At 41.0% G+C, this 144,179-nt stretch overlaps 4 protein-coding genes across 9 annotated transcripts in view; 3 read left to right on the top strand and 1 right to left on the bottom strand.

The window, feature by feature from the left end:
- Nucleotides 1-7,161, top strand: part of rfwd3 (ring finger and WD repeat domain 3) — a 16,454-nt gene extending 9,293 nt beyond the window's left edge. For all 5 annotated transcript variants that reach the window (XM_063477599.2, XM_063477601.2, XM_063477602.2 and 2 more), the window contains 10 exons: nucleotides 17-72; nucleotides 1,056-1,238; nucleotides 1,321-1,412; nucleotides 3,406-3,520; nucleotides 3,629-3,869; nucleotides 4,096-4,246; nucleotides 4,330-4,506; nucleotides 4,620-4,834; nucleotides 4,965-5,179; nucleotides 6,244-7,161. In XM_063477599.2, coding sequence (XP_063333669.1) covers nucleotides 17-72; nucleotides 1,056-1,238; nucleotides 1,321-1,412; nucleotides 3,406-3,520; nucleotides 3,629-3,869; nucleotides 4,096-4,246; nucleotides 4,330-4,506; nucleotides 4,620-4,834; nucleotides 4,965-5,179; nucleotides 6,244-6,387 — 1,589 coding nt within the window. In that variant the 3' untranslated portion in view covers nucleotides 6,388-7,161. The remainder of the gene's footprint in view (nucleotides 1-16; nucleotides 73-1,055; nucleotides 1,239-1,320; nucleotides 1,413-3,405; nucleotides 3,521-3,628; nucleotides 3,870-4,095; nucleotides 4,247-4,329; nucleotides 4,507-4,619; nucleotides 4,835-4,964; nucleotides 5,180-6,243) is intronic.
- A 2,123-nt stretch (nucleotides 7,162-9,284) lies between these two features.
- Nucleotides 9,285-49,875, top strand: LOC134630377 (Golgi apparatus protein 1-like). The gene is made up of 26 exons (XM_063477598.1): nucleotides 9,285-9,623; nucleotides 24,628-24,657; nucleotides 25,035-25,121; nucleotides 27,590-27,805; nucleotides 30,294-30,497; nucleotides 32,393-32,464; nucleotides 32,693-32,879; nucleotides 33,230-33,444; nucleotides 33,636-33,757; nucleotides 33,956-34,057; nucleotides 34,681-34,834; nucleotides 36,823-37,047; nucleotides 37,493-37,555; nucleotides 38,532-38,645; nucleotides 38,811-38,899; nucleotides 40,817-40,934; nucleotides 41,692-41,784; nucleotides 42,192-42,329; nucleotides 42,804-42,927; nucleotides 43,519-43,661; nucleotides 44,372-44,473; nucleotides 45,135-45,242; nucleotides 45,589-45,709; nucleotides 46,039-46,145; nucleotides 46,714-46,877; nucleotides 48,541-49,875. Exons 1-26 carry the CDS (start codon nucleotides 9,291-9,293, stop codon nucleotides 48,551-48,553), a joined length of 3,444 nt encoding a protein of 1,147 aa, XP_063333668.1. The 5' UTR covers nucleotides 9,285-9,290; the 3' UTR covers nucleotides 48,554-49,875.
- A 4,701-nt stretch (nucleotides 49,876-54,576) lies between these two features.
- LOC134630340 (fibulin-7-like) lies at nucleotides 54,577-63,328 on the bottom strand. The gene is made up of 8 exons (XM_063477540.1): nucleotides 63,073-63,328; nucleotides 61,401-61,498; nucleotides 60,883-61,009; nucleotides 60,227-60,439; nucleotides 59,887-60,147; nucleotides 59,578-59,715; nucleotides 59,346-59,481; nucleotides 54,577-55,041 (listed from the first exon to the last, which is right to left on the bottom strand). The coding sequence occupies exons 1-8, from the start codon at nucleotides 63,326-63,328 to the stop codon at nucleotides 54,681-54,683; spliced, it is 1,590 nt and encodes a 529-aa protein (XP_063333610.1). The 3' UTR covers nucleotides 54,577-54,680.
- An 8,638-nt stretch (nucleotides 63,329-71,966) lies between these two features.
- LOC134630375 (RNA-binding Raly-like protein) lies at nucleotides 71,967-140,513 on the top strand. Of its 2 annotated transcripts, none has more exons than XM_063477595.1 (8): nucleotides 71,967-72,069; nucleotides 82,304-82,376; nucleotides 103,777-103,827; nucleotides 125,450-125,631; nucleotides 129,240-129,353; nucleotides 132,580-132,731; nucleotides 134,993-135,038; nucleotides 136,941-140,513. In XM_063477595.1, exons 1-7 carry the CDS (start codon nucleotides 72,033-72,035, stop codon nucleotides 135,023-135,025), a joined length of 642 nt encoding a protein of 213 aa, XP_063333665.1. In that variant the 5' UTR covers nucleotides 71,967-72,032; the 3' UTR covers nucleotides 135,026-135,038; nucleotides 136,941-140,513. The 2 variants fall into 2 exon arrangements, with proteins under 2 accessions (XP_063333665.1, XP_063333664.1); XM_063477594.1 differs by having other exon boundaries at nucleotides 136,938-140,513.
- Nucleotides 140,514-144,179: the final 3,666 nt, after the last annotated feature.

Here is a 144,179-nt window from a genome sequence, read left to right as displayed (position 1 = left end):
TTTTATCTCTGTTCAGACTCCAGTGCCACGGCAGAAGCCGAGAGGGCAGAAGCTCAAGTCCAGGATGTTCAGGTAGCTTTCAGACATTACTCTTTTGTGCTTTTTTCACATGTAAAACTCAATTTTTTATACATTTTAAAATTGTTTTTAGGATAACTTTATTCAAAAATTCTTTGGTTGGAAAAAAAATCTCAGGATAAGTATGCAGTTACTGCTGAAGAAAAGTCGCTTTCCTTATGTTTGCTGTGATGTTTGGTGTCTTCTTAAAGTGTGCTTGGGTTTACCACACACAGAGTGAGTTGGTCCTCAGTCGGTGGAGGGGCCTGGTCACCGACCATGGGGTACCATCCCTCGCTTCATGCTCTCTTAATTGGGTTCACAAGCTCTGAACTTGTAGTTATCATCTGCAGTGATCTATAACCACCATGACACGGATGGATTACACTAAATTGTGTCTTTTAGCCGTTTTCCAAAGTGGTCTCACTGTCTTCATTCTAGCACCCACAAAAACCAGGGTTTCTTTATTGCGTCAAAAACAAAACAAGAAAAATATGTTTACCATCATCATTTTATAACAAGTGTAATCTTGTACAGTATTCCTGGACTGGAAATTGTCCTCGGACAAGTCCAGCTCCGTACAACACCAAGTCACTGATGCGTTCTTTGATAAGTGTGCAGTTGGTGTTGAATTTCATTCCATAACAGTAAAATCTTACAAATCCAACTTCTGCTTAAATATTAATAATTAATTAATTAAAGGAAGACATAATGTCAAGAATTTATGTCAAAACTATTTATGCATTATGTGGAAAATATATCAACTCAAGCCTCACGTGGGTGCTGATGCGTTTCTGTAATGCCACTTTCCACAACAAGATGGTGCAACAAGTAAGTGTAACCTTACTTTGAGCCTTTGAAACACATCGACAGGCTAAAAAGAACTCACATTCACTGATAAAACCCTGTCCCCAGTTTGTTTGTTTGTTTGTTTTTTGTTTGGTTTTTTAGGATATTTACAAAAAATATCATTAACTGTTGATCCTCCCTGCTTCCAGGTGTCCTCAGCAGTTCTGTCTCCCAGTGACGAGAATGAAGGTGACACCTGCACCATCTGCTTCGAAGCGTGGACAACGGCCGGCGAGCACAGACTCGCCGCTCTGCGGTGCGGTCACCTCTTCGGTTACACCTGTATCCAGCGCTGGCTGAAAGCTCAGAGCCCTTCTGCTAAATGTCCGCAGGTGAGAAGGAAGAGAAATCCCATCGACCACCGGTGGAAGATTGAAGGTTAAAATATATTTGGTTTTTTTTTTGTGATTTTAGTGCAACAAGAAAGCAAAGCGTTCCGACATCGTGCTCCTGTATGCTCCAAAACTGAGAGCGCTGGACAACACGGAGCAAGAGAGCTTAAAGAAGTGAGTGATCGCCTTCTCTGCTTCAACGCACCATATCTGTTTAGCTGTGCTAACGAGGAACGCTGCTCTCCTCCAGCGGGACGAATCCTGAGTGAACTCTGTTTATAAACTGTTAAATATTTGCTTAAGAAATGAAAGATAAACCATTAAAGAATCATCACTTTAAATTGACAGCAGCTGTCTCACTCCATGTCACAGTGATACCTGCAGGTGCAAGTAAACTCTATATGTATTAATATTTAAAAGGATAATGTCTTACATTGGACACTGATAGATCAAATGAAGGAATCTGTTTGTAATCTGCGAACAGGGACTCTAAAAGATCTCTAGGTAGAGTGGCCGCCCCATGATCGGAAGGTCGGGGGTTCGAATCCACTGAACTACTCTGAGGTACCCCTGAGCAAGGTACCGTCCCTACACACTGTTCCCCGGGCGCCTGCTTAGTGGCTGCCCACTGCTGTGAATGGGTCAAATGCAGAGAAAGTAATTTCCCCACGGGATCAATAAAGTATACATTAGTATTATTATTGTTATTATCTTATTGGGTCATTCCTCCACCCGACCCCCACAAAACTGGGATGCTGAACACAATGTCACGTCTGTCACTGTTATGGTTTCACTTCGGCTGTAAGACCACCTCTCGATTAAGTCACAGATTGTTCATTGAGAGATGTTGCAACAGTTTGAAAACATAAGAATTTGTGGAAAAAAACTTTGAAAAAACACTCGGATTTTGACTTCTTCTCTTCCTGTATCAGCGCTGTAGTGGCGACACCTGTTGTTCAGGAGAACACTGCAGCGACTACCTGCAGATAGGGCTGTGCGATATGACCAAAATCTCATATCCCGATATTAAGACATCTATCGTCCGATAACGATATAAATCACAAAAATGCAACATTTTTTGTAAATTCTCTGAATCTCGGGCAGCTCGTCTTACGGGAAGTGTTTCCAGCTGGGCCTCATGTACCTGGAATCGAGTGTTTTAACTGATGCATGAAACTATACATTTTTAGACATAAGTTTTAACGGCCCCCGTTTTCTTTGTGAGTATTTATTACACAGCGTGCTGCGGGGAAAAGTCTGTTCTAACGTTTGAGTCTAAGGTTTATTTTTTTAGCACCTGACGGCTCTTTTTTGCTTCTCATACGTAAACACTCTGCATTTTTCACGTGATTCAGTTTATTTTGAAAAGTCTCAACAGGATCTTGAGCTTTATTGTGAAAGGTTTATGTGGAAAAATAAACAAACGGACACGCCGTGGTTTTACCGTCGTTGTTGCTAACGACAACGCATAAAAACAAGTGCTTGTCTGTCTGTAGTGTGGTTATATTAAATATAAGAGAAAGAGAGAACTTTAAGAAATTAATATAGCCACTACAGTGACCATCAAAACGATGAAAAAATATTGCCGTAAACAGTTTATTTTGCGACACTACGAAACAAACGATAGCGTAAAATGAAACGATAGACGTTTTTATATCGTCATCCGATATATATCGTTATATCGAACAGCCCTACCTGCAGGTTTAGCAGCTAGCATAAACAAGCGACTGTAAGATGATGTTGCGGTGGCATGCAAAGCGAACAGTGCAGAGGGTGTAGTGGATTCTTAATGGCATCAGCAGAAAAGTTGCTTTGCCATCATGTTAAAAAAAAATCTAATTACAGTGACGGATCACAGAACCTGCAGCCAGCTCACAGTTGCCTGTTTGACAAGCCTGAAAATGAAACTTAGGTCACGATGACAAAGCAAAATAATGAATCTTTCTGTTTTTTCTTGCACACTTTTTCCCAGTCTGGATTCACAGGCCTGCTGTCAAAATGGCAAAAATTATGAATAATTGTCTAAAGCCAACTTCAGCTGTCCTTGTTTGTGCTGTTCTTGTTAGATTTCAGTAGATCAGGATCAGTAACAATATAGTAACATGTTAGGTGGATTTAGTCTGTGGGTTGTTAGTCCCATGACTGATTCCCAACAACGTGTTTGTAGGTCTCTGGAGCAGGAGCAGTCGCTGAGGAGGAAGGCTGAACTGGAGTCCGCTCAGTACAAAATCAAACTGCAGGTCGTCACCAACAAATACGGGCAAGCACAGCAGGAGCTGCAGGTATTTCATGTGTTTTTGTTTAAACACAATCAAAGTGCATAAGTCTCCCTCTGCTTTAGTTTAGTGAAGAATGTGATGCTAATAATCTGCCTTCTCTCCCTCGTACAGGAGCTGAGAGCCCTCATAGCCCAGACGAGCAGGACCCTCTCTTCTTCCACGTCCTCGTCCTCCTCCTCCTCCCATGTCCTGAGCCTGTCTCAGAGGGCGGACGGCTCCAGGTCAGCTCAGTACAGCTTCTCCAAGGCGGTGCTGGTGTCTCAGGCCGGAGGCTGCAGGGTTTTATCATACTGTGAACCTTTGAGCTGCCTGCTGGCCTCTCAGCCGTCGCCTCACACCACGCTGGTGCCCGGTGAGACATCCTTCTTTCCACTTGACAAGCGTGATTCTTTATCGCTCACACCAGACACGAAGAACAGTTTCACCCTGCATTAGTTGTGTAAATGTAGTCGCGTTAGACATGCACACATATGAGAGAAGTTCCACTAATAGATCACCCGAGTTAGCGTGTGTGTGCGCGTTTTGAATCAATCAACTTCCCCTTTTTCCTCATAGCCTTCCTCTTTTCCTCCATTCAGGGTGCGGGGTAAAGAAGGTCAGTGTGGTGAACATGAGGGCGAGTCAGTACGTTCCCATCCACAGCAAACAGATCCGAGGTCTGTCCTTCAACAGGCAGAACGACAGCCTGCTGCTGTCTGCTGCATTGGACAACACTATCAAACTGACCAGGTACGAGCACGTCAGCATCTCCAGCCTCACAGAGGGTTGAATCGTGCGTGCCTGTGAGTTAATGTGTTGTTGTTTTGTTCCAGCCTGCTGACCAACACGGTGGTTCAGACCTATAATGCGGGTAAACCAGTGTGGAGCTGCTGCTGGTGTTTGGACAACAGTAACTACATCTACGCCGGCCTGAGCAACGGCTCTGTGCTCATCTACGACACAAGAGACACCAGCACGCACGTGCAGGAGCTCGTGCCGCTGCGCTCCAGGTACACAAAAAGCATACGAAGGCAGAGCGAGTAAGACCAAAAGTTTTATTAAACCACGGTTTCACAAATTCACTTAACTTAAACTTTGAATTGTGGGTGTGTGATGTTTCCAGATGTCCGGTGGCGTCTCTGTGTTACGTCCCGAGGGCGGCGTCCAGCTCGTTCCCATGTGGAGGGCTCATTGCTGGCTCTCTGGAGGGCGGGTGTTTCTGGGAGCAGGTGAACGAGGCCACCTACAGGCCCCACCTCCTGCCCCTGGAGACCTCTGGCTGCACCGACATCCAGGTGGAGACGGAGAGTCGACACTGTCTCGTCACCTATAGGCCCGGTAAGACCCTGACCCCTCAGTCCCTGATAGAACACCACGGAGTGTAGGTAAAAGATGGAGGCGGTGTCACATGATCTAAACTTTTCACCCTCTCATGGCACCTTTTGAGTAACCATCGTCTGTCCTGCAGGACGCTCCAATCCGTCTCTGCGCTGTGTCCTCATGGCGCTGACTCGAACCCCTCAGCAGGAGTCGAGTGAGCTGCCCAGCTGTTCCTGCGAGCCGGTGCAGACGTTCAATGCCGGCTCGTCCTGCAAACTGCTCACCAAGAACGCCGTCTTCAGGAGTCCGGACGGAGGCGGGACGCTGGTCTGCGCCGGGGACGAGGCCTCCAACTCCACTATGGTCAGTCCTTTTACATTTGTCTGTTATTTGAAAGAGCAAATTATTATTTTATTTTTTGATAAATGATCAGCTTTTATTTTAATTATTTTAATGAATTTAGTATTTTTTTATTCATATTTGTTTTATATAAAATATTTGTGGTTTCCTTCGTTAAATTATTTTTGCATTCTAAATTAATTGAAATGTATAAATCTAAATACCATATCATTTTTGTTGGTTTTTTTGTGTAATTTCAATTATTTTAAATAAAATTTAATAATTTAATAATTACATGTATTAAAATAAATAAATGTATTAATTAAATGTATTAAATTAAATACATTTATTAAATTTTATTTATTAAATGTAATAATTATTCAATTCCCAATTACATTTTGTAATATTTAGTAACATCAAGTGTCCGAGAGTTTGTTCTTTAAATATTCCTTAAAAATTAAGAAAAATCAGTGATTCTCTTTTAACCCAGATTTTTTTTACTTGATTGAATAATTTTTAAAAATATGAAATATTACCCCAAATTCTTTTTAATTGTGCTCGTATTTTGAGCAGTTATTTTAATTGCTTGGTAAAGGTGTGCAAACTGTGGGTGTTCACAACAACCTGCTAAGAACTAAAGAAATCACAAAGGAGGTTTTTGGTGCAACACCCTCTTTAGATCCTATTTCACCTCCACAGGCCGGAGGTTGCCACAGGGTCTCTGACTGACACTGAGGCCTTAGCTAATCACTCACTCACTTACCACCTTACTTATGTGCTTGCTTATTTAGTTACTGACCTACTTACACAATTAATTATTTACTGAATGACTCACACTTACTGAGACTTGCTTATTTGATAGTTTAGATAATTTTTTTTCTTGAATGTTTCTTTTTAAAAATTATATATATGATAATTTCTGATGAGTCAGTTTCCAGTTTTGACTTTGCCAAAGGTGTTCTGATGTTGTCTTTAGATTTTAAAATTGTATTAATATTCTTATTTTTTCTTGAATATTAAGCTTGAAGCTTAAATGTTTCCTGATGCTTCTGTCTGATTTGTCATCTCGTTCTCCTTTTCCTCCTCAGGTGTGGGACGCCGGCAGCGGCGTTCTGCGCCAGAAGCTTCCGGCCGACCTCCCGGTGCTGGACATCAGCCCGTTTTCTGTGAACGGCGAGCACTTTTTGGCATCGCTTACGGAGAAAATGCTGAAGCTCTACAAGTGGGAGTGAAGTGGGAGGAGTGGGTGAACGCGACGAGAGCAGAAAACCAAGAGACAAACCTCAGTCCCACGAGGAGAGGACGCCGTCTGTGAGGAACTGTGGGAAATTTAATGCTGCTAAACTTTTACCTGTGCGTTTACACCGCTGAACAGGTTACTGCGAGTGATCGGCCTGAGGAAGCGTTTCACACTCATCGCTTCTTCTTTTTGAAGCGATTCAAATTACGCAGGCGGATCATTTCTGTTTACCATATGATTGTGATTTCAGGAGCCAAAGATCAGATTAATAATGTCTGTGTGTGAAAGAAAACATGAATGTAGCCCAAACTCGTCTATCTTTGTCATGAAAGTGAGTTCGGTTAGTTCAAGCAGGACTTTCCAACACCTGATGCTAAATTTATCAGATTGTCAGTGTTTCCCTAAAAATTCAACATAAGCCCCCCTTTTCTTTTTTTTTGTCCGCCTTTTAAAAATTTCAGGTTTTCATTTCTGTCAAACTCTGTCTGTCTCTGTGGCTCGTTATCGGAGTCAGATTTTATTTAGCCCTCTGACGCGGATCACAAAGTGCCAAAGTAATCTGCTGTCGTTTAAAAGTTTACTTTCTTTGTCTTTTTAAAGGAAGTTGTATATATGTATATTTGCTACCAGTTGTTTGTGTACGCCTTCAAAAGTTAATAAAAAAATGTGTTATTTTTAAATAAAGTCAAAATGTTGGATTTAAACTGCTGTGTAATGTATTTTTTAATGTGTGTATGTATGTAGTATTTTTATTTTTTTCCCCCAGATAATCTCAAAGGATTATCAGCTGTAGAAAAATTTCTTCTCCATTGGATTATCAGAGAACAGATCAGCTAAAATTATGATCTAGACTGATTTATGCTGAGGATCAAAGATGGGTGCTGAACAGAAACTAGATTTAGTTTCAGGTTGTGAGACTTTGAGTGTAAAATCGACCGGGAATGACCCTGTGAATAGGTGTTGGTAGTTTTTACCTTTCCCTGCTCTTTGACATTTGGTCTCTCATCGTGACTGTGGTCGCTTACGATGGAGACTGACCACCAGATCAGTTGTTAGAGCCTCCTACATGAGATGAATGTGCTGACTAGAACTCTGTGGCCTGTCACTGTGGGATGGTTCAGTCTAGAAACTTTCAGTTTTTCTACCAGCTGAGCAAATCAGCTAGATGCTGCCTTCATGGACTGCTCGTACATCATTAACTTCTTAAAAGCTTTTTGTTCGAAATAAAAAAAATCCGACAACAGCTCCTCTTTTAAGGCATTTTTCTTACTGTTTTTTATTGTTTTAAAAAAATTGGGCACTTCAAAACTATGACAATATACATAATTTGTCAGTTTTGAACCAAAAGTCTTGCGAGCTGTAAAAAACTGGCTACATATAACAGTTCCTTTTGTTTTGAAGAAAGTACACTGAACTACACCTACATTCTGCTTCAGACATTTATCAACCACAAGACGAGACCACATCATTCCTGTTTAAAGTAGTGCTTTCAGTCATCCTAAACGCACGCTCATTTATCTGTGACTTATTGATTTATAGAGATTGCACAGACAGTAAAAACGGCATGCAACATCATTTCAATGCACGTTTGACTACTGTTTGTCTTCGTGTTATTCCTAAAATCTTAACTTTCTTATTAAAAAAATATCCAGTCTGAACTCGCGGCTTGATTGAGCCTGGGTGGCTTCTTGGGTGGTTTGTGTGCAGTACCACAGCTTTGGACACAGCTTATAATTTTTACATGTTTTCAGCTGTTATTAAAGGTACATGTAATAAGAAAACAATATTTAAAAAAAAAAACCCTCTGCGACTAGCATTTTACTAGAAATTCCTTATTTAATTATTCTTTAATTATTTTGAATTACCGGCTTAAGCTTGTCATTTCTAATTAGTTAATGTTTTTATGTGTTTACCTTAAAGGAAACCGCAGAGTCGCTGTCTCACCCTATCCCTAGCACGGGGATAGGGTAAAATGGAGGCAGATGATCGTGTATGGTGACCCTTAAACGGAGCAGCCAAAAGAAGAAGAGTTCTGTTAATAAAGAGATCCACCATACCACTCCTGAGGGCTGAAAATGCTGAGCTGATGAGATTGATTATATTTGAGAAACATTGAGGTTTTGTGTCTGTTTCAATACACACTTTGAAAAGTCTGCCATGAAAATACCAATTACAATTATTTATTTCCATAACATCCACTATAACACTTTCATTTTAAGACATGAATCAGTTTAAAGTGCTCCAAACTTACCATTACATGTGTGTTTCACGTTCACACATCAGAGTGACTGAGACAGTCGTGTTGTGTTCTTTCCTGAAATAAAAAGCATCCCCTGAAAACAGCCTGGATCCATCTCCGTTCTCAGGCTGATACTCTGCACGTCACAACATTAGTAGCACCCTGCTTTGAAGTCACGCATATGAATTTGAAATCAAATAAGTTATTGTGAGCTTAACAAATGCAGCAGTCTTGTGACTGAAAGGTCTTTAATCATAACATACTTCCAGGCAGAGGAAACATGACCAAATGTGCAGCTTTAATCTGGACTGGGAGGTGTAAACAGATCTCACCAATTAAACTGGAACAGTAGTCACTTAACTGCTCTGAACCACATTGTATGATGTTAGACATCAAGTTTTCACACAGTGTTCACAGGTTTAAATTTAACTAATAAACTTTATAAAAGATTAAACTTTACACTAAACTAATATGATAAAGAATGCCGGGAAGAGACATTTCCATGGCTGGATGACTCACAGCATGAACCCACGAGGACTTATTAAATATTTATGAACTATTCACTAGAAGAAAGCAATCTGTCCGGAACTTTATCCTCAGTTCCCATATTTCCGACAGCTCCTGAAGGCAGCAGCAGGCTGACTGGCTCTGTGAAGATGGCGGACTGCATACGTGTTCCTCTGCTCCTGCTCTTGATGTGCATCTTTTTGTTTGTACATCCGATTCAAGCTCAAAACAAAGCTATTTCCAAACTTATTGCCGGTGTCGATAAAATTCAGTACCCAGTCGGAGGTCTGGGGCCCGCTGCGGGGAACCCTGGAATCGATGAGAGGAACCAAGGCGCCGGGGCCTCGCTGTCTCGGAGGCGCTCTACCGGCTGGAAGTTGGCTGAGGAGGCGGTGTGCAGAGACGACCTGACCCGGCTTTGCCCCAAACACTCCTGGAACAACAACCTGGCGGTGTTGGAGTGTCTCCAGGACAGGAAAGAGGTATATTCGCGGGAATGGTAGCTTTAATCCTGGAGAAAGAGGCAGGGTGTGCCTGTAGAACGAGCTAAAGCTAGCTGCTAGCAACCAGACAACGTCACGCCAAACGCCAGGCAAAATTACAGCAATTTATGATTTTTTGTATCGTTTTTAATGTAACACCCAGTGCATGAGAGGACTCAAAACATTTTCATAGTCGTTGAAGTTTAGTTTTCAATTCGGCGTGCTACAGTGCCAGGAATGCAAGGAACTGTGTCTCAACTGAATGCTTCAAATTGGAAAAGTGAGACGTGGATAAGAAAAAAGAAACTGGTTACCATTTAAATAAAAGTTGGACTATTAACAGGCCGAATTTATCTGAATATATTACCGACACAGATTAACTATAAACTTGGATCAGAGTACCTATAGGGATTTAATATTGGGCTAAAACTGGTGGATTGTTGGTGGTCTACGGAGTAGTTAAAACACCACGTATGTTTCAGATTAGCTAGCGGTTAAATGTCAAATTATCAAAGAAAAATGCTCCTTTGCTGGTGTAACAGTCCGCAGAAACCCAGCGGCACTCTGTGGCGTGGACAGATGGGTAACCGGGTAACTTTTTAAACCGAGTGACTTTACATTAAAACTGTTAACTGTTCGGCAGCAGTTGTCGCTAGCTCTGGTAGCCTTGGCGAGATGCTAACCCAGATAACGCTACCAAACCTGCTGCTGGGTGATTTTAAGCTTTTAGTTAATGTTTTTATGTTAAAGATCGATGTGAGACAGACTGAAGTGTTAGGACTTATTTTGTCTGATGGTTTTCCCCCTGGGGAAGGCTGTTGGTGGCCTCTCTGTGCAGCCCCGTTATTCTCTTTGGTTTTGGGGTTGTGAGTGTTGACTTGGCGCTGTTAAAGGTACCTTTTGTAATTACCCCCTGGAAATGTGATTTCAGCTTTGACCACAAGAGGCAGCGTTTTATGTTGGGATGTTCTTAGATGTGCACCAATCTAAGAATAAACTTTTTCTTTTTTTTTTTCACAGTAAAAGTCATTTAAATCTAACCTTCGTGCTCTTGCAGTAGCAGAGGAAGCTTGTGTTTAAAATGAACCCAAAAATGCTTTACAGTAGAGTGAGATATTCAATTGTGATGTTATCTTTAGTTCTAATAGAAATAAATTAAAAAGTATATGTATTTTTATATATGTGTATCAATATGAAGATAACAAAACAGTTAATAAAACTCTGTAAGAAAGGTTTTCTTTTAGATTATCACAGTGGCTGGAATTATGTACATGTGATGACTTTAATGACTGGCCTGGTTAAACAGGGAAGGTACCTGGTTTGACTAGCTGCATTGATGTCTAATCAGAGCAACACATTGACATTATGGATAGACTGTAGGATGATATTTTTAGTGAAATTAGGATAAATAATAAATCTCCTCATCTTTGGTCTTTGAGAAAATGTGGGCATCTTACCACGGCTGTTTATGTCCTACAAATAAATCCCTCTTTCATCTGAGAGGAAGCTGTATGCCTTTATAAAACAATATGCAGAAAAAAAGTAATGAGCTTTTTAACTTTATAATGTATTTTCACTTTCGAGGCAGTTGCTGGCTCTGATTGTACATAATTGAAAGCATTTTACAAAAGGGGCATAAGAACTATTCATTACAGTGGACATGCTGCAGCTGGAAAGCACGAGGCCCTAATTTGCGAACCTATTCACCTATGAAATTAACTTAACTGGAGATCTACCAATACATTCTTTTCAAGTCCAGTTAAAAATATGGATATCTTGCCTTTGTGTACCTTGTCATACTGAGTACCAGACACCCTTCAGAGGAAACTCATTTCAGCTGCTTGTGTCCTCTGTCTCATCCTTTTAGTCTTTACCCACAGCTCGTGGCCGTAGAGAGTAGGAAGATAATCAGTAAATCCAGAGCTTTGCCTTCACAAAGATATTTGTTCCTCTGCATGGAGCCTGACTGTGTACACCACTGTAAAAAAATGAAGCATCTGAGAATACGCATTTATTTTTATTAGTAGAATGGTAAATAGCACAGCTCTCAGGTCTCTTTTCAGCTCAGTGTGAGAGCCTCTCACTGTCCTTGTTTCCTTTCCTTGTATCCTCATGCATCGATCAGTGCATGAGCACATTATTATAGTCATGCTGGAAAAGTACCACCCTGAACAAATGGAAAAGCTACATGAACATGTGGAAATTTAGATGTAAAACACAACTCCAGGTCAAAGTACATGAGTTTAAAGCATCTAATACTGAAAAGCGTGTTTGTGTGTGTTTGTCTTTTGGATAGTGCCAAACAAAGACCACAGTCCAAGCATCACTATTTGTTTATGTTACCACCCACATTTTGATTTCTGAAGGACATTAATGCAGAAACATTTACCTCACAAATATCACTTTTTTATCATTGCTGTCACAAATCCCCCCAAATAATTAGATAATAAAAAACTATAAAAATAACAACAACATATAATTGATTTGAATCGACTGGTCTGTTGTCGTGATGCTCAGTCGAGCTTTTTGAGCTGGGATCAGATTGATGTCAGATATAAATAAATTTTGGATCGGTTAAATATTCAGTCGGGGAGATTTCAGGCCGGAGGAGGTAAGAGGTGGAGAAGGGTGAACCGTGGATGAAGGAGAGTGGCCGTAGGTCTGATGCAATTGGAGGCAGAGGTCGGACGGCTCGACAAACATGAAATGTGTTGGAGCTGTGTGGTCAGTTTTAAAATGTAGGTGCTACCCTGTTCAGTCTGTTCGTCCTTCTTTATTTTAGTGCAGCTAAAGCGACATCCTAATTAAACTTCCCCTAATACTCATCTTCTGTAATAATGAAGTTATTTACAGTTGGGTCTGTAATTTTTGGGCACATTTGACACATTTTTCGTAAAGCAAGCAATCAAAATGTGATTATATTGTGATTATATATTATGTTGAACGTTTTACAGTCTCTAATGAGTCTGAATCATTTATAAAACTCATAAAACCTCTAAAATTGCCTCTTAACCCTTGGATGCACAACCTACCAATACCTACACTCTTCCACGAGTGGGGTCAAAAATGACCCCAAATAGAAACAATGCATTTTGCTATAAACTCGGTTGTTATTCTTCAAAATCTTTAAAACGAAGAGTTGTAACATTCTCATATTTGAGGTATTCCTCATAAAACATGTTTGTGACATGAGGCCCTTTGCATTTTTATTTATTTTTTCATTAATTTTAAGAAATTGCAGTTTTTGTATCACTTGTATCACTTTTGTATGCTTGCTCTGCATATACTGCAGAAGCTGGGTCTTCCCTCTGAAAGGCACAAGTTGTTCATCCACTGTAACACAATCACTGAGGATGAATTTCTGCCTGCAGTTGACCAGGAACAGGCTGTAGCAGAAAGCTGCCATGTGGTTTGTTTTCAGACGGTAGGCTCTGGTCCTCCTGTCATCAAAGTGCAAGAAACGGCGAATATCTTTAAATCTTTGAATTGACATAGTGGCCTTGTACAATGGGTTATGCAGAGGACTCCCAAAAACACACCAACTGGTACATCCCAGTTCTTCTCACTTCCTGCAAGAATGGTCAATCAAATGAAGGCCAGGAGCTCATGTTCGATTACATTTTTCTACTCTTTTCCCCTGTCTGTGGCTATTCTTCATCCCCCCATTTTTGTGCATGTCAGCACCTCTTCTATTATATTATCAGACATGAACATCTTCCATGCATCTATTGGGGAGACAGTACTAAACCCAGGTGCAAGCCCTGGCCGACTAATTCAGAATATCTTGGCTAGAACAGTAAGAGGGGCTCATTCTGTTAGACTCAATATCCATTTCCTCTTCAGAGGACTCATCATGTCAGATTCTGAGTCAATGCCTCCGATGGGCTCTTCATTCCATCCGTCCTGGATCATTTGTAGGGCAAGGTCCACAGGGATCCTAGCTGGCCTCATAGCCGCCATGTTACTTTAAATATTAAAAAAAAAACATCAGAAAGGACAATGTTTGAAATGCACAGGAAACTATAAACAGGGCTGCACATAAATGGTCTGCAGGTGCACATTTGCTGTCAAAATAAAAGACGTGTACCAGATAAGAAGTTGGAACGCTCATTTCCGTACATTAGATGTTCTGGAGGAGGCCAGACATTTGTTCAGAACTCTTAAAGATGTCGAATAAGCAAGCTCTGTAAGCAATTACTTTGGTGTTCCTCCACCGCAAAAGAAGCGCGTATTTGCTGAATTTCCGGGAATACTTTTATTTTGACAGCGAATGCACACCTGCAGACCACTTATGTGCAGCCCTGACTATAAATCATGTATGTTACTGTGTAAAAATTAATTCTTGATCCATCAGAAGTGTAAGTGGGACAGTCAGAGTTGCTAAGAATGAAAGTTTCATAGAAGATTCCACAGGAACTGCTTGGGGTCATTTTTGACCCCACTTGTGGAAGAGTAGGGTAGTGATACAAAAACTGCATTTTTTTCTAAATTAATGAAAAAATAAATAAAAATGCAAATGGCCTCATGTTACAAACATATTTTTTGAGGAATACCTGGAATATGAATATATTACAACTTTGCATTTTAAAGATTTTGAAGAAAAACAACCCCTGGGGTCATTTTTGACCCCACGTGTGCATCTAAGGGTTAAATGTTCATTATTTTTAGAAATCTTACTGGTTATCATAAAAATTATATGAACATTAAAAATATCTTTAATAAATGAGATCTTTAGCTTTGCTGCCAGTGGTGCAGCAGAGGGTTTAAACTTAATCAGGTTGATGTAGTTGAACTTGTGGTGGCTTCAGATTGATTTGGGAGACTGTTAGCACTGAGTCACGTTCATGGTCGCTTTTATTCATCTTCATCCAGATGTGTTCCAGAGAGAGTTGTTTTAAGGAATGTGTACTTCAGCTGCTGGTGATTTTGTTTAAGCTCATTCGACAGCTCCTTATGAGAGACCTGTTGGTGTGGCAGCTTCTGGCTGCTCGCTCTCTCAGTTAAGCTCATTAGCTGTTTGTCTTCAGCAGATCTGCAGCAGACAGAGGCCTCTCTCTGTACGCCACAACAGCAGCTTAGAGCAGCTAAGACGGGTCCTCTCGCTGTGCCCATTATCTGCTTACTCACAATCACAAGACTGCGTCCTCTCGGCTGGTAAAAGTCATCCTGAAATCCTTTGTCTGTAGCCTGCTTATGAAAAATGTAGGGCAGTGAGCTGCTTATAGGTAGATTTTTAAGTGGACAGGATTTGGGAGATGGTAAAAAATGAATTTATGAAGGCGTTTTAATATTGAGTATCAGTACAGATGGCCTGCATTCACCCAGAAGGCTGCGGTATTGTTGTCTTCTTGTTACTCATGTTCATCTACTGTTTAGGCCATTTACATGTAAAAATGTTCTAGTTCTAGCTTCTCTAAAGGGCTGCTTTTCACTGCAAATAATCTCTTTTGGGGTTTTAGACCCTGGGCATAAATTACCCCATCACCAGGTTAGTAATTGTTTCTGGTCATTTTTCAAGAAAAAAATGTGAAAAATTCAGAGTTGAACCTTTTACTCCTGTTTATCTTTTGGCTTTTGACTCTTTTCTGACAGAACAAAATGTCAGATTGCTCCTCGTTTCGAAATAACAAAAGCACTTTCTTAACGTTTTCAGACAGAAATTGAAAAGTATGTTAAGAAATACCAGAAATTTTAAAACGTATTTAAAAATAAGTAAAAAGAGAAGAGATAAGAACGACACGAGAAGTGAGGAAGGAATGAAAACGAGCCCTCGCTGTTCTAAATGGCGGCAGGTTGATGATATTTTCTGTCTCGGCGCCATCTGCAGCGATTTCCGGAGGATTTTATTTAATTTGCATCAAGACCTTTCCATTCCTTTTTAATGTCACTGAGAACAGTGTTTAAGGTCATGACTTAAATTAATGTGATAGATGAAACAGTTTGTCTTTTTCCACCCGCTACACACACAAACTCGCACAGTCAGAGGATTTGACGCTTGTTTGATCTCAGCTGAAGTCTTTTGTTTTGTTTGCTTTGACTTCCTGTGAATGTTAATACCCATCTTTGCTTGGAATAATTTCTTTGTGCATCTGGACCAGCTGATTGGTTCTTCACTTCTTCTGTTTTGGAGTGGGTGGGGGTTGTTTGTGTCAAATTAATGCTCAGGACTCCATGTGTGGGCTAAGACAGTTTATGGAGGTTTACTTGTGTAGAAAATGTTATTTTTAGGCCTACATTTCCCCACTGTTGCTGTACAAGATGTTTGATTCACTGTAAAATATGAAGCTTGTTGGGCCTTACATGTGTACTACTGCAGTATTTTTGCAGTTTAACAGGGAAAATGCGAAAATCTTTAAGTGATTGACCTAAGTTTCAGAGATTAAAAAAGTAAGCATAAAGACATAAAATACTGCAGGCTTTGGGGCATTAACACAGTACTATCATGAAAAATCAGTGAGTGCTACCTGTCCCCCTTGGAATCAGAAGCAAAATGCAAAATTTTACCTTCACAGTATTTGGTGCCTTTTATTTGTTTCTATCATGTTTGAACATTCATAGCTTCATAAGGACAGGAGGTATCTACATGAGATTTTCAGGGCTGAAAAACAAATTTAATATCTTTAAAAACTGCAAACAAATCAGTTTTGGTTCAGCACAGTTTGTGCTGTAAATATGAGGGCATACCAAGGGTCCACCCTCTTTGGTCAGCTGGGATATTGTGATAGACTTTGGGTTTCCCAGTCATTTCTTGCAGGGATATTTTTGTCCCGTTCTCACTCCGCTGAGCGGACAAAGCAAATGACAGGAGGGGAAGTCGGCCTCCCGAACCCTCAGTGAGTCTCAGTTCTGCTGTTTTCACGCTATGAGATGAACGCAGTCAGAACGGGCTTTTTTGGGGGCGGTGACAGTGGTGGAGGGGGGTTCTGATATCTTGCCTCTCTACGCCCACTGTGCATGCCCTGTAGCCTGCCCACATCATGTGTATAAGGCCCAGCTGGCACTCTGCAGGTGTGAGAGTGAGATTGAGAGCTGCTTTTAGACTCGGTGCATTTTTGTGTCTCCGTCCTGCCCACTGTCAGGGCTGCTGCTGGTGGTTGTGGTTTTGTGTACGTGGTGCAGAGGGAGTCCAGAGGGCGGAGGCCCCAGAGAGCGAAGGCTCTGCTCCGGCCTGTCCGCTGAGTCTCGTCTTGTTCCTCCGCCCAGCTCCATAATTACTAATTAGCACATTAAGGCTGCAGGAACTGTGTTTACAACTGGATTGCTGTGTTTGATGAGTTGGCAAAGATCAGAAGCTCCACAGAATCCAATCAGTGCATTTTTGAATTTATTAATTGAAAAAAAAAAATTATTGTCAGGATTAGATTTTATTAGCAGTGATGCAAACACTGTACTACAGAGCTGTCCACTTTCCTATCCTCACATCAGAGAGCAGTTTTTGTTTCTTTCCATAAAATCTAATTTATAGAACTGTTACAATATTTCCCCCTTTAATAATCTTTGAATCATTCATCTTCCATACTGACATATCATTTAAACAACGGTAAAACACTTGCGTCTTTAACCCGCAACACAAGTAAATAAAGCAAATAAAGCAGTGATACCTCAGCATTTCTGAAACTGAATTACCGCCTCTGTGCAGCTACTTTAATCTGATCTTTGATTATCCTAAACAAAGCGTGCAGGTTTTACTTTGTGTGAACACTACGTTATAAATACTGAGAAGGTACTCAACTGGCAGATACAACAACGTCGTCAGCTTGACATCAAAGTTAGAGCCAGTTCTCCTCCATATTAAAGCTAGTTGGTGTTTCGGGCATCTGACTCGGGTATCTCCCGGGTGTGTTTCTGGCATATTCTACTGAGAGGAGGCTCCAGGGTGGATCCAGGACATGCTGGTGAGATTACATCTCTTGCCTGGTTTGGGAACACCTTGTCCTCCACCTAGAATAGCTGGAGATAAATGGCTGAGGTAGCTGTGGGTGTGTCTGCATGGACCTGGATATGCAGCCGAAAATGCAATGTCGATTTAATATCAATAAGTAGAAAAATGCTGAAAATTGGCCCCTATAATTGGCCTAACAGTACCACTAGCTTTATCTGATTTAGATATCCATTTACTTCCAGGGTTTTATAATGCAACACAAATAAAAAGCAGACTAATGGAATAAAGTTCACCGATGTTCTTGGAGCTGGTCTGTAATTGGACCTGTCGGAGTGGCAAATAAAGCAGTGATACCTCAGCATCTCTGAAACTGAATTACTGCCTCTGTGCGGCGACTTTAATCTGATCTTTGATTTTCCCAAACAAAGCGGGCAGGTTTTACTTTGTGTGGATATTTTGTTCCTCAGCCAAGAAGAAGGAAAAAGGTTGCTAAGAAACATCATCTGGTGTTTCTGCGACGCTCCTTTCAGGTTCAGCATTGACATTTGTCTGAAATGATATTTCCTACTGTTGTGTTCACACCAACAGTGATAATATCTTTATGAACGCACGCATGCATGTAATGTGTAGGCAGCGAGCACTCTGCTTGTTATCAGAAGCTTTGCGGTTTCCTACTGTTGTCTGCATTAGGATGTCATATAGGGCTGCCACGATTAGTCGACTAGTCACGATTACGTCGACTATCAAAATCGTCGACGACTGATTTAATAGTCGACGCGTCGTTTGAAGCTTTGTAAGATCCCAAAAGACGCAGGAATAAGTAGTAGGATTTAAGAGTGTAATTACGGACTGAAACAGAAGATGGCAGCACTGCATGTACAAGGATGCCAGCTGCTGTTAAACCCCGAAGAAGAAGAAGTAGCTCTGTCCCAGAATTCATAGCGCAGCCCAGCTCAGTTGTCAACAATGGCGGCAGCTAGTTAGTTTTAATATTACTCTTATTATTCTTTCTGGGTCACAAAATAAACGTTTAACATATTTTCAGGCGAGAATGTAACTGTGTAAACCTCAAATATCTGCTCAGTTTATCAAGACACCACATATTTTCAAAAGCGCTCCGAAGTTTTCGGAGACGTCTGTTACCCACTAGCTCGATAGCTAGCCGGGGGCAAGGCTCACTAGAGCCGCTGAGAACACCGGACTCCCAGCAAATCGTTTTCAAACCCACCGCCGTCTTTCGCTACTCAGGTTAAACATGCATAAGTCACTTAGATAACTTAAAAATGTTATTGTTTGGCTTTTTTTTAGTATTTTATTTGTTCCTGAGTAAATCGGTTTGGCTGAGATTAAAGTTATAGTTTTTACACAGCTGAATAAACGTCAAGCAGACAACTGGTTATCAGAAGTGTGAGATGCTCGAGAATATACTCCGGTGTCCCGTTATATTTTAGATAGCAAGGAGTTTATTAAACTTCACCGAAACAATCTGCAAATTTCATTAAAATTTAATAAACTATCATCTTGTCTTTATTTTTAGTTAGCACATACTTTAAACACTTAAAGCTGTAAGCTAATGATAGTTATATAAGAGCAGATGCATGCTGGTGCAATAAGCTGTACGTTTTACGTCCAATGGATGCATGATCTGATTAGTCGACTAATCGCAAAAATAATCGGTGACTAGTCGACTATCAAAATAATCGTTTGTGGCAGCCCTAATGTCATATTTAAGTAGACGTGATGAATGCTGGTGTTTATGAGGGAGCACTCCTCTGCAAATGTTTTCACTGCCATGTGCTTTATGACAAATATAATGGAGCGACGGGGCTGCGCAGTTTATTTAAAATCAAAATTAAAAAAAAGGATGACTTTTTTTTTTGCATTCGTGCTCTTGTTTCGTCGATTACTTTTGGATTTCCTTTACAGCTGTATGGTTTTGCTGCCCCCCGCCCCCCTCCCATCAGCTATGGTGGGTTTATTTCAGCTCAAGACAACATGACAGGAAGAGAGAACGATATGTGTTTAGTGTAAGCAGCTAATGTGGCCAACAATAACATCTGTTGGCTTCTCTCCTACTTTCTGTGGTCACATGAACGACATTTTAATGCAACCAGATTCACAATAAAGCCATTCTCACTTACATACTTTGTGTATTTCTTATCCAACAACAGTGCTTAGCATGAAATAATGGCAATCACCTCCTGTCAACACTAGAATGACTATTTGGATAAAAAGTTTGAAGTCATATGAGGCTAAAGTTTCCTGTTCTTTAAGCAGTGTTTATGAATACTTCTCCAGGCTTCTTAAAGGACATCCAAAGCTCTTTTTATTTTGGATGTTGGCTGTCTTTTGTTCTGTTCTCTGTTAAAATGATCCCACACAGTGCTTTAATATTGTTGAGGTCCAGGCTCTGGGGAGGCCAATCCATGACTGCTACTGTTCCACGTTGCGATTTTATCCAGGTATACTCCATTGACAGTGTGTTTGGGATCATTGTGATGTTTAAAAATGTAGCTGTGACCAATCGCAAGCGTTCCTGGTGGTATTGCTTAGTGTCTCCATTGTGTTTTATAGATAGCTGTAAACCAGGGGTGGCCAACTCCAGGCCTCGAGGGCCGGTGTCCTGCAGGTTTTAGATGTGTCCTTGATCCAACCAGCTGATTTAAATGGCTAAATGACCTCCTCAACATGTCTTGAATTTCTCCAGAGGCCTGTTAATAAACTAATCATTTGATTCAGGTGTGTTGACCCAAGGTGAGATCTAAATGAGGCCTAGAGTTGCCCACCACTGCTGTATATATTACTATTATACTCCTGATACATTTAACTAAAAATGTCATGTTTGGATTAATCGTTCCATCAGACCTGCTACGACTGATCTTCAGTCCAGTTCTTGTGTAATCTGACGTGATGTCCACCTTTCCACTCAGACCTGTAGCTATTGGCTGTCGCTCTGGTGGTAGAGCAGGTCACCTACTATGTGGAAGGTTGGTGGTTTGATCCCAGTCTGTTCCAGTCTGCATGCAAAGTATCCTTGGGCAAGATACTAACCCCATGTTGCTCTCCAATGCATCTATTAGAGTATGAATGTGTGTGAATGTTAGATAGGAAGCACTTGGAAACAGCTTAGAAGAAAGTGCTTGTGCGAACTGGTGTGAATGGGTGAATGTACAAGTTGTGTAAAGCGCTTTGAGTGCTCAGAGTAGAAAAGTTCTATATAAGAACCAGTTCATTTACTAGTTACCGTTTGTGATCAGCCTTCAGTGAACAGTGAATCTTCACAAAATGAATTGAAACCAATAAAAAGGGTTTTATTGTCGTTTATGTGTAGACATAAGACTGGTTCATCCCTTGAGTTAGGCGCCTTTTTAATGCTTAAATGATACAAAGGCCTAAGTTAAGCGACTTAACAAACAAACCAAAAAAAGGCATTTCTCTGAAAATGGCGAGGTACTAGGACTGAATGGAAAAGCAGAAAAATGTCCAACTTTGACAGAATTTCAGAAGTCTTGGAGAACCATCTCTTAAGACCAGCTTATTAAAAAGTGGCTCAAGACTTTAGAACATTATAAAACTGTGTTTTGAATCATTATTCTAGAAACTTTTAAGGGGACAGTTCACCAAATGCCAGATGTTAAAAATCTTCCCTGGTGACAGAAAAGGACGACTCTGAAACTTTTTTCCTTTTCTTCTTAATGAGAGCGATGATGATTTTCATTTTGGTCAATATTTACAGTTTTACTGGTGATGAGGTTTCACGGTGACACTCCCGAGGTCTACGTAAATGCAAAAGAACCAAGTTTTGTGTAAATACTGTGGTGTTATTCTGGCTTTTGGAATATAATTTAGAAAACTAATTCTTCAACAGTTACGGCTGAAGCATGACAAAGAAAATTTTAATAGGTGCAATTTCCTGTTTTTTTTTTAATTTTTTTTAATTTTATTTTATTTTTTTTTTAAAAGCTCTGTGTTGCTCCTCACTGTGTGATGTGTGATCACTGGTGTCAGTGTTTTCTGTGTGAAATTGGAGGTAGTGGTAACGCACACATCAGTCACACTCCTGGCCCAAATACTCTCTGACTGCCTGTTTGGTCTAGACAAAAAAAAGAATGCACATCCTCTGCAGATAGCCTGTTTAAAAATGTGAGAGAAGAAGCTAAAGCTTTAAAGTGGTTGTTTGCACTGGTTAATCTTTAACTGGCCAATAAAAATCCACCACACACAGCTTACAGGATGCAGTTCCTTGTTTGCTCAGGCTGACTGTTTCGATCTGTTTGCTTTCTTCTTGGTTGGCTCATGTCCACTGAAGGGTTTCGTTTGTAACACTTTCTCCTGCTGCGCTTTCTTCACGCACAGCCTGCTTTTGCTGATTCTTGTTTTCTCTATGCAAATGTGTTGAGTTTTAGTTAAACATTAATTTTTTCTTGTTTCCAGTAAACAGACTACTTTCCTCCCCCCTGTTGTCTATATTTTAAGCTAAATAACTGAGAAGGTGTCAGAAATGGCCATGTCCCCCCTCCGGATTCTCCTTTTCTCTCACATGATGTCATTTTTCTCCATTCTTTTCCGCTCACCCGTTTCCAATTATAGCTCAGGCTCACACCAGCTTCCCCAAGACAAAAGGAGGAGAGCTGATTAAGTTTAATTTAGCTGCAGCTGTTAAATGGGAAGGCAGCTTTAGCAGATTGCTCACATTTGGCGAGTGGAGCCTTAAAGCTGGCAAACAAAAAAGCTCAACATCTCAAATATGTGAATGGGTGTGTCTGAGGAGTGAGAGGGTTTATTTACTCTGGTGTTAGATCACAGTTGTAATGCGTTTCCAGCGAGTCTGCAAACTCAGAGATGGATTCATGGAACAATCGGGATTCAGGTCAGCTGCATGTGAACAGTTTGGCTTTTTGAAGCGATCAGATCCAGAGATAAAGCTGCACAGATGTCCACATGACTCACATTTTGTTCTGCAACAGTGTGATGGGATGCTTAGCTGTTCAGTCCACCTTTGGACTGAGCGCGTGCAAATGAGGGGGTTTTTCCTGTAGGCTATAAATGGAGGGGGAAAAGTGGAAAAACAAAAGTCCAGCAGTGTTTGATGTGGCGTCAGGCTGTCCAACTCTCTCCAGGTTTCTCCACCCAGCTTTGTACTGCTGTATGTTGACACACACACACACACACACTCAACTTTCCAACAAAGCACTGATGGTCAGGAAGTGGGAGAAATATTGAAGTCTTAAGGGCTCCAAAAAAAGAAGGCAGCTGGACTGCTTCAGGGCGACTTCACAAGACTGCCACGACCTGGATGACTGGGCAGCTACAAAGACGAGAAATATTAAACCAAACTATTTTCTTTCCTTTCTAGTTTGGCAGCATTCATAACATATAGATAAATTAAACTCAGCTGCTTGTAAAGCTAATTTCTTGCGTGTGCTTTCACTATTATGATCTGACAGCAAGAACTGTAAGCTCTTACATCGTTCTCTTGTGTCCAAAACAAAAAGATCTTTATGGATATAGATTTAAAGAAAATCATGTACTCTCTGGGCAATATTTACTTTAATTTTGTATATATTCATTTTGTTTTCTTTTTTCCTTTAAAAACTTTAGTGCTGTAAAAATGAGAACAGTAGCACTTTGAGACTTTGATCTTGGTAATACTTTATTTAAAGATGGAGCACATTTTGGGTTTAACATGAAACAAAGGCAGATATGAAATGTAAAAGTGAGATCAGAGATCAGATGTGACATATTTGGATGCAAACTGTAATGTGATATTTGGATTTGTCATATACCACAGTCATTTCCTAAATGCTAACAATACAAACAAAGGCAGTTTAACTTGAACCCTTTATGTGAACCGCACATCTCGGCAGAGGGGATTTTTCTGCCTGTGTTCAGACTGCAGTACGTTGTGAATGGTTTGCGTTACTGTGATACGCCGAGTATCCCCGAAAAGCTCGTTTTCACTTCCTTCTGAAACCAGTTTAATTTTGTCTCTACCAGAGAGGGTAACAGAGGTACAGTCGTTTAAAAAGGGTTTGTAAAATGGGCCTGCTGATGGGTTCAAAAAAAGGAAAAAAAAGGGTTAAGCATAGTTTTAAAGATAAGACATTTTATGAAAGTTTGACCTTGAAGAAGAGGTCAGACGTCCAAAGTAATGTGGTATTTAGGATCGCCACATATCATTCCCTATATCCCCAATCTGATTTACCAAAAAAATAAAAAGCAGAAAAGTGGCATGTGTGGGCTTCTTTAAAACGTGTATTTTAAGGGCAAACACTGTGTGATAAATGGCTAACAGCATGGCTGACAAGGCAGTAACCAGCGTGGTTTCACAGTCATTTTCCTCCTGACGAGACGAGCATTAACCCTGCGCTGGCGATAATGCTCATCTCAGCCGTCCGAAATGAGCCTCCAGAAAGCAGCGGGTGATGTCACCGTAGCCTCATCCATCTTTCCCCTCTCTGGGGACTGAACTCTGTGATGTGAGAGAGAGAGAGGGAGATCGCTCTCACTTAGCTTTGTTTTAATTGGTGTCAGTTTGTAGATGCTGCTTGTTTTTCTCATCCTGCTGTTCTGCGTCAGTCTGGTTCCCATTTACAAACGGAGTCATCCCAGTGCTTTTTAAAACTCAACCGTACTATCGTGTACCGTCTCCCCCTCCCCCTCTTCACACTGCACTGTTTGTGTGAAGAGCATTGTCACACCAGTGTGTAAAATACGTTGTAAAAAGAGCACACAAACACACTGGCAGTTTATTCCTAGCTGACTGTGGCTACCATGTGGTAAATGGTCAGAAAGTCTTTGGTCATCTGCAGAGCTGTTATTTCACAGACCCACACAGTGAGTTTTCCTCTGGTCGAGGGCGGGGGCAGGAAGTCGGGGGAGGGGTCACCTTGGGTCAAAGCAGAGCTGCAGGAAAATGCCTCGGTGACCGCACTGAAGCAAGAAGCTGAATGCCTGAACGCACCATCCCACAACACACAAGATTGCAGTGGATTATGGGATGTTATAGATTGCAAAATTTAAGTAATTAGGTGTCCTCTCTGTTTAGTCTCAAATATTCAGACCCTATAATTAAACTTTCTGAAGAAGCTAAACTTTTTTTTTTTTCTCTTCCTCTTTCAGGACTCTGAAATCGCTACAGATTGCAACCATGTAAGTGTGTGAGGTTTTTTTTTTTCTTCTCTCTCTCTACCCTCACACTCCACCTCCCAGCATGCACTATGATGTCTTATAATTTTATGATGCAATGATTTTCCACTAAAAGTATGCACGAGTTTTGTAATGATTCGTATAAACAACCGATAGCCAACATCGGTACTACTGCTTTTTTTCCCCCAGCCATCCAGAAGTTTGACCAAACGTTTGTCACATTAAATAACAGAAAGACTTTATATTATAAAATGATTGACATGTTAAAATGTTTTTTTTTTTTTGTTTTTTTTATTTGGCCTGTTTTTCTTTTTTGGGTTTTTTTCTCCACACTGTCCTTATTGGTGTAATTGTCATACCTCATATCTTCTCTCCCCCAGCTGCTGTGGAACTATAAGCTGAACCTGACCACAGACCCAAAGTTTGAGTCTGTAGCGGTGGAGGTCTGCAAGACTACCATCTCTGAGGTCAGTTGCTAAAAACAAATCTCTGCAGCTCAACTCGATGATCTTCATTCAAGCCTCCAAACGGTTAAAAGAACATCAGATAAACTGGCAAATTTAAAAGTTTTAAGACAGCTGTGATTTTGGAGTAGAGTTTAAAATCAGGAACTAGAGCTGTCAGCACAATGTTAAGAAACTGCAGCCAGTTTTTATGTCCAAAATATCGAAGAGATGTCAGCGGAATCGGGGCCGGGGCTGGTCGGTACTTATGTGTAATACTACAAGGTGGTGGAGTTAGTCAGTGTAACCTTTAATTGACCAGTTAAGTCATTAACCCTTTAAAACCGGTTGGAGCGGGCACGCTCCGTTTTGCGTAACTATTTTTAAATCCCTGTAGAACTGGAACCACATAAGCTAGCGCAATGATTTTTTTTGCATATGAAACCGGAGGAGTTGTACTTACATCTTATGCCATTAGCTTGTCCTAGGTCACGGTTTCCTTCCACATATAGCTTTGCGAAAATTGCATAAAAACCACTTGCAGCAACAAAAATATAATATTCCAGAAACACGCTTTGCCGATCCGATCAGCTGTTCAAAACACTTCCTACATTGGATAGACGTCAGCGCGAACTATCGCATGTCCGCCATTACTTGCCGGAAACCGGAAGTGACGTCATTTTCGCGGAAAATGTAGTTTTAAACATTCGGGGCATTATAAGAGAAAAAACACCTATACTGGTGTTTTTAAAAGTTATGTTTGACTTCATGCTTTTCTGAATAGTTTCTGGGATGTTTAGAACTCAAATTGCACTGCTAGAAATAGTTTATTTTGATGCACATGCTGTTTTTTTTGTAAATTTGGATTATAATATTTATTTTTGTTTTTCCTGCAGTATATAAAAATTGGTGTATCTCAAAAATAAAACTGTGAAGACCATCAAAATAAATTTCCTGTTGTTGGAAACTATTTTGCAACTTTTTTGTATTTACAGTTTTGAGGGATAAACCTCTTAAATTTCTCTAACTAGAAATATATGTAAAAAAACCCCAAAAACGAATTTCAAATTTTTTTGTACTTTATTGCACTTTTTTGCAATTTATCTAGTTTCTATGGACTTAATGCATACATATTATTAAAATTTGGGCTATACCGGTTGTATTGATGTATAGCAACTTGAAATGCTCCCACAAATGGCACTACAGCATGTAAAAATATAAAGATAAGCTCTGGTAGACTTGGTTCTATGGTAGGTCTTAAAGGGTTAAAGCCGCTTTTCCATTAGTACCTACTCGGATCAGCAGGTTTTCACTTACAATCGAGTAACATGTAATGTGAGTGGTTGTCATAGCAACGCTGCAGAGCGTCCTTTGACGTAATTAGTATGTGACGTGAACGCTATAACATAGGTGGACATTGACGATATCCCTGCTGCTCGGTCTGTGGCTTTCCGTCAGACTCGGGGAGCACCGGGTGTTGCCGGGTGTCAAAAATGGCAGTTTTGATTTTCCTGGCGTCACTCAATGAGTCCAGCCAATTGGTGGCACGCAGTCTGACAACATCACATTTGATACCTGTTTGAATTGCTTTGGAACCCTGGCCGAACAGGTACTATTTTAGTACGTGGTACCAGATACTACAACCCATTAGTACCTAGGTACTAATGGAAAACGGGCTTTAGATCAAATCGTTAGTAAGTCCACAAAAAGTAAGTGTAAATGAGTGACTGGTTTTAATTTCAAAGGAGCTGCTAAAAACGAACAGAAATGTAAAAGACTCTTCTGTTAGTCTTTTTTTTTTAGTTAACAGCTCACTGGTTTGGAACATTCATCCATCACAAATAAATAATAATAATAATAATGGCTCAAACGAAGGCAAATGTGTGAATCCACTTTTTTTTTTTTTTTTCCCCCTCCTTTCATTGTCTGCTTATGTTCAATGCTTTCATTACTATTGCAGTAGTTTTGTGTTTGTTGGTCTCTGTGCTTTGGGTCAAAATCATACATCATAAAATTTCAGCTGGTTCCTGATCTGGAAATGATGGGCATGTTGGAAAATATGAGTGGTTAATTGGATTTTATTTATTTAGTTTTAATTAATGGCTGCAGAGGGACAAACACATTTTTCTGCCATTGAAAAGTTGTTACACAGCACTGACAAAAATGTAAATCTTTAGCATGAATTACAGTAAAAGGTCCAAATCTAAAAACGATTGGAGTGCAGTACCAGGTAGCACGAAGAAAAGTGCACAGAAACAAATAGAGAGCTTTTAAAAATGTATTTATTTTTTTCAATGAAAATCACGATTTCTAGATATTTGTAGGAAAAAGGACATTGGTGCATTCAAGTCTAAAAATAAAGCTAAAGCTGAGTTAATCAGAAGTGTTCAGACCTTGGTGTTCTGGACAGGTGACATGAGGTGCTTTTAAAGGCATGGCAGGTTTATGTTTCAGCTCTCACCGAAGTGTCGCCTTCGCTTTTCTCCACTCAGATTAAAGAATGTGCCGCGGAGGAGCTGGGGAAAGGTTACCTGGTTTCCTGCCTTGTAGATCACCGTGGCAACATCACCGACTACCAGTGCAACCAGTACATCACCAAGATGACCACCATTGTTTTCAGCGACTACCGGCTGATCTGTGGCTTCATGGACAAGTGTCGCGATGACATCAACACCCTGAAATGTGGCAGCATCAGCACCGGAGAGAAGGTGAGGAGAAGGGATGTCGGACTTCAGAGAAAGAAGCTTGTTGTGTTTGACTAGTGCTGTTTGGTTATTGGTGGAGAGGCAGCTGATGTGCTTTGGAGCAGGTGGAGTAACATCTGTGTCGCTGACTCGTTGTTTTTGGCTCTTATTTACACTCATGTTGTTAGATGTATAAATAATGGGTTTATATTCAGAACATTTGCTTGATTAGATAATTCTCTACTTTATTTTTCTTCTATTTTTTTAGGAGATGGAGATGAGATTGTAGTCACTAATGTTCTGCACATTGTTGTATTGCCCGTTAACTTGAGTTAATACCTGCAAACCAATGATCTGCCATATTTGGGTTTTTTTTGTTTTGTTTTTTGTTTTGTTTTTTTTTAGAAAAATCATGTATTTAATTTATATGAGCTGTTAAAAATGAATCTTATTAGTTTTTAATGTTTATTTCAACTTGTTTTTTCAGTTTGTATCCAACAGGTGCTTGGTTAGAATACTAATGTGAACCTATATTGTGACAATTATTGAAAACATTCAATACAATACAAAAAAGTGATCATAATGACGCGAGCTCTGGTCGCAGGTTCATATAAATCGAAGCCCTAACTGTTATAAATTTGGCTGAATTAGACAAGAACTTGCAGAAGAAATTATAGCTGCTTGTCAGGAATCTTATGTTGATGTGTCCAAAAAAATGGACTGCACCAAATGGACTGCTGCACACACCACAGCTGAAATAGTTTGTGCCGAATGAGCGCTCCCAGATGCCTCAGGATGTGTTTCTGATGCTGGAGGGTGAATTTGTGGTGCACGACTTGATGAATGTTGGGTAATGTTGGCTCTCCTGCTGGCTTAAATGGAAATCACACAGTTGTAGCAGACTTACAGCAGAGATTTAAAAATGGCGGCCTCTCTGGAGGTGTGTCGACGTGTCAGAGAAGATGAGGTGAGATCTAACTACGCTGTAGCTGTACATTGAAGATTGTTTATAGTGCTGCTCATATTCTTACTGACCTGCTGGATTTTGGTCGGAGAGCAGATAAAACTCAAAGTGGACTGAGCTCAAATGAGAAAAGAGGAGTTTGTAGCAGCTTGCCAGCGAGCAGAGCGAATCGATCTTCCACTGAACGTGTTTCCCTGCCACAGAGCTCCATAAGCTCCTCAGACACACACTTATTACGGGATATCACGTTGGCACAATTAGAGCTCAGAGCAGATGATTTATCTGTCGGCGGGAGTGCAGTTGGTTTCATTATCAGAAATTTGTCACAGTGGCTCTGAGTGGAGATCGAACAGACCATGTTGGCGCTATATTTAACTTCTCGCACACTGAAACGACACGAGGCAGGATTGTTTATGAACTGATTCTCAAAATGAGAAAATGTGTTATTAATTCAGCTTTAACTTGATGTTAAACTTTAAAATCAAGCTTCAGCTCTTTACTTTAAAATGCTTGACGTTTTTGTAGGGCTGTGAAATTAATCAGAACTTAATTTTAGTCGAAATTTGTCTTCTACCTGTTGTTAAAACTAGATGGTTGCGATAAAATGACTGTTTGCACTCTCCTGGATTCCTGAATATAAAAAGATAAAGCCCATCTGGACTCTTATTTAGTCCTTGATCTCACAGACTTAAAAGACAAAGGAGGAAGCAAAAACTGAGGAAAAGGAGCACACGTAGTAGCGAGTAAGCCCATTGTTTTATAGATGAGGTGTTTGTGTGGATTTGGACGGGAAAGCAAACCCTGAGCCTCCTGAGCATTTACAAAGAACAAACGTTTTTCCAAGAGCAGAAGCACAAAAAGTTGCTGAAATTGTTTGTAATTAATTAATTTTTTGCAGCTGACCTCTGTATTTGGTGATATCTCACTATATGAGGCGGCCTTACACAGATGTTTTGTCTCTTCACTGCACCACGAGGACGACCCGGCTTCTTGTAGATAGCTTGTTGATATCATTTCTTGGCTTATCTGTAGAGCTGACAAAGGAGATGAGGTTCGTGTGTGTCATTGAGAACTGCATGACCCAGTGTGCATGTTCTCTTTGACACATTACATAATAGATGGAATAAATAAAAATAAACTGGTGCTGTTCAATTCAGTTTACACCAACTCCAATCAACTTTGAATAAGTATAAAGGAGACGTTTCAAATGCTCTAACTTGTTTTGACCACCCACTTTTCCCACAGACTGATATGAGCCTTTACCCACAATGCATTTCTTTTAAGTTTTCTCTGGTAAATGATGAGAAAACAGGTCAAAGATCCATCGAATGCTTGTTTCTGTTCCTCACAGGCAGGAAACTGCTGCACTTGTAATAATTCATGATATTGGGGCACAAAGCTGGAAAAAGTGTAGATATCTGCTGTACTAATGAAGTAATCCAAATTAAAATAATGTTAAAATAGCTGCTGTCTGGAAACGAATCCTTGTCGTACCGGAGCTGAGCCACACTGGCAGTTGTAACTGTGGTACCTTTGCCCTCCTCACAGGACGTCCACTCTCAGGGCGAGGTGATCGCCTGTTTGGAAAAAGGTTTGGTTCGTGAAGCCGAGGACCAGACGGGGGCGCGCGTCATCAACGACGAATGTAAAAAGGCCATCATGAGAGTCGCTGAGCTCTCCTCCGACGACTTCCACCTGGACCGCTACCTCTACTTCTCCTGCAGAGATGACAGAGAACGCTTCTGTGAAAACGTAAGAATCCTTTATTCTAGAGCTCAGAGGATTCTTTTATTTAATTATTTTAAATTGATCAGTAATACTCTTAAATGTCACATTCTGGAAACACTTTCTAATGTTCTCTTCTCCCGATCTACCTTTTTTAAAATATTGTATATCCTATTTAAAAAACCTGCTAAATTTGTATTATTTGTAAGCTGAAGTACCATCTAACTGGGGTCTACTCAAATTAACATCCCTTTGTTTCAAGATGAGCTAAAATGTGTTTCTCTGAATGTGCAGATTAGTTGAGACTATATGACGTTAGCACGAGAGGTTAACGATCAGAAAAATCCAGATTTTTTTATTTTATTTACTTTGAAAGTTAGAAGACTAACCTTCACACTGTGAGGGAGAAATTACTTTGTGAACATTCAAATTAAAATGAACAGAAAGGAACACAGAACCTGACAGTATCAACTAGAGCAGAGCGATATGACCAAAAATATTTATCACGATATACATTTGAAAATTTGCGATAACGATGTAACTGACGATATAATTGACAATAGACAAAATACAACTCTACAACTTTGATGTTGTTTGGGTTTTTTTTTTTGTACTAATAATGTATTTTCACTTAAACAAGCAGCTGTTTTTTATGTGCATTAAAGTTGTATAAAAATTTAACAGTGCAAATGCAAATTCCTTGCTGACAGTTTAACCAAAAGGCATTTCCAGTGGAAATTGGCCGACATATCCTCAGCATAACCATGTATAATACCCACAAAACTTAAAAAGAGCTTATACACACACAATACGGTAATATTATGTTGAAGCACCGTACGTATCACTCCGCGAGGCTCCTGCCTACGATAGCCGTAATGCTCCGACAATCCATCAAGCGGTGCGACTTCGCAGCTTAGCAAAGTCGTACTAAAACATTTGACAGATTTTCGAGCGCCGTGTACCACATAAAATGGTTTCGAGGTCAGTAAACACAACCAGAATTCATACATAAGGCACACGGGATTATAAGGGGCACTGTCGATTTTCAGAAAAATCAAAGGATTGATTTTAAGTGTGCCGTATTATCCAAAAAACACGGTAATAACGACGGCCCGCTAGCACGCTCTACCAAAAATAGTGCTTTGTTGTGTATCTGACGGACGAAAGCTAAACCAGTTCCACACCACTGAAGTTGCAGCATTTTTACAAACCAATTCTGGTTCATCCGTTTCATTCAACGATCTGCTTTCGCCCTTCTCATTCTCTGCCATGCTTTAGCTGCCATGTGCGTATGGAAACAAAGGCACTGTGCATGCGCGTTTTACCCATATCGCGATATTTCATTTTCTTATCGTTGCCCAACATTATACCGGTATCACCGTAAACGGTATGATATGGCCCAGCCCTAGTATCAACTAACCAACTACATTATTAAATATTATAATGGAAGACATTATTCATTTGTTACTTGTTCAAAAAAAGTTATTCAGTGGATCCAAAGTGATAAACTATAAAGAAAGATTGCATTTTTCCCCACGTTGGTTTCTTTTCACTGACTCTAGAACTGAATTGAAAGTTCACGTTAAAGACGTCATAGTACTCATTATCTCAGACTGCAGGCTCGTTTGTGGTTCCTGGGACATTTAAAATTAGAATGTGAGGTAGAGCCTTCAGCTTTCAGGCCCCTGTGCTCCGAACCCAGCCCCCAGTTTGGATTCAGCAGACAGCTGCTCTACTTTTTAAGATTAAGCTTCAGTCTTTCTGTTTTTTGATAAAGCCTGTACTTAGTTAGTTGCCGCCTTCTGTGTCACGTGGGATAAAGAGAAGTTGTAGTTGTTACCTGACATTACTAAAGCACCTTAAAATGACTGAATTTGAAAAGTTGATGAACTTTTTACTTTTTTTTTTTTCCCATTTTTCAGACTCTGGCCGGGGAAGGAAGAGTTTACAAATGCCTCTTCAATCACAAGTTTGAGGATTCCATGTCTGACAGGGTGAGTGCCATTTACTGTTTCCAGATTTTATTTAGAGAGATTTTTTTTGCTCTACAAAATACTTAAAATGAACCTCCGGGTGAGGGGAAAAAAGTGTTATAGTGATGATGGTTACAGAACAATGAAGTGTACAAATTGTGATGGATACGGCCTTCTTGCAGACTAAAAATCAGACTCGATGAGCATTCAGTTGTGTAATAAGTGTCTGTGTTGGTTGTGTGTCATCAGTGCCGCGAGGCGCTGACCACCAGACAGAAGCTGATTGCTCAGGACTACAAGGTCAGCTACTCGCTGGCCAAAGCCTGCAAGTCGGACCTGAGGAAGTACCACTGCAACGTGGACACCAGCTTGCCCCGAGCGAGGGAAGCTCGCCTGTCCTACCTTCTGCTGTGTCTGGAGTCGGCCGTCCATCGAGGTGAGCAGACCTTTATCTGTCGCTCTCGGCTCCAGCAACTAATTAATGTCCTTTTTTGTTTGTGTGGCACTCAGAGGCCACTGAGAGCTAAATTACATGTCAACCACTGCTCTGTTTTCTCCACTACGAACTCGCTCCTGTTTATTTTGCTGAAGACTAGTCTAAGGCAGACAAAGTAAAACTGTCGAGTTTGTGTGAAGGTTAGCTTCATTTAACCTCACAAGTCAGTTTCCAGGTTGGTTCCTCGAGTTGTTTTTTGTGAAATGTGTTTGAATGTTTTGTGCTTAAACAAGATACCACAGCTTCAGTGTGTGTGTGTGTGTGTGTGTGTGTGTGTGTGTGTTTTTCAGGTCGTGTGGTCAGCGGCGAGTGTCAGGGTGAGATGATGGATTACAGGCGGATGCTGATGGAGGATTTCTCTCTGAGTCCTGAGATCGTGCTGCACTGTCGCAGTGAGATTGAGAGTCACTGCTCTGGTCTGCACCGCAAAGGGCGAACGCTGCACTGCCTAATGAGGGTCGGCCGAGGAGACATGGGCGCCATCGATCCCACCTGTCAGAAGGCGGTGAGATGGCAATTATAATATTCACTGTATGGTTACAGAAACATTTACATAGATATCGCTTTACAGATTTACCTGCGTGAACACAACTCTGTTTGACCTGCCCCCAGCCGTATTCCTACATGTCCCAGAATGTAGTGTAATGTCTTGTGCTCGCTTTTTGATTTTATTATGATATTTTTTTCCGTCCACAGCTGCAAACGTTGATCCAGGAAGCCGACCCCGGGGCCGACTACCGCATCGATCGGGCACTTAACGAGGCCTGTGAGTCCGTCATCCAGACCGCATGCAAACACATCCGCAGCGGCGACCCCATGTGAGTCCTCGTGGAGGGAGAGGGATCCAGCAAATAGAAATCCTAAAATTTGACACGGTAGAATTGAAAGAGCAATGATCGCACCTGGTGTATGATCATGTGGAAAAAAACCTGAAGATGAACCGACCTTTCAAGGTCTTATGGCTGCTGCGCCGTGTGGATGAGATGTGAATGCGTTTGTGTTTCCTGATCCTGCAGGATCCTGTCGTGTCTCATGGAACATCTGTACACTGAGAAGATGGTGGAGGACTGCGAGCACAGACTGCTGGAGCTGCAGTACTTCATCGCCAGAGACTGGAAGTAAGTCCTGCCAACAGGCTGAAGAAAAAGTCTATTTTCAACATTAATGAGGTTCAGATGATCATCTTCAATTTAGTGTATCAGTTTATTGGTATTTGGTAATTGATCATTTTAGTTGTATTGCATTTTAACAAGGCTGCTGTAAAAGTATTCTTGGTTAGTTGATTGCCTCCATTTAATACTGCGACCATAGATGGTGTAAAAAACGCTTGTTAGTAAAGTGCTGATTGGAAGCCTTGAGATGAGGAGTTTTGCTGTTGCCATCTGCTTTGAAGTTAAAGTTGACAAGTGAGGATCTGAAGTGTTTGCTAACGACTTATTTGCTAACTTAATGTTTTATTCGCCATGATATGAACTGAGTGACTGAGCCATTAAAGTCAGCAGGGAGGTATTTAGACGGGGTGGTTTTTCCTCATAGATGTCTGTGGGACTGGAAGGATTTTTACAACCACAGGCACCGCCCCCTAGTGGTTATTTTTTATTTATTTATTTTTTTAAGTAGGTTTAAGGCAATTCTGCTTTGGTTTTACATTTCAGAGCCAGGATCTTCGTCTATCTTTTATTCTGTCTGTGAGACAGCTCCAGGTATTAATCTGCCTGTCACACCCTGTGTCGCTGCTTAGGTTGGATCCGATCCTGTACAAGAAATGTCAGTCCGATGCATCCCGACTCTGCCACACTCACGGCTGGAATGACACCAGCGAGTTGATGCCGCCTGGTGCCATTTTCTCGTGCCTGTACCGCCACGCCTACCGCTCTCTGGAGCAGGGACGAAGGGTGAGTCTCTGCCATTGATTTAATCTAATGATTAAATGTGAAGATTACAGGACTTGGAGTTCTCCAAGCGCTGTTTTAGATTTGTTAATAGAACAGTTTGTTTCAGGAGAGGTAACTGTAAAGCACAAAAACCTGGCTTATAGGGCATTCATGCAGCCATAGGAGCTCTGTATTTACATTAGGAAAGTAGACTAATTTTATAAAGAGACTGTGCACTGTGGCTCAGTGAAGTGTTGCCTTAATTGTGTGACTGCTTACACTGTAGCAGCAGTATTGCAATTAGTACAGTGTTCATTTTGTTTTCAAATGACCACTGCAGTTTTTTGGACTAATTTGGACATTTTTATGCCAAATAAGCGATTTACAGGGGGAACATTTTGTATACTCTCAGTGGCTTGAAAGGCCTCTGAATTCAAATTAGTTAAAAAAGTGCATTTTTCTACAGTTTAGGCTTTTTAAATAAAAGGTCATTTAAGTTGCTGAAATGTTCCTTGCTTTAAGTTTTCAGTGTCTGCACAGCTGTTTCTGTTTCTGTTCTCAAGGTTGTGACTTATCTGTAGGCTCAGCCTAAAAGTGCAGATACATTTCAGGGTCACAGAAGATAAACCCTTGTTTAGTCTGAATTTCTGCCAAATGTGAAAAATACTGGAAATGTTTGCAGTTTGAAGGAGGTGAAGTCAGCTGTGACGAATTCAGATGAAGTGACTTTAATCTTTATTTAATATAAACGCACAAAGTTGCTTTAAGCCTGAACTGACAGCAGCTTGCATGTGTGAAGAGGTAAATGTAAGGTGCCATATATATACAGGAAGTCTCTGACCACAGAATGCTCTCGTAGTTCCCCAGTGGTGAGTCTGAAGCGGAAAACCATGGTTCGATGGTGAGTACCTCTTACTGCTGCTGATCTCATGATGCTGCTCACAGAATCGCATCTTGGATGATTACTGGTGGTTTGTAGAGGAGAAGTGATTGTGTTGGATAATTCCCACCCACTCTCAGTGCATGTGGGAGCTGGCTTTTAATTGCTGAAGTGAGCTGCTGAACCCTGAAGTGAAGAATCAATATGACGATCCACTTACGGAAAACTTGGTGATGCTGATGATTCAGCTGCAGCAAAATTAAGCCTTTGTTTAAATCAAGCAGTGTAGGAAACGCTGGCTGTGTTTAAAGTGATACTCCACCCAAAATGTGTTGTTCCAGTCCCGCTGAGGCTTGTAACAAGTTGTGTGAAATTAGTTAAACACCCTATGATGTTACAGAGAGAACCTTGCTAATCAAATTACCCTCTGTGTAGCATCTGGCAATGGTGGGGAGGAAGAATTCCCTTTTGACAGGAAGAAACGTCCATGAAAACCAGGAAGTTGTAAAACGCTGCAATACCTAGAATGTCCACTTGAGGCTTGAGTGTAGAGTCGGTCCCCATAGACTAAACATGTTGTAAACATGTTTACAGCCTGCTGCAAAAAATGTTTTGGCCTGTATGGGAAGTTTCACACACCTTTAGCAGGTGTCTGTGCTCCAGCGGTCATTAATATCAATGCATTTTAGTAACCTGGGAATGTGCAGCTGTATTAGAAGTACAGACTGGAGAAATACAGTGTGACAAAATCATTAATAGCTTTTTAAAGAGCTCAAATATCACAAAGACCTGTATACAGTGCAATGCAGTGCAAGGCTGATAACGAAGACTTGATTAGTAGAAAGGCAATGCTACTCTCCGCCATTGTCGTCTTTGTTAATGAGAAATAAATGGCGAAAAACAAGTGCCACAAAAGTATTAATGTTTAATGTCAATATCACACTTTTTAATTTTATCTGTTAATATTGAATTAAACTTACAAGTCTAAAGGCTTTTGAGGATTAAATGTGAAGGACAGACACACTGAAAATCTTGGGTGGAGTATCAGTTTACAGTGTCCGTGATTAATAACAGCCGATACTTTGGTGGGTAATTTAATGACGATGTCGTCATCCTCCTCCTCCTGCAGCTCTCCCGGGACTGCAAGGTGGAGGTGCAGAGGATTCTCCACCAGAGGGCGCTGGATGTGAAGCTGGACCCTGAGCTGCAGAGGCGCTGCATGACTGACCTGGGAAAGTGGTGCAGCGAGAAAACGGAGGCCGGGCAGGAGCTGGAGTGCCTGCAGGACCACCTGGACGACCTGGTTGCTGACTGCAAGGAGGTGGTGGGAAACCTGACCGAGCTGGAGTCAGAGGTTAGCTTGTCTCCGTACACTGCAATTCCTTTAAAGTGTGCAACGTGCAAAACATTAGGCACAAACATGAGACAACTGATGTTTCCAAGGTTCCTTTGAGGCATTAAAAGTATTAAAATCAAAGGAAGTAAGGGCTTGAAATGAGTTTTGCATAAATTTGCTGTATGTAGTTAAAGATGATTAAGGATGATTTAAAAAAAAAAAACACTTGGCCCCATTTTTATAGGTGTTTACAAACCAGTTTCCAGTTGTCTGAAAAGTTGTATTATTTGCACTGAATTACTGGCAGACAGCAGGTGGGGCATCAACCTGATAATTAACTTCTCAGTACAGTACGCAGACATTTGGACTGAAATAGTGAGTTTGAGCTGTCCCACTCTGATAAAAGCAGGTTAACCTGAACTGACTGAAGTCATTTTATTAAGTTCGTGGTTTCCATCTGCAGGATATTCAGATTGAGGCGCTGCTGATGAGAGCTTGTGATCCCGTCATTCAGGCCCACTGCCATGTAAGTATGAACTGATGAGCACATCTTCAAACTTCAATTCTTTGGACATTTTCTGTGTTTTTGGTTGAATATACTAAGTTTGGTTGAGACTCTACAACAGCCTCCAAGCAAACTGATCCTGTTCCTGTGACAGAAGCTGCGACGGATAACGTTTTTCCTTAGCAGGTCAGAGTGGCCATATACTCAACAATGGAATTGAAGCATGATGCACAAAAAGCTGAAGGCCTGCCAAGGAATATTTTTTGCAGTCTAGTTAAATTAAATTTTTTCTTCTTTTTTTCATCTGTAACAGCAAAATCAAATTTTCCCTTGTGGACAGTCCCCATGCTCTTATTTTGAAAATTCTCTGCAAACCAGCAGTCGCGGCCTTTCACAGCTCATGTTTTCCTTCCAGTAGGTTTATCTTTTCACAGTTGTGAGACAGTCATTTCCAAAGCTGCCCTCTTATTTATTGCCACAGTGTTGTCTGGTTTATTAATATATATGTGCTTCTCCTTTTGTGCCCCCCTGAAGTTACAACCTTTGACTTCTGAGGGGTTATTTGTTTGTTTTTAGGATGTTGGGGGCTGGACTGAGATGGTCCCTGACCTGGGTTTTCCCATGTGTGGTCTAAGTTCTTGACCACAAACAAAATTTCAAAGTTTCTGTGTTTGGTCAAAGCTGGCTCCACACGAAGAGCTCGCTGTACTTTGCTCAAATGCTCATGAACAAGTTCTCGTCACACTGAGAGGTTATTTTTGATCAGATGAATAAGACGGTGACTTTTATTTTTTAACTCACTTGAACCATCTTGCATCTATGCAGTGTGCAGGAAATTATTAAGGCACTTTAGAGGAGAAGCACATTTTTCACAGCTCTTTCAAAGCATCTTCTGCTAAATACAGCATGTTGATTACTTTTGTCAGTTACAACATATTTCAGAGGAAGTTGTCGCTGATTTCAGTCTTCCTTCTCTGTCTCTCGGTGCGCCTGGCAGGAGGTGGCTGATAACCAGATCGATTCTGGTGATCTGATGCAGTGTTTGGTTCAGAACAAACACCAGAAGGAGATGAATGAGAAGTGTGCCGTGGGAGTGACACACTTCCAGCTGGTGAGCAGACTGATGGAAATGTGTTGGTGCAGGAGTAGAAGAAGAATGAGCTCCTAATGTTTTGTTATGCAAAATCTTATCAGTTTAGAAATGCTGTAATATTTCTGCAGCTTCTTGAATTCATTAATAACCAACTGCTCTGACTGCCCTTCTGCCTGTCCACAGATTCAGGTTAAAGATTTCCGTTTTTCCTACAAGTTCAAGACAGCCTGCAAGGAAGACGTCCTCAAACTGTGTCCCAACATCAAGAAGAAGTAAGACAAATACAGGCTTGAGCAAAATCAGCCATAGAAGATATCACAAATACAAAAAGCACCAGTATTTCCAACAGTTGATTGGATATGTGACCATACAATCTGAATCTACTCTTATTGGGGTTTTTTTCTTTTAAACATACCCTCAGTTTTTAGGTGTTTGTGTTAGTGGTGTCCAGTCAGATACTCACAGTCCTGTTAGCCCTGCTGAGGTTTCCAGCTCTCTGTGTTTCAGAGTGTGACCGATGGCTGAATTATACTGTGAGCTGCCAGCAGCCTTTTTCCATCCAGCAGTCCAAACACTGAGGACAGTTTCACATGTAGGATATTTTTTTTAAAGGAAATTATCTGGATTCACAAGCCTTAGAACCACACCCAGCACTGCTCTGTGATCACTTCTAAGTTGTTGTTTCTGGGTTTGAGAATGTAAATGTTGTAGAAACTTAAGATTATAACACTACAGTTGGTGGAAATGTATATTTTTGCAGTGATGTTGACCACTCAAAGCTCCTTAAACTGTATGCTACATTCACACAGATCTTTATTCTATGCATTGGAGCCATTTAACTGTATTGCATAATTAGCTATGGTGATACTCGTGTCCATTTGATGTCTGTGAAAATCATAACTCTCAAGTTATGATGATGGAAAAAGAGCCTTTCAGGTTTGCAAGCATGAACCTGTGGATGGATCTTTACTGGTTTCCTGCAGTTTAAGTCTTCAGATCACTGAGGGTCTCTCAAGCAGTTTGCTGCTTACTGGGCCTTCTCACCTCTGTCACCAGGCAGGCATGCTGCAGGCCAGCAGGGGTCTGCAGTTAATATTGAAAGATGGGTTTTAGACAGGCTAATCTGAACATAGTGCTGGATTTGCAGACCCACTTTAGGGTCTGTTGCATAGTTTTTTTTTCTACATACAATATAGGTTAAAAAGTGGGCTTCAACTGGAAGTTCACCGAGGGGGAAGAATTACAACACTAGATTGCAGCTAACTGAATTCAGTCATCTTAGTCCTCCTGACTGAAGTGTGCAGTCTAGCTATGGTGGCTGCTCCAGGACAAATAGCTTTGGCTGCCATTCATCTGTAGTGAGTGTCAGATGCCAGTTTGCTGTTTACATCAACTGGTGTCTATTCACTCTGGAGGAGGCTGTAGAACGAGTGTGTGTAAGATCGGTCGATGAGTAAGAGCAAATTACAGCGATACTGAGGTGAACTGTTGAGGATATGTTGAACTCCTCTATGGGTAAGCTCAGCCGGCGTTAGTGAAGTTGTGGAGTGGATCTAACATTGTTGGATGTGGACACTTGTAATTAGACATTAATGTTTGGGGGTTGTTTTTTTTTTTTTTTTATAAACTCAGAAAATGACTGACTGCACCTTTAAAGATGAAAGAAGCACTAAGAGAAGTACAGGCAGCAGCTGCAGTGGAAAACTAATTATTTAAACCTCTGTTTCACTTTGAATCTGCTGAAGCCCACTTTACCAACTGTTGTTCTAAATATGTTGACACTGCCCCCTGGTGACAGAACATGGCTACAACATGTAGCTGTTGCTTGGTGTGAAAGCTTTGGGTCGGACGAATTCACATCCATGCTGGCCACTAAACTCCACTCTGTCCATCTCCAGCTGTGGTTTTCCCCAAAAACGTATTTGGTGTAGTTTGCGTAATCGAGCTTCTCTGCAGTTTATTCTAAGACAGATCTCTCTACTTCATTTTTTTTCTTTTTTAAACAAATGGAAACTTTAAATTGGACACTTTCTGCTTTTCCTCACTTTTTTCTCATCTGCTGCTCTAGTAGGTGGCGATTAATATGAAGTATGGCCAAAGTTTCACTCGCACTGCGTCTTGTCGTCATGTGTTGTTAATACTGAATCCGACTGGTCGGGTGAACCTCTGTGACTTCCTGTCGTTGTCAGGGTGGACGTCGTGATCTGCCTCAGCACCACAGTGAGAAACGACACCCTGCAGGACGCCAAGGAGCAGCGAGTGTCTGTCAAGTGTCGTAAACAGCTGCGGGTGGAGGAGGTGGAGATGGTATGTTCTTTGACTCTCTCTTACAGTCGGGCAGTGTAAGGTCCTCAGGTTTGCTGTTAGTTAGCGAGATACCGCCCAGAAATGTATGAAACAGCCCAACATGATGTTAAAAGAAAATGATTTTAGAACCTTTATTTTTAGGCTAAGTATGTTTGGTTTTCTGTGAGTTTATAAAAGAGATTTAACTCGTGTTTGTAGAAACAGTTAAAATATATTTTTTTATAAGGATGCATGTGCAGATGATTCTAGCTCACAGGAACAGCAGCTGCAGTTTTATAACACCTTTTTGTGCAGTTCACAGCACATCACACATGACTGACAAACCCAAAGACACAAGAAAAAGAACAAAAATGGTTTAGAAGCAGTTAAAAAGAAATAAAGTAATGCTTGGAAAAAGTGTTAAGAAAACAAAACGGCAATATATAATGATAGAAAACATGCAGCACAAAGACTTAAGAAGCCAAAACATTAAGATGGAATAACACTTGGATACCCTGATGTCAGTAGGTGCGTATTGAAATGTAAATAAAGTAAACTGAGATGGGCGGATCTAGTTTATGTTCCATTCACTTTTCCAAACCTGGAGTAAAAAGTAGCAGCAAACGGCATCGTCTAAGGTTCCTCCTTGGAGCATCTGGTGTTTTTTCTCTTTTCCGGTGTGCTTTGTTAAAGCGAGCAGAGATCCTTCGTGTCTTTAAAGTTTTTATTTTGTGTCTGTTTCCTTTAAATTCTCTATATCTGCCTCAAATGTCTGCAGTCAGAGGACATCCGCCTGGAACCGGAGCTGTACGACTCCTGCAAGACCGACATCGGCAGGCTGTGTCAGAACGTGGCCTTTGGGAATGCACAGGTCAACACACACACACACACACACACACACACACACACACACACACACACACAATAAGTAGGAAGGATCCTCCTGAGTTGAACCCAGAACATTATCTTTGCCATATGTGGCTCTTCTAATATAATTAAAAACAACCTGTAAACACTCTGTGGACCATATTAGAACCAAACTTTAACCGCCGCCACAGTGCAGACAAAAGTGTTTCCTTAACACTGAACGAATGAAGAAAGAGCCTTTAAAACCTAAAATAATTTTACTGCCAGTAGATTTTACCTGTAACTTTGTTGGGAAATCAGTAAAACTCAAAGTACGAATGTAAGGAGTTGAAGAAAAAATTTTAAACGGTCTGAACTGTACAAAAAGAATTTATTTATTCATTTATTTCTTTATTGGGTTCATCTCTGCAGGTTATCGAGTGTCTGAAGGAGAACAAGCGTAAGCTGAGTTCGCAATGCCACCAGAAGGTCTTCAAGCTGCAGGAGGTGGAGATGGTTGATTCTGAACTTGACTATCAGCTGATGAGAGTCTGCAAGAACATGATCAGAGTAAGCAAGAAAAGAAAAACAAGATCAGTTTCCTTCACTCTGAATTGTGGACATGAATCTTAGGATCAGGAATATTTCTTAGCGAGTAATTCAGACCATGTAGCAGCGTGTTAATGGCTAACCTCATGTTATGGATGGATCATCTGAGACATTCTCTTGGCTGAAGTCTTTTCATTATCACCATCTTGTTTCTGGGTTATGATGGTGTTTGTCTCTGCCCATCGGGAACGCTTATCCTCAATCTTCTCTGTGCTGTTTTGTAATTTAACGAAGAATAAAGCAGTTTTTCATCAAATGACCAGAAACATCACAGACTCGTTATCTTATCCTCTGGTGTCGGTGGCCCCTCAGAGGGTTTCTTTTGGTTAAATATGGGCCTCGGGGTGTGGGCATTTCTTTAATTGTGTGTCCACGAGGGTTTGATGTTTGTTATTGTGATGGAGCCGAATGTAACGGGCTGTTTGATGTGTTCAGCGCTTCTGTACAGAGTCAGATGGGAAGAACGTTCTTCAGTGTTTGAAGCAGAACAAGAACAGCGAGACGATGGATCCCAAATGCAAGCAGATGATAACCAAGCGACAGATCACCCAGAACACAGGTGTGCGTGCACACACACACACACACACACACACACACACACACACACACACACACACACACAGCATGCAGGCTCACTGTTTCCTTTAACAAGGCTATGAGATCAAGCATGAGACAAAGAGGAGACTGTGACTCAGTCATTTACATGTTTTTCTTTTTTAGTTATACCTTCAAGAATCTAAATTTAAAGATTTCCAATTTATTAGTAAAAGAATAAACAGTACAGCCAAAACAGATACCCATTATTATTTTCTTTGACCTAATTTATTTGCACCAGTCTTGTTTCAGCTCATTGTGAGAGTCTTTACAGTCTCTCTGGAGTCTCCTTTTCTGCTCAGTCTTGCTGTGTGCATCTCTGCACACAGAGTGGAGCAAAAATTCCTGCGTTATAACAGTGAAAACGTCAAACACAGCTAATAAAACATTATAGATGAAATGCAGTAGAGTAATTCAATAAAACAGAGCTAAACAAAATGGAAAGATTAATTAGAATAAAGCAGCTCAAGTCTAAATAAGCCGAGCTGAGAGAACAGATGAAGTGTTGCTTGTTAGCATGAGATCAGATTTTCATCTGTTATGCGTTTGTTTCCAGACTACAGGCTGAACCCGGTGCTGAGGAAGGCCTGCAGAGCCGACATCCCAAAGTTCTGTGACTCCATCCTAAAAAAGGCCAAGGATGAAACCGAGCTGGAGGGTCAGGTCATCTCCTGCCTCAAACTTAAATACGCTGACCAGGTGAGAGCCACGGCTGACTTTACCAAACCACGGTGTTAGTTTAGTTTCACACCTCACATACAGGTTTCTCTACTGGCTCTAGGGACGCTGCTTCACTGAGCAAAAACATTCAAACTGATTTTATTTCAACAAATATGAACCTGTAATTTATTTGTTTCATCTGTTAGGTGTTGATCATACACTTACAAGCTAAGAATAGTTGGGTCGGGGGTTATTCTGCTCATTTCCAGGTCTGTACTTTTATTCTTTGATTCTAATAAAGCAGCTTTAGTGCAGCTCCTCGGTTCATCCTCTGACTGAGACTAGCTGTTTAAGTCCCTCCCCCTAAAAATCAGCTTTCTTCTTATTGGTTGCCCATTGTAAATAGTAGGTTTGAACAACCTCTATGCCTGTGACATTATTTCTGATATGCCCTCATTGTCTGGGATCATTAGGATTACAGAGAGGACAAAAGACTCTGAGCTTTTGGCTGCTGAATAATTTATTTGAAACTTCAGAAATGTTTAATTTGAGCAACCCCCGATCTGCAAGCTCAATAAGAGCAGACTTCATTTACATAAAATAGAAAAGAAGCACCAGTTATGGAGTGTTGCTCTCTATACACACAACTTTTAATTAATCACAATAAGATGAGAAGTGTTGGTGAGTCCGCCTGTAGATGGCGAAGGAGTTATTTGTTGAGTAAAAGTTTATTTTTGTGTGTGTGGCAGCGTTTGTCTCCTGACTGCGAGGATCAGATCCGGGTCATCCTGCAGGAGTCGGCGTTGGACTACAGACTTGACCCTCAGCTGCAGATCCAGTGTGCAGAAGAGGTTTGCTGCTCCCCACTTTCACTGTGACACACACACACACACACAGTTTATTCTTCCCATCACTCCACCCTAACTCAGGTGTTCATTTTATGCCCGAGCACATAAGTCATAATTATTTTTATTGGGTAAATATTTAGGAATAAAAAGCTGGAATCAGCTGACATTCACTGGGGTGTAGTCATGTCTCCAGCAGGAGGTGCCAGCTGCTTGGTAATAAATTACTGCACAGATATCAGCGGTAGTTTACGTTCTACCTGCTTCTGGGTTCTTTTGGATCATTTAGAGGGGGGAAACATGGATATGACCTTCCTGTGCACCTTTACATTTGAAAGCATGCATGCAAGTCTTGGGGATAAAAAGCAGTTAAATATTTTCATGAAAAAAACACAAGTGCTCAAATTAAACGCAGAGTAAAAATATGAATCTCTTTCATGCACACGTGCTGCTCCTACGCTTCGTTCTGTCAGAAGATGTTGAACAAACGATGACTGGAAACGTGACTGAGGCAACAGATTTAAGAGAGAAATATCATCACAGTTTAAAAATATGGATTATTGAAGAGCTGCTGAGAAGTCAGAATGCGACTCACAGTGAGCAGGCAGGAGCTCAGAGGGGCTCTCACAGCATTAATGGCTTTTTATTGATTATTGTGTGTTTGCAGATCTCCAGTCTGTGTACAGAGGAGGCAGCAGCTCAGGAGCAGACAGGACAGGTGGAGGAATGTCTAAAAATCAACTTGCTGAAGCTCAAGAAGGAAGGATGTAAGAAGGTAAAACGAGCTCACCGCTGCCTTCACTGACCACTCAGACAAACAGACCATCATTTGGATTTCAGTTTCAGCTTCCAGCTATAGACGCAAAGTATTCGTTTGTTTTATGGTTTCATTTTAATTTCTGAACTCTTATTCTTATGATAGAAATGAAGCGTACCTCTTTGAGTTACAGTGATGTAACTGTGGCTATTTCCTGGCATCAATGTTTAAATGAATCTTTTATTAAGAAAAGGAGGAATTGCACTACAGAATCAACTCTCATGATCCTTTCTTTCTAGAAGCTTTTCTAACAACACATTTATGCTCCTCCTCCTCTCCCTCCTCTCCCACGCTGACCCCGCAGGAGGTGTTGAACATGCTGAAGGAGAGTAAGGCGGACATCTATGTTGACCCCGTCCTTCACACGGCCTGCGCTCTGGACATCAAACACCACTGTGCTGCCATCCCACCCGGCAAAGGACGCCGTGAGTCAAACTCACTCAGAAGTCATGTGACTCAGACATGAAAAACAAATGTCACAGTTTTTATTTCCACGACTGGCTGCTATCCGGAGGTCGTCAGAATAAACAAAGGACTACCTTTGCATTGCAGAAGTCAACAAAATTAATGTTATTTTATTTATTTATTTACTTTTAATCATGCAGAGAAAAGGTAGCAGAAACAAACTGCTTCCTCTGCAAAACACACACAAACTATAATCCCCATCCAAATCTTTCACAGGTCCAAGAAGCTTTTTAACTTCTGTATGTCTTTCAGTTTATTTATATCTAATGGATGTTTTGTGTCCCATCAGAAATGTCGTGCCTGATGGAAGCGCTGCAGGACAAACGTATTCGTCTGCAGCCCGAGTGCAAGAAGAGACTTCAAGATCGCATCGATATGTGGAGCTACGCTGCCAAGGTACACGCACCGAGCAGGGAAACACCTGTGACACACGTGCACACATTTGAGGAGGGCGGAGGTCTGCAGGTGCTATCAATCAAGTTCAGCATAACCAGGATCGCGTTACATGATTTGGCTTCACTTAATCTATCACAGGATCTTCCAAGAGTGGGAGTGCCTTTTTCCAGAGCTCTGACTGGTGGTGATTTTGTATGTCTTGCTCTCTTATCGTCAACATTACCTGCTCCAGAGTAAGTTGCGTCTGCAGCATAGGTTGCCATGGTAGAGGTCGTTAAAACCAGCTTTAGGTTTAACCTGAAAACCCAAGATTAAACCTGAAGTTGTCGCCTTTGACCTTTTCGAGTCAGTTTTAAGAGACTTTTATTTTGAAATTGATTACTTTAATTCAACATGCTTTTACTTCATAATTGGACGATTGAACACATTTTTATTTTTTATTGAAATATTTTTGAATAAATAATTTGCACAAAAGTTTAAAGCTGCTTTTATTTTTCCTCTGAAATGATGCAGGCTTTTAATTTGAAGTAAAAAACCGAACGTTGTCTTTCTCTCTGCCGTCCACCAGGTGGCGCCTGCTGAGGGACTTGGCGACTTGGCCATGCAGGTGATGACATCGCCGTCCAAGAACTACATCCTGACCGTGATCTGTGCCGGTGTGGCGCTGCTCTTCATGATGGGGCTGTTCTGCGGCAGGTTCACCAAGCGAGTCACTCAGGAGCTCAAGGACAGGTAGACTCCGCCCCACCCCCTCTGGGGTCAGGACATAATTAACGACCGCAACTGAAAAAGACCTCCTCGCCATTTAACCCCCGATGCTCCTGAAAGTCCGCCGCATCGTCTTTACTTTCCTCCTGCAAGCTTTTTCACCCTCTCTCACAGCTGGGGGCATCTACATGGGAATGACATTACCCACAATCCTAGCTGTCATTCAGAGATTTTCACACATTCTTATCTGATATATCTGGAGGGGTTTTTTTTGTTTGTTTTTTTAACTCTTTCTCTTTTTGCTGTTGGTTTAAGGGGCAAGGATATGGAGGGGAATTGGTAAGGATGTGGGGTCGGAGGTCAACGGTTAGAAGTCAAGGTGGTAGGAAAAAATGAAATGCGTAGGTGTAAATGTGTAGAATGCAGGGTGGGCAAATGCTCATGTGTAATAGAGCAGTTTAATGACTCCAGTATTTTATTGATAAGAGTGTGTGTTGCTGTGAAGGATGTGTGTGTGTGTGTGAGCGCGAGTGTGTGTTGCTGTGAGGGTGTGTGTGAGATCCAAACTGTCTTTATGCCGCCAGATTCTTTTTCTCCTGCCTGAACAGGTTTTTGGAGTTTATTATACTTTTTTTTCTTCCTCCTTTTTTTGTGCTGATTCATATTAGATTTTATCGCCAAGGGACTGCCAAGTGGGCGGTGCCAGCCAGCCCTCGACCGAGCCACAGATAAAGAGGCGAGGGTGGGGACACAGAGTTACACCTCACACACTTTGGCCAACTCGCTACAACCGGAATCACTTGTGGTTATTTTACTTGGGTTTTTTTTTTTTTTTGGTTTTTTTGTGTGGTTTTTTTTTTTAGTTTGTTTTCTCCAGATGGAGAAACCTCATCAATCCGGTGTCTTATTTTCCCACAGCACAGCCTGTGTCATAAATGCACCATGTGTGTCCACCTGCCGCTCCCATCATTGCCATCTTGGGTGGGATTGTTTTTTAAAACATCAGACTCTGCTCAGACTGGGGTGGAAACCAGACGTTTTGATTGCTGCCCATCGCCGCGCAGAGTGGCTGTCGGTTTTGTGCTGGTTGGTACGAAAAAGCTGAGAAGCAATGCAGGAAAAAAATAAAGACAAAAAAGAAACAATTCTAGATTACTATAGAGATGTGAACATTTTTGTGTAAAGATGATACTGGAATCATTGCACATTTTTCGTTCTTTTTTTTTTTTTTTTTTTTTATATCTATAAATATATATATATGTTGTTTTGTCATAGCCTTATTTATTTGTTTACTATTTTTTTTTTCCATCTATGATTTGAATGTTCTCTGGTTGCCTTTTCTCCAGCGAGACTCCCTTCTTCCTGCAGTGGGGGTGGGAGGAGGGAGAGGAGAGGCAGGGCGGGGGGAGGCAGCAAAGGTGTCGAACTCCTCGAGGAGCTAGTGGATTTTCACGTGGGACAGTGCGGATTTTGAAATGCTGCATGCTTCCAGCTCCGTGTTTTTATTCTTGGGCTTGACCAGAGTCACTTTGCATGATTCCTGGTTCCAAATAATCTTTATTTGCTTCCTACTGGTTGACTGTTCCTCCTAAGCAAGAGGTCTGAGCAGCAGATGGGGTGAGGCTTGTGTGCCTGAGATGACCATATTAAGGATATCTTCTCTCTTCTTCTCTCTCTCATCATACAGATCCAGGATGTAGAGCAGCCTGAAGCCTGAGCTTTCCAGTTATTGTACATACACTGGCCTCGTTATTAGAAACATTAGAAATTTTTTATTTTTTATTTTTTAATTTTAACATGAACATCCATCAGTTCAACAGAAGTTAAACTGGGTAAATTCATTCGTAGCTCACCTGGTCCGACTTTGGGAAGACTTAAAGTTAGGCGTGAGGGTGCTTTGAGGGTGTGCCGACACTGGCAACTAATTGGAATCACTGAGCTCTGGAACGTGTTTCGGGTGTCTTCTCCTTTTATGATGATAATGAATATGACTTTGATGTGCAGGTAATTCTTTTAACAAACCATCCAACAAGTCTCTGCTTTAGTAATCATGGTATTGTCTTTATTTTTTCGCTTGTTACTTGCCACTAATTACTCTGTTACTGTAAAGTTGTCTCAACAGCATTAAACAAAACATGAGATATCGCCAGGTGCATACCAGTTTTTACTACAAGATGGTGCAACAAGGCAAGAGATTAAGAGTATGTTCTTAGTCTCTTAAGGGAAGGCAGAAACATTTCAGTACACCCCCTGGAAGAGTTCTGCCCCCTGGTGGTGAAAGTGTTACAGATGTTACCGTTAACACTAACTGGCAGGGTATGCACACTCACACAGTTTACAACTCTCCCCTCTCGTCCAGATACGGTCACTTCTGGCTCTGAAAAAGCATATACACAGACATATATAGTCTGTGGTTCTGTAGAGGAGGACGGATTGCTCGGAGGGCGTGTTTGCGACGCTCAGCCTGCGTTCAGTCTCATATAAACACGTGTGAGCAAACACTAAATCAAAGGCCTCTCCTCTCCCTGCGTGAGCTGATCACGTGTACATGTGTATGATACTGAGTGACAATAACTTACTGTAAACTACGTGTACCGTTCCCCTTCTAACTGTTGAAGCTTGGCGTGGTGAGCGCTGCCCTCCCTGCTTGTAAATGAGACGTTCTGCTTCATTGAAATGCCTTTTTTCCATCAGATTTTTTTTTTTGTTCGTTTTTAAATCAAAGTGTGCCTAACCGCCGTCCCGCTGTACAGGACATCCCAGACGGCCTGTTGCACAGAGGGTGGTGACGTGTGGCGTATTTGACCGTGTGAAGGAGCGGGAAGCTGTGCGGTCTGTGTTGTAACGATAAAGATCTTTTTGTAAAACTCTCTTGTTTGTTTGTTTGTTTGAATCCATTGAGCTCCTGATTGGTTTGGGTTTTGTTTGTTTTTTTTTGTCCACTTTTTTCTTTTGTTGTTGTTGTACAGATGAAAAATTGGACAGTTTGTTAATGATAATAATAAAGTCTGCAAGGTTTCTACTCCACTGTTTCTTTATTTCAAATCCGGCTCAACCAGAATTTAAGTTGTGAAATGTAATATCTGTACATGTGGTAATACTTGAGCCCTGCACTAAAATATGTAGTGCTTTTTTTGTGCATCTATATAAACTTTGAGGAAATGTTTGATTCCAAGTGGGACAGATGTTTGTTTCTGCAGTGAGGTATTTGTGTGCCTGACATCTGGATGTAAATGAATAGGAGGCAGAGCGGGTGTCCATGTATATGGCATATGTATATGTCTGCTTTTATAATATAGAAAAATTGAGAATTGCTAAAAATGCACTTCGGTTTCTGAAGTGATATTTGTGTGGCATCAATGAGTAAGTTTAAAATGCCTTCAGAACAGACCCTTACATTTAGGAAATAAGTTTCCTATTCTTTAGGTAATTATGGTAAAACTTTTCTTTGTTTTCACATCAGTTTGCGGGGCTTCAGCTCAGTTTTTTTTGAAGCTTAAACAAAAAAAAATCCCTATTTCATTTTAAAAGGTTAAAAGTTCTCATCTTAAGAAACCGCTGTGTCCAAAAATCTGCGTGTGGTGTTGGAAGAGACCAGCTCGAGCCAAGTGTGGATCGGGCTGTACTTTTATGTAGTTCCAATTTGTACCACAAGGTGGCGCAACAATTTAAACTAGTGTTTGTGTACCAGGCACATCATTAAAAACACTTTATATACCACACTGCCTCGGAGACAAAACAAAGCCTCATGAGACTAAAACTGTCCTCTGGGGGTGAAAGTTTGAGTTTGCAGTGGGCGATCACAAAAAATCAACAAAATCAAAACCACGTGGTGGCGTCCTTCGTTATCAGACTGCAGCTCTCAAGCAAAATCCCGTCAGTGGCCTCAAACATCAACATGCAGACAGTCGCAGTGCTGTGGCTTCGCTCTCATCTCCAACTATAGAATCTCTCGGTTGCTCGCTGCACAATGCAGTACAAATTTAAGCCCCAAAACGTGAATGAATGCAGTGAAACTTCCTCTGAATTAAAGGACATGTTTTGCGGTTGTGCAAACTAAATCACACACAGTACCTTTTACGTTACAACCCACCATTGTTTTAGGCGTTTCGCTGTAATCTGGCTTCCCCTCTGCAGCCTGCGGCTCCAGTGTTTTTCACTCTGGTCTTTCCTGCTTCTATTTGTGAACAGCACTGGCTCCATTATCCAGAACAATAGACCTTCACTCACAGAATGAAATGGTGCACAAAAGCCGGAGCGCCCAACAGCGATGCAGCCATGAATCCACCCGTTTTCCCTTCAAACTGTGGGGGGAGCACTGTCTAAACTGAAATACTGGGTGACATCACCTGTGTGTGCATCAGTGAAGGCCTGAACGAACACATCCAGGTGCTTTGACACACTCTGACAACTGAGAGTAAATCTTTACTTCCCCTAAGAACAGTTTTCTTCTGACTTTCACACTAAGCTTCATTAGGTTAGGTAGGGCAACGTTTTAGGCGGACATGGATGTACCTGAACCATGAAAACTAAGTATTTTGAGTGCCTAACTCTATCCTGCAGATGAACCTGGAGGCAAAGAGCATAAAGGTCAGAGTGGGATGTGAATAAGCGTGATAGTCGTCAACTTTGCACTGCCTAGTTTCCCTCCCTGACACAGGTTTGTGAGTCATCAGTGGTGGACCACTTGATGGACCACACTGATATCTTTTCTAAAACTCTCCTGAACAAATCTGGCTGATGTGAGGTGCGTGACTCTCGAGCTTGGCGGTGTTTTGATTCGTGGTGACTTCCTTGTTATTGCTAAGCAGCATTCATCTGGCCATTGCTGCAAAGACTAACAGAATTTCCACGTGGACGATAAATGTGATTTACGTATTTTCTCAATTTACCGAGCATTTCCTCATCTTTGCATTAAACTTGCTAAAACTACAATAACCAACTGCTTTGAATTAATGAGACCTTTAAAACCGCCTGCTTATTTCTGGAGTGTTTTTGATACGTTACTAAGCTGAGACCACAACAAAGTAGTTAAGATGTGAAAGTATGAAGTGATTCCAATTAAACTTAAGGGGCAAAAATAATCAAATGCAGGGAACGTTGTATTCCATCATGGTATTCCCTTTGTCTCATGGTGTGAATGGGGCTGATCTGGCAGTGTGGATGCTTCTCCTCAAACATCTGTGTTCTGCACCGTGCTCTCTGTACTCTGTGAGACTGTCTCTGCAGGCATGCAGGGTAAACATACATGTCTGCGTTTGTGCTGCCTGTTTTTATGTGTTCTGTCTGACCCGTGGAGGCGTCTCACAGAGCCGTGTTAAATTCTTCAGCCCTGCAGACCGAAACACATGGAAGTCATAGACTGCACAAAGGACAAACTACAGTTTATGATTTTAACATTTCGAGACAAAAAACACACCTTCCATTATTTATGTTATTTACAGCTTTAACTCGGCACATTTTAAAGGCTGACACGATGTCGAGGTAAATGTCTTTATTCTGTAGTTTGGGGAAAATCATAATACAAAGTTTGCAAACTTTGTATCAGCAAAGACCTTGAAGTTTTAATACAGAGAGTAAAAATGCTGAGTCATGCACAGCCACGGTGTATAAGCACCTCTGATGACGTTATCATCAGGTAAATCACCGCAGGTTTTTCCAGAATCCTTAACCTTGCAAAGCCTGATGAATCATGAAATAATTGCCATATAAATTGTTTTACTTTATTCCATTCACCATTTTGGGGCAATTTATTTAGGAACAAAAATCGTCACACTGATGATGTAGAGGTCTCAAAAACTCATGTGTCAAATACGTTGCAGGGTTAAATACTCTTCTCAGTATTTGAATAATTGGAAAATCCAATAAAATGATTGCTTAGACAATTTACAGACGGTTAGACGTGCTAAGCTGTGTTCGGGGTTAAATGATGTCTTTTCATTATGCTGGATACATTTTTATGGTCCTACAGAGCCTCAAAAATGTTTTATGAAGGAAACATTTAACCACCTCGTTCCCAAAAGACAATATCTCGTTCCAGATGTTCTCATTTCCCACAAGAGAATAACTTCTTTTCACAATACAATTACCCTGGGCAATAATTAAAAACAAAATCACACCAATACCTCCTGAGAACAAGATAATGAACTTGTTCCTGCAATTTATTTAACTTGTTCAAATGGCGGATAAAAGTTTCTTATCTCCTGCACACAGCTGGTTCCCAGAAGTTGTTTGATTTCTGCACACGAGTGAAGGTTGAGGTTTAGTTTGTCATCGCTGAAGTCAAGGTTGCTATCGTGTGGTTAAAGTTAGGAAACAGTCACTGTTTTCATGGGCAGAACACACTGAAGACAGAGATCCACAACATCCTCAGCACAAAAAAAAATATTAAAACACAAAATGTCTTATTTTTCTTACAGAGTTTGAGAAAACAGAACTTTTGAATAAGTGATGATATCAGCTTCAGTTGTTTGAACATGTTACAGAAACCTTTGTGCTTCCTTTGGTCAGGCAGTGTTCATTTAGCTGAACTAGCTGGGTTAGGCTCCTGACCTGAGTAAGTGGAAGTAAGATGATGGATGGTTGAATGGATGCATTGTTTATGGTTTTTATTGTTCCAGTGAATGAACTGGAAAACAATAACCACAGTTGTAAACATAAAAAAACAAATGTGGGCGACACATCCCTGCATTCTCTATAGATGTGTTTAAAAATTTAAAGTGACATGAACTTTGACCTGTAGTTTTCAGAGGTGATGGAAGCACTTTCTCAAACATATAATTTGCGCAACCTTTAATTAACTGGTTTGGCTGAATTTGTGCTCCAGTTTGCTGACTTTTGTTTTGCCTCGAGGGTCACTGATTCTCCTCATTTCCAGCTCCATATTTTAATGATGACATCTGTAGAGTAGCTCTGTATGACTGAAGGAAGGTTTTGTATAAACATGTGTGTAAAAAGCAGTATTAAACCTTTTAATATGAACTAAACCAATAAAGAGAATGTACATGTTGTACTCTAACATCCATACTTAGAATGGTGCACTAAATAGTGCCAGTGTAGCGTAGCATCCTAGCAATCTAAGTCCAAGTTAGTGTTAGCTTTCTACAGAAGTCACTTTGGTAGAGAACAGACTTAAAAACGAACATGTAACAAACATTAGATTAGTTAGAATGTTTTTTTTTTTTAAAGATTGTTTTTCAATACAAAATAATTTAAAATATACGTCAAATCGAAGAATGTGATGCTAGGTGGGACCCAACAGAGTAAAGGTCTTTATAAAAAAACAACTTTAATTTATTCCTGTCAGTTCATCTTTCTTATTAAGGCAACTATCTCTGACTGTTTTTGATTCCCAAAAACAAAAGTGTGTGGGAGGGGCTTAAGATGACCATATTAGGAATATCTACTCTCGGTGACATAATTCCAACAGTAGAAAAAAAACAACTTTGTGAAGCCTGAGCTTTTGTCTCACGAGGTTTACTTCTACATGTGCTGACCTCATTATCTGAAACTTATCTGGTTGTGTTCAAAAACAACATATTACATATATATATGTCAAGAAAATGATGTAAGGCAGAGCAGGCCCACTTCAAAATCCTAAACACTAAATATTAGGTCTTCTTGAATCTGGCTACGTTATGCTCTATATACAAAATTCATATTTTTAAAAAGAACTTGAAAATTACAGTGAGTCACCTACAAAGAGGTCAGAAACACTCCGTGGTTCCACGTCCACTCTTCATCCTGCCCTGAAACGTCTTCATCAGTACAGTCAGAGTTCAGCTTATCTCCTTCTACAAACCCCGGGTAACCGTCATCACTTCCTTTCTAAAACTCGTACGGAGACACGAACAGGGTGACCTTGGTGAGGTAGCGGCCCAGCAGGGTGTTGTGCTCCAGCTCGCTCATCTCCACCTCGGCTTCTAGCGTGGCCGGCCCCTTGATGGGCGTCACCAGGAGGAGGGTGCCCGTCTGTCTGCCCGAGCGCTGCACACTAAAGTGGCCCCGGCCGCGACCACCGGCGAGGCCGAATCGCAGCGTGTCGCCCAGCACGCGAGCGGCAGACACCCGGAAGAGGATGCGCGGGGCGGACATGTTGGACACTACAGAGAGGAAGTGGAAGGAGATGGAGTTTGGTGCCTGAGTGCATGGCTTGTCTCCCAGCATGCACGGGTTCCTCTCACACCGCCTGAAGGAACACAAAGAGGGTAAACATTATTGGTTTTTAGTTATTCACAGGTTTTAGTCATTGTTATGGAACAAGCAGCCTGCTTCCTGTCCTGACTCTAAGATGAACAAGTACAAAAAACAGCAGACCGAGGCCTCAGGGCTTCAGCGGCCCTCAGCAGCACTGAATTGGATAAATGGAAGAAAAACGAAAAAGATTTCAACATACTCAATTACAGAAGGACAACTAACTAACGTGATCAAAAAGATTTTCTAAAACTGGCTCACTTCTCCTTAAGACCATCTTTTTGGACCTGTCCAGACAGCTTTCAGAATAGCATCTACTTTTAAAGCACTACCTGGACCCTGTGATGTCACCTCACACTTGAAGGGTTATTGCAATCATAAAGAGTCCACCGTTCCCAAGCCTGAATGTGGCCTCATACATTCACATGCACTGCTTAAAAAATTCAAAGATCCAAATCAAATCAGTTTTATTTATATAGCACTTTGGTCAACAGTTGTTGTTTTTAAAAGAACTGTACAATAGAATAATCAGGTAACATTTAAAAGGAAAGTAAAATAAAATATAAGAAAATAATAAGAATAAAATAATGACAGACTCATACAGAATTAAAAGCCAAGGAGTAAAAATGGGTCTTTAAAATGCATGAAAACCCAGGAGATCTGAAAAGTTGAATGTCCTGATGTGCCTTCCTGAAGGAGTCGGATTACCTGTGAAACCTCTGTGAGGTCCACGTATCGCCTCAAGCTAAACCATTCCTGTTTTCGAGTTTTCTCACGGTTGCCCCTCTACTGCACCTGTCGTTAACTTTTTACACCAAAGCAACTGACACAACCAGCGTTTCTTAACTGACTAGATTGAGCTCACAGAAGGACTTGATGCTAAACTCTAATAAAAAAGTGTTATGTGTTAGTGCTACTTTTATTTTTTTTTTTAAGCACTGGACTTTTTGGCTTTCAGATTTTGCAAAATGAACTCCAGCTGTGAGGCATGTTAGTGGAGCATCACTGAAGGGATAAGTTGGCTGATACAACAAACCAGACAAAAAATGATGATTAGAAAGAGAGCGAGAGAGAAGAAACCTGTTTGGATGCTTGATCTGAAAAGGGTGATTTAGCTGTAATTTGAGAGAAGTGCAGATTATTAGTTAGAGAACATTAATTAAACTTTTCAAGCTATCGTTCTGTCTTTGTGATGACTCTTTTGAGGGCACCCATTGGTTTTGAATAACTCTTTTCACTTCCTGTAAAATGCTTTTATATTCATCACTCTGTGACGTATATATTTTTAATCCAGTTTAATCTGATTAGCTTCAGCATGATAATGCCTCCTACCACGTAAAGCTACACTTCATGGTTAGCTTGTGAGTCATAGTTAGCAAAAAAACATCTGAGGTCAGTCTTGGGTCAAAAACTTCTTCTACATCTCCAACAAAGTGTGGTTGCGGGTTGGAACGCATTCTTGTATTCTTCATCCTCATCGACTTCCTGTCTCCTCTACAGTAGAATCCAGTCTGATTGTTTATGGTTCTCCAGAGACGCCATGATTGTTTAGTCATCCCCAGAGTAATCTGTTAAAATCCTGAAATGATCCTAGTCTCCTGAAATGATACCCTGCTCTTGTACTCAATGGTAAGGACCTGCTTTTCTCAGAAATTGACACAAACACTGAATGTGAACACGTGATTTTGTTTGTTATATGCTGGAGAGAGTGCAGGCGTACTCTGCACTCTCCCAGATTCAGAGTTAGTTTGGGACGGTATTTTTTAGACATACATGGCTGAAATGTTTGACAAAGTTAGTGTTTTCTGTCATATATCTTCTGTCCCAATAGTGAACGTTCATATTAAACATAACAAAAGTTGAGTGATAATAACTCAGTATATGTACAAGTAACCTCTGTGAGCCAAAAGCTCAGATGGTCTGAAACATGGACTGCCACTAAACTCACAGTTTATATGTATATTTTTTCTCTAAGTGGTCAGAGTTATCCTTCATATGGTCATCTCAGTTATGGAACCCACATGCGGTTCAAAACCTTTACTAGGAGTTCAATTTTTCAATTATATTTTTATAGAGCGGCAAATCACAAAAACAGTTGCCTTAATGCGCTTTATATTGTAAAGGTAAAGACCCTACAATAATAGATACCGAGAAAACACCAACAATCATATGACCCTATGAGCAAGCGCTTTGGTGACAGTGGGAAGGAAAAACTCCCTTTTAACAGGAAGAAACCTCCGGCAGAACCAGGCTCAGGAAGGGGCGGGGCCATCTTCTGCGGCCGGTTGGGGTGAGTTAAAACAGCTCATTTCAGACAGAGCATGAATGAATGAAAGGTTTATTTTGAACTGCGAATCATGCAAATCTTAAAAAAATATTTTAAACAAGATTCTACCTCAAGAGGCTTTTGCTAATGTTAATATTTGACGCATTTGTAAAATGGTATCAAGTGTTGATATTTTTTAAAGGTTTTGTATCAAAGTTAGAAATTCTTTTGTGATGGCACTAATGTGAGGAATTTCACTACATACAGTCTTTTATCCTTCCTCTGCTGCCATTTGTTCTAGTCTTATGCAAAATGATTCTTAGTTTTTAATTGATGTGTTAAAATTTTATAGTTAAAAAATAAGAACAGATTCAACTTTTGGAGATAGTTAAAATTCTTCAGCGTAATGTTTCCGCTGCAAATCTTCTCAGAAAACATTTTGCAGAACCCTTGAACTAAGCCAAACACCCTGGAGATCCTGTGTGCCTGCAATTTTCATGTTTTTTGTGACCAAAATACAGGAAACAGATGATACAACAGCTGTTTTCTGCAAACGTTTGCCTTGAATTTGTGGCTTGCTAAATCATTTTTATCCAAGTCCCTCTTTAGCTAGTATGTCCAACAAAAGGCTCGCTCAGATTACATGCCTTTGACATCCTCTTTCAAATCGAAGATGAATGATGGGCAACTTTTACAATAAGTTCTCCCAATAGTTTATTTTTTCTTTTGGTGGTTTTCCCCACAAAGAAGTGATCAGCTCAATCCTCATAAATATGATTCTCCTCACTATCAACCCAGTGCTTTGATGTGTAATAAATACATTATTTTCTTTTCATGCAATTACTGTATTGACTGTATTTGCCTTGCAGTTTGTTGGGTTTGACTGGGGGAATACAATTTGGCATCTCCGTGATTCCAGGTATGGAAAAGATTTAAAGTACTTGAACAATCTGCTGTGGTAAACACGTCCAGTGCTGTAAACACGTTTCAAGGTTCTTGACCGATCAGCTAACTGGAGCCTGAAAACTCAGCAGTTCATCTGAGGCCAAACCTCAGCCTGACTCTCAGCCCAGTTTCTGCCAGAGCTAAGAGATGGGTGGAGAAGGGAAGTGGTTAACTGTGAGGTTGAGGTCATTGTTTGTCAAATATTTCTTTATCGCTGTCCCTGTCATTGACTTTATGTCTGATTCTTTTTCTTCTGATGTGACAGGTTTATGGTTTTGATTGTGTCTTCGTGTTTCTGGGTGCTATTTAATTGCACTCTCGATGTGTGATTTAAATTGAGTGTAGTTCAGGGCAGTCATTCTTTTGACTGCTTGTTCGCTAGTTTCAAATTCAGACTGTCAGTTTTGTTTTCATCCACAGTTGTTGGACAAATAGACAAAGTCCATAGAACTTGGATACGTTTCCAGATGTTTTGCAACTCTCTGGATTGCCTCAAACAGCATGTGGACTGATTTTTGACCGATGGGACAAATATCACACCACTTAGCTCATTTGATTCACAGACAGATTGTTTTTGTTTTTGGGATCAAATCACACTCTAACCTTTCTTTATTCGAGTTAATATTAGTGAGTCCCACTCACACAGACTTAGAGACTGGTTGGCAATCATTTGGCAACCATCGGTTGATAGGAAAAAGTGTCTAGCCCTCGACCCACTGCTGAGTGGTTGCTTCTAGTGTGAAACTGGTTGCAAACAGGTATTTGGTGCTGTACCAAAAACCTTTTTATTATTGTTAAGGTGCCACAGGTTGCCATGGTCACCAGTAGTTTGCATGGAAGATGCCAGTTTGTCTGTGCACCATCAAAAACTACTTGCCAAGTAGTGCTGAAACTGTGAAAAGTGAGCCACAAACTGGAAACTCAGACTGTTTGCCTTTAAAGTAAATAGTGAGATTCGCAAACTTTCAGATTTTACAAACTAAAAGTTTATGTGGAGATATGGAGACACAAACAGGACACAGAAGGTAAGATAGAAGAGAACAGCTCAGAGGAAGGTTGAGGAGAAAAAGGGCGGTAAGTACTCTTACATGGACGATGTTTTGATGTACGTGGCGTTTTTCATGCGAGGACACTCCACCGTCACGCACTGGAAACCTCCGTAGGTGTTCACACACAGCTGGTCTGCTGTGCAGTTGTGCATCCGGTTTTCACACTCGTCAATGTCTGAATGCGAAAGGTCAAAGGTGAGAGGTACAACTACAAGGGCGCAGACATCTTACACATTCCCCAAATAGAACAGGATGACCTCTGAACTCTGACCTGTGCAGCCGCGGCCATCTCTGGTCAGGTCGTACCCGGACGGACAGATGCAGTGGAAGCTGCCGGGTGTGTTCACGCACTGATGGACGCAGAGCCGGCCAGGCTGACCGAGGGGAAACAGATGGCACTCGTCGATATCTGAAGCAGACACAAGCAAAATTCTAGTCGATTAATCGGTCGGTTGATTGAAAGAAAATTTACATCCAACAATTTTGGTTCTCAAGCGAAAATATTAAAAATCGATTTTTTTAACTGCTGAGAATGATCAGCGTTTCGTTAATGTGGTGGTTATTGGTATGGACTGATCACCTGTGCAGATGTTGTTGTCACGGCCTGATATGGTGAAGCCCACGTCACAGGTGCAGCGGGTGGAGCCCAGGAAGTGTGTGCAGTGAGAGGGTCGTACTGAAGAGGAGGGAGAGGATGACGTGGGTGATTGGTGAGAAAGTGAAGTTGCTGAAGAGGATGCTGACAGAGCAGCAGAAGCAGGAAATGATGATGAAGAGGAGGCGGAGGAGGAGGGAGAAGCGGGAGAGAAGGAGGGGAGGGAGTTGGCGGTGCTGTTGAGGCCTGAAAAGAAAAACCAGGTTTAAAAAAACAGAAGCACAAAACTTTGAAGCAGAACTGTGATTGACCTCCGAAGACTCACGTCTGCACATGGGCTGCTGACCGCTCCACTTCAGAGACTCCAGACACACTCGGGTCCGAGGACCAATCAGCTCATAGCCGGACTTGCACAGGAAGTGGACCTCGTGTCCGATGCCAAACACCCTGCCCAGTCTGCGGCCGTGAGCGGGGGGATCCGGTTTGGGGCAGGATGCTGGAAGGCAAAACATTTCTGTCTGAGATAATCTTAATCCACCTGCTGGACCTCAGAAAAGTTATACACCAGCTCAAATCCTGTGGTCATCAGGAACAGACACCAGGTTATTCCCCAGATGTTTTTGTTTTATTCGAAGTGCTGTCATTGTTGACAGTCTCTACCTTTTCCTGATGGGGACTGTGCCACACGAATGACAGACGTCTGCTCATTACACTCTTAATTTGGTTACTGGTTCTTTGCACACACGGCTGCAGCTTTTCAGCTGCCCCCCCCCCCCCCCCCCCCCCCCCACACACACACACAACAACCTCAGGTCCCGGCACGTCTTATGCAGGGGAGGCGTGATGAACTGACGGAGCTCCAGGGTGTCAGCCTCCCCTGCAGCTGCGCCACAAACCACGCCCCGCCACAGGGACACTACACCAAAAACTCCTCCCACTTTTACCATTTATTTTTACCGATTTTAAAGACGGCCATGGTACTGTTGTGCAGGGCACTAATCTTCTTCTTTAGGGAGCGCAGGCCCTGCTGGTAGGACGTCTCATGGACCGCCAGCATCTTCTCCACCTGCCGCAGCGAGTTCAGCAGATCGTGAGTGGGTGGACACTCCTGTGGGGGCGGGACGAGGAGGGGTTAGACAAGGCCTTCCTCCATCTAATCTTTGTCTTTTTGGCACTTTTATAATAAGCCGAGTAAATTCTGGGGCCAGAACACCAAAACCATGAGCTGACTCAGCTCAAATGTGCACGGTGGATGTGGGTTTATACTTCGAAATGCCTCCTATCACAATAAATATTCATTAATTACTATTAATTCTATCTTTAGGCCCAAATTATAATGAAAACACGAAGTTTTTCCAAGGTTGTAATAATTTGTTTGGCTAGAGGCAGAAGATGACCATCACATTCTGTTTGCAGGTGTGAGGTCTGCACACAGAGGTGAGGTTTTTCAGAGCTGCATTTAAGCCTGGGTGAAAACTGAACCAGAAGCGGCCGCTCACCTCACAATCACTGTTGAAACACAGCTTAACTCGGCGCTGCTGCCACACAGCGAACTTGTGGTTTGTGTTTTCGGTGTTTGGAGGCGTTCCTTTGGCTTCTTACAGGCAGTGAAGACTAAGGAGGGTGAACCTGAGCTCTGCGTGCTGAGCTGCAGCTACTATGTATTTAAACAGACTTTGGTGTTGGTGTGAGTAATCAAACTCTAATGACAATAAAAACAAGAACTCGTTCCTGCACTTTGATTGATTTGACCAGGGCTAAGGGTGTGTCATAGTCGTTGAATTTTTTTTTTTTAATTTTAGTTTTTTGGACATTATTTAACGGTACACAAGATTAAAAAGTTCAAAGAGCTCCACTTGATATCAATTTACCTGAATCAAATTCAAGGTCATGCTCCTGTGCACCTTTGCTCTGTTTTCATTGCAGCTGCTATTTATAAACCTCTCAGCAGAACTCCTAATGTTTCGTCTTATACTTTCTGCTTCTAGCTGGAACTTCTCCAACATGTCAGAAAGATGAATCTTCAATTTGATCTTAATTTTTTGAAGCACACAAAGCTACAGTTTGAAGATATGTGTTTGTGATGCCTGAAATTCTAGGTCAGGTCATTTCTGCTGAATGTTCTGACTCAGAAACATCTGAATATTACAGATGCTGAGAAATGATGAACATGTGTCCCTGCTGCTCTTTGCCTTCAGGTTTGAAAACTGGATTCTTGAAAACTGCTCAGTCTTAGCTGGAGACCGAGCTCTCATCATCAGCAATGATTGTCTGCATAAATGTTTAATTCAGTTTGAAAAATGAGTTGATGTTTGCACTTAGCATAGAAGAATCTAAAAATATCAGCCATGCTTGAAGCTCTCAGGACATGCAAGAGAAGATGATTATGAACCCTATATGGCCAAATTTACAGAGCTAAATGGATTTTTTTTGTTATATCTATGGTCATAGTGTGTGGTACTGCACTATGTTTCAATAAATAATCTCAAATATATTTTTGATCTAAAAAAACATGATCTTTCTCTTGATCAGATCACGTTCCAACTTTTTTGACTCTCTAAGAAATAAAACTTGGATTTAAAATCATTTTGATGTCAACTTTTACTCAAAAAACATTTAGACTTAAGAGATTACATGTAACTCTACTATGTAATTTTGTTACATGAGTACAATGTAAAAAGAAAAATTAAACTTACTTCATTTTGCTTGATGATTTTTTTATTTGAACTTTATATGAACTTTTGATTTCATATATTTCATTTGCATTTTACTCAAAATTGTTCCTTCATAATTATGAGGATCAAAAATCATTTTTTTCAGTGTCCTACTAATTAGAGAGGGGTCAGCTGATATTTTAAACATAATTCTAATGCATTATTTTAGCTTTAGGGGATGAAATTTTTTTTTTTCAGGAATATCATCTCCAAGACTGGGAACATTAAAGTGTTATAGCCTAAAAGCTATAAAAGTAAAATGCAAACACGATAAGAACTATTCTTATGTATTTTATTTAACCAGAAAATCAGTCGTAATTTTTTTTATTACATTAAATTCGATTGAATACATACATTATATTGAATTAGTCTTATGAGACCTTCGGTCCAAATATAGATGATTTCATGTTTTCTTATTTTTTTAAAAAGCATGACCAAGTCAGACACCGGTACCAACCTGAGCAGAAGAAGAATAAATCTGATGAAGGCTGATCATCATCATCGTCAGCGTAATGACCCCAGCAGCTTTCATCCTGGATAAAAGCTCCATCCTCATGATGATCCGTCTTCAGCTCCTCTGCTGCGTCCTCAGAACTGAACCATCTCTTCTCCTGCTCTTTCTTTTCGAGGGCACTTGCCAAATTTCTCCTGCGCTCCCTCACAACCCTCCCTCCACCTCCACCTTCACCTCCACCCACCTCCCTGTCAGGCATGTTGGAGGTGGAAGCTGAAGCCAGAGGAGGAGGAGGAGAAGAAGAAGGAGGGCCCACATCTGGAACATGCTGTCCCTTCTTTTCTTTTTTTTATAAACCATCAGCAAATCCAGAAATAGACTCAAATTATAAGGAGAAGTCAGCTGGCAGTGGTGTCTTTTAATCATCCCCCGTTGTTGGGGAGTATTTCAGATTCGCTCTCCAGCTCAGGAATGTGACTCCTGCTCCAATTACAGTCACTATAAAGCCCCACTTTTTTTGAAACCCCAAACTCGCCTCGTTGCAGCATAATGTCATGTTGCTCCTAAATGACAAGGCAGCGATATCTGAGGCAGAAGCCCCCGCCTCGGTTATCCCCCACTCAGAAAGAGGGAAAAAAAAATAGCTGTAGAGATCCTGGAAGAGATTTTAGAAAAGACCCTGCAGCTGCTACAAGTCCAAACTTCAACTTAAACTCAGAGTCATATATAAGGTATGATAATGGCAGAGTATGCATGCACACTATAATCTCCTATACAGCACTCTAAACACATGAAAATCCCCAAAAGGAAAAACACATCTGCTGAATTTGGAATTATAACGTTTAATTGGAAGTAAATAAAAAAGATGATTGAACCAGACTCCATCAAACAAGGCCTTGATTTTCCTTGAAGAGCCTGGAATTTCATGTGCAGTGAGCGCAGAGGGACACACACTCTTTCACGCATTTGTTAAAAACACAAAAGAACCATTTGCACAGCTATAAACTGTCTTTATGAAAGATTATTGGAAAAAACCAAAAAGAAGCACATTTTGATTTTTAACATGCCTAAAATTAGAACACTGAGTCCACACAAGATGTGTGCTTAAATAACAGATATGTCATCATAAGTAAACTAACAGAATGCAAACCCCAAAAAGGGGGTTGGGTATTCATACCAGATGCCAGCTGGTATGAAATAGAGATGCTTTAGTTTTATTCTCTTATTAGAGTTATTCTTGGATTATCATAATTAATGTTGGTCCAAGTTCAGCATTGCAAGTGAGCATATTGTTATGATGTCATAGTTTTGTGACGTGTAAAAAAACAAAAACAGCCAATGTGCACTCAGGAAAACATTGAAAATAAAAGGCTGTTAAGATTGGGGCTGGGGGTTGGGATGTGATTGTGGTTAGGGTTAAGCTCTTTGGGTTAGGGTTTAGTGTGTGGTGTAACGGTGCGTCCACATCACTAAAGTATGACATCACAGAAATGTGAGTGGTCACTTGCAATGTGGAATGTGGACCAAGATTAAGTTTGATTATGCGGGAACAACACTTACATGGAGATATCAGATTGTGCTTTGCTCATCAGCCAGTATCACGACAGCCTCAGACCTCCTGGAAAACAGGTGGAGCTGTGAAGCACTCACCGGAATGAAGTAAAAGGCTCATGTTGTCATCTTTTTTTCAGGTTTTAAAACTTTTAACAGATTTTTTTTATTACAGCAAGAAATTTGTTAAAATATTAATTTCATTGGTTTTCTGGATCGCTCTCACAAAACGGAGCATCTGAGTGGAGAGGTGTTGTTTTGTAATTTTTTTATGCCATGTCTGTCTTTTAGGTGTTTTGTGGTGATCCTGATGTAACTGTGACTTCAGTTCTTAAGCGTTATAATCTTAAACTTTTAAAAACTAAACATATGTTGGCATTTTCGACTAGAACAAATGATGCAGTGCTCATACTTGAGCCATCATCATGCAACACCATCAAAAGTGTTATATTTCTGACACCACAGGAAATACATGCTTTTATTCTGGAACTTTTCTAGAACAGCTTGATTCTTATAATTATGAAAATAATCCTTCATCTTTTATTGGGCTTTAAAGCAGTCCCTCAGTTTTTTCACATTAGCTGAAAAAACATTTGTTTTAGCACCTTTCTCTGTTAATAAGATATCATTCCTCTAATTGTTTAATGTCAGGATTCGCCTTGGTTACACTTTATGACAGAAAGTAAAGAGAAGAAGAGTGACACAAAGTTAAATGTGATGAAAAAAAAAGTAAGTTATCCTAAATGTCGTGCTTGTGCCAATGAAAACTTTGCTACTGTTGGCAAAAGACAAAGGAAGAGGAGAGGGGGAAGGCATGTTAGAAGGCAGTGAGAGAGCAGGAAAGTGTAGTAAGAGTAGGGACTTGATGTATCGTCTATGAGCAGTAAAGGGAGAGAGCTGGCTGATATTGGAGCATACTTCATTGGACATGTAGCTGAAGGGAACAGGTGATAAGGAGATGTTGTGTAGTAGCTGATACAGGCTCTGGGTGGTGGGGAAGAATTGCTAGATGGCTGGATAACAATGGCTGTAGTGATGAGGGAAACTGCAAAGAAGGTGTTTGATGTGACCTTTAGACAGAGGAAAGGGGACAAGGAGACTTGGTTTTGGACTGAGGACATACAGGATCACTTAGGAAGAAGTTAGCAGAGAAAGAGCAGGATAGTCAGGGATTCAAAGAAAGTAGACAGGAGTACTGGGAGGTGATGTGTACAGGGAAGAAAGATTGAAGAAAGCATGGGCAGCAGGTTAGGGTGGTTAATGATAGAGACAGAAATGTGCTAACGAGAGAAGAGAAGAAAGTTAGAGAGAAGTAGATGGGTGGAAGACAGTTAGAGAATCAGGAACTGCAGAGGGTTAGTAACAAGGAAATGAGGGCGGCTATGGAGAGGGTAAAGAGTGGAAAGTTATCCATATGACATACATGTGGAGTATTGGAGAAATCTAGGAGAGAGGGAAATTATCTTTTTGACCTGATTGTTTAAAACTACCTTGGAGTACGAGAGGATGTCTGAGGAATGTAGAAGTGTACTCGTACTGATTTTCAGAGACAAGCGTGATGTGCAGAGCTGTAGTAACTACAGAGGGATAAAGCTGATGAACCATGGCATGTGGAAGGAAAAGAGTTGTTGAGGTTAGGTTAAGAAGAGATGTGATCCATTTTAAAATTCTTTTATTTGTTTTTAAGTCTCTTAATGGTCTTGCCCTTTCTTATTTGTTTGATCTGCTTCAGACAAATAAGAAAGGGCAGCACTGCGGTCAGCTGTTATGTTGTTTTTAAAGTGCTTTAGACAGAAAGTGAAAGTAAAGTGAAAGTGATGATCAGTGAGCAGTAGTATGGCTTCATGCTGAGAAGAGCGCTACAGATGCCATGTTTGCATACATATTATTGGGTGCCAAGAAAGATGTGGTGCTGCATCAGGAAGTCGGGAGTGGCAGAGAAGTCTGTGAGGCTGGTGGAGGACAATCTGCCGTGCAGAAGGAAGAGAAGAAGACCACAGAGAAGATTGATGCATGTTTTGATGGAGGATATACAGAGGGTTGGTGTGACAGAGGATGATGGTACAGATGGAGTGAGATGGCGGCAGATGATCCAATGTGGTAATCCTTAACTGGAACAGCCAAAACAAGAGGAAGAAACAGTCTGGCTTGACAAATTATGGATGTTGGTTGGTGTCCACCAGGTGGAGCTTGAGTCTTTTCAGAAAACCAAAGAATTCAGGTCTCTTCACAAACATGTGGCACCACCGCACTTTGGAAAATGATAATTTACTTTGGCAAAGTTGCTGATTATAGTTTGAAGCTTTGATCCAAACCACATGAGAACTGAGAGTTCTGAAAACAAAGATGATTTACTTACGTTTGTCTTTTCAGGCAGAAGCAAACTGACGGGTGGTTTTCTGTGTTTCTGATGTTTGTTTGAGGTTTTTGCTGTTGTTTCCTTATTGTTTCTGGATGCATATTGCAATCAGTCAATTTCTGGCCTGTAATTTTTTAATACAGCTTGCAGGGACCCGGTGGAAATAAATTGTGTTTAACCAGGATTATATGAGTTTTGACATCTGCTTTCCAAGTGTGTCCTGCCCAAGACAGGAAACAGTGGTGAATTATATGAACATAAATTCACACATGAAATGAGTTTACAAATGTGGATGACTAAAAGAGTAAGATACAAAAACACTTCAAATGAGGGAATGTAATTGAGAATTGTTTTTGATTTGAGGCTACAGATTGTTTTTATGTGTTTGAAGCTACCTGGTACCTAGACCTGAATCTTGTTCCATTTTAAAAACTTCTAGGCTGGGCTGTGCCTTTGGAGGTGGTCCTGAGGGTCTTGATCCACACTGTAACGATGTGAGTCATTAAGGGTCACATCATGAGCCAAGACGTTAAATATTTGTGAGACATCTCTTTACCCTGACATCATGTGAGTTATTGAGGTCACATGGGTCAGGATAGGTGCAGATGTGGAGCTGGGTCTTATCCTGCTGAGGTGGATCTCCTGTGTTGTGCCACGTGCTTGTGGAGTGGTTGTTTGGTTTCTCCTTTGCAAATGTCTTAGTACTACTTACTGCACTACATTGTTCAGCTTGTGTTTGGATGTTTCATCCTTGGGTTTTTGTCCGAGTTGTTGCTGGGTCTGAAGTGCACTGGGATTTTGGAAGTTCCTCCTCAGAAAGGTCAAAAGAAATTGATGGGAATAGGCCAGCGGTCCCCAACTTTGTTGCGCCACGGAGCAGTTTAATGTCAGACAATATTTCCACGGACCGGCCTTTAAGGTGTCGTGGATAAATGCAACAAAATAAAATGATACGACCAAGACAAAAACTGTGGTATTTTGTAAGTACAATAATAAACATGAATTCACTGTGTAATTGTGCAACTTTATTAGCAGCATCCACCTGAAATGCGCCAACAATATTGAGAGTAACATCCTCCTCTCTGCCCCTTAATGCTCTCTGGTCACTATAGTAACGCGTAAATATTTCTTTCAAAGTAAGACACACAACTACAACACGGGAAAAGACCCAGGGCAACCAAATTAACGATAAAAACCCTGAAAACCAACTCTTGCTCAGTTCTGTTTTTACCCCCTAAAGTTGGGACTGTAAATCAAAATTTAGCTTCTAGGCTCCTTATTTGAGTTTCAAGACATAAGATACGGTTCACCCAACAGTGCCAAAGTGGTGATTAAACTCCAGAAGTGTTGACCCACACGATGACTGTCACAGTGGCCTTCAGATAAATCAGTGCAGCCCAGAATACATACACTAATCAAGGAATCCAAACACATAGTTTCTTTTTGCCATTTTTGTAGTTAAATGCCAACTCGTAAAACATGAAAAGAAACAAACCAGCCCCACCAACATTTCTTTTTGAATTTCTACATGAATAGTGGAGTAAGTTTGTTGGACATCTACCAGGTCCCCATCAATCTACCAGAGGTTGGTAATGGCTTTTGTTTGCCACAAACCTAAATAGGTACATTTTCAAAAACTGGATAATATTAGCTTGCAAATGACTTTTCATTGATTCAATTAGGATTACAGTTTTTCCATTACGGGGGCTCCAAACAAGCAAAACTTCTTTAAAAAGGATTGAACTTAAACTAAACGAACCTTAAATAGATGGGTTGCTAATGATTTGAGAGATGTTAATGGCTGGGGACTTACGGTGGAATTTCTTACAATAATTTGTGTTAATTTTAATAAAACTAACACTATCCCATCATTGATACCTGTGAAGTGTAACCCTTCACAGATGAAAACATGTTATGATCTCTCTGTACATTTTGGTTTATTTCTATAACATTTCAGATTTCTAAAAACATTTCTAAACGCTGTAAGTAGAATCAAATAATTTATGGATTTAGGGGTTTTTTTTGGATACTTTATCTTATGTTGCAGATTCCCTCCTGCATGCTGACTGTGTGTGTGTGTGTGTGTGTGTGTGTGTGTGTGTGAGAGAGAGAGAGAGAGAGAGAGAGAGAGAGAGAGAGAGAGAGAGAGAAAAGCTTTGCAGGTGTGATTTTGCATATTTTCTATTTGGCTCCACTCAGCAGAGAGATTAGCAGCAGGTAGAGTGACAGGTGGATTAAAATGGACTGCATCTCTGGCTCGAGTAAAAAAATAAATATTAATTAGACCTTCATTATAGAGCAGTTACTTGAATTGTCATTGCAGCAGTGCTGATGGTTTAACTCCTGTGTTGAGGTTGTTCTGTTCATGCTATTAACTGCAATAAAGGCCGTTATTAGACAGCTAAATATTAAATGAAACTTTAAATGAAATGAAAACAAAAACTTAAATTGAAGTGTTCCAGGTATTTCCTACTGGAAGGAAGACCACGAGGCAGTTCCAGAAATGCTGGAAAGATTATATCTTTTGGCTTGCCCATCCATCCATCCATCCATCCATTGAGACTGGTGCGCCCAGGATGGATGGAAAATTTTACACATCTATCCATGGATCCATTTTCTGCTGCTTATCCAAAGGAGCAGCAGTTTCTAAGAAATGCCCAGCTCTGGCTTTCCCGACTGCCTCCTCCGGCTCTTCTGGCAGAACACTGTTTTCCAAAGCCAGCTGAGAGACATCATCTGCCTGGTTCTGCCCCTGATTCACTTCCATTTAAACATACCTGAAACACTCACCTGGAAGACATTCTAGTCAGATGAAGAAGCAGCTGAACTGAATCCTTTCAGTGTAGGAGCAGCTCCACTCAGAGGTCCTCCTCATTGACTGAGCTCCTCACCCCGAGCCTGGCCACCCTTCAGAGCGAGCTCATTTCCCCTGCTTGTTTCTGAAAGTGTCTCGTTCCTTTATTCACTGCCCAGAGTTTCTGTCTAAAGCTGAGTGTAGGAAGGTAGAATGAGTTTTTACTCCGCCAACCTTCGACCTTGAGCTACTTGAACTCCTCCACTTGGGACAGCAACTCATCTCTAGCCTATAGTGGGGCTTCATCCCATTCCGGCCAAGAATCACAGCTAAAAAATGAATAAAACTGCTCCAGCTGAGCGTCAATCCAACAGATTTTTTAAAAATCTGCAGCTTCTCTACAGACAAACACATTTGATTTTTAAAATTAGTCCATAAAATTAGCCTTTCTTGTGTGTTATCCCACACCTCTTGTGGTCTGATGGGTAATTGCTCATTGAAATGCATGTGGGGAGGCCGTTAGCCAGCTGCTGACATGAGGCTGACTCCAAGATAAATAAAGCAGCCCAGGAGACAGCCCTGCTCTCCTCATCATCATATCTTAATTGGAAAGGACAGCTTTAATTAAAATGAAACCATTTAATGTATTTTGTAATTAAAGATGAGTTAGATGGCGACTGCTGGGTTGGGCCAGCAGGGCCGATGAAACAGAAGCAGGCTTTGATTTCATCAACACATTAGAGTTAAATCTCCTATTTATTCTTTTTTTAGATAAATATCCTCCTGTTAGGAATTTAAAGACATTGAACTCTGAGATGGATCATGGCTTGAAACATTAATTCAGAAGAACATTGGAAGAAGCAAAAACTGCAGTTCCTCTAATTTCCACTTGAAGCTCCAGCAGTGAGTTGGTTCCCCTAGACTCCCATGTTAAAATGTCCAAATTTTACAACAGAATTAACCATCTTTAACCTGGCTACAAAAAACAGCTTAGTTTGCATTATTAGAGGTGTGGCCTCTTTGATTGACAGGTGGATGGTGACCCAGCTGCTAACTGCAAGGCTTCACCTCAGCTAATTGGAGCCCCTGGAACCTCTGGAACATCTTTTTATGTGGATATCATCTGGAGGTTAAAATAGTGACTTCTGGTTTCCAAAACACAAAACATGATGTCAGCCAAAACGCTGATGTTGAAAAATGGGTGATGTTACATTTATTAGTCCCTGAATCCTCCCTTCGTTATGCTGCAATAGGTGTAGGCTGCTGGGGGATTCCCATAATGCATTGAGTATTTCATTTCACCCACTATGTGTTAATAGACCTCTCTGCATTGAATCATACTTGTTATTAATCTCCGGCTCTCTTCTACAGCATGTCTTTTATCCTGTCTTCCTCTTCCTGCCCCAACCGGTCGCAGCAGATGTCCACCCCTCCCTGAGCCTGGTTCTGCCGGAGGTTTCTTCCTGTTAAAAGGGAGTTTTCCTTCCCACTGTCACCAAAGTGCTTGCTCATAGGGGTTCATTTGATTGTTGGATTTTTCTCGCCTTGAGGTGACTTATGTTGTGATTTGGTGCTGTATAAATAAACTGAATTGAATCTTTCAGTTTACTATCAAACTGTAATTAATACAGCTCTCCAGCTGCACTCTGGCTCAGTATAATCATATTTGTTCTGTCTAGAAAATGCATTCTCTATATATGTGGGGGAATAATTACAAAACTCAAATAATAATTCTCCCTTTTGGTTTGCGATCACGTCCTCCCAGAATGCAGTAGTGTTGCAGAACAAAGGGTTTTGCTTTAACAGGCAAACAAACATGCACTTCAATTTCTGCTAGCCTTCAACAACCTTGCTTTCATCCACTAGGTGGCGTGACATCTCCATCAGCCAAACACTGAGGCTCACCTGCCTGCTGTTACAGCTAAAGGTACACAACAAATGGAAATACATCTTAAACTTTAAAGTACAAGTTAAGTGAAATGTGCCTTTGAATAATATTTCATTCCAGACGGCTTCCACTGATTCTGCGTGTCCTTCTCTACAACACTTGAAGCGGTGATTTCACATCTTTCTCTTTTGCATGCGCACTCACTCTTCCTCCCCGCTTTCCCGCAGACAAATAATTTGGTCCTGCCTCCTCCATCCCTCTGCTGTTAGGTGGTACAACCCACTGCCATACTCAGCAGTCAGCCTCTCTCTCGGAGGAGGAGGATTCACACTCTGGTTTTATTTCTCTCCTCCTCTCCTTCTCCTCTTGCTATGACCCATTTGACGAGCGGCTGCCACCAAGACCGATGTGAGTAACAGACACACACAGACACAGAGTTACATGAGTGTGTTTTTGAGAGAGTGAAGAATGATGTGGTTAGGGTTCACCGGGAGTGCAGTGATGTGCAGGTGTGCATCTCAGGTGTGACCAAGTGTTCATGTGATGGAAACAACTCATGGAGCAAGAGCAGGACTGAAAATAGACACTTTGCCCTTTACACTGATGTGAGGAGTGGGCTGAAAGAGCTTTAGCTGTGGCTCAGGAGGTTTAGCAGATCATCTACTGATCAGAAGGTTGATGGTTTGATTCCTGTCTGCTTCAGTCTGCATGTTAAAGTATCCTTGGGTAAGATACTGAAACCTGAGTTGCTTCTGATGTGTTCATTGGAGTGTGAATGTGTGTGAATGATAGATAGAAATAAAGCACTTAGACATAGAAAAAAAATGCTTGAATGAATGTGTGTGTGAAGCAGTGAATGTGACATGTTGTATAAAAGTGTTTTGAGTGCTCGAGTAGAAAAGTGACATGTAAAAACCAGTCCATTTACATGAGGAACAGTGGTCTCAGCGTGTGAGTGTGTTGATGGACATGAAATACGTGTGCTTGATCTCATTCTTCACTGAAAGACTAAATTGTGCCTCTTCATCGCTCTAAAGTGAGATGCTGTCACATCACTTGTCTGAATCGGTGTTTGTGCAGGTGTTAGACGGCATTCAGAAACACAGTGCTGTTTCTCAAAATCAGGAATCAGTCATTTACAGCTTTTATAAGTCAGGATGTGTTTTTTGTGCCCATGTGAACTTATTCAAGAAGTATCGTGGATATGGTCTGCTGCTGATTTCAGCTTCCGAACATGCTTTGTTGGTGCAGAACGTTTTTGACACAGCACAGACAGAAACTAGGTTACTGTTAAAATAACGTGAACATGGAAAGTAATAACATTTTTTTGTAAGCATCATAATCTTTAAGGATTGGTATGACTAAAGGCAGCACAGCAGCAGTGTTGGGCAAGTTACTTTGAAAAAGTAATTAATTATAGTTACTAGTTACTTCTTCAAAAAAGTAACTGAGTTACAAGATTCTAAAAGTAATTAATTACTTGAAAAGTAACTATTATGTTACTTTAAAAAAATGTTTAACCCTCTGGGGTCCAGGGTATAATTGGCCATTTTTAACCACTTTTGATTTTCCCTCCACATTTCACCTTTAAAAACTATTTATTTGCCTTGTTTGGTGTCATTCTTTTCAGCACAAACATGTTTATTGAATCATATTTCATAACTTTAAATGTAAATATAAATTGTCAATTTTAAAATCATATGCTCAAGTTTTGCAAACAACAAAGTTATTTGCAGCCATTTATCTTTTACCCTCTTTTTTTTAATAACCATTTCAAACTATTTATATAACAATCAGCTGTTCTGCATTCAATATGTACCTACTCTCTCTCTTTTTCTGCTGTCTCTCTCTCTCTCTCTCTCTCGCCGTCACTCCTAAACGTCCCCCTCTTCCTAAACAACCAAATGTCATGTTGCCATATCATTTTTTGATTGGTCGACATGGTACATTTTTCCACCAACACGAAAGGGCTGTTTTTTGTTTTGTTTTTTTATTTTTTGCTCATAAGCAGAGAGTGCTTGCTAGCGCTGTCCTTAGATGTTAGACGAGACGAAACGATTGAGGAAAAAAACGCCACATATATATTGTTTATCATCTACATCATGGTTTTACGTGGCCTATCAACACAATTTAAAAAACTGGTATATATCACCTTGTTGCTTTGTCATCTTGAAGTGGTCATGTGATTGGCTTACCACGACTACTTTAATCTTCCTCAGTCAAACAGCAGCACTCATGCGATTGTTTTGCCTCCTTAGCTCCAGGTGTTGTGCCAAAAAGTGATGGTCGGACAGAAAGTGATTGCTGTCCGCGGGAGCGCCCGCAGCTGCTTAGAGCTGTAGCGCCCAGATTACTTACAGCTACTTCCGTGCAACTGATATAAGATGCAGTAAGCTGAACACAGCTTCAACCGTCTGTTGAAAAAAAGTAATGCGACCGCAACGCATTTTCTTGTTAGTAACGGTAACGGCGTTGTAACATTAGGAATAGTAATTAGTTAGATTACTCGTTACTGAAAAAAGTAACGCCGTTAGTAACGCCGTTACTCCCATCACTGCACAGCAGTGAAGAATCTCAGCTTGTCTGAGCCTCTTCTTGTCCACATGTCAAAGAAAACAAACTCAAATACCTCCTGATGGTACTCAAACTGTCACGATCCTGGGTCTTATGACCCAGTGTTTTGAGTTTTAGTTTATTTTGATGTTTATAGTATATGGTTAAGCTCATTAGGTTTTCTAGTTCATTTGTTATTAGATTCCCCTTGTGTCTTCCAACCCCTGTTAAGTCTCCCTTGCCCTTCATGTGTTTCATATCTGTGTCTTATGTTGTCAAGTTCAGGTTGTCATGTCTGCGCCTCATTATATTTCCTGTTTTATTTTGAAGGGGTCCTGTGTTCCTATGTTCAATGTTTTTAGTTTTACTCTCCCCTTGTGACGTCGTTATGTTCATGTGTGTCAGTGTGTTCCCACTTCCCTCATTAGCCTCTTGTGTGTATTTAGTCCGTGTGTTTTCAGTTATTCCTTGTCAGGTCGTCTGCTCATCCACGTCATGACTTCAGGTATCCATGTCAGTTCACCATGTTTAAGGTTTTTTCATGTTTTAGTTTTAGTTCACCCAGTTTAGGTTATTGTTTAGTTTCACCTATGCCCTTTGTTTGTAGCTTGTTTCCTAGCCTTAATAAACGGCTTGTTTTTTGTTAATCCACATCACGTTCTGTTTTTGGTCTGCGTTTGAGTCCTCTTTTGCAAACACATACAGTCTGCCTCAGCCAGACTGACACAAACTGTTTGTGTGAGTCTAAAATATATCAAATACTATTAACATTCACCTTAGAGGAGACACAAAAAGACATGAAAATGACCAACATGTTCTGATCTCAGGACCTCAGATGCTGTTGTTCTGTCAGATGTCTCTGGTGTCTCTGACTCACAGGTAAGGCGTCCTTTGGTGTTTCTGCTTTGACGCACCCACCCAGAGATAACAGGTTCATTTATATTAACAGGCTTTAAATCAAACTTTCTTTTTTATAATCTGACTTTTGGCTAGGTTTAAGACCTGAAAACTACCTGGTTAGATTCAGGAAATGGTCACTGTTTGGGTTAAAATGTTCTCCTTCTCAGCATTAACCATGCATGTTGGTGTGTCAGGCATAAATGGATGCCTGGTGCTTTAATTGGAAATTCCAGCAGTTTTGACATAAGCAAAGTGTTGTGACGCTAAAACAACAGTTCACTCTGGTGGAGCTGCACCAAGATGTCTGTCTAAATAAATAAATAAATCTTGGTAAATTTCCAGATGATTAAACATGCAACCTGAAACGAGTAAAGAAAATCAACAGCATATTTATGCAAGATAATTCATAATTTTATTTGGGGGGGGGGGGGGGGGGGGGGGTGTTATATTGGTTGGGTCTGATTATTGGGGGGGGTCATAACCCCCTAACCCCCCTGGAAATTACGCCCCTGAGCTGCACCTCTGTCTGGTCCTTGTGGGTCCCCTTTGAGTCTTTGTTTTTCTGACTTCTTTCCAGCAATAAGAACAAAGCTCTAACTACAGCAGCACAGGGGCAGTGACTCTGAGGTCCTTTTCTTTGTTAAACACTCATCTAATCATAACAGATCCAATCATCTTGTCTCCTCTTAGGACTCAAAACTAATTAATGAGAGTTAAGCTCATGGTTGTGTTTATTCATCCTTGAAAAACATGTAACATCCTCACCATCCACACTGACAGATCAGTGTCACAGTTTGTAAAAGTGGTGTGAACATGGCTGAAGAGACTGTGATCATCTCTAAAATATTTGGGACTCAGTAACACTTTTAAACAGATGCTGAAGGCATTAAATCAAAAAATCCCAAAATAAAGCAGAAGTCAGGACACATGAAGTTTGTTTAAGTTTAACACAGGGTGGAGAACATGACGACAATGTGACTTTTTCGGTTTTGATAAATGAGTTTAAGACGTCAACCATCTTCTGAAAGCCTGAGCTGTGACACTGAATTTTTAGTGCAGCAGGATGAACATCAGAGACATAAAGTCACAAACTAATGAAAGCAGGATGCAGAGGAGATGAGGAGATCGCTGCAACAGGAAACTGAATGGATCTGTAATCGGCACACCGATCATCCAGACTGACGCTGTGGATGAGAAGCTCCTGTTTTATTTCTTCCTGGAAGACATTAAGGAGCTGACAGATGGGCGCTGATGGCTGCGTTTGTCTGTCACGTATAGAATGAGGATGTTTTTCTAATGTATGTAGACAGTAATGTACGCATATTGTCACTTTAAGGTAATTCATGTGGCAGTACGATAGCAACATACTGCGGAATAGTCAGCAATTCAACACTGTATATGATCACACAGATTACACTAAACATCAAAGTCAGCTTGGTATGTGTCAGCCATTCCCACCATATTTTCCTAATCTCTCATAAACTGCCATCTTTATGACGGATAACAGTTACATAAATTGATTTACTTCAATTTGAAATCAGTTCATCTTCTTCCAGTGGCTTGAAAGGTGTGAAAAACTAAATACACTGAAAATATGAAACTATCTAAAGTTTGATATAGTTACCCTGGGTTATAAATTTTTGCAGTGGGTGCATCCGCAGATGAAGCCAACTAAAACCAAAAACCAGCTCAGTTTTTTGTCCTAAAACACAAGTTGCTTCACTGGATTCACACTTGTCTTTATGCTGGGCCTTGGTGCAGGCAGAAGAGGCTCTTCACTTCCAGTCACTAAAAATATGAACAGAAGCTTCATCAAGTCACAAAATAAAAGACCCCGTGCAGACTAAACACGGCACTTTTGAAATGCTCTTGGTGTGATTTAAAGTCGTGTGAAGAAAAAAGTATCTCAGAGACATTGCATCCTAGGTTACCAGCCTCTCTTTAATCTTTTGATTGGCTGACCCTTGCAGATTAAAGGCTTGGACATTTGGTGGGTGGGGTCTCTCTGCTCAGAGCCAAAGCTCTGCTCCTGAGATGACCATATTAGGTACTTCCCCTTTTTGTGACATCCCAGAGTCAATAAAATAAAATACCAGTCTGCAGCTCGAGCTTTTGACTCAGAGAGATCACTCTACATACACTGACCTCATTGGTCATATTTAATATGAACAGCCAACTTGTAGTTTTACAAGATGGTAGTGAGATCTACTAGGATATATGGCTTGGACAAAGACAGTTTTCAAGCTGGAGATGTTAAAATCTTCACTGGGATGATCATGATGGACAAGATTAAAAATGAGTACATCAGAGGGACAGCTGAGGTTGAGCGGTTTCGAGACAAAGTTGGAGAGGAGGGACAGCGGAAGTGTTGGACAATGGATGAGGAAGACCACAGAGAAGATTTATGGATGTAGTGAAGGAGGACATGTAGAGGGTGGTGAGGCAGAGGAGGATGCTAGGGATAGGATGAGACAGAGAGAGATGAATTGGCTCTGGCAACCACTAAAGGCAGCAATCGAAAGACAAAGAAGAGAACAGCACTGGAACATGAGATATATGACAGGAAATAACCAGAAGCAAAAGGTCCCCTTTAAAGACTTGATTCGACCTGATGAGTAAAGTTTTAAGGCTTAGCAGAAACAGTTCCAATTTTATTTATATAAAACCAAATCACAACAACAGTTGCCTCAAGGTGCTTTAAGATAAGTTAACCTTTATTAGTCCCACATGTGGGAAATTTGTTACATTTACATCGTAAGCTAAGGATCCTAAAATTATACAGAGAAAATAGAGAAAACCCCAACAATCAGATGAGCCCCTATGAGCAAACACTTTGGCAACAGTGGAAGGGAAGAACTGCCTTTTAACAGGAAGAAACATCTGGCTTCTCTTGCACCCAACCAGCTGCAGCAGGCATGCTGTGGAAGAGAACCAGAGATTAAGAATAAATAATGATTAAATGCGGAGAGATGTATAAACACAAAGTGAGTGAAAATGAGTAAAATAATAATAATAATATTAATAATAATAATCAAAAGTGGCTATTGATCCCAAGAGTTCAAAGATGTGAATTTCATTCCAACTTTATAAAGTAATTTTATGCGCTTTTCCTCACCAAAAATCATGTCTGTAATCCTCATTTATTTCTCTTAGAATTATATTAAAACCTTTTATTACTAAGTTTGAAGCATTTTATAAAAGGTATTAAGTTGTGTTTTGCCTCAGACTGTTTTAAAAGCAACACACAAGCTTCTGATTAATGTTGAGTGCAATACAAGTGGCCAGTTGATTCATCAGTTTAAAATGCAGATACAGGTATTCTGCTGATAAAGGGTCATAAACTGATTTAACTGCTGAAGCAGCCATCCACATTCCACAGAAAATGTCGGCGTTAGTTAGCCTAGTATACATTTTTCACAGCCCTTTTTGCTGTTGCTATTTTGATAAATGTTGTGTTTTTCGTGAATCTGATGGAGGCGGACAGACCATCATCATCACTGCAGAGCGAACGGACGCTCTCTGACAGTTCTTTAAAAACTTAGACAGACAGACAGACAGAGAGAAGTAGCCTTATTGGCCTCATCCAAACGCCAGCACCCACCCTCTGCTCTGCTCTGGATTTCCTGCCAAACTCTGAAAAGCTCGTCCCTTAAAACCAATAACCAGGAGAGTGTGAAATTATCTTGTCATCGCTCTCTTCTATCCCTCGTCTCGCATTTCTCCTCTTCTTCTCTGTCTCCACCCTATAAAGCTTATGTGCCGGCCAAACAATGCAATGCAATATAAGCAATGAAACAGCTGTAATCACTCAGTCACCCGTTCAGCGCGCTGCAGGCACTGTGGCGACCTGGCAGCCTTATCGATCTCTGGTGGCGGGAACGATTAAAGGCACCCCGGCAGTTAACAGATGGTGAGTGACGGCACTCATAAACCTCGCACTAAAAGACTAATGTCCTACAAGCTGCATCCGGCGTGCCAGCAATAAACAACCCTGCCGCAGACTGTCAGCGATACGAGCAGGGAGAGAGGGATGAAGCGAGGCGACGGGCCACCTGCTGTCCCACCAAACATGGTTTGACATGCGGGGGGTCCTCGGAGCCGAATATGGAGCGCTGATGGAGGTCGTGAGAGACAGTCTGCTCTCAGCTTTCAATTACAAAACCCAAATGGTGCCTGAATGGTTCAAATCTGAAGGAAAGAGGACAGAAAGAAACCCAGAGGAATACTTTGGAAGGAAGATACTTTACAAAAATACAGCAACAGAAAAAAGCTTGACAATGGCGTAGAAACAATGGCGTAGCTCCATGTATGCTAATGTTGGTCGAGCTGACCACCTCTTCAGTTTAGTTTGAAAAATCTCAACAATTAATATCTTGCATCTAACAACTTAGACTAGATTCACACTTAGGTGTCTTTAGTTAATTGTCATGACAACAGCAACTAATCATGGAAAGATAAGCTTCAGTTAGCAGTTAGCATGAGCCAAGCTGCCTCCATGTTACTGTCTTTGTTCATATAAAACAGTCTGATTTCTCAACACAGTGATAGCTTCTCCTAGATTTTAATGCCAAACTACATGAGCCATTGCCTCGTCTAGCAGAATATTTACATTCTGAATAGGATTTGACAGACTGATGCCTGCAGTGGCTTTCAAAGAAAGTCTGTCTTCCATGCAAACTATAGGACACCATGACTATCTGCTAGCGACCAATGCAAGTGCAAGGAGGTGTTCAGTGTAGCAAACTTTACTTCTTTGCAACCAATATCACGCTATCGACTGCCAGCAACCTCTTGCAACCAATCACCAACCAGTCTTAGAATATACATTTTCCCCTAGACTGGTGGTTTTCAGGGGGTCACTGAACATTGTCTAGGCCTAAATAAGTAAATACAGTAAATGTGGCTTTAGCACTTAATTTCATGTTGGCTGCCAACTGGCTGGGGAACACACATTTTTCTCTCCTGATCAGTGATTGCCAGATGGTCACCACCTCATCATAAATGCCAAGACCAAATCTGAACTTGGGGGGAATGAAAAAAATATGAATTCCTAGTGACACATCAAAAACTTCACATTTGTTTCAAAATGCCAGTTGTGCCTTTCTCACAAACATAGGGTTAGGGTCATGTACTGCCTTAGACAAAAAGTTATTTATTATACTACTCATTCTAATATTAATCTAAAGAGCACTCCACTGTGATCACCACACTGATTCTACTGTAGAAATAAGGCTGCTCATCACTGCTTTGTTACCTACTGAAAATCAGGCTCTGGCTCCTGGGCTGGAGACTGCATACACCACTCTGGGTTCTTCACAACTAGCTTTGTGTGCTTTGCAGCTGTCTCTTCAATTTACCTTCTCGTTAGTGTCCTGTCATGCAATAAATAAATAAAAGTCCACATCTCTACTCCTAAGTTGTAAATCACTCCAAAATTTTCCACCTCACAGCACATGAACAAAAAGTTAGCTGACTGTAGCACGTTTGCAGAAAAAAAAAAAGGCATTTATGCAAAGAGCATAAGCTCAATATCTGAGTTACTATGTGAATACATTGTGTGGCAATAAATATATATGGCCACACAATGCATATAATATAAAGAGTTTGAACCATTTAGGTGTATCCATGTAAATTCCGTTATGGTGAACTTGTTGTACATTAGCTTGCTTGTTCTGATGCATTATAAACTTGTGGTTTCTGAGTCAGCTTAGCATTCAGATGTGAAATGGGTTTCAGCGGACGAGGATTGGAGTTTAAATTGTTCTCAGCACGGCTGATTTCAGTGGCTAGATTACCTCCTCAACTTGTCTTGATGCTCTCCAGAGGCCTGGTAATGAACTAATCGTTTGATTCAGGTGTTTTGACCCAGGGTGAGATCTAAAACCTGCAGGGCACCGGCACTCGAGGCCTGAAATTCCCCACCCCTGGTCTAGATGATGACAATGCTGCATCTCCAACTTTGAGATAAATAAGATAAAATATACCCGACTAGATAAAATAAATGCTAGTCGGGTATATTTTAGCATCTTTTCAGCCAGTGAGTCTTGTTTGAGAAATTTTCTCTCATGAGGTAGATGTAAACCAAAGCATACCTGCATGGTTACAGATAGCTTTTTGGATGTTAAGAAGTGAAATGGAAGTGAAACTTTCAGTGACCCCAGAGATTGCAACTTTTTAACTCAAAGTCGTACTGGCCATCTTGGTAATAAGTCTGGGCAGTTGTTTGGGGAGCTCCCATCTAAATGGATGAAGACAGAGCCTCAGTATCAACTTCTGTAGTCAGAGCGACATAAAAACTGTGTGTGTCCTGTATGTATGAAGAAACAAACAGAAATGCTAGTCAAATCCATGAAAAACACTTAACAAATTGGAGGACTTTGCCCCAGGATAAGGTTTCAATTTTTTCCCCTTTGCAGATTTATGCCTACTGAACATGTGCAAAGTTTCATAACATTACAAACTTCCAGGCCTCTCGAGGACTTTCAGTTTATGAAACTTGCTCAGGAGAGTAATTCTCTAATTTTTCTGGAGCCCATTCTCTTTACTGTAACTTCCAGACACAACCTCAGAGATTTATCACGGCAGCATGACGTAACAGCCCAGCACAAGAGTTTACAATGGTTTCTGAAATCAAATTTTCTTCTTCCCTTTTGTTAGGGCATACCCCATTTTTGTGCTCTCTTTGGCTGACAGACATGCTTGTTGTTGATAGGAGGAAAGCAGCATGAATGTGAGAGAAAATTAACTCCAGTCTGACAGATGGAAGCCAATTAGTCTCTCTGGCCACTTGTTAGGGCCGCCGGCTGAGCCCACTGGGGCTGTGTGTGTGTGTGTTTGTGTACAGGGAGGGTGTGTAGCTGTGCACTTTGTTTGTGGTACATTTTTTCTTTATTAATTTACTTTTGGGAGTCGTGCAAGTGCTGTGTGAGAGCTGTGTGTGGCTTATGGCTTTAGTTAATGTTGGTAGACTTGCTTTAAGGCCAAAGTAAGAGTGAGTCTCTAGGAAAGTATGTCAGTGTAATGCCACGTAAAGTGATGGATAGTGTACTGTCAGTAATACAGGTGTGTGTGTGTGTCAGCTGTGGGTTCAGGCAGTGTTTTATGTCTAACTCCATTACCGTCTTCCTCGGGTCAGGTGCTGAGACACCAGGCCTCAGTGTCTAACTTAATTTGACGGTTTGTTTTCCAGACGCCAGGATGAACGGTGAACTGAGAGCCGGTCGTACCACGACAGCCAAGAGAGGAAGCAGCGCCATTGACAGGTGCGTCTGCATATCTACCACTCCACCTGAGTTACAGATATTGCTTCTGTGGTGACATTTATAGAAACCTCAATTTAAAAATAATGAAAAAAATCATGACTTGCACCCTCACAACACTATCAAATAAGCTTAAAAATAATTAAAGTTTGACAAAAGAGTGTCCTAAAGAGGAATTCTATTCACTATCCTCAGCTGGAAATTGTTTTATGGTGGTTCTATGTTGACATTTAAACCCATTTGGAGGGAAAACTTGGAGGAAACTTCCAGCATGAAGTTTAGGGATTGCTTGGAAATGGGCTTTGCAGTTGTCACTATGCATCGTTGATAATTTAGAGATCTGCCTTAGAGACATGATAAGATGAAGAGAAGCAGTAGCATCTCATAATCTCAGTGCAGGTGGAAGTGGTACATCATCAAGGTAGAGAAAAGGCGGTTTTAGGAAGACACTTTGATTGCTTTGGAGTAGAAAGTTTGCACGTTTGTACATTATCTTGCACCAGTTACTGAAAAGTGTGCATAATTTAATAATTTTATTATTATAAATACCAATCAATCTTAAAGAACTCAAAAGAAGTAATGTGGAAATGTTAAAAAAAACCTAAAGATAAAGAATATCCAAACAAACAAGCCAGCAGCCTTTCTTGATAGCCAGTTGAAATGATTATTTATCAATCTTAAACATCATCTAGATGTCCTCCTTAGACTTTCCAGAAAAGAAATCTTGTGTTCAGAAGCTGTTTCATATTTTTCCATCGAGAAATTAGCATTAATGTCAAAAATGCTGCTCCCTAACAGTAAGTTAACGACCATATCTCCTTTTTTCTCATCCTTCTGAGTTAATTAATTAAAGAATCATTAGCGTCCATCACAGGTTTATAATGATAACATCAGGTGGCAGAGTTGATGAGTGTGACAATAAAGACATGTGAAGTTTGCCATGAAAGAAATCAGACAGTTTACATGCAGACACATGTAACTGACTTAAAAGTGTTTTATTGCTTTATTCACAGCTGTTTAGTAACCAAATGTGAATCAAACGCCACTGCATTAAAAAAACAACAACAAAGATATATGCAGTTCTCGATTTTATCATCATCACTCTTTAGAAGCTGCTCTTCTTAGAATTTCTAATGAAATTTTGATGAGGAAAGATGAACATTTTTGATTTAACAGCATCATCCAAATCCTCACATTGATCATTGCTGAAAACTTCTCATCTGTTATCTTGTCCTGTGGTGTGCCTCAAGGTTCTGTTTTGGGACCTGCTGTGTTTGCACTGTATTTATTAGCATTTGGAGAGACTTGGGCATTTTTAAAGGTGTCACATATCTTACATATGACATGATATCCAGTTATACATTTTATTTCTTCACAGAATGTTGCAAAAATAATTATCAGTTATCATTATCATTATAAGTTCTTGTTTGTGCTCTTGACAGCTTTGTTGCCACTGTGATCAACAATCTTGGCCATCATTGGTTCAATCAAAAGTCAGAAATGTACTTATTACATTGGACCAGGCTCTTAGCTTTGATAATTGTTAATAGTCTTTGTCATACTACTTTGTCCATGTTTTGTGCCTCAGTTGGATGGTGTCCAATTGTAATTCACTGTAAACTAGTCTCAGTAAGTCACTTATAAATGCTCCAAAGTGGTGATTACTTTCAGAGCTCTGCATAGTCACATCTGCTGACATTAGTGAACTCCTGCATTAATAAATATCATGCATGTCATTGTGGTCATCCGACCAAAACCTTTTAATGGTTTTTTGTTCTAGAATGAAAACTAAAAGAGACTTATATGTAGATACATTTTGCTTACTTGCTTACTTACTTAATTTCCTTCACTGCAGTAATCTGATAGATACTGAACCTTTATTACACATAGAAACATTAATATCTGTCAGACACGCTTGCTGAGTAGACAGCATAACAAATCAAGGTGATGCTTATACACACGACCTACCTGACTATTTAAATATGAAACCTGAAAAGTCTATTTGGATGAAAATCTGTATCTAAGAAAATGTGCTGTTCCCAGTGTCTCCATACAAGTGCAAACTTATGTTTTGTAATTCAGGAAATTCAGACCAAACTTCCCTCCCTGTTTTTAGAAGTGTAATCCAGGGAAGGAAGAAGGCCAGTAATAGTGTTTTGTGTTGTGTTGATGAGCCTTTGCTGAGGCCCCGTTTTTCAGCCTTGTATCATTCTATCAAAATAGCTTTGACACATAAACTGTTAAAACTTTACAATACTGCATTTCATTTATAATTATAAAGGTATTTTATTTTGAATTACAATGTAATTACATTTACCTACAAATACTTAAAGGTAGGTACACTAGAATAAGGGGCTAACAAGTCTGATTTTTACAGGAATCAAAGAAAGAATTATTATCAAATTAAATGTATTTAATGCTTAATGTTATTTAAGGCTATTACTTCATAGAATGGATATAGATAAACACTACACTAAGTAAAGCAATGCGTACCTTTAGGTAGTGCACAATTTAATAGGAATTTTGTGGAAAAACAAACAATAGGAGGAGCAAGCCCCGTATTACTGAGTGTTCAATCTTGCACTTTTCCATCTCTATATTTTCATTTCATATCATTATGTTTATGTACATGATGTTCTATTATTCAATTTCCCTCACATTTTAGTAATGATTTAGCAGAGATTTGGAACAGTTTATTGATAATTTAGTTAATCAAGTTTGGTTAAAGTTAAAATAAATAAATAAACATTAGTCTAGTGCATGATATGGCCCCTGACCGAAAGCTACAGCAGACTTATGAGGTGAGATGGAGAAACATTGTTTTTCTGCAAAATTACCATGAAATTACAAACTTTAATTTAATTACAGTGCAGTTAAAAATATGTACAGAATAATTTCTGTCTGCTTTCCTGTAAAATATCGGAAGTTACACACTGCATAAATGTATTTAGAGTATAAATATTTCTTTGTTTCCTGTAAAAACTTGACTCCCTACCCCCTTATTCTAGTGAACCAACCTTTAAGTATTTGTAGGTAAATATAATTGCAATTTAAACTTAATTAAATTATAATTCCATTTAATTACAAGGAATTATACCATTATCCAAATTTCAATCACATTACCAGCATGCCATCCCGCTGACATGAGTGTGGTATCAGAAATTACTTCCTCCGAGGTAAAAAAGAGGAAAAAACAAGTACAACTAGTGTTGCTTCAGTAAATCCATTTACATTAGAAGACATCCATGAGCGGTTCACAGAGGCAGCATTCCTCTGCGATACAGAGACATGTATTTGAATCTTTGAGTGTTCGAGATCCTTTATGTCGTTTAAATTCTTTGGAGTAATTTTGCTAACATTACATGTTAAACTTGTGTTTTTATAGTAGTACCAGCAGAACAGCAGCTCTATCAATGCTGGTTTTCTGTGGTTGTTAGTGCTGCAGTTGGCATTTTGTTTGAGGCTGAAAGTGAATGACGGTCCAGCTGTCCCAAGCTTTAACCTCATTCTCTGTTTACATGGAAGCTAAAGCCAAACTGTCCTCCAAATCCCACCGCCGCACGCCGCTGGACGGATTAAAGCCGGGACGAACACGACTCAGCGTCGGCCAGAGTTGGGATTTACAGCCAGGCAGCCGCACAGCCAACCCCCAGAGAGGCTGTGAGGATCTGTGGAGGGAGCCAGTGGGAACAGTTCACTGTGCGTGAACCCTCGTTGCTCAGGATTTCACATAATTCACTTACCACAGCCTGCAAAAGACGGCAGGCTTAAATAAGCTTTACTTCTTAAACCTCTACCATCATGAGAAACTAAGGTGGAGAGTCAGAGCTCAGCCCAAACATCCAGAGAATGTTTGTGGATGCTAGAATTAACAATACGTCCACAAACACAGAAAAATGGACAAAGCTTGTCCCCACTTTGGCTTTTTTTATATAATTTGACCTCGAGAAATCTCACGCCAAATTACGTTTGATTTTTCTCTCAAATGTGCTAATTTTTTTTTCAATTTTTTCAGCCTTTTGGCCACATGGAGAGCAGGTACACAGACTTTTATTCATCAGTGTGTGTTTTCTGCGGCATTTTTCCGTCTGAATACCCCAGCTTGTCTTCCAGATGGGTTCGGCCTCCTTCTCCGTGTCCTAATCAAAACTAACGACACCAAACCTGCTTTGAGCAGCAGAGCTCTCGCCTGAGGTACAAACACACAGCAGCTCATTGTAGCTACAACATTTATCACTGACAGAAGTATTCACAGGTAGCAAGCCAAGAAAGTTCACGTGATGATGCAAAAACCGGCTGCGTGTCGATCCGAGTTCAGTAATGTTTACTCATCAGAGGAAAATAGTAGTTTGGTGAGTCTGTCACAGCTGCTGCGGAAGCCCCAAACTTCCTGAGAATCATTTCTGTAAGACCAAAATCAAAAACGTGGTGTAATTTCAGGGGGTCTTGGAGGGGTTTTACAAGGAGTCTTAATGGGAACCATGTGCACAACTGTCTCATTAGCTTGCAGTGCCTAAAAACAGCATTCCCATTTGCATAGGTATACTGTAGGGGAGAGCAGGGGTCGACTGTCACACGTCTCACATTTTGCTTGAAATTTCAGAGACTCCTTGAAATGAATGAATCATTTTTTTAAAAGACGATTTACACTCACTGGGCACTTTATTAGGTACACCTTGATCGTACTGCGTTGTGTTACGATGGACATGGTCAGTAACAATCCTCAGGTAGGCTGAAAATATCCCCACCACCAATACACAGCCAGCAGCACCTGAACCACTGATACAAAGCAGGACAGATCCATGGTGTCATGTTGTTTACATAAAAAGTCTGAGCCTACCATCTCAGTGTTGGATAAGTAATTGAGACTAATCAGACCAGACAATATTTTTTTCCAAACCTCTATTGTCATCACACTGTTAGCACAGATAGGAGAGTTCAGAGTCATGCTGTACTTGAAAAGAAAAACCCGCAAAGTGGACTTCAAATTCTTTACACTCAAGTTTTGCAAGACGAAAGTACTGCAGGTACTGCACGTTTCAAAGTACAAAGTTGAGTCAAATGAAATAAAAATGCAGCATTCAGGCTGAAAATAAAAATCCAAGCAAAGTGCAAAACACAAATGTCTCAATGGAAGGCAAACAATGTTTTCCAGGCTGTTAACCCTCCAAATTACACTGTCGCTTTGCACATCTCTGAAATGGGAGCGTCATCTCGCAGCAGCCAATTTTGGAGTGCATCAGTGCACCGACCCCAGTGCAGGAAGCATCCCGAGAAAAGAAATTTCATTACAGTATGATGACAGGGTGACCAAGAATATTTGAGTTTTCTTTAAAGGTACTTTGATTTAACAGTAATCAAAAGGTACACGTAGATTAATCATCATACTTAAATTGTTTTAAATGTTGCCCATAGTGAAAGTATTTTCAGGTTAATTAAAAACACGCCATGCTGTAGCATGTTTTTTCTTGTTTTAGCTTCCAGCTCTGTTGGCCTGGATACGAGGTAAACTCGTGTCTGAGGATTTTGGCTAACTGAATGATGCCACATGTTGCTTCTCTATAGCTCAATCTATCATTATCCTAGTTTCAAAATTTATAATTTTGTTACTTTTGGCTTTTCTTTTTGAAAAATTCAAATATTATGACAGTTTTCTTGCAAGATAACATACAGAACATTAGAAAAATAAACTTCCTAACTGCGATGCTTAGGTGTATAATCACTGATAAATGTGTGATCGTCTGAATAATTATTTACGCTCTGATTCTCAGCTCTGTCCCTCATCCTCTAAAGGTCTGTCTCACAGTTTGAAGCCCTCTGAGAGGTTCTGGTTGCTCCATCCTGCATTTTAAATCTCTTTCCTCGCTGCAGACGTCCTTTCATGTTAGCAAGAAAGACTTTTTAAAAGCAGCGTATGCATCTCTAAGCTTCAGAGACCGAGACTCTGGGGGAAGGCTCTGAGCTCCAGTCTGAGGTGAAGGAAGCAGGGCTGTGTGGCGTGACTTATACATTATCAATACTTCACTGCACCGGTGATGTTAAACAGTGCAGAGAAAAAAAAATGGCTCTCTCTGGGACGCTGACAGCTGAGCACGACCGCAGGTGGCATTGTGTTTTTAATTGTTTGATGATCGTTAATCAGAGGTCACGATTAACTGCTCAGATGCCTCCACACAGTGTAGTGCACAGTTTACTCTTATATCAGTAATACAGGATTGATTCAAATCCAGTTACTGTTTGATCTGCATCAGAAAGCTCACTGTAACCTATAGCACATCCTGATTTTGCCAAGTGGTTGTTGTTAACATTGTTATGATAGCCTAACACGCTGTTTGTGTTGTCATAATGAGGTGCTGCTGCAGATGCTGGCAAAAATAATACCAAAAATACCATGTGTCACCTGTTATTACTGCAAAGAACTGGAAGAAGCATCGCACAGCACGGTTTATGGTGCTTCTGTAGGGATCAAGGCTTGTGGACAGTGCAAGTTGGCCGATGTGGGTAAATGACTGGAAAGTATTGAGAGGACTGGCTGGTGATAGGGGTGGAAAGCATGGCTGATTGTTGGGAGCTGAGAGGATGACAGGGTGAGGAATGATGTGGGACTGGTGAGCTTAAGGTAAGCTCAGCTAGAGAGTCATCAGCTAATTCTAGCACCGGAGCTGATTAGCTGGGTTAGGAAAGTGAGTCCCTAATTCAGTGTGATCGTAAGTGAGCCCACCTACTGCAACTTTTATTTACCTCACGCAGTTTAAATGCATGAGATAAATGTGTAAAACTGCAACGTTATCTATAAAAATCAATTTTGTTTTTTGTAGAAGGCTGTAAACATGGTTATTTGTGCTGTAACATTGAAGTCTGACTTACTGCTGGAGCCTCTAGTGGACATTAGAGGAACTGCATTGACATCATTGTTCCCATAAGGAGGTTTCTGCTTGAATGTAACTCAAATAAAAGCTGATATGATTAGAAAACAGGTGGATAAGTGATGCCATTTGGGTTTTTCATTCACCTTCTTCTTGCTGCTTTGTAATTTTTTTTCGTACTAAGTCCGTTTCTATTGGACTGCCACATTTTTTGATGTGTTATTTCTGTGTTAATAGTTCTAAAAGTAGCTGTGGAAACTTCCACAGCTGTGGAAAACCCAAATGAACTGTAATTGCTCTAGTTTTTTTTTTTTATACTCTCGCTCCACATCTTTGTTTATTTTGAGTGCATGTCAGTGTGAGGCGAGGGTGTTTGTCATCATGCTGGATGAGCCGTGTCACAAAGTCCAGCAGCTGCTGGCTTACATGACATGATGACTTCAGTCACACACACACACACACACACACACACACACACACACACACACACACACACACACACACACACACACACACACACACACACACACACACAGGGACTGTTGTGCGATTATGCTGCCTCTCACAGAAGCTTTACTGAATCTCTCAGATATGATCGATGGCTGCATCCTCTGTGTTTGGGACTCATGCAGACACACAAATACTTTTGTACTTCTGAGGACCCTGAATTTTTTTGGTCACTTCTAACTATTGTGACTTTTTTCCAGTAAGCACAAAACTACTAAGTGGAATGTCAGAAACCTGATGTCTTCTGGAGAACAGAATCATTTTTCCAAACATCCTAGTTTTATTTTGAAAGCTTGCATTATTTTACTTTTCACAAAAAACAAGAACCACCAGGGTAAAACTGTTATATCCTCCGATGTCAGTACTTATCCTTTTGTATCCTTTTTGGGGGATAAAAAAAAGCCACCAGTCACGGAAGTTGGCCACCCCTCCCTGATCTTGGTTCTTCCTGTTAAATTGGAGTTTTTCCATCCTACTGTCGCCAGGTGTTTCCTCATGGGGGACTCTTATGGTGTTTTCTGTCTATTATTGTAGGGCCTTTACCTTAAAATATAAAGCACCTGGAGGGAACTGTTGTTGTAATTTTGGCACTATATTAATAAAGCTGAATTGAATGGATAACAGCCTGCAGTCATTTGTTGTAGTTTTCAGCGAGTCTCTCACGAGTCTCCTGAGCAATCCCAGCGGATTCTTCTTTGGAAAATTTCTCGAGCTTCTCCAGATTTGATGGTCGTTTGGCTTCATTTCACCCCTCAGATTTTCAATGGGATTCAAGTCAGGCTTTGTGCAGGCCAGTCAATAACATTCACTTTGGTGTTGGAAGAGAAAAAAAACAATTCAGACTGAATTTGTTGCTGACTGCTTGAGGGTTTTACGGTTTTTAAGATTGGATAAGTGGAAGAGAATGGATGGATCATGGTTTTGCTTTTTCGTGCGACTCTTGTGCCAAACGATATGTGTTAATTATCCTTAATGCTGAGTGTGTTCTCAGTGCTGTTCTTCATAACTCCACCTCTTAAAAAGTGGGGACAGGGTGTAAGATGTAAATAAAAACAGAACACAATGATTTGCAAATCTCAGAAACCCATTTATTTATTTTATTTAGTCAAAATGAGCTAATATTCTTCCTAAAATGGTAACTTTTCTCAATTTAAACATTTATGTGTTCTCTTTGTGTTCTGTCGATGTCCTGCATTTCGGCCTGTTTAGCACTTTCGCTAAATCCTAATGGCTAATCAACAACCTAAAACTAACTGTGCTCTTCTTCTAAAATCAAGTCTCCTGAAAGATTTTAGGTCTCCAAAAAAAGGCGTCACTTTCCAAAAGCATCATCAATGTTATGGTTGCGCTTTCTAATGCTGGAGGAATGTGATTACTGATGTACAGACAGATGGTGTTTCCAAACTGATCCGGGCTCAGCGCTTTAGTCTCTGGGGCTGCCGTCCAGTCCTCTGCTCAGGATCCAAGCACACAATGAGAGACCCACACTCACTCGTGTGATGTGCCAGTTTGGCACAGCACTGTTTCCATGATTTTCTTTTTAACCTGTCTGCTGACGGGAGGAGGGTCACAGGAAATCAAGAATATTTGTAATCTGTATTTTGTAATATAATGTCGCAAATTGGGGTGAAAAATGTTAGGCAAACATTTTAGGCTCATGTTCAGCCCCTTGCCCTGACACAGATATATAGTCATGTGAAAAATTAAGTACACCCTCATTGCTTACATAAGAATTAAGATGTTAAGTAGTAGTCAGGTGCTGCTACTCAAATGCACTTGATTAATTGATGACCAGTAAGAGTGAGCACCTTTAGAAAAACAGAGGTTTTGGCAGTACATGGTGGTCTGGAGCATTTAGGTGTGCCACAATCTTCATCCAAGCAGAAAAACTGCAAAAAACCCAAGAGCTCCATCTCAGCCTCTACAGGCCTCAGATGGCAATTTAAATGTTCTTGACAGTGAAATTCGTAAAAGACTGAACGAGTGTGGCTTGTTTCTCTCCAGAAAGAACGCGGCTGCATGACTTAGGTTTGCAAAGCTGTATCTGAAAAACCCACCAGAACAATGTCCTGTGTACAGATGAGACCAAAAGTGGAGATATTTGTCCTGAATAAACAGTAGGACATTAGAAAAATACAACAACAACAACAACAAATACCATATCAGCACAAACACCTCAAACCAACTGTCAGCACAATGATGGAGGGCTGATGATTTGGGCACCTGGGGGTCACTGAGTTGACCATTAACTGTATATCAGAGTGTTCTAGAGTCAGATCTGAGGACATATGTCTGACAGCTAAAGCTCAGACCAAACCAACTGGACAATAATGCAAAGCCAACGAATCCAGACCTCAAACTGACCGAAATGCTGTGGTGGGACCTTCAGAGAGCTGTGTATTAATGAATCCTGCAAACCTCAGTGAACTGAAGCAGCTCTGTAATGAGTGAGCCAAAATGTGATGCGATGTGAGAGGGCGATAAAGTCATGTAGAAAGCCATTCCTTCAAGTTATTGCTGCTAAAGGAGGTTCTACAAGTGACTGAATCTCAGGGCGTACTTCATTTTTCACAGGACTGTATCTCTGTAGTTAAATAAAGTGTCACTTTAATTCTCTAGTTTTTCCTTAGAGAGAAAGAAATTTTAGATTAGATTAGATTCGATTTATTGTCATTGAAATGTATATGAGTCAAACAATGACCAAAGTACAATCAATATGCATACATATACAGATATATACAATACACACACATATATAAATACAACCCAATTACAATATGCACAATATTTAAGTGAATGCACAGTTTTATTGTATGAAATGAGTGGATGTAATGTACATGTAAATGAGTGGTGTGTGTGTGTGAGTCCACAAGGTAGACTTGAGTATGTGCATTGCTACCAGTGTCCATTAAATTACACATAAAACATCAAATTCCAGCGTTCTTCTTCTGCAGGCAGGCGGTTGGTCTATTTAGGATTGATGACAGGACACATTCCCTCGATGTTTTCGTGCCATACCTAGGAGTTAAATAAAGTTAAATAAAAACACTTTCATAAGAAGCTACAGATTTTCTGCTGCTCCTCACATTAAAATGGTTCATGGCACAACGTGGATGAGACATACGAATGTGTAGAACTGTGAATGATGCAAAGCTGCTCTACTGCAGTCCAAGAATAAAGACATGGAGCTGGTAATGATCTACTTAGTAGGCCCACTTTAAATGTGTTTAACTATCATGTGAAATGGCGGCATTAAAAGCCCTACTTTGTATTTGTTGATGATATTGTAAACATCCAATAAGGGAAACATTTAACAACTGTGTCCCTGACGGGAAACGCTCAGTGGGTTCCAGCTACCGTGTCACCTGCAGCTCCATAGCTGTCTGTCTCATTTTCTTATTGAGACGTTATTTTGTTTCTTTTTTTTCTATCAGCTGCAAAAATCTTAGAACTATTGACTTCAGTGAAGCCTCCTCCTTCCACGTGCAGGGATGCCTGCAGGTCGGTGCCCCCTGAATCCATGTGAATCAGCATTTAATTAACCGATGGGGAGGCCTCTCAGGTTCCCGGCAGCTCTGGGGTTGTACAGTCCTCACATTGATCTGCGCTTTTGTTGGAGGCAGACCTTCAGACTGCAAAGTGTGTTTTCCTACCTCCTGATTAACTTCACATCAACTAAGCGGGGGCAAAAAAAAGAAATCAAAGGAGAGACAGAGGACGAGGGTGAGATGGAGAGAGAGATAGCGATGATGGGAGAGACACAGAGCGAGGGCACCGAGCAGAACTCTGTAATTATGTCTTCTTGTCCCTCGATCGCCCTGCTGAGATGAGCGTTTAGCATAAAGAGATGAATCAGCGTTTCTTTTGAGGAGAAAAATAACAGTTCGATAAAGAGGCGGCACAAAAAACTCACAAGAAAACAAAAACCATTTAACACACACACTCGCACACACACACACACTCAGAGGGAAGATAAAGAGAGGAAACTAAACAGCCTCCTTGTTTAAATTTAAATGTCGCCTCTGATGGAGCTGTGCTGCCGGCTGCCGGTTTCACCTCATCGACTCTGAAATGGCCGAGTGTGTTTACATGCAAACAAAACACGCAGTTTAAATATAATTAAGATAAGACTGTGGATGCAGGTTGGCCGGCAGGTCCTGTTTGGAGCTCACAGTGAGAAAAGATTTAAAACTGTTTACATCTGTCATCTTTTTCTGTATGTTCACTGAATGTGAGAAAATGATAATCCCTACATCGTCCATTATTATGCAGTGAAACAAATTATTTTTCACTTTAAAATATGTTTTTGGCGCTTTTGTATTAAAGCATTTATCTAGCAAAGTGCAGAAACCACAATGCAGGATGTGTAATTCATATTTCATAATTAGTCTGAATTCCCATTTTGAATACTTCCCGGGATTTTTACACCTTTTGGGTTTAAGCACAGGCCGTACATTGTCCTGTTCTCGCCTCAGATTGTGCTTTGTCTTTCTCCTTGAACTACAGCCTTCCTTCCTCTCATCTGCATGTGTGCTCTGCATATATAGATTCAGAATAAATAGCTTTAGAAGTTTGAGCCATGGATATATTCTGCCTGAAACTTGTCTTTGGAATTATTACCACACATTTCTGAATGCTGCTTGTGGTACTTTATGTATTATTAATACATAGTATTAGTAGTACATAGTAGTATTTGGGGTGGGGGTGAGTTTAGAATTACAGTTACAGTTAGAGCCATAGGTTTGTGAACAGTGAAAACATTTTTGTAGTTTTGCCTCTGTACGCCAGCGGAGTGGATTTTATATCAGACAGTTGAAATGTAGTCTTTGAGCTTTAATTGAAAGAGTTTAACAAAAGTATTGCATTAACGGTTTAGGATTTAAATATTATTGCCTCCAAGTACCAAATTTAAGGTAAAGACCCTACAATAATAGAGAGAAAACAGAGAAGACCCCAACAATCAGATGATCCTCTGTGAGTAAGTGCTCTGGCGACAGTGGGAAATAAAAACTCCCTTTTAACAGTAAGAAACCTCCAGTAGAACCAGGCTCAGGGAGAGGAAGGCAATCTTACACATGTTGATCAACTAATCTGTTTTCAGTCAAGTTGTGCTCAACATCAAAGTCACATTTGTTAGTTTTCAGGCAATAAGATGTAAAGAGTGATGGAGTGTGAGCCATTTGAGCTACGAAATGACAGGGTAAATGTTACGTTTCTCACCGTCTCCATCATTTTCTCTTCCCATCACTCACCTTGGTTCCATCTGCCCAAAGATCTTTTTTCCTGGACTCCGCGGTGCTTTTAGATGTTTTTAAGAGCTAATCTGACCTAACCAGTGGTTTGCATGTTGTTATAAATAGTCTATTTCCATTCGTAAAGGAGCCTTTTGATTGTAGATCTTCACAAGAAGACACCTACCTCCTCAAGGGTATTCTTCACTGAGACTTTGTCTTAATCGTGGAAATAATTCTGCAATCTTCTGCTTTCATGGTCTTCCAGGCCTTTGGGTTTTGCTGAGCTGTTCAGTGAATCAGATTGTTGATTTTGTCACTTTTTGCTGTCTTTCTGAACGTTTCAGCCCACTGACCGCCTCCATCACTGGCATCCTCATTTCTCTGGACCTCACATTGAGAGTTCCAGTGAACAGCTAACAGTCAAACACTTGGAATCATAACGGTTATCTTGTGATTGTGATCTTTTATTTACTAAATTTGTGAATTGTCCAATACATTTTGAGCCTATGAAAATGGAGGGCTGTGTGTAAAAAAGACTTTAATTCCTAAACAGTTAATGCAAAACGTTTGTTAAACACTTTGACTTAAAGCTGGAAATGTGTTCTTGAGTCACGTCTTCACTGATTTAAAATGCACTGTGGTATACAGAGGGAAGCAGAAAATTAGCAAATGTGTGTTATTCTCCAAATAGCTGCGGACTGAACCACAGACTGTTGATGAGCTCAGTTCTACAGTTTTAAACACTCAGTTTTGGATATTGTAGAAAGTGGATATCACTAATATGCTCATATTACGCACATAACTGGTGGTGTGCACAGAAGGAGAAAGTTGGCACAGGATGTACTGAGGGGCTACATTAAGATCAGGTTAGGCTAAACAGGGATTATTTATAACTGTGACTATTGCAAAGCTGCTCTGGTAGTGCCCAGTAAGAAGAACATGGAGATTAGCAGAATTTTTCAAGTTTCATAGAAATTGTTCAATTTGATGGTGTGAAACATTCATTATGCATCCAAATAATTTGATTGGAGTGCTGTATTGGGGGATTTTTCCTAATGTACAGCAATGTGTTAGAGTTCTACGGCAATCCAAGGAGTCAAAGTGCTTCAGCTGTGAGTTTTCTTTTGCATGAGTGAATGGATTAGTACTTTCAGATCCATAGGGGACTCAAATTTCATAGCTCTGTTAAATCTGGTTTAATTATATAAATGAACTGCAGATTAAACTGCTTTCTTTTACTTTTTGAGACACTTTTTAAAAGTTGTATTTGCTGAATTGTAGGTTTTCTCAGATGTTGACATAAGCTGTATTTGTAAAACAATATTAGTGCTCCTGCAGCCAGCTCACAGTGACCTCAACGCTCACAGCGCTCACCAGCCGAGCCACGTCTCCCCCCTGACCTGGCTTTCTGCTCGGACCGAGTACGGCTGAATGGCCCATTAACCTCCTCCTCGCCAAGCTACGGTACGCCGCCTGATTTATGACACTGCGGCGGGCTGCTGAGGGTGAGCGGTAAATCAGAATAAATGGAACCGTTGGAAGTGCACAGCATGGTCTCACCTGCCGTCTGACACTCACTCAGGAGCACATGAATATTGATGAGCGCGCACGCACGCGCTGATTTGATGTTCAGCGCGTGAGAGCGCAAGCAGCGGAAGGGGGTTACCGATGCTGAATGCTATCATTAGCGTCGGAGGAGGGTTAGCATTAAGTGGTGGTTGGTAAAATGTAAATTCTTCATCGTTTCCTCGCCGTGTCACCTCCCATTGTTCATTTTAGTTCAGCCATGTTTGCTCACTTTGTAAACACTCAAATGCTTTTTTTTTTCTCTCTACGTTTTTCTTTACAAAACGGCGAGCAGATTCTCATCCCCCTCTGCAGAGAGGGGGAGGGATGTTTGAACACACCATTGATTTCTCCCGCTCTCGACAAACGCTCTCTCTCAGTGTGTTTGTCCACGATGTTCATTGACGTTCCTCGCTGCTGTGTAATTATTCCCATCAGGAGAAAAGCCACAGAGCTCGATAATAACACCATTAGGGTCTACAGCAGTGCAGTGCAGAGCAAATTAAAGCCCTTATTAACACCTGAAAGGGCTTTTCTGTGTGATTAGGAGCTCAGTTCTACACTTTTATAGCGTTCTGGATTTTATACCACAGCACCAACGCGTGTAGTGATCTACTATCGAGGAAACATTTACAAAGAAATTAAATGACAATAAAAAAACCACAATAATAACAAAGAGCTTTGTAAAATAACAATTTACCGCTAAGAATCAGCACACCATTAATTATTATCACATTTGAGAATATTTGAGCTCTTGAATTTAGACTTCTCCTCTTAGCTGGTGGGAAATGATAAATGGGAGTGAATACATCAGCAATCAGTCAGTGAATCATGGAAAAAAGGCAAACCTGTGAGTGGGATTTTCGAACAGCTTTTGGATTAATGCAGAAGATAAACTCTGTGTTATGTTTAAAGCTCATCTTAAACACACTTCAGGCATCTAACCAAAAAGCCATCCACATAACCCACTGACCAGGGAGCCAAAAAGCCAAAAATACTAACTCATTTCTGGGTTTTCAGACTCATTCCTGCAGCACTCTGTTGGCCGAGCCAGTGACGGGCACGATTTTATTGGTTTGTTTTACTAATTAAGTGGTCGGAGAATTCAGTTAATGAATGAACTTCGAATCAAAATGAGTTGTTTCATTTATAGTTCTGTTGAGCTGCAGTGTGAATTTTACAGTGGCTTCCCAATCCAGTATGGCTCTAAAAACGTGTAATAGACACACAGCTCCACCGTGCTCTCTCTTCACCACGACGGACCTGTACAGCAAAAGTACAGCAGACACACACATTAAATGTTCAGGGCTGAAAAACAAATTTAAGCTCTGTTAAAGACTCCGACAACATCAATGCACCAACTCCAAGCATCTGCATCTCATTTTGTTTCTCTTCAGGATAATTTTTTTTCTAACATTAACTTTGAGCAGTGATATCATGGGAAACAGTCTCAACCGCGAAGGTTCATCATTGTAACGTCTGTGATGAAGCAAGTAGTACCAATGCTTGTTCCTGCTAATCTGGAAATATTATTAATATTGAGGTAAACATTTTCAGTGTCTTTGATAAATACACTAAGATTACTTAATTTAATACCAAATGACATGGACACCAAGGAAAAGTCCCTGGATCCAGATGACTTTGTAATATTTTCTTGAGAAAATCAAAATCACGTATCATATTGTGCTTTTCCCAAATGGGAGCAGGTTCACCCCGAGCACATGTGACAGACGTGAAAGGGTCTGGAGAAGTCGTTATGCTGCCTGCAACATCGTTCAGCATGACAGTGAAGATGTGGGAATGTATATCCATGTAGGTACACACAGGCTAGGAAGACGCCACCCTGACTTTTGGAAACACCCTGTTAATTTCATGACTTCATAGGCTTCAGGGTTATTTTAAAACTTGTTTTAAACATATCCCCCTGATTTGATTAATTATGTTTATTATTTCAGGGCATCACATGTGTGTTACACTCCTGAACTTTTTGTTTTTAAAAAGTAATTAGTGCTTCAAATTTGGTGTTTTATTTGTAGAGAGTGACAAATGAATATTTTATAATCCACCCTGAGGGCTGTGGAAAGTGTTTTGGCACTTTTAAATTAATTTGAATTCAGCGCCTGACCCCACTTTTACCCCCTCAGGACTCAAATCTGGATATTCCTGATCTAATTAGCTTGTCGTAGCCTGAGGCTGATCCTGTCCACTAAACCTCAGTGAAAGCTGCTGATGGAGAGACTGCAGCTTAACCTCTGTGGCAGAGGTTGTGAAATGCCCCTGAAAGGACCAAGATACTCCACAATATAAGCGTTAAAAATGCTGAATAAAAGCTTTCTATCTTTAAATACTGTGGACCGATTAGGTGGATTTGAGTAATTTAATCAGGAACACTGCCAGCTGTGATGTATGTCATGGAGTTAAAACCTATTTGCGTGGGATTACTTCCGATCCTCCTCCTCCAATCTGGAACAGCTGCAGAGGTTGTGTTAATATGTGGTGAGCTGCAAAAAGTCCTGAATGAACCAAAAATTCCAATCTGTAAATTCTTCCTGATCTTGATTAGCCAATGAAATATTGAAATAAAATACAAGCACAGTCTGTGTTGGACTGCTTTCAGAGCATTTGTCCAGATGATCAAAGTTCATGCATGTTTGTGTAGTGACTGTAGCTCGTCTGTCCCGCTGCCTGTTAGCCATGCATGTGTGTGTGTTTTACACTGCAAAGCACTTACAGAAACGCTAAAGTTTGAATGTGCTATATGAGTGCAGAACATTTCTTTTTGAAGAGGTCTGAGTTTAAATTACTTCTCTGGGCCACAGTGCTGTTTATCCATATTTTGGTGTGTGCTGCACAGCATTGAATATATTACCTAACTGTAGATGTCTATGTTCTCTTGAATATAATTTAACTAAATGGCACTTACTCAAACTACCACGAAATACATCTAAAAGCTCATCAGCCATTTCTGGAGAGAATTCGTGACCCGGTTAGTCAAAGTCTGAACTATTTCTGAGGTGCACACACACTTTCTTCCTCCTCCCGCTGTCATCTACAAGGACATCACTTTACTGTGCATATGGTTTCATTTTTAAGTTATGTTCCAATCCAACTGGTTGATTTGTTTTTGTGCCAGTTATGCAAAATTTTACCTTCATGCTATGAATATTTTCCGAGTCCAGCCCTTGAACATGTGGGTGAGTTAAAAAGTAGCACTGTTTAAGTTCTAAGGCTGAAATCTGCCCTTTTTCAGGTTATTTTTTTTTCATGAGGTATCATCGTTTCAGTAGCAAAACTGCAGCGACTCACAGTCTGTGACAGAGGAGGAGAAACACGCGCCGGCACCCTGGATGTTTATAGAATAGGTGGCTGTTCAAACCAAGACAGAGCATGTGAAAGTTCTCGTTCAGCTTCCATCATCTCAGTAACATTTACGTCGTAGAAATGCTCAAATGTGTTTTTCATTCTGGAAATTTTCTGTGCATGTCTTGTACTTCTGAATTTTTATGATGGGTCAATATTCTATAAAAAAATGAGGTAAATAAAAAGGCTCCAAGTTACAACCTCCTCCTGTGAAAATATTCAGAGTATGAAGGTAAAATTTGAATGACTTCAGTTGGGAATAGATGGTGGACATGATAAATATCTACCAGATGATCATAAAGCAAGTGAACCCCATAATAATAAGTGCCTGTAGAATTGGGTTTTGGAAATGCATTAACTTTAAATGTGCCCACTCAAACTAGATCAGAGTTAAACAACATCTTCACTTCATTCCTTTTACTGGAGTCTTTTAAATGCTCATGAAGCTGCTGTGAAATCAGTCAGGTGAAAAGTGCTCTGACACCTCCAGGAGTCACAAGGAAGAAAAAATTCATTTTTCTAAACATGCCACAGTCGGCCTGAGCGCATATATAAAATGCAGAACAGCCTGAAGGATATTTTTTACAGGGATTAAGAGGAGTTTGTAGCTAGTTATATGGCCTGTTATGTGCTCATAATCAAAGCGGCGCGCATCCTCTGAGGTGGGCTGTAACATCAAAACTAATTGCACAGATAAACCAGCAGTGTGCGCCATAACAGAGTTGTTTAGTGTGATCCCAGCGCAGAGGAGCAGAGCTGCCCCACAGATCAATAGTCACGTTTAGAGCTTTGCTCTTACAAAGCTCGATAGGAGATGCACGACTGAGCCGGAGCTCTAAGGTGGCGCCTGATCGATACCGCTGTTAAATGCTGATTAATACCCATAGCTGCTGATGAAGATGAATGATGGCAGCAGCCAGAGTAATGGTGGAAGGACATGGATTTTGCTCCAAATCTCCTGTTTTCCTATTAGCCTTCCCCTTTCTGTCTGTTCATCCCTGTGCGGCTCTCTGGACGCCTCGCTGCGTCTCCTCCTGTCCTATCTTTATTAAGCTCAGTCCTCAGTTACAGAGGTTCATCTCTGCTGTGTTTGTGTGAGATGGTTATTGATTTTACAGCTGGATGGATGAATAGTGCCACAAGTCCGGGCTACACTTTTCTTCTCTGTGTTGTTATCAGGATCCAGTTGTGCCACCTGTTTTCAGAGTAGTTTACACATTAAAACAGGTTTCTTCTCTCCCTTTGTCTTGATGATTTATCTCTGACTGTTATCACTTCAGAGTTTCCATGTCTGTTACCTTTTGGGATTTTTATATGACTGGACTCGTCTCAGTGTCCCACAAATAATTCATAATGACATTTTAACAATTATTTAAATTTTAATATTTTAATGACAGTGAGACATTTATGATGGCAAGTAAAGAAAAAAACAGACTGTGTCACGTCAAAACCACCAGAAGTTTTTGTTTTTCTGCATTTAAAACAGAGCCTCTAAAACATTGCAGTCAGTGCATTTAAAGAGGCGAAATAAAAGCTAAATGGACTTAAATCGGTGTTTGAGCATAATCAGATGCATCAAGGGAGGTTGATGCAGAGGTGATATATTTTTCTGTTTTATGCATTTCTGCAGGGAGATAACTTTTCCTGTTTATTTTATTCTGATGGCTCACCCCTCTTTGCCGCAGTGGGTGCTGAAGTTACTGGTGTCATTTCAGACTGTGATCAAAAGTCTCCCAATAAGGAGCTTGCTAAACCTGGAAGCATCTCACTTCACTGACAGATAATCCGATAGTGTGCGCTGCTTCAGCACCCAGGAGCACCTACCCCTCTGTCCCTGTAGTGATCGCAGAAGATCCAAGATTGTGATGGAGGATTCAGCAGTGTAGGGTTAATGTTATGAAAGCAGTGGCGTGCAGTGACTTTTACAGAAAGGTAACATGCCATTTTGTGCTGCCTGTCTTTTATTCTTTTAAATATGCTGACAGCCTCCTGCAGTCACTCTGTGTGGATTTCTTCATCTTTCTGCACTCATTCCTGGCTGAATAATTGTAAAATATTATTAACTGTATAACTAAATAAATAGCTACTATGTTACCAAAAAATGCTGTTTAAAAAATACATTTCATTCCTTTAGCGAAGCAATAAAACACTATTAAAACACCTCACTATACACAAAACTGTATTATTCACAAACTGTAGGTAAAGTATCAAAACTAAAAATAATCTTTGTGCAGCAATTTGTTGCCAATCAGGGTTATACTGATAAATATTACTGCTGCAAAATAACAGCTGAATCCAAAGGCTCAAGCACTCTGTGACATGGTTAACTAGTTTTCATTAATAACCTTTTTTTCTGATGAAAACAACAAAGTGATTAAATAAAACAAATGCACAAAGGCAAAACTATGATAAAATCGCTACTTTCATCAACTAATAAAAACTATAAAATATTGAGATCCGACTTTAGAAGTGATCCAATCAGAAGTGATTTCCTTGTACAGTAAGGTTAAATTCGTACAGGTGATCACATTTGAAACATCCATCCATTCTCTCCCACTATCCCAACTGTCTTAGGGTGAGAGGCAGGGTACACCCTGGATGCTCGCCAGTCTCTCGCCCTTCAGGTTTTTTTTTCAATTCTTGGGAGGAAGAGAACAGTAGACACATGGATACATATACAGATGCTGTTTAAACTCTGTGAGCCCCCACCAGGGAACACACAAAATTCTTTACACTTTTTGGTCAACTGTATCATTCATCTACTATAATCTTATGATATTCAGTCGACTAAAATAATACCCACATTCTAACTAAAGCTAAATCAAAATTTGCTCCCGAAATTAACCCTGCAAACCATCAACACTGACAGCACTGTTCTTCATAGTGCTGCATTTAAGAGCCACAATCAGTTCAGCGTTGAGGTTTTTCTGTTAAAAAGACTCCATCAGTGCTGGAAAATAGTCAGTTAATGTAACTCTGATGTGGTCAGGATGAGGCAGGGGCGACCGAACATTTGCCCTTTGTTTGCAAAAATGTTCTGCCCAAATCTGAGCTGCTTCATGTCACATGCCACGGCTTCATTTGGACTATTTTAGGGGATTTGGGCCAGCACAGCCTAGAAGTATGAAAATGAGAACATGTACAGGCAGCCTGTGGCTTTGTTGATGTAATGAACCTAGTGCAGCCCTGCCCAGAGGCTCTTTGGGATAAGTAGGTCTGGATGCCATCTGGTCTGCTCAGCCTGTTGAGCAGCTTCATGAAGCTCGGACTGAAGAAGGACTGTGTGTCAGATCTGAACATAAAACTACCCTAAACCGTGTGTACATTTGAACAGAATCAGTGGTTACCTCGAACTAGTGAGCTTTACTGTGTGTGCATCTCAAAAGTAGTGTAGTTGTTTTCCACTACATCTAGAACATCCCAACCATTTTATGAGCAGGACTGATTCATTTGTCTCTCACGATTCAAACATACACCCCTCTTATTTGGTGACAATGCTGACAAAGCCTGGCACAAAATCACAGTATGTTTAGTGCAACTGTATCATTTAGTTGATAGAAGTCAGTGATGATGTGATTTTTGGTTACGGTTAAAAGAAAACCTTTAGTGACAGGAAACAGGAAACAAACACTCTTCTGTTTCAAAGTCTGCTGAGCCATCCATCCACCTTCCAACATTAACCTGACATTCTCTTTTATTTGATTCAGAATAATTAAAACATGAACAAATGACCCAGTTTGTCCCAAGAAGACTGCACGTGTCCAGTCTTTAACATTTTATGTAATGAATACAAACAGTTTTCCAACATCAGGTTAGAAGAATATCCTCTTCCAATCATTTCTAAGCTCTTTATTCTTGCTCTCTCCTCAGATCTGATTATGACATGGAGTATGACAAATACCCGGATGACTGCTATAACCGGTAAGTCCATGAATGGTTCACAGAACTGACAGAACTGCTTTTTAAATGGGGGAGACCCCAAGAAGGATCAATGATCAGTGATCTATATAAAGTTAATTGTGCGTTGTTCAGTTGCACTGGCACTTTGGTAAAGTTCAGTTTGGTTTGTTGCCACTCAAACAAAAAACACTGCATTTTCAAATTTTAACTCAAAACTGAACCTTTTTCCAAACCTGTCTAAGTAGTTTTGGTGCCCCAAACTCAGTCCACACAAATGGAAAACAGCGGCTGAAGCTTGTGACATGACCAAAAATGATTACCATATGCCATGAACTTGTGACCTTGTTGCTTTTGAAATGCTTGCTTCAAAGAAATAATTTGTCTGCATTTATAAATAAGACAGCAGTTATCTGCAGACCCTCGCCAATCTTTCTCAGTGTGTCTGCAGTCAAACTGAGAGGGACTGCAACTGTTTGGAGACAGGTTGCTTCTTAGCAGGTAATCCGTGCAGTCACATGGTGGTTGACACTGATTGCCCTTCAGAGGTGAAGGTTGTTGCATGTCCAACTTCTGGATGACCAGTTGACCACTGTAATTGCTTGCAATTAGTCTCCGATGCGAAAAAATTCAAAGCAATCACTGCACAACCAATTTTCCTAGTACTTTAGTGTCTCTGAGCCATAAATACAGAGTAAAAGCAAAGCAGAAATGTGTAGCTCCCAAATGGACCACAAATGGTTGTCAGAGCTGATGTAGGGCTGCCAGTCCACTTCCTGTTAATCTATTGTACGGAAACCAACTGCAGTTCAGCAGAAGTGCAGCAGGAGGCACTTGGATGCAACGAGATCTGAAAGTCTTGGGTCATCTGAAAAAATGTTTACCTCACTATATTACCCCCTACATTTTTGATCTCCAACTCCATACAGCCCTCGTTTATTCTGGATTACTGTGAATGCCCCCATGAAACTGGAATTCTAGAGAGTGGGAATTCTTAGAAGTTCTCTGTTGTGGTCTGCTGGTTAGTAGTTTAACTATTTAAGCCAACATAACCCTTGTTGTCTGCTTATCCATACTTGCTCTGTGTGGTATAGCTGCGACCAGTGCGTGAAATAGTGATGGGAATTCCGGCACTTTTTAGAGAACCGGCTCTTTTGGCTCGGCTCACTAAAAAGAGCCGGCTCTTTCGTTTATATATAAATATATACGGGGGCCCCTAGAGACAAAGCACGTACAAACTCCAAAACACAACACTGCCCCTAGCATCCTGGAGCACTTCCGTTGCGCTTCGGAGTTTGTACGCGCTTCGTCTCTAGGGGCCACCGTAAATATACTTTTATTTATGCACTCCACATAAAATGTAATAAATAAACTATAAAATACAAAAACCAACTATTTACATTTCAACTTCTAACTATTTACATTTTCAGCTTTCTCCTTTTAAACAAATTTAAAGTGAAACAACAGAAAACACTGCAAGCCACAACACAATAAAATATAAATTAAAATATGCAAAACAAAAAGAGGATGCACATTCTCTGTCATATGGGCCTGGGATGATTTTTTGGGAGAGTGTTTTCCTGCTTGGAATTGCATACATAGGATTCACTGCATGAATAAACTTTCTGAATCCTTTATCATCCGCAACTGAAAATAATTGTGGATGATTACTATACCTTTCTAATGTGACGATGTTGTCTCTTGTTGTTGTCCCTGGCTCTCTTTCTCTCTCTTTCCCTCCCGCTCTGTTCCTGTGCTACTGCCAGCGTAACTACCGCCCCTTCCCCCTCTGCTCAGCGCAAGCACAAGGCTCACATGCGGAGTGCAGCAAAAAAAAGTGCAAGAGACAGAGAGGGTGAGCGAAAGAAAAAAAAGAAGAAGCACGGCTCCCAATAGCAGCCAGCTCGCGTCGTTCACTTCAAAGAGTCGGCTCTAAGAGCCGTTTCGTTTGCGACCGACACATCACTAGCGTGAAAGCACCAATGCTAATGTGGTGTAACAGGTTTTCTCTGACAGCCCGGCAGATTCTGACCTAATGGCAGCATTTGACACCCTGAGAATGAAAATGACGCTCCACACAACAATTGAGCTGATATTTTTGTTTTGATGTCCCCCAAACAATTTGCTCATCAGGTCTGAACCACCTCCAATCTCAAGTTTGCAGCTTTTCAGCATCTTATAAAAGTTATTTTCAGAGTGACTCAGACTGCACATTTACAGCTGAGAGGTGAAAATTGGTCACCCTCTGAGAACATGAATTGTCTCGACTCTTGCAAAGTGGCAAAGTGATTTCCTGTTGGTTGGCAGCCAACACAAGACTGTGAGGTTAGGAGAGGATCTGCTTGTCTCAGAAAGCTGTTTCATGGCTCTGGGAAAAGATAAAAATCTCAGTTTGACCTTGTTGTGCTCAGATTTCAGCCAGTTTGAAGAGGCATTTTGTGAAGAGGAGTGCAGCTGTTGGCCTCCCATCCACCAAACCACCAAACCAGCTCAGAATATTTTGCTCTATGATAAAAACAGAAAGGGGCACACAGTCAGCAACACAATACAGTCATAAAGAACCAAATATCAGGCACCAAACAGACAGAGAGGAGGAAATGACAGAGCTAAGCTGGGAAGATTAAAATCAAGCAGGATTATTGAAAGAGAGAAAAGCAAGAATGAGATGGAGATGGAAAAGAGACAGAAAGCTCAGACAGATGCATGTCAAGAGTCAAGAAAATGAAGAGAATGAAAAGAAATATAAAAAACAGAAATATGAGTAAATTACTCATAAAAAGAGACAATCAAAAACAAGATAGATGGCTGCCTCTCTCTACAACATGACAGATTGCACTATCGAACTGAAAAATGGACCACAGTTAAAAACTTAACTGTCTTAAAACTTCAAAAAGAAATGTGTTTTTGTTCACTTGTCTCAAATGTAAGTGAACATTATATTATGATCTGACATGCAAGTTACAGATAATGTCAGAAAAACTGTTCATCAGGAAACTGTTACAGTACTAAGTGCTAACATCTGCAGTTCAGCTAATGTCCACTTGAGGCAGCAAACTCCCATTGGCTCTCATATTCAAATATCCAACTTCCAACTTTACAGCAAATGAAAATGTGTTTACAGCTTACAAATTTTTTGTTGGTCTCTATGGATAACTTTTTCCTCCATTTATATTTAATTAAAGCCAGTAATTTTTTGAGGTTATCTAATAGAAAAACAGGATACTATAATCATAAATATACATAGATACTGTGTAATCATGTCATCTAACAGATTGATGCACTCACTTATAATTAATGTATTAAAAGATACATAGGAGTGGGTTTGTGGAAGCCATCTGCATTCTGAAGTAATCGTGTTTTACGTATGTAGCTAGAAACAAGCTACGTATGCAGTAGGTCAAAGGAGGATAAGAGGAGTTGTAGGCGTTTGCGTACCATTTCAATTTGAATCAAAAGGCATTGTGTGCACGTTCATTCTCCAGATATGAAGGATCAAAGCTTTGTTTTATCGTCTGAGAGGGGATCTTAACCAAATAAACAAGAATGCGAAGGAAAGAGACAGCACCACTGGTATCTTAATGTGACCAAGTGATCAGCGGGGTTAGATAAAAACTAATAAAAACGACAACGCCACCTAGGGGAATTTCACCACCAGGAAATATATATTTAAGAAAAATAGATAAAAACGAATAAAAGAGGCCGCACAGATTCAAGGATGCACACTGAGGCAGGTTGGCTCCAATATTAATACAGTTTTATTTATGCTGACAAAAATAAAATGAAACATTAAGAAAATACTGAATGTAGCATCGTAGTTGACAGTGTCCTAAAAGTACAATAAAACAACCATGGAACCGGGACTTACCAGCAGCCGTGGACCCAAAAGAAAACCACATGAAAAGAAACTCACTACAGCCGGCACCCAGTGTTGTACAAAGGAAAGTGTGAAAACGACCCACCACCTAAGGTCCCAGGGCCACTGGCACGTCCTCTGTTCACTGGAACCCAGGCTGACCTGTGCCTTCAACATGTCACGATGGACATGTTGAACCTTCTCCAAGTCTCCCACGGGGGCAATGGTATAAACAGCCCCGTTCCCTTGAGGTGCCCTGAGCACCTGATAGACAACAGAGCTCCACAGGTCCTGGATCTTGTGCCGGCCCCGGGCGCTGTGATCTCGAAGATACACCAGCTGACCGACCTTTAAAGGCGCAGGGTGGACTCTCTGATCATGCCACTCCTTGCGGTGGTCAGCGGCCAGCGACAACCGTGCCGGAACTCCCTCAAAAGTCACCATTAACCTGGCTTGATGCTCGGCCACCCAGTCCTGTACCTCTCCAGGCACTGGGTCCTGAACCCGGCCCAAAAGAAAATCGATGGGCAGACGAGGGTCCCTGCCGAACATCAGGAAAAATGGCGACTCCCCTGTGCCCTGATGGGGTGTGCTATCGTAGCAGAGGAGCACATGGGGTAAGCACACAACCCAGTCCCGCTTTCGGGACGGTGGAAGGGTACGCAAAAGGTTGTGAAGGGTTCTATTGAATCGTTCACACTGTCCATTACCTGCTGGATGGTATGGAGTGGTACGAGACTTTGCTACCTGGTACAATTCACAACTGCTGTATCAACAGACTCTCAAAATTCCTACCTTGGTCAGAGTGGATACGGCTAGGAATGCCGAACTTAAAGAACCACTCTGTCAGAAGGACCTGGGCTACAGTAGAAGCCCTTTGATCCCGGGTTGGGATTGCCACAGTGTATTTACTGAAGACATCAGTCATGACCAGGACAATCTCAAACCCATTACGGCAGGGTTCCAACACCGTGAAGTCTATGGCCAAGATTTCATTTTGCCTAGACGCCAACAGGTGGCCCATATAGCTATGGGACCCCAACCCTGATTCTTTTGCGACTTGACAACGCTCACAACTTTGGACCCACTGCTTGATGTCAGAAGACATCCCTGGCCAATAACAGCGCTGTCTGACCAATTCAGTGGTACGCTCAATACCTTGGTGTCTATGGTCCTGATGTAGCTGCCTCAAGGTCTCAGGCTTCAGAGCCTCCGGAAGAACAAGTTGGAGGGCTTCCTCACCTCCACCCGGACGCAAAATCCGGCAATAGAGGATGCCATCCCTCTCCACCAGACGATCCCACTGATGCAGCAGAACCATGACTGGTTTGGGGACCTGACTCCTTTCCCCCAGAGAGGGCAGGGACTGCCTCCTCCAGTATACCAAGAAACCCTTCAGGAGGGGGTCAGCCTCCTGCAAAGCACGAATATCCCCCGGAGAATGAGACGGAAAGGCCCCAATCTCCGACTGAGTAATGTAGGGCAACACTGCTGGACACGGAGCCTGCTGAAGCAAAGTCGGGACAAGAGTCCCAGGCAACACGCCCTCGGCCAGGCTGGAGCTTGTCTCATGCTGTCGGGAGAGAGTATCAGCATTCCTATTACTGCGGCCTGATCGATACTTAATCTCAAAATCGAAGGCTGCCAGCTGGGATGCCCACGTCTGCTCGGTGGCACCCAGCTTAGCTGAAGAGAGGTAGTTGAGTGGATTGTTGTCAGTGTAAACCACACACTTCTGCCCCAGCAGGTACTCCCGGAACTTTACGGTCATGGCTCACGTGAGCGCAAGAAACTCCAACGTCATGGAGCTGTAATTGTCCATGTTGCGCTCATGGGGCCGGAGACCTCGACTGGCCTAACACCACCTTCTGTTTCCTGTGAGAGAACCGCACCGAAACCACTGTGGCTGGCATCAATCTCCAGGATAAATGGGCGTGTGATGTTGGCATATACCAGCACAGGGGCAGACACGAGCTTTGCTTTCAGGGCCTCAAAGCTCTCCTCACACTGAGGTGTCCAGATGGCACTCAAAGTCTGTCCCGAGCCCTTCTTTGACTTGGTGCCAGCCAATTTAGCCACCACTTGATGCAAGGGAGCCGCCAATGTGGCGAACCCCTCCACAAAGTGCCGGTAATAGCTGGCGAAACCCAAAAAGGATCGCAACTCTGACACGGAACGAGGACACTGCCATTTGGCTACTGCGTCGACCTTGGCTGGATCAGTGGAGACGCCCTCGCAAGAGATGACATGGGCCAAGTTGCTAACCTTCTGCCTGTAGAAGGCACACTTTTCTAGCTTAGCCTTGAGCCCCTCTTGCTGCAGCCTTGCAAGCACCATCTCCAGCCATTGCAGGTGCTGAGAGACCGACGAGGAGAACACAATGATGTCGTCCAGGTACAGCAGTAGCGACTGGCACTGCTGCTCCCCAAACATCCTCTGCATTAGGTGCTGGAAGGTACTCGGAGCATTGCACAGCCCGAATGGCATATGATTCCACTCGAACAGGCCATACGGTGTGCAAAAAGCGGTCTTGGGCTTATCCTGCTCAGAAACTGGTACCTGATTGTACCCGCTGGCCAGATCGATTGTAGAAAACCAGCGTGCGCCAGCAAGCGCATCCAGACTTTCCTCGATGCGAGGTAAGGGGAAGGCATCCTTCCTCGTTTTGCTATTCAGCAAGCGGTAGTCAACACACAGACGGAGGCTTCCATCCTTATTGCGGACCAGGACAATGGGAGAGGCATAAGGACTGCTACTCTCCCTGATTACCTGGGCCTCCAATAGCTGATTGATATGGGCCCTGATAGCCTCATAATTCAGAAGGAGGAATTCGCCTGTACCTCTGCCGGACGGGTACGTCATCAAGCAGAGGTATGTCATGCAAGATCAGATTGGTACAGCCCAAGTCTCCCTCGTGAGCAGAGAAAACAGAGTGGTACTTCTGCAAAAGTAACGTTACCTCATGTTGTTCTGACTCAGCGAGAGCAGACAGGTCCATCACATCCACCATGTCTTGAGCAGGGTTGCTTGTGGTATGGGAGGAACCTGTGACGGGAAAGGAGTGTTCCTCGCTAACACCAGCAGGGAGGCTCACAACAGTAGCTTGGCTTATCACTCCCAAACAGGTCCGCGGGTGGAGAACAGCTTCAGCTGTCCCCACATTGGTGACTGGGATGTAGGCAATGCCCTTATCCACCTGGACCAAACATGGAGAGGCCAGCAACCCAACTAGCAGCCCAGACTCAGGAGGCTCAAAAAGCACGGCCTGACCTGACAACTGCTGAGAACAGGTGGTAGCCACCAGCTGCATGATGCCACCAGGCATCCGCACGGCCCGCGGGCCCTGTACCTTGACAGTACCGACAGGGTCTTCTGGGGCTTGGGCTGCAGACTGGTGACACTGATGTAAGGCCTCCAAAACTGATCTTGGTGCCTGTGATACAGAAAGTGAATTAAACAAGGAGCCACTGAAAGCCCCAAACAGCTCTTGATGACAGTGGCGGATTACATTCATTCCTAAGATGCCAGGAACAGAGGGCGTGGCACCAGGAGGGTCCTTCACTATAAGGATCCCACAAGAGGGCATTTCCTTGCCACACAGGAGTACACTGAGCTCCAAATAGCCACTGTAAGGAATGGCAAGCCCATTGGCAGCCCGAAGCTGTAACCAATGGCATGACTGAAGGCGTTCTTGTCCCCAAGGGGCAAAATGTGCCAAAAAGTAGCTCTCTGTGATGGTGGATACCATGGACCCAGTATCCATCAAACAAGGGACTGTCACCCCGCTAATCAACACATCAATCTTTGGACAAGATCATATTAGCCGACCAGTCCTATCCTCTGGTGAGCCAGTGAACTCCCCACCTGAACTGTGGCTCTGCAGCTCAGAGGGCTTTAGTTTTCCAACTGGGTAGTGGGAAGGTGATTGCCAACTGCCATACGAGGGGGGCCTGAATCCCTCCCTAGCAAAGTGTCCTGGCTGCTGACACCGGCGACAAATCACCAGGCCACCCCATGAAGGACGAACACCTCTTCGGAGGTTCTGCCCGGGCCGGTACCGGTACCAGTCCGTGAGTCGATTGGTACCGGGCCGCGAGAGTTGAGGCTCAGGTGTGAAATGTATGATTTTCAGGGTTTTCATTGGTTTTTAGCCTTATTTTGTTATCGTTTTTATCGTTAACTCGGTTTTCCTGGGTCTTTTCATGTGTGTTATGAATAAATCTTATTTTTTTCGGTACCGGTACTAGTTTTATTTTGTTGTATTTATCCGCGACACCTTAAAGGCCGGTCCGTGAAAATATTGTCAGGCATAAACCGGTCCGTGGCACAAAAAAGGTTGGGGACCGCTGCTCTAGATGGTCAAAAAAGAAGAACGCTTGATCAGCAACAGACAGATGCCGGGCACGCATGCACGCTTGAACCTCTTCAACCCATTTGGCCATATTGATGCCTGTTCTGCCATTGAACATGAGACATTTATGGTCCCTAGGCACCACCACCAAGCGCTCTGAAACGGCAGCCTGACTACCAACATTTGGTGCACAACCAGCTGGTACGAAGGAAGCCGACACAGCAACACCAGAATCCAGAACAGTGCCCCTATCCCGATGCAGCTGCTCATTATCTGTGTTTAACTGCGCTACCAAGTCTCTAAGTTGCTGCAATTCTTCCTCCACAGCAATAGATTTAGACCAAAAAGGGAAAATTAAAACAGCAAGGTGCTAAAATCCTATTGCTCTTCCTCCTAAACCTGGATACTGCTGTCTTGTCTACAATCACACACGCAAAAAAAGTAGAGTCTTCAAAGCAGGTGAACTATACTCTCTGCAAAAATAAAACAATTTACGAGACCAAACGTCTACCTCAAATGTGCATCCTGTCGACAACGCCAAGTATGTGACCAAGTGGTCGACGGGGTTAGATAAAAACTAATAAAAATGACAATGCCACCTAGGGGAATTTCAACCCCAGGAAATATATATTTAAGAAAAATAGATAAAAACGAATAAAAGAGGCCGCACAGATTCAAGGATGCACACTGAGGCAGGTTGGCTCCAATGTTAATAGAGTTTTATTTATGCTGACAAAAATAAAATGAAACATTTAGTTGGCAGTGTCCTAAAAGTACAATAAAACAATCACTACATATCATAAAAAATTAAAACCAACTTCAATCTTTAATAGCTCTAATAAAAACGCGAGTGCACAAAAACACACACACACACACACACACACACACACACACACACACACACACACACACACACACACACACACACACCCCACGAGTCAAGCCACAGCTTGTGCTGGTTGTAATTGTCCAAGCCTCGATCACAGGCTGGTCTGGCTCTCCACAGACTGGAACCAGCAACTGAGGCGGTTTAAAGTTTTCAGCACGACACTCGGGCAGAGGATCGCTCTAGCCCGATCACAGAGGCGTGGGTGCAAGCAGCAGGCCAGAATAAAATCGAATAAAACCAGGCGAACCAAAAAAAGGTAAGCCCACTTAATAAAAACAGTTCCACAAAAATAAAAGACGACACCAGACAAGACAGCAGCTCCACCGAGGACGAGCCCTCACAACAGCGGCTAGGAAGGCGTTTCACTCTTCCAATTAAGGTCGGGCGGTTTGCCACGGAGAGGTAAAGGCAGCAATCAAACCCTTAAACAAAGGATAAATGTAACCTTAGCCTCCTGTAATTGTGAATGCTAAAAAAAGTAGTTTGAGCAGCTTACCCCAGGACCGGAGGCGCTATCCTGCACTACCGGAGATAACTCGAGCACCTCTCTCCGCAACGCTGGAGTGCAACAGAAACGGCTGCGCTACAACAGGGCCGCAAAACTATATTATTACAAATTCCGGTACTCGGAGGGAATCGGAGGTTAAGCGAGAGCCTACCTGTAGCTGTCATGCGATCTGCTCACTTGCTAATCGATGTGTAGTGGTGTACCAGCATTTACTGCTGCTTTTCGCTAAAAACACGGGAGGAATGAACCAAGAGAAAACTGGCTTCCTTTTATACGGACCGACGCCACCCTGCACTCAATATGCAGGTGGATTCACAATTAACCTAGTTGCGTAGCCGAGAGCAAGCGCAGGAGAAAGCGAGGGCGGTATAGCGAGCGAGGGAGAGAGAAAGAGAAAGGCCAGTAGCCCATCCGGCTACATTAATAAAATAGTATCTTTTTCCTCTTTGCCTCAGACAACAACCTCAGAACTGAAGTCAGGGCTCTAACACACAAAATGAAGCACAAACATGCTTCTTTTTGTTTGTGTCATTTATTTCTGATGTTGTTACTTACAGACAGCAACAACAGCTGGTTATAGACAAACATTATGCCAGCTAATGTTAGCCTTGTGTGTCCTAAAAATGTCACTTTTTCTCTGATAAACAGTGTTGCTTGTATTCTCACATCATATGAGAATTCATTAACTAAATGTCAGAGTTAAACAAGGTTGCATCCACTTCAAAGACAGTTTCGCTAACAGCAGCTAACAGTGGCCAAAAACAAACAAACAAAAATGGTCTTAATGACAGATAAGTTCAGCATATCCTCAACAACTCACCTGATTATCACCCTCACAGGTCAGAAGTGTGCTACTCTGAATCACTGACCCATATCAGACAAAGTTTTACAGCCTCTTCCAGAGTAAATAGATGTGGATGCTTCTCCCTCTGCATACTGACAGCTGAGATAAACCACTGTAAGTAGGATTATGCACTTTAACTGGGCAGGTTATTAAAACAGAGCTCAGTTGACTGCAATCTCCTGACATCTAACAGTAAAAGTTTTACTCAGTTCAACTTTAGGGATTTCAGTCTGCAGCCCTGTAGGATAGGCTGGCATAGGCTCCACCCCCAATCCCCCAATGATAGATGAATTAAAGTAGGTGTGTCTGCAAAGGCTGCAAATAGTTGCTTGGTACTAAGGTTCACCCAGTGGTAACTGAATTCGGTATCTCAAGCACTCTTATTAAAATTGTCTTACAAATGTTAAAATAGACTGTGAGTTACACACTGTCTAATAACATTATCAGCTGTCACAGAGAGGCTGTTGGCAGATATGGCCTCTTGTAGTTTGCACAGAAACAAGAACTGTTTTTACTGTTTCTGCCCACTTTTTTCTGTACTTGAAAATTCTCATAATTACCAGTGATGAGGATAGGCTTTAACATCGTGTGCCTCTGGGAAGGACAATGATATACCCAGATGTCTTCATCTCTCTACATACATACAAAATATTAAAGATATAAATCATACTGAAATTTAAGTATATGAATACATATTAATAGTATAGTACTTGTTTAATATGAAGTATTCTACTGCACTACAGTTTTGTTGAGTGAAATGCTAGTATTTTATTATTCTGTAATAATCAGGTAAATCTCTGCCCTTGGTTAATCGTCTCTAAAATGGGAAAATAAGAACAAAAAAAGTTTCGAGATCTGGGTGAAGGAGAACAGAAAATAAAAGCATCAGTTTAAACAGAAAAGCAACCTCATTAAATGAGATCACATTTACTGTGATTTAGGAACTAAATTCACAGCTAAGGTTTTCTTTCTCATGAAATTACATTCAATTAAAATGGCAGTGATGTGGAAAATGGGAAAATAGAAGTGTCGTCTTGTAAGTGCATGTTTCTTCTTCAGTTCATTTGTACTTATTTTTGCTTGGTTTTTTTTTTAAATTCATTCAATCTCTCATTTTTTTCATAACATCGAGATTTTAGATCTGGTTGGCTATGCTGTGATTGACTGATTTAAAAAAAAGAGGCTCTTGTGTTTAATGGAAAAATTTTAAAGGGAGAAGGAGGAAAAGGATAACAGACAAAAGCCATGCTAACTAGTGCTGTTGTGCTTTGATGTTAAAAATTACTATCTGTATGTCGACTTTGTCAGATTAAAATTAAATATAACCAGGTAACCGAAACGATGTGTGACCACCCACCAGGGTGTGGATGTGTTAGAGAAGACAGCAGCGCTAAAGTTAGCCAAACTCACACAGGATCCAAAGGATCATGAGTAGCCCTGTGGTTTTTACACTGTAACTGATGACCACATGCTCACAACTAATAGTTTACATAGATGTTAAAGACACAGAGCACTTCCTTTTCTCTGACTTTAATGCTAAATGAAAATCTGCTTGGACACAGCTCTACTTCACTGACTTGTTTTCAAAGAATAGAATTGATTTTAAAAACAAATGAAATGTCTCAGTGCTTGTTGTTGCCGAATGTCTGGAGCAAATTCAATTTAAAAGAAATTGCGTTATTTATTCAGTAAAAACTGTAGAGTAGACAAGCTCAAGTGGTGCTGTGCCTCCTGAAAATGTAATTTTGAGTTGTACTTTTCTTTATTGAGGCGTTTCTTTTCATCGGCACATTTGTCAGTCTCAGGTTATGCCACGGTTCATTGTATTATTCTCAATACCAGCAGCTCACAAATCAGCAAACGCGGGAGTGACACAAGTTAATTTGCTTTGCTCCAGATACATTTTTACAGGATATCTGCAGCCTGTAAACGCCTGACACTGCTGAAGGTGACTTATTTGTGTGTGCACAGCAAATTCTGGACAACAGAGGGAAACTAACAAACACTGCGCCCGTGTTTGTTGGAAAAAATTGCAACTACGGCAATTCAGCGTGACAGAGTCTACAATTGAGTGCAAAGCAGGAGTCGGGCTGCGTATAAATCATCTCCCCTCACTCGGTCAGTTATCCTTCCTCCCTCCATCACCTGCTATGAACTCACCTGAGCTGCCGGCTGTGGAAAGCTCAACTCACAGCAAGGGTGCAAATGAACCAGATCACACACTGAGAGGCAGTGAGACTCAAACTGCGGATTTCCTTGCAAATAGTTCAAACGAGGACATAAATGCAACGTGAACAAAAGCGAAGCATGAATGACCTCTCACTATAGAATCAGGCTGCCTTGAATGTGTGTTTGCCTTTTCAAGGCCGACACCACAAACTCCTCTGTGTACCAGAGTTTTCTAGAGTCAAATGTGAGCTCATCTGTGCAACAGCTAAAGCTTAGTCTAAACTGAGTCATGCAATGCAGCACTGATGAAAAGCACAGCAGCAAATCAACCGAATGGCTGAAAAATGAAAGAATCAAGGTTCTGCAGTCGCTGCCTCAAGTTACAGAACCATAAGGTGTACTTAGGCTTTCACAGACTGCTTTTGCTTAGGTTTTGCTAAAAAATTTTTTTTTTAAATAGTTTAAGGTTGTAGTTACTTATTACCTGTTAGTGTTGCATTAGGAGCTTTAATAATTGCATTAAGGACGTTAAAAGCCTGATTTGTGCACTTGTTCAGACGCCTTCCTCCCATCTTTGGTGAAAAAAGGTGATTCTGAAAACCAGCAACCTCATTTCCTGTCTTGACTTTCCCCAGTTAAAGGTTAAATAAAGACTAAAAAAAAAAAACCTGAACAGCAGTGGACTGACAGCGTCTGACCTCCCCGCCATGGGCTGAAAACACAGATCACTGCAGGCAGCCAAGGACAGGTGGAGGAGGAGGAGGATAACTGTATGGAGGCTGTAGACTAAGAGGAAGAAGATGAAAGGGAGGAACAGAAGATGGAGAGAGAAAGAGGCTGACGGCATTAAAAACAAATCTGTTGGCAGCCGGCAGATAAACGCTCCACTCACTTTACATCCACACGCTCTCTCCCTCATCTACTGTTTACCTCCCTCAGCCTTATCCTATCTCTGTTCACTAGTTTGCATCATCCTTTTGTCTTTTCTTCACACGTCTCCTCACTCGTGGCCCAATTTCCACATGATTTGTTTGTGTGGGGCAGCTCTGGTTGTGCTTCATGCATTGCAATTATGTACACTTATGTCTCTCAGTGGTTTGCCCTGTGCCAGAGTCTTTTTAGCTACAATTTCAGGATCAGAAAAGGAGGTATAAAGACTAATTAAGAACTCTGATAGTTCCCAGTTTGTGCAGAGCTGAAGCCAGTCACTCCGTCCAAGGTGAAAAAGAACACCTGATCTGAAAAAAGGTCAACTTTAAGGCTAAAAAAAGGACAGAAATTAATCCAACCTGCAGTTCCTCTAATGTCCACTTGAGACTGTCTACGAAAGTGAGTCAGTCCGTGTAGACTTCCATGTCCAACTTTATAGCAGACAGCCGTGTTTACAGACTGTGACAAAAATGGTTTTAATTTTTGTGGATATACTTTTTTTTAAACACATCCATTTTAATAATGTGAGGCTTGAAGGTTGAGGGGCCACTGATGGCCTGATAGAGGGTCACACAGGCGGCTGTAGCTGCTTACTGTCTGTTAGGCTTTGTTGCAGCAAGTTCGAGTCTCTTATCTGGATGTCTGGACTGTGTTGGTGCCTTTTGAGAAATAATATGGCCTCCTGTAGATTTAGTTGTAATAACAGACCATCCAAAAAGCAGCTTTGATCTGCATCTGTTTTACACGTATACAGTTTATGCTAACCCAGCTGGCTAGAATGAGTACCTTAGCAGCTGTAGCCTTTTCTGACACTAGAAATCCAACACAGGGGCAGCCAAAAAGTAACGATCAGGCTCCAAATCCATAAAATAATAAAAGCTTTCTGATCTGAAAAGCTGAAACCCCTTAAATTTGCATTTTTCTTAATGGCCAGTATGGGGTGATAGTTTTGGTTGCAGAAATTGTTTCTGTGTTTTTGTGGCTGAGGAGGTAGAGTGGATCGTTTACCAATGGGAAGGTTTTATCCAGGAAAGTTTATAAGGACGATTTTCCAGGATTTGCTCATTGGCTAACAACCTGTCAATCACAAAATGTGCAATTTCACAGATCCGCCCCTCGCTTGTCACACCTGGTTTCAAAACACTAACCTGGCAACAGTAATAGCACTCAGCATGAGCCTTCATATTTAACAGACCAGGATTACAGTACTAGTCAAGTTCACATTCGCTGTGTACATCTTTCATATACAGTCTGTGGTCTTCCTGCCAAGACTGAGCACCTTGTTTTTATGCTTTACCCATGTATCAGGTGTCATTTTGTACAAAACTGTCCAGCATCCATCAGTTGAAGAACAAAATATGACCCGTGCTGCATTCTGTGAAGATCCCCCCACAATGATCAGAAGTAATGTATTCATTTGTTTAGCTTCCTGAAGATTTACTTAAGTTTTTCAATGTTAGTCCACCCTGCCTCACTCTGTAGGAAGCTAGGCAGGATGCAAAGCTGTGTCAACACTGCTGCCCTGTAAATATTTATAGGCGTTTATCTGCTGGGCTGCGGATTATCAGCTTAGTGTGGTACAGTAGCCCCCCGACCAACACAAGCACAACACGTTCACCAGTTACCCTGATGTGTTGTGACTGCAGGGACAAACACAGCGGGACGTCTGAGTGTGTTTCTGTGAGCGTGCCGATCATACAAACCCACAAATCAAGGGTGCTGATAATGCCCTAAAACATCTGCTGTATGCCTGAACTTTGCTTTCACTGCACTGAACTGTTTGTGTGACACACAAAATAAAAAACAAAATGCTGAACTTTATTAGGAGATAAAAATAAAGTCTCTTTGAGGAGATGTCAGGTCTGTCAGGCACCGTCAGCAACGCAGGCAGTAAAGTTTCTGTTTAACGACACGATGTTCCAGCCCTCTTTGCACGAGGGCTGCTTGATATTTTTAGCTTCTCTTTTACCTTCCCCATCAACTTTAAACTCTATTGAATTCTAATAAATTAAAACTATCAGGTGCCCTCTCAGGTGGTTTCCATAGACATGAGCATTAAACACAAGATTCACAAACACTATTTATGTACTTATACGTATGTATAAGTCATCACTTATATTGCTTTTTAACCTTTATTTGCGTACTTATCGATGTAACAGTCAGTATAAAACTGAAGTTAATACAATAATACAGTATCCGGTTGTTAAGTGATGACATTTTAAGTGATGACATGTTTTAATGCTTTGTATCTTGTTTTATTTAATCTGAAGCCCTGCCAAAAAATATTCAGTGATCAGTGCCGGCCTCTCTGGGTTTTTATTACCACTAGTTGTCTGCAGGACATCTTAAAGCTTAGTTTTTAAAACCTTACAATGTAACTACACCCCATTACCTCACAGATTACAAGACACCAAATATTTGAACGGGTCAGAAAAGAATCACTCTGAGGCTAACAAAGATATGAATGGGTACATGAAGCCAAGAACCAGGAATTTTATTATAGTGAGTAATCTCAACCATGCGGCAGTAGATTAATGACAATGTATTATGACTAAGCTGATGGTGCGCATGGATCATCTCAAGGGTTCTCCCGTAACCATAGCTTTGTAGCTGACCATGTGGCACACAATTATATACCAGCTATCCTAACGTCAGTAACCATACAGTTGCTGTTGTTTAGTTTTTTGTCTTCATTTATGTCCGAAGTGATAGCAGAGCTGTTGGTTTCAATTTTTCAGAAACCCCTAATTCAGAACATGGTGTATCATCTTTAGGTGGAAACTAGCGAGCTAACTTTATGTCCTGTTTTTCATGGATGCCTGGATGTTAAACTTGATGGTCACATCTGGTAGAGCAGCCACACTGATCATTTTATTAAATATGAGAGAATTCAGACAGTTTTTAACTCTCAGTCATGCTGTAGAGTATTTTTGAGTTTGGGAACTGAAGAGTTTTGACGGCTAAAGACATCAACTTAAGACTTGACTTAAGAGGCAGGTATGGACAAAAGTATTGGGTCACACCTCTTAGTCTTTGAATTCAAGTGTTTCCAGTCCCATTGCTACAGGTATATAAAATGAAGCACTTAGCCATTCATTCTGCCCTTAGAAACATTTGTGAAATATTTGGGTTGTTGTAAAGAGCTGGTGAATTGGAGGGTGGTGCTGTAATAGGATGCAACTGTTGCAACAGTTATTTCTCCTTCAGCTGTGTCATATATTATGGCAAAGTGAAAGTACGTAGGAACCACATCATCTTAGCCATGAAACGTCAGACCACATAAAGTTGGGTTGCCGAGTACTGAGACCCAAAGTGATTAAAAGTCACCAACACACTGCTTACTCAGTAATTCAGCTTTATTAGTAGAACACCAAATCACAGCAACAGTCACCTCCAGGTGCTTTTTTTCTTCTTGGGTTCTTGGGTGCATTTATTTTTCCCATTTTAATTTACAAAGCTATGAATGTGTATAAATTCAGCAGCAGTACACGCTCCTTGTGGTCATTGGATTCCGTAGCTTCATGCAACTTTGCTTCAGTTTCACTACTTCTGTTCTGGCCATCATAGCAGACGTACATTTTCAGCATTGGTGTCAAGAAAAGGCACCTCACTAACTGTTAAAAAGCAGTACAAAAACCATTATTCCCAACATACGCTGCCATCCTCTGACACGTTACAAACACTAAATGTGCTGATGTGTGTGGCCTTCAGTCATTCATGCCTTCCTAATTTGGCATGAAATCCTCAAAACTGGAAGAACCTGTGCTCTAGATGGAGTTAAATTCTGAACCTGAATATCTCTGCATGTTTGTAGGTGCACACAGCTTCTTTCCCCAGCCTTTAAAGTGTAAATGATTTTTTTTCCCATGTCACAGAAGAACCTTTTAAAATGTACTGAGCAGACATATTCGTGTGTGCGTGCGTGTGCATGTGTGTGTGTGTATGCATTTCTATTTGTGTGACAGTGAAAGAGATGAAGTGTATTCATGTTCCCCCTGCAGTCATTGCTCCTCCAGCTGTAGATGGCTGCTGTGATAGGCAGCAGAGGTTGGCAGCGAGAGGAAAGGCTTCTCCTCATCCTCGCAGTCGCCTCCTCTATCGTTCCCTGCATCAAATTGGAGCTGTCAGTCAGCTCTCACCCGCAGCACAGCACACTCTATCAGACCGCAACAAAAAACACGGCATCAGCGAGCGGCGACATAACACCAAAAGGGAGAAGGTGCAGCGAGTGCTGAAAGGAGGGCATCTGGGATTATTTGATGAAATGAAATCAGTGCTGGTTATCCGCTTATAGAAGATAAATCACTCTGTCCTTTAGAAAGTTTCATCTCACCTCCAGCAGGTAACGCGGCCCGACAGAGGGAGCAGCTGCAACTGATTTAAGACCAAATTCACTTTCAGCTGACTTTCAACTGCAGCTACATACAAATGGCACAGCTTTCATTCTCAATTAATTTCCTTATAAATCAATTTGATACTTTCATTACAAGTAAGGAGAAAAACTAGGCTGTATGAAAACTTCCTTCAGGGGGAGGTTTTAAACACTTGTGTTATCCTGCTGTGTCTTAAAATACAGCTTTAAATTGAAATTTTTCTTTATTTTCTACCATATACATCCTGGAATATGACAGATGTGTCTGATATTTTAAATAACGAGGCCAGCATATGTACAAGTAAGTGTGAGCCAATCACTCTAAACGCTCAAATTCACTGTTTTTTTGGGGTTTTTTTTACTTTTGGCTCTGCATGAAGTCATAGGCAAGGGCTATCCCTTATATGGTCATTACAGCTGCTGTGCTAACCTACGGTTGGCAAGAGACAGGAAGTTAGGACCACAAGACGACCTACATATGTATGATTTTGAAGTCTGATTCATGCAAAGCTATGCTGGTAAAGTCCAAGAGTCCCCTTTGATAAATAGGTGTTACATTACTATATATTTTACTTAATAGTTTCCAAGGTAACGGTTGTTAACACACACACCAAAATAAATAATGGCGTACCATCTAAAATAGTCACTGAATTTCCCAAATTTAGAAACTCATAAGCAAAACATTTTAGAAACAGAAGTGATTATGCTGTGTCATGAGAAAAACGTTGGGTTCTCTGGGTGATGTACAACAATTAGTTTGGACATTTGTGGGGAAAAAAGTATTTTTCCCAAACACTCTGTAAATGTTGGTTGGTATGTTCTGCATACTTCCTGTCAGTTTAAGAGTGTTTTCACAGCTGTACCTGAACTCTGGTTTATTTTCCCTGTTTGAGAGGTTATAGGAGGAATAGGAGGGTAACAAGACACAGCTGTGGACAGTCAAGACAGAGAAGGGAAAAGTAAAACTAAAAACGCAACACCGGAGCTAAATAACTACCTACAGCAGGACGTAAGAAGCAAGAACAGGGAAATGCAGAATAAACTAGATAGACTGAATGAACTCAGAAACTGTAATTAAGGACTAGTTTATAAAACTCAAAATGGACACAAAAACTAGCATAAGACCTAAACAGGGAACACTATAATAAACAAGAACTTTCAAATCAAACTGGAAAAAGCTACAAGTTCTAATCTCATCAGCTGATTTGGATGCAAACGAAGACCAGCCACGAGGAATGCTTTGCATTAAATGACTCTTACATGAATGTCAAGTTCGCATCAAGTTATCCAATAAGCTATATATCTCTGCTTGTTTTTACAAACATCAGTCTTACTGTTGAGCTTCATTGCTCCTGTTGCAATCATCAATCATTAAAATAATAAAAAAGTAAAAAAACAAAAAACAAAACAGAAAAGAAACTGAGCTTCCTGTACAGAATGGCAGCATTCCTTCAGTCTGATGTGTTGTATTTCACATACAGTTCAGAAAGAACTGCATAAGTGCATGCATGAAAAATAAACCATAAAATATATGACTTTTATAACATGTACCCATGCAAATATTTACAGTTTAGCCTGTATGGATTTGTATTTTACAAACCGCTGGACAGCGTCGCTTTTAACAAACAGGAGGAGAAGGTGTAGGTAATGTTTTTAGCAGGATATTACTTCAACTTTGGTTCTCCAAAAATCAAATTAATATCCTGCTAAAGCAGTGAGTTAAGCATGACGGGAACATTTTAAAATAAAATACAGTGTGAGTGTTTATGGTGACGAAGGAATATGGAACATGCCTCATTAATGGGGTTTTAATAGTTTGGAGTAATGATGCAGCTCTTTGGCATAAAGCAATGCAATGTACTCAAACAGTTTCACTTGGATGCATTCAGTGTTGGTTTGTCTCTGTGTGTGAGATTTATTTGAAAAGACTCTTAACCTTTAAATACTTTTTTATTTATGCAACCTACCCTAACCTTTCTCAGCCTTTCTGCCATTCTATACGTGTTTGCATCTGAAAGTATTAAAAGGAAATTTGGTTTTTAGTTGGGAATTAAACTCAAAGATCACAAAATCATTAAAGCATCATAAAAAAAATCTATACAAATAGTTTGAGGAGAAGTTATTGGTTCAGCTTCTCAATGCAGATTAATAGAGCAGATTAGTGCCTCATAGTTTGGTTTCTCATGTCAGGAATGAAGCATTCTTGCAAGAAGATGAATGAGAGGAGCTGAAGGACGACTCATGACCTGTCCACTTGAGCAGACTGCCCTGTTGTCTCTGCTCTTTAGTATTCAGGCCTGTAATTGGATCACATCCACAGTGATGCTCTACGAGTTGCATGTCATCCTCATATTAAACCTCTTCCTCTATTAGTTTGATTGGCATATTCAACCTCTGAATGGAGGGAGCAGTGTGACGGTTATTTGAACTAAATCTTAACATCAGACCGTCCGCAAATATTTAGTCAGGAAATGTATTAAATCTATTTTCCATGCACCTATGTTGCATGTATTCCCTGTGTTTTCCTTATGTTTTCCTTTCGTATTTGCAACAAATAGGTACACAGGCAGCTTTGTTGTAGACCACATGGCCACTGGTTTTCAAAGCCTCAACATTAACACTTTGGTCACCAACGTTTTGGGTTATTGGAGGCAGAAGTTATCAAATCTGGACAAAGGATGACTTTGTTGGTTACCGACGCAGTCTGTATCCATAAAGACACAGATAGCTGCTAATTAGGGCTAAATAACAGAATAAAATCTTAGACTTTGATTCACCAAAACTTGAGCACAGGCTTCCTCATGTGAGTGCATGGGCATATATCAAGGAGAGACCACATCAGGTACTCTACAGATGCACGGTGCACAGTAGTAGAGTCATATCTTCTCGTAAGTCATCTGTGCAGAGGGACATTTTTTAGAGCACTGAGGTGTTCACACAAATGCTTTGAGAGAGGTGTAAAAGAGGCCAGCTCTGTCCACCTGGATGACCACCAATGAGCAAAGATGGAGGTTTATAACGTGAACATCAGCCACCTTATAATGCAAACCCTTCTGAGACACCTTAGCCTGTGTGACCTCAACCACTCGCACGATGGTAGGCTGGGGCACCGACTCCAAAATGATTCTCCTATTTGTTCTGTTGAGTTTTTGGTTTGTCTTTGATTTTGGTCACCAGATATTTAAATTAGTCTTTTTATCTGCAGATCATAACAGAAATCTCTCGGTCACTCAGACATCTTACTGACGCAATACTGAAGCATCAAATGTGGATTAATCCACCACTTAAATTCACTGATTCCTCCAGATTAAGAAAAATAGCTGCATTAGGAAATTATTGACTGTTGTTTTTAAATGAAGGTATATATTTTACAAGTTCATTCTAAAGATTTGTGTTTGGAGTTGCAAGCCAGAAACATTGCAGGGAAAGTTCAGAGAAATAAAAGCCTTTAAAAAATAAAAAGATTATTCTTTGTTTCCTCTCCTCTTTCTGCTTTTAAAACTTTAAAAACAAAGATTTTTGTGTATAAAAATGACTTCAAACAAGCTGCTCTTCATAAAGATGAACTCTGCTCACGACATAAATTTGCCTTCACTTCATTGTAACAATAAAGCAGTCGAGATGGAAACGAGCAGCATGACGCTACCGCCTCAGGCACTGGTGCATCATGGGACTCTGTCTGCGAGGGTGTGAGTATTTAAAGCTTGCATGTGTGTGTGTTTATTTTCAGCGTGTTTGACTATCAGCGAGTTCCCTCTTCGGTCCCAGCGGATCCCAGTCCTGTAAAACAGCCCCGCCCTTCGTCTTCATCATCCTCCTCCTCTTCATTGTCCACGGCGGCTCTGAGAGTGAGGAGCAGCAGGCCGTCCAGAAGAAGCAACAACACACACACCTCCGCCTCCAGCAGCAAATGTAAGAGGATGCTGTGCTGATAGAAAAATGACTTTCAATTTCAGATACAAAATTACAAGGTTTATATTTCTGGTATTATTTATATTATAGGTCAATTATAGGGTGATGTAGCCGTGGATATTAGCCCTAAGTAAATGGCATTAAAGTACAAAACTTAACTCCAAATAATTGAACAATACTGGCAATGGACATGCTTAATTTTCTATATTTGAAGTGGTAACATTTCATTTATTTCACTATTTTGATATTTATGCACATTCTCATATCCTGCAAAAACAAAGAAAATTAGTCACCTCATCAACTGAAGTCCAGTATTTCATCTGTTTTGTCTCCACCAGCTTGGAAGTGGTGGAGATGTGTGTTTAACCTCTATGTTTGTGTTTAGCAACATAAAAACCCAGTTTTTCATTTGTTTGTAGCCTTGGGCGGCTGTGCATCGCTTCTTCTTCGCCGGCTATTTTTAAACTCTGTTGAAGGCCCATTTTTTCGGCCTGCACATGTGTAGTTGAGTGGCAGTGATCACAGTGATCTTTCACCTTGGATTTCATTCAGCTTAAATTCAGAAAGGAAAGATGGTTAATAGGACAATTGCTGAGAAAAGGCTCCAGTCACACACCTATTGCCAACTGCCTGGCAACCATCAGTCGCTAGGGAAAAATGAGTATTCCCTGATCAGCGAGTGGTTGCAGGAGGCTGTTTGCTGGTAGTGAAAGAGTGAATTCAATTTATTCAATTTTATTTATATATCATCAAATCACAACAACAGTGCCCTCAAGGTGCTTTTTCCTGTAGGGTAAAGACCCGAGAATAATATAGTGAAAACCCAAACAATCAACCCCCTTGCCCACCATGTTCAGATACAGAAACTTATAATCAGCATGTTTGACCAATTACATTCCTATGATCAAGTTGAATCCTTGTTTGATTTAATTGTCTTTATTCTTTTCCTCTTTTTTGTGTAAAAACGTGGTCTTTTCAATGTATCATTTAGACACTCCTGAAATAATCACATGGCGCTCATATCTATAAGTGGAGAGTCCTTCATATTGCACTACAACAGGTGCTGCACTTTCAGAGAGTGAGCTCAGTAAGCTCATCATGGCAGTTTCTGTTAACCAAAGACAGAAAGTCTCCATCAAACATGTGGATTTTTGAAATCACTTAATAAGTGTGTTTGTTTACAGGGCATAATAAATAAAGTAAAATAATACTGTATTTAGCACTTGCCTGTTAACTGTACATATGCGTTCTTTTACCTTCACAGTGCCTAGTTGTCACAAACTGGCCCGAGTCTTCTTCTCTCGCTTTTCCAGTAAACTGTTTTTCATGTCCCAGAGAGACGTGCACTTTATCCATCCACTGAGATCTACATGACCGTTAAACCTAATGAAAACATCAGCAAACATTAAATCCAGAGTCGTGGCTGTAACTCTGCTGAGGGTAAAGGACGAAGGGAAATACTGTGGCACGAGAAGTTCAGGAAGTTCAGCTGTTAAAAGGCTTTTATTGAAAAAGGGCAGAGACACCAACTCCCCGCTGCTGCCAGAGGACGATACGCAGGGGTGTTTAACGCCACATCCCTCACCAATTAACGGCTTTTAAATTTCAGACCCACACATGAGCCTCGGCCTTGATGTTCACATTTGTACACAGTTGTGATGTTCAGCCTGGTTTTTTTTTTCCCCTTTAAATCTGCAGCTCCTGTGGAAACCTGCTGCACTCTGAGGATATTTCCTCTCCAAAACCCTGTTTCATGTTATCTCCCGCCTGTGTGACAGCTCATCTCGGTGGTAAGGCCCCAGGGTGCTGGAGAGAAGGCGGGTGAGGGGGGGCGCTCCAGATGGTCTCTTCATTAAAAGCTTCTGTACCGCAGGGCTCTCCTCTCCTGCTATAACCCAGCCGAGCCTATCAGCTCTCACAATTAGACCGAGTTAATAGTGCATGGAAAATAAGAATTGTTTATACTAGTTTATTACAAGCCTTAATAGTTTTTACTGCGCCCCATCACAAGGAAATTAGATTGCCTTTGCAAGCTTCAGAGGTCGAAAAGCTTTCAGGATTGAAGTAGTTTTCAGGGTCATTTGGAGAGCTGTGTGCAGCAGCGTCAGTCCATTATGGAGCACAGCGAGGGCGAGGGCTCGTGCAGCTGAAGAAGGCGGCAGCGCAGCGCTAAGAGTAACTGATGGTGCAGGAGCGCGGCCTTGACGACTGCACGGGTCACTGAATGACACTCGAATCTGCATGGAGCTGTAAAACCCTACTGCGGTCAGTGCTGACTTTCGAGTTTGCATCGGCCCACTTATGAACAGAAAACGACCCTGAAACACATCAGCGCAGCAAAGACAAAGAAGAAAAAAGAACTGCTCAGAGTTGTTTTACATCACATGTTGGTTCCTGTTGTCATTTGTGGGCTCAGACCATCTACCAGTTGTTGATTCTCGCTGTGGGAATGTGGATTACAGAGGTTCATTAAAACTGCTGGTGGTGAGATTTAAGATTTTCTTCCACACCCAGCTGCAAAGAAACATTTCTTTATGTCGCTGGATTTATGCACACTGATATTGAAACAGACAAATCACAGCTGTCTAAAATGTTTTTGTCTGCTGCAGATTTGTCTAGACTGGCACTAAGATGCCCAAAACATGGCAAGACAAAGGGGTGTACCATCTATTTTTCTTTAATTTCCCTTTTTACACCCTTCTCTAAGCCCTCACTGTACTTTCCATGTGTGTCAGCGCTAGGATATCAAATAATTTAAATTAAACCCATGTTTTTAATAACTAGTGTCACTGTCCACGTGTTATGTCTTATCTGTACACCACATAAATTTCAAATGCAGGTTTGACATTAAACTGCAGGTCCAGGATTCAAACCCAGCTTTAGGTTTATGTTCTAAACAACTGCACATTTGTTGCTTATAGGTTTTTACATGCATTCATTTGCATACTAAAAAGCTGTATGTATTCTATGTTATGCACCCTCCTCTTGTGTTTGTTTCCTCATTTCCTTTTTCCTGTCTCCTCTCTCACAGATCTCTCACAGTGTAACAGAGTAATTGATAAACTGTCCTGCCTCTATTTAAAGGAGGCTGAGAAAAGGGTCTCTTTCCCTCTCCCAGACCAAGCAGCTCTTCGGCTTCCTCAGATCGATCCCTGCCTCTTTGTGGGGATTTACTTCCTTTGCTTTTGACATGAATGTTCTGGTTGTCTGTTTTTTCACAGCTTTATTTGCTTGTTTAATGTTCTTACCCCATTAGTTTAGGGAGGGAAGTTCTGGGTTCTACATTTCACTGAGTGGTTGGTGCAGACAACTTCTACGTTTAGGTCATTCTGCTTCCTGTTGAACTAAAGGAAACTTGTTAGTAAACCAAATCTCAAGTGTGGTCACTGAGGCAGCTTGAGCCTTCATCTTCTCAACACTTGACAACATGTAAATAAAGCCATGCATTAGCCAGTCACATTCACATAACTTTATCCGTTGATTTTAACATAGAATACTTTTTAAGCTGAGTAGTCGTTATAGCCTCATGCGTTAGTCTTTATTTTATTTTATGCACATGAGCCAGATTAATCTCCCTCTCTTTCTTACATCTCTCCCTGTCTCTGCAGTGAGAATGGCAGAGCTTCTTTCCATCAAAAGGGAGCTGACAGTGATCAAGGTTCAGATCGATGGCCTGCTGGACTGCGTAGACAAGATGGACAGACAGAGGAAGGATGGCTCAGGTAGAGACAAAGAACTGTGCTGAAAATAATAATAATAAAATTTAATCCTAATGCATTAATTGCAATCATTTTCAAAATTAGAGCTGCTATATTTAGTCTGTGTGTGAAGCAATATTTCTGTGTGGAGTTTGTATCCACAGCCCGTGTTTGCGTGGGTTCTGTCTAGATTCTCCAACTGCCACTCACAATCCAAAGACATCAGTTAGTGGGGTTAGGTTAATTGGTGATTCTATATTGCACATAAGTGTGAATGCCAGATTGGTGACCTAAGCCTAAGATAGGCTCCAGCCCCTCTGCGACCCTGATAAAGATAAGGAGAAGAGAATGGATGGATGGATAATTAGCTTCACCCCAAACCTTCCCTTACTTCCATGTCTTCCGCATGAGTCATCTGCTAGTGAAGACCTTGACTTTTCACTTGACTGCTACATGTATTGCTTCCATTTTGAAATGCATCAACTGACCCCCAGACCGCACATCATAGATAAAATTTGTCAAGGTGCTGTAGTGGTAAGATCTATCCATCTATTTTCTTCAATCACCCCATGGTGCTGGAACTTATCCCAGCTCCCACAGGGCAAGAAGCGGGGTACACCCTGGACAGAGACACAGACAACCATTCACACCCACGTTCATATGGTCGATTTAAAATCACCAGTTAGCCTAGCACTACTAAGTGCATGTCTTTGGTCTGCGGGAGGAAGCTGGAGAGAACCCACACAGACACAGGGAGAACATGCAAGCTCCACACAGAAAGGCCCTGGCTGCACAGTGGATTCAAGTCCAGGATCAGTCCTCCAGCTTCCCTGGAGGACTGATCTACAGTAACTATAGACTGTATATAAGTAGCAGTCAGGTGTTTCCAATCAAATGTACCTGATTAACTAAACATCAGTAAGTGTGAACACGTCTTTGGCAGTTTGCTGGTCTGCAGCGTTCAGGTGTTGATGTAATGTCACAATCTTCCCAGGACTGGATGTCCCAGAAAATTCACCCCAAGGTCAGACAGCATAACTTCAAGAAGTCAGGCTGGCTTTTTCTGCCTGTTTGAAATCAATGAAATCTCCTAAGCCCGTGACAGTCTAGTTGTTGTCTTTGATGCTTTGAATATGAAAAGGCCTGTTAGCAGGAATGTAAAATCAGGCTTTGAAATATATTCAGGACTACATTTCTGTTTACAAACAAATGAGAAACATCTAACGTATTCAGTCTCAGTCATTACTTTAGAGGTGTTTGACACTGACACGCATCCCGTTTTTATTAAATGCCTATATCAACCTCAAACATCAGACTGATCCAGGTCTAATCCTTCCTGAACTCTAAATTTGAGTTTATTACGGCAAATGATCCGTCGGAGCGTTCGGTGATGCAGAGAGAGTCGCTGTGTTTACCATCAGATGTGAGCCAGCTATCATACTGCATCTGTGAGTAATGGTTCAATGACAAAACTGCCACCAGTGGAGCGTGGATTATGACAGTGAGGTAAACAGCGATAAACACGGTCCTCATAACCTTTCATAAGCTCCCCTTCAGCGCTCAGGAGTTATCGTGTCGTCCCTGTGCATGTGCGTGTGTGTGTGTGTGTGTGTTTGGGTTTTATCTCCTCGGGTTGATAAATAGATGAGGAAATTATCCGATGTGACACGTTGACGGTCTTCAGTTTTTTGCGATTATTTCCTAGAAATGTGTTCCAACACTCAAATGAGAACTTCTCTCGCACACATGCAGCGAGTCGTCGAAGAGGGAGGTAATACTGCGGGTATTCGAGTTATGAGGGTTAAAATTCATTACAAAACTGACATTTTTAGAGGTTTGCATTAGATCTGAAAATGTTTCAAATAAAAATTGAAATTACAATATTTTGTTGTGACATGACTTGTGATTTTGCTTTAATGAGACCTAAAATCATCCATAACCACGTCTCAACACTGTTGGACATCCACTTATTTATCGACAGAGAACTGTCACAGTGACTACTCTCTATATAATAAGGAGAAATTAAAGGCTTAAAGAAAAAAAATGTTAGAAAAGGACTGTATTTAAAAGATGGATGTAGCCACGGCAACGCCCCATTTGGTTTCTGGACTTTGAAGTATTAGTGTTAGCATTTTGACATCCTCCACCAAAAGTGATCATATGAAATGAGGTGTGCTATTGAAACGTGTTCTGTGATGTGACAAATCTGATGGACGAGTCTGGGTTAGGTGAATGGAGAACATTACCTAAAAGACTGTGCCAACTATAAAGTTTGGTGGAGGAGAGATAACGCTGTGGGGTTCTTCTGGGGTTGACCTGGGTCTCTTAGTTTCAGTGAAAGGAAAACGTAATGCCTCCACTTACCGAAACTTTTTGGACAATTCTGTGCTTCTAACTGTGTGTGAACAATTTGGGGATGGACCACCTTTGACTCTGCCCCAGTGCAAAACAGAGGCTCATAAAGACACACCTTTAGGATCAACTCGAAAATCAGTGTTTGTCTTTTCAAATGTTCATCTGAATAAATGAGCAAAAGTCCCCACATGCACTTCAAAGTCTTCTAAAACGGGTGTTGTAGCTGCAAAGGGGAACCAACTCCATATTAATACCCAAGAATAGATGTAGCATTTAGGTGGCACGATATTTTTGTCCACGCAGTGTAGTGTTTCATTTAAAAAGCTCCAAACAGCAACAATAGCACCAAGGCAAAATTTAAGGCCCTGCCGGCACAGGAGAAAACTGCTTTTCGAAGCTTGATGCTTGGTTTTAGTATTAAGGCCTTTATACACCAGACGAGTGAAATTAGTGCAAATATTTTGGACACTCAACTATTCTTAATGCAGCTCTTCACACCAACCAGACGTGGTCCCAACTCTGCCAACAAGAGCTCAAACAGCCACACTGACATCCTGAATATGTACAAAAGTGGTAGATGATACAGCTTCAACTCCTGGATCAAACCATGAAATTCTCCCTGCTGCTGCCTTCTCCTGAGAATCAATCCATCTGGAAACTTTGTTTTTAATCCTTGCCTTCTTTAGAAACATCAGGACCAGGCCATCATAGTTATCATTATTTCCACTCAAAACTTTCCTGTATTCACACACGAACAATTTTGAATTTTGTGTCATTTGTCTTTGCAGAACTTGGTGTTTAAAGCTGTTTACAAAAAGGTTTAGCCTAAACACACCATAAAAACAACTGTGTGTGTGTGTGTGTGTGTGTGTGTGTGTGTGTGTGTGTCTCTAAGAGTGTCCTGAGAGCAGGGAGCCCAGTGTGTCGGATTCCTCTCGCCGAGGTTCAGTCAGCAGTCTGGAGCGAGAGAGTCCGGAGCCAGGGGAGGCCAGTGAGGACGAGCCGCTGCACTACCAGCACTACTACCCCTACAGCTACACCCGTAGGGTAAATATACGCCCCTGCTTCCCCACAGCTACACCCATGCTACCATTGACTTACAGAATCAATAGTACTGAAGATGTTCGTATCCATTTCACATACAGCCAAGTTTTAGCTTTGCCTCCCGATCTTCAAATTGCACCCAGCTTTCAGACACAGTCTCATGCTGAATAAATAGGAGTTTGTTTTCTTCTTTTAATGATATTAAACAGCTGTGGCATCACACAGCAGCAGGAAGCAGTTTACGCAGGTGTTACGGCAGCAGGGACTCCATCAGTTACTTTCCTGACGTTTCACTGTGGTCTCACAAAACCAGCTTGAACGGGTTTCGGTACAACAGCTGATGTGCTGTGCTTACACACAGCGATTATTCTTCAGTGCGCTAATATTTGCAGTAATGGTGTGACATTGCATTCACTGAACTCATCTAATTGCCTAAGTAAATGAAAATAAGACAACAGATGGTAAGCCTAATAAAAAGTAATTACAGTAATACATTTGCTCAGTGGTTCTCCAACTTTTTTTATTTTTTTTTATTCCTTTTTCTTCTGCCTGTAGTCTGCTGGGGAATGTTCCCTTGTCACAAATTCCAAATTAAACCCTTTCCCATGGCACAACAGTACTGGATAAACATATACTACTCACTCAATATACCACTACTCCCACTGTTGCCACTACTGCACAGTAAATATTGAGTATATGGAGCATAGTTTCAGTACAGACAGTTCACAAAATAAAGCTCAGCCATAATCCTGGCAAATGGAACAATCTCGTACAGACCTGTTAACATTCATTGATTTATAGTGACTTGTTTAGAAAGTCTCAATCCAATCTGCAAGCCTCTTTGCAACCGACCTCCAGATACTCCATTCATGCTCTTCCTAACTTAATAATTTATGGACCTGTTGTTATGGCTGCCCTCTCTATTCTGTGCTGAGGTCTTGCTGCTCCCCTCAGAGATATACCACCATTATAAATGTCTGCCACTGGTAACTTCTTTTGACAATAGCGGTCCTGACAATTAATATATAGGCTCCTCCATGGAATACGTATCACTATTACTCACCCATTCTACTGCACAGGATAAATACACCCTCACAGGGTAAACACACAGTATGTTTTTCCCTATCAGTTACTTTATAGGATGAATTTAGCTACCCATCGTGTAATTTTACATGCCTGCTACCATCACAGGCTAGTACAGATGTTTTACTACTACCCAAACAAGTTAAACCCTTTTAATACTCAATCACTATCCCACAGAATGCACAAGTATCCCTATTACACACTAAGCTAGTCAAACAAGACGATGTACCTCCCACAGGGTAACCTCAATAACCTCCGGGGTGCTCAGCTCTGCAATAGCAGCTAATGCAATGCTGCCCTCTTGTGGAGAATTGGCTAACTCTGACTCAGATGCCTTAACACGGGTCAAAACTGTCAGAATTATTTTTCAGTGTTTCACTAGTTATTATGGAGATTATTTTAATAATCAGTCAAACATTTATTTTGCCAAAGAGAAAGTAAGAAGTAAAAAATAATGCCCGCCACGATTTCCATATATCCAGTTAGAGTTTGAAAAAACAAACAGTTCATCTGTCCCAGTCCATCCCTTCACCTATCTTCATAAACCACTCAGTCATATAGACTTACCAGCAGTAAATCTGTGACTCACCCACACTGCAGAGAGACCATCTGTATAATTCCTGGTGGAAGATGTGTTTACCAGTCGCCTCGCAGGTCTTTTGATTCAGGATCTCACCGGAGTGGAGCAGATCGGCCGAGCGGAGGAGCGATGCTTTCAGTGTTTCTGTTTCTTTACAGGGAAACATAATGACATAGAATTAGCCTGCAGGCTTCCTATACCTGCCTGACAGAGCGAAGCTGCCTCATTAATCTGAGAGGAGGCAGAGAACAGACTGGCCCTTAATCTGTCGCATTGTTCCTCTGACAGGTAGAAGCTGAGTGTACATGAATAAAAGAGTGTTTTAGCAGGCTAATTACCATTTACCTCTGTGTGTGTGTGTGTGTGTGTGTGTGTGTGTGTGTGTGTGTGTGTGTGTGTGTGTGTGTGTGTGTGTGTGTGTGTGTGTGTGTGTGTGAAACAAAATGTGTTATTATGAACAGGAAATGAGCATTTACGTGGACTGCGAGGATAAAGGACTTCCGGCTGCAGTGAACATGAGGCGATGTGCAAATAAAGGCTAAAGCAGTGTTTTAATTAACCCACTGTCCTGTTAAGAGTAACTTTCTCTTTCTGTTTTCAGATAAAGCAGTCTGATCAGGAGGAGGACCTGTGATGCTGCAGTTCAGGTATGAAGGTGGCAAGCTACCTGGCCTTATATGTTCCTTTGAAATGAACCTGTTTTGTTTTTCTTTGTTTTCTTTCATGTGTGTCTATCTAATGGTGGATGCAAATTAAACACAAACTGAAAATTGAAGCCAAACTGTCTGTATAGAGTTTGGGTTTGGAGGGCATTGTGCTTTAATTTGTGGCTGTAGACATAACTGAGCTGCCTGTGCATTTTTGAGCATCTTCAATGAAATGATTTGGGAAATAATATTAACTGTGAAGGATTACACCCTTACAGTTTATGAATACAGCTTGTTAACCACTTCAGGCTCAATAATGCTAATGCACTCAGTCCAAAAGTAATGTGTTCTATAACAATTGTCTTTTTATTAAGCAGGGCCAAACTTTCAAATAAAGGATCTAACATTTGTACAAGTATTCCTTATGAAACTTAGCTTTGGACATTTGTTCCCACTCTTTGAGCTGCATCATGTCAAAGATAGAGGTTATCCATAATATCGGTCATCTCAGGCACACAGCTCTAGCTGTGAGCACAGAAGCCCCGCCTACATACAGTTTAAACCTTCTGTTTCCAAGGAGCAGCCAATCTGAAGGAAGATGGGTTAAAAAAAAAGAAAACAAAATCATGCAGAGCTACTCTGGTAGAGTCCATTAATAAAAATTTGCAAACCTGCTACACTTTAATGTTAGGTCAATAAAGAATAAGTGCCATGTGTACATGTGCATATAAACATACAGATGTTTGCACTCACTGTGCATTAAGCCATGTTTCTAGAAGTTTTTATCAAGATTTGTTCACTGGTTTAGGAAGCGATAGGGGACGTACAAATATAAATACACTACGATCTTTATAGCATGAGATGGAGCTGGAAATGAACATAATACGTCCTCTTTAATAGGTTTTGGACAAAAATGGAGCTCAGAAGGGAAGAGCAATATGACGTAATAATAATATGATATGACATAACTTTAAATATTCTTTTATTGTCTAGCACTTACTTTGCTGTGGAAGACTTCAACTAGCTCTTACATCATTTGATTTTTGCAGTTAACGTGTGTTTGCTCTCTGTTTTTGCTAAAAGCAACAAAGAATGCAAAAAACGGACTGTTTCCTGTGTGTTTCTGAGTCTTTGTAAGTTTATCCTCTGTGAAACAAACTAAAACCAATGACTGTTTGGTGGTAAAACACATGGAAACACATTCGGCAGTGGTCAGCAGTAATGGGAAGTTGGACATTTGCGCAATAAGTATCCAACCCTATAATGAAGATAGATCTGCTTTCTCTTTCCTTTACTGCCCAATACCTACAGCTCATAGTTAATGGACTATAAAAGATTATTGTAGACACGGTAATCTCACCCATCAGTTTGACAAATCTTAGTTTTGAAGCCTCGTGCTGACTTTTCTCACCATCTTAATTTTTCGAAACAAGACGGTGGTGAGAGAAAGTGAGGGACTGTTAACACTCAAAAAATAGCAACAAGAATAATAATGGTGGCCAAAATTAACATCATATGTAACATTTAGTAAGACTTCAAATGAAATATTAAGACTGTAAACTCAACAGCAAAGTGTTTCACCAAGGTACAAATCCTGGGAACAGATCGCACTTTTTCCTTGTACTTCTATGGAACAGCCATATTTTTGGAGCAAGAGGAGTCGCCCCCTGCTGGTCATTTAGATTTAAGTCACTTCATGATTAGTCGTTTTGGTGGATAAGAAGGACACATAAACCTTATTGTAGTTTAAACCAAATCTTTAAAATCATCGGGCTCCACTGATATTGACCTTAAAGTGTATTTCATGCCAACTTTTTTTGCATGTTTTACTCTCTCTTTGTGTCCTGAAGATCCTTAGAAGTCTTGCTTCAGATTCCTCTCATGTTCACTTCCTTCCAGAAGCAGATGCTCAGATCTGTAACAGCTGGGATGGACGAAGCTTCAAGACGACGCTGGCAACACGACCTGCATTTGGACTGACTCTCCTCCACCCCTGATTTTTGATTTTTTCCCATATTTTTGACATTTTTATTATGTTGCTACGGTGGCCCTGAGAGGCCAAACGGACTGCAACTTAAGAAAACACCAGCAATAAGAAAAACGCTGCAAAAGCACACAAAACACAACGGAAACAGGAAAAACAAAACATAAATATGAAAAAGAAAACAGAAATAGGAAAAAAAGCCAAGGGAAGTTTCTAGGGAGACAATAACCTAACGCAGTGGTTCCCAAACTTTTTTTGCTAGGCCCCCCTTTGTTTTACAAGAAAAATGTTCGCGCCCCCCCCACACGCGCAAACACATCCTCCAACCACACACACACATATTTTGCTCCATTGCGGTTTCTTTCACACCTCAAACATTTAGTAAACAATTAAGCAAATACAAGTAATCTGCAATAAATTACAGGTAGTAATAAAATAAACTACTAACTCTTTTACGCTACGTCCGCACCTACACGGGTATTTTTGAAAACGCAGCTGTTTCGTCCACACGTAAACGGCATTTCGAATCACCGAAAACGGAGATTTTTTTAAACTCCTTTTTTGCGTTTACGTGTGGACGAGGAATACAGAGTTTGTCACTCAACGTCAAAGGTATGTGCCTTTTTTCACGTCACGCTGTGCGCCACGTTATTGTTTACATGAGATGAATTGCAGAATGGCAGATAGAGACAAAATACTGTTAATCTGACTATCTGCAGGTTTTACACGCTTACATTTACACACGCAGTTACTGTCCCTCCATTTAGAAAGGCAGAGGCGTCACGGTGTGATTATTTTACACGTAGTTGTTTTTTTCCTGTGTAATAATATTCAACATTGCTATCAATACATTTTTCAAAAAATGCCTCTCTGTGCAAAATGGGTTCAAAAACATAAACAGCTGTGGGATACTGTTTGTCCGGGATTTGAACCGGGGGAACAAATCGTGGCAGGATCAGCCTGATATTATTTGTATCCCACTGTAACTTTACTGTATAAAGAGCTAACATCTCCAAAATGTCAGGAGTAGTTAGTCATTGCAACAAGTGTTTGTGAACTAAAGATCAAGAATGTGGGATACTGTTTGTCCGTGATTTGAACAGCCCAGCGCTGCTCCCGACGAAGGGAAAACCAATTATGCAGGGGAGACCTACCTCGGCACTTGTGCAGGTGAAACCAAAGGGAAGATTTGCTTCACCATATTTTCTAGTCTTTGGCTTAGAATGAAGTTGGTTTGGAAACATATTCAGCGATGCTTCATCTCCTGCTTTGCATTTGTGTGGGGCGCCCCGTGCTAGCAGTGTCCAAGCGTTTTTAGTTTTTTTTTCCCCTTTTCATGCCGCGTCCCCCCTGCAATGGCTCTGCGCCCCCCCTAGGGGGCGGGCCCCACACTTTGGGAAGCTCTGACCTAACGGACCAGTTGCAGGAACCCAAAACTTGGTAGGCGTGTTTTATCATGATTCATATAATACTGATGACAGATTTTTAGGCTAATAGTTAGGCTAACACACTTAACTCTCATCTTTTCTTTCGTCACAAAACCGATAGATCCTCAACTTCTTTTAAGTGTCTCCCATTGCAATTCTTAGCATATTTTGGTTCCTGCAACGGGTTATTGTCTCCCCAGAAACACTTCCCTTGTTCTTTTGGAAATCTGTTTTTTCCTATTCTCATTGTGTTTTGTGTGCTTTTGCAGCGTTTTTCTAATTGATGGTGTTTTCTTAAGTTGCAATCCGTTTGGCCTCTCAGGGCCACCGTATGTTGCCACCTATGTTTTCCAGCATAGAATGACGGTAAAATCAACATTGACACTTTACTGATTCCAGTGATCCACATTCACATGTTGACACATTAGACAATATCTGAACATCATAGAAAAATTGAATAAAACATACTGATGCTTTTGCAGAAACTTTTTCTTCAGCTAAATACCTCCTCACAGCAGATTATTTTATTTTGGCCTCTGGGCCAACACCTCTGCACCGCCAGAAAACACTGCATTAGTGGGCTACACAGGCAAGAGCAGACTCATGAGTCTGTTGGATTATTTCCTTAACTTTTGAGCCTGTTTCATCACCCTAACCTTGCTTCTCATGTCAGACTCATCACTGTTATTAAAGTCTGTGTGGCACCAGCTGGCGGCTCCTTATCACACAGTTTATTTTCATCAGGCCTGTTTTCATTATGTGTAACCAGCTGTGTGACCACATAATGCTTCTGCGGTACAGGCTCAGTGAGCACGGCTTTATGACTTTCTGGGTAAATTTCACTGTTCAGTCCGCTCAGGAAATCACTTATAAAGTTATATATAGGCCCAGACAATTTCCTGAAATGAGCATTAGCTTTGAATAATAACTCCATGTAGTAGATATAATTAGGGAAATGTACTTTTTCTATGATCATGAGTGATAGTTGGTTTCATGTGCTTGTTTCAGTTTAGCTTTGGTTAACTGACAAATAAACTGACAAACAGTTCGAGTTCAGTTATTTCATGGATTAGTTTGGCAGGTGTGGGTAACAATATGCTTCACGTGAACTAAAACTGTTGGTTTCATGTTTGCTAAGATATCTAGCTGAATGAAAAAGTTACGTTTAACTTACAGTCCTGGTAAAAAGAAAGCACAGCATCATTCCACAGCGAGAAAGTGGAAAACATTCAAGACAGCTGCCAGACTTCTCAGGAGGAGATATTCCAGCAAATTTACCCCAAAGTCAGATCAATTAAAAAAAGACTGAACAAGTGTGACTATGAAGGGTTCCTAGGAGGCTACTTCTTCCCTATAAAAACAACATGGCAGCATATGTTAAGCTTGCACAACTGCATCTCTACAAACCACAAGTCTTCTGGAACAATGTGCTTTGTTTCTTCATAATATACAGCAGCACTTTTGGAGAAAACCAAACACAGCACATCAGCACAAACACCTTACACCAACTGTCAGCACGGTGGTGGAGGGACGATGATTTGGGAAGCTTGCAGTCACTGACTCGACCATGAAATCCTCTGTACACCAAACTGCTCTAGAGTCAAACATGCGGCCGTGTGTCCCGCAGCTAAAGCTTTGCCCAAACTGGGTCATGTAACTGGACAATGATCCCACACATAGCAGCAAATCGCCAACAGATTGGCTGAAGAAGCAAAAAAAATCGAGGTGCTGCAGTGGCCCAAAGTCTAGACCTCAACTCAACTGAAACGCTGTGGTTGGTTTAAGAGAGCTGTGCATGAATGAATGCTGAAAACATGAATGAACAACAGCAGTGCTGTAAAGACAAGTTCCTCCACAATGATGTGAGACACGAGTCGCCCAGAAAACCATTGCTGCAACATTTTGCTCCTAAATTAGGTCCTAAAAGCAACTTAGTAGGGTACATACACTGCTTCTGCAGTTTGGCTTCAATTTTATCAGTAAATAATGACACAGTGTAATATGTCATATGTTGGTGTTCATCTTAGGTTGTGTTTAAGTAGTCAAAGGAGTTTGCAAGGAAAGCGTCTGGACTTCTTTAAGTTGCTTGAAGACGTTTCACCTCTTATCCGAGAAGCTTCTTCAGTTCTAAGGTCAAATGGCCGAGAGTCTCAGATTTAAACCCAGTGGGAGTATCCCCCCAAAGAGGGACAAAGGACCCCCTGGTGATCCTCTAATCACATGAGCCAAGGTGTGAAAGCGGGTGTGGGACCTAATCAGCCAATCATTCACAATGAGCACACCCAAAACCCTGGCTGATTAGGTCCCACACCCGCTTTCACACCTTGGCTCATGTGATTAGAGGATCACCAGGGGGTCCTTTGTCCCTCTTTGGGGGGATACTCCCACTGGGTTTAAATCTGGGACTCTCGGCCATTTGACCTTAGAACTGAAGAAGCTTCTCGGATAAGAGGTGAAACGTCTTCAAGCAACTTAAAGAAGTCCAGACGCTTTCCTTGCAAACTCCTTTGACTACGATGACCTGGATGACTGAGAACCTTCACAGACACGTTGTGTTTAAGTCATTTTAAGACCTGATAAGGACCAGATTGATACATGAAACCTAAGAAGTGACAGACACACCTACAGCTACAGAAACTGTACGTTTGATGCTAATAAGAATTTTTGAAAGACTCAACTGGTAATAGAAAAAAATAGATGACCCTACTGAAAAGACATGCTACTGAACATTTGATGGCCCATTTTTACAATTTGATACACCACTGCCAAATAAGACAGACCAGTTACACATAAAATATTCAATATATAACACATTACTGTTGTTCCCACTACAGTGTTGCTGGTTTCTGTTGTGGCTTTCATTTTATGAAATAATGTTTATTATTGGTTTAATGGCGAGCACAGACACCAAACAGTTGCTGAACCTTTTAAAAGGAACAACCGTCAGTGTAAATATGCTCTAAATATTTGTCAGTTTAAAAAGTGACACTTCAACATATTCATGTGTACAGTAGAAGCTCTTTATACTGAAACCTTATTTCAGACTTTAAAAACAAAGTGACACTAAATGTTTTAATAAGAAATCCAGTGAGTTAGGACGCAGACTCATTTTGGAAATACTTGATTTGACGTCGCTGTAGCTTCTCCTGTCGGTGCTTTTGTGTTTGTTCAGTGCTGAATGTAACCTATTTAACTGTGAGTGTAATAAAGGTATTTTTCATAAATGAGGTGTATTTGGACCTGGTGTGATTCTTTCTTTATGAGGTTATGAATTTTATCTGTAGTAATTCAGCATATCAAATCATTTGATATGTTGAAATGCTCTCCTTTGTTTTTAAGTTTACTGTATGGAAATTAGGTCTCCCCTTCAGAGGGGAGGTGAGTGGTCAGGTTTGGTTGAACTTTGGTTGGAGATCAGTATTACCATTTAGCCAGCTAAAATCAGAAACAGTTCAACATAGCTGGACAAAACCAGTTGCTCTCTGAATCTGATGCTGCTAATAAACAACCAGAGTACTTGAGATCAAGTTTAAAAATGAGCTTCATGGAAAATCTTCGGAAAAACGAGGGTAACTGCATAAGTAGAGGCAGAAACATTAAGTGCCACCTACAGGAACTCTTAACAGAACACAATCATTTTGAACTGCATCACATTAAAATAAAAACAACAAGAATCAAAGGTAAGCACCTCCCACATTTTATCCATAATGAATAACCCAAACCTTTGGCAGAGTTGGATGAATGGATATACCATATATCATTGGACGAGTCACTGCAGCAATGTAAAAAATGAAGCCTTCATACATGTTAGACACAAAGACAGGTCTGAAAGGTAAAACCATCATGGAAGTGGAATTTAAACCTGCATTCTTTTTCGTGTCCTGCAGGGGGAGACTCTGGTGGTTGTGAAAGGAGCTATGATTGTGCAGGATATGCTCGCTAGCTAGCAACTTGTCAGATCCAGTTTCAAAACAAAAGAAGCAAAAGCTAGAGGTGGGCGAATTGATCCAAATGTCGATAGCATTAATACCAATGCTGGCATTGGTATCGGGCTGAAACTAGTGCAAAAGGATCAATACTCTGTTTCTGTCCTCTAAGTTCAGGGACAGAAGTTCTGTCCTTAGAGGTCATATTGAACAATACCAGGATAGCAATAGCAACTAAAACTTCTGCATTTAATCTCTGCCTGTGAACTAAAATGCTAGTTGGCAGTGGGGATTGTTCCATTCTCTTCCAGTCAAATGGTATCAGAAGAAAACGTAGTCAGAGGTGCACAGTAGGGGATGTCTGACATTATAATGATCCTTATCATGCAAAACAATCCCAGTGATTAAATGAATCACATGTTGTTGACTGAAGGAAAGCTGCACTCTCTTGGCTGGTTTTAATGATTTATTAGAATCAGGACAACCTTTGAGACTGGGCCTGTTTAAAGTGCGTGCTGGGTAGGTGTATGAGGGAGGTGTGTGCAGTGATACCACAGCTGGTTGGAGGAGTTTGGAGTACTGAATGAACTGGCTGCAGCAGAGGGGAGAGCTCTCACACAGGTAAGGCTTCTCCTATTATAGACTACAGCAATGAGGCCTGAGGTGTTTCTGTTTCACACTGATGCACTTCAGTGTTTTAAAGTGTCACCAGTGCATGTATGTGCTGCTCTTGTCTCCACTTAGAAGTGGTATGTGTCCTCTGGTCATCTTGTAATGATATGTAAGCTTCATATGTGAACTCTTTAGGCTTATAATTTTCTTTATTCCTATTTTGAAGCATATTTATCGTTAATTCCTCAAGAAAGTTTCCAATAATTGTTTGTGTTGAGACCTCTTGATATGGACTCAGTGTCTTAACACACAGAAGGTGTCACATGAAACTTCAAAGCCTTATATATTAGTCATTTTTGTTTACATTAAAGTGATCGCTGAGGAAAATAAACATGAGATACATGGTCACATGACTGACAACTAATGTGATGACATCATAATCCTTGTCTTCTGAGTAGTTTATTAAACTTGGAGCACAGAGCTATAATCTGCAGGTGTCAGGTCAGAGTCTATGACAAAATCTGTTCTTATGATCATTTAGTAAGATGGGAAATATTGAGAAAGTGTAGGTGTGACACTCAAACATTGGACTGCTACATTAAACACTCTGATGTCGAAGATCTGAAGCATAAAGTCAGTCTGAATCACTGTAAATAAAGATGAGAATGTCACAGATCTCAAAAGTGAAGCTAAAGCATCTTCATCTCCCTTTGGTGTCTGGCTGCAGTATAGAAAACGCTGCTTTGTGCTCCAGCCACACTATAAAAATAAGATGGGAGGATTGATGGGTGATTGATTTCTTTTTTCTTAAATTTTGGTAATCACTGCACACGCAAAGGCTAACCGAGGTGGCTGCTTCTGATTACAAGCTGGTGGGAGCCAACCTGTCTCTGAACAGAAATCCCTCTCGGACAGATCACTAAGTGCAGACTCACTGCTAACAATCCTGCTCTTTCACTCTGTGACCAGTTGCAAACTATTGCATAACTGCTGGGCAGCGATCATGAAAGCACCTCTGGCTATTTTTTAAAAGTTTTGAAGAGACAAAAAGGTTTTTTTCATATCCTTGTACTTTTTTTAATCTAAAAAAAAACAAAACAGCTATGTTAGACAGAGGAGGATTCCTGATAGTTTTCTTTTTGTAGTTACCAGACATAATATCATTGACCATATTAATAAAGCTTAAGGTTAT

The sequence above is a fragment of the Pelmatolapia mariae genome, linkage group LG7 (assembly GCF_036321145.2).
Source record: "Pelmatolapia mariae isolate MD_Pm_ZW linkage group LG7, Pm_UMD_F_2, whole genome shotgun sequence".
Classification (NCBI taxonomy): Eukaryota; Metazoa; Chordata; class Actinopteri; order Cichliformes; family Cichlidae; genus Pelmatolapia; species Pelmatolapia mariae.
Note: the sequence above shows the minus strand (reverse complement) of the source record. Positions and strands in the feature narration are given on the sequence as shown.

What these genes read in the sequence shown, in the direction of transcription:
- LOC134630377 (XM_063477598.1), top strand. Translation starts at nt 9,291, where the DNA reads ATGGCGGACTGCATACGTGTTCCTCTGCTCCTGCTCTTGATGTGCATC. An exon ending in GGAGTCGGCCGTCCATCGAG is followed by an intron (nt 32,880 to 33,229) that starts GTGAGCAGACCT and finishes TGTGTTTTTCAG; the next exon opens with GTCGTGTGGTCAGCGGCGAG. An exon ending in AACTTAAATACGCTGACCAG is followed by an intron (nt 43,662 to 44,371) that starts GTGAGAGCCACG and finishes TGTGTGTGGCAG; the next exon opens with CGTTTGTCTCCTGACTGCGA.
- LOC134630340 (XM_063477540.1), bottom strand. Translation starts at nt 63,328, where the DNA reads ATGCCTGACAGGGAGGTGGGTGGAGGTGAAGGTGGAGGTGGAGGGAGG. An exon ending in GTTTCAACAGTGATTGTGAG is followed by an intron (nt 61,010 to 61,400) that starts GTGAGCGGCCGC and finishes CCGCCCCCACAG; the next exon opens with GAGTGTCCACCCACTCACGA. An exon ending in TGACAACAACATCTGCACAG is followed by an intron (nt 59,716 to 59,886) that starts GTGATCAGTCCA and finishes TGTCTGCTTCAG; the next exon opens with ATATCGACGAGTGCCATCTG.
- LOC134630375 (XM_063477595.1), top strand. Translation starts at nt 72,033, where the DNA reads ATGACCCATTTGACGAGCGGCTGCCACCAAGACCGAT. An exon ending in CGGCTGCCACCAAGACCGAT is followed by an intron (nt 72,070 to 82,303) that starts GTGAGTAACAGA and finishes TTTGTTTTCCAG; the next exon opens with ACGCCAGGATGAACGGTGAA. An exon ending in GGAAGCAGCGCCATTGACAG is followed by an intron (nt 82,377 to 103,776) that starts GTGCGTCTGCAT and finishes CTCTCTCCTCAG; the next exon opens with ATCTGATTATGACATGGAGT.